The sequence below is a fragment of the Xiphophorus couchianus genome, chromosome 12 (genome assembly GCF_001444195.1).
Source record: "Xiphophorus couchianus chromosome 12, X_couchianus-1.0, whole genome shotgun sequence".
Lineage (NCBI taxonomy): Eukaryota > Metazoa > Chordata > Actinopteri > Cyprinodontiformes > Poeciliidae > Xiphophorus > Xiphophorus couchianus.
Window position 1 is genome coordinate 1,036,926 of NC_040239.1, and position 127,563 is coordinate 1,164,488.

General features: G+C 43.3%; 7 protein-coding genes and 3 long non-coding RNA genes across 19 annotated transcripts in view; 4 read left to right on the forward strand and 6 right to left on the reverse strand.

Moving 5' to 3' along the window:
- LOC114154861 (noelin-like) overlaps positions 1-13,227 on the reverse strand; it is a 16,883-nt gene extending 3,656 nt beyond the window's left edge. The window contains exons 1-4 of one of the 3 annotated variants that reach the window (XM_028034305.1): positions 13,159-13,227; positions 10,390-10,539; positions 2,705-2,860; positions 1,152-1,371 (exon numbers count right to left, since the gene is read on the reverse strand). In XM_028034305.1, the coding sequence (XP_027890106.1) occupies positions 1,152-1,371; positions 2,705-2,860; positions 10,390-10,539; positions 13,159-13,227 (595 nt within the window). Of the gene's footprint in view, positions 1-1,151; positions 1,372-2,704; positions 2,861-3,953; positions 5,159-5,202; positions 5,370-10,389; positions 10,540-13,158 lie in introns of those variants that run through there. The other 2 variants (XM_028034307.1, XM_028034306.1) reach the window with 2 other exon arrangements.
- Positions 13,228-19,163: 5,936 nt separating this feature from the next.
- Positions 19,164-20,120, reverse strand: pierce1 (piercer of microtubule wall 1). The gene is made up of 3 exons (XM_028032831.1): positions 19,809-20,120; positions 19,491-19,569; positions 19,164-19,370 (listed from the first exon to the last, which is right to left on the reverse strand). The coding sequence occupies exons 1-3, from the start codon at positions 19,949-19,951 to the stop codon at positions 19,179-19,181; spliced, it is 414 nt and encodes a 137-aa protein (XP_027888632.1). The 5' UTR covers positions 19,952-20,120; the 3' UTR covers positions 19,164-19,178.
- A 13,730-nt stretch (positions 20,121-33,850) lies between these two features.
- LOC114153987 (uncharacterized) lies at positions 33,851-38,971 on the reverse strand. Its single transcript, XR_003597449.1, has 5 exons — positions 38,933-38,971; positions 35,049-35,193; positions 34,696-34,797; positions 34,177-34,330; positions 33,851-34,098 (listed from the first exon to the last, which is right to left on the reverse strand). It is a non-coding gene; the product is annotated as an uncharacterized LOC114153987 (long non-coding RNA).
- Positions 38,972-41,865: 2,894 nt separating this feature from the next.
- On the reverse strand, positions 41,866-67,470 carry fnbp1a (formin binding protein 1a). Of its 2 annotated transcripts, XM_028034182.1 has the most exons (19): positions 67,365-67,402; positions 67,177-67,324; positions 61,097-61,212; positions 60,962-61,012; positions 60,661-60,808; positions 60,463-60,525; positions 59,012-59,107; positions 58,903-58,917; positions 58,682-58,810; positions 48,611-48,757; positions 48,342-48,518; positions 47,924-48,115; positions 45,376-45,390; positions 45,185-45,294; positions 44,333-44,465; positions 44,084-44,229; positions 43,868-44,004; positions 42,832-42,990; positions 41,866-42,472 (listed from the first exon to the last, which is right to left on the reverse strand). In XM_028034182.1, the coding sequence occupies exons 2-19, from the start codon at positions 67,204-67,206 to the stop codon at positions 42,444-42,446; spliced, it is 1,893 nt and encodes a 630-aa protein (XP_027889983.1). In that variant the 5' UTR covers positions 67,207-67,324; positions 67,365-67,402; the 3' UTR covers positions 41,866-42,443. The 2 variants fall into 2 exon arrangements, with proteins under 2 accessions (XP_027889983.1, XP_027889982.1); XM_028034181.1 differs by lacking the exon at positions 45,376-45,390 and having other exon boundaries at positions 67,177-67,470.
- A 4,545-nt stretch (positions 67,471-72,015) lies between these two features.
- On the forward strand, positions 72,016-72,281 carry LOC114154819 (uncharacterized). Its single transcript, XR_003597624.1, has 2 exons — positions 72,016-72,078; positions 72,211-72,281. It is a non-coding gene; the product is annotated as an uncharacterized LOC114154819 (long non-coding RNA).
- A 2,318-nt stretch (positions 72,282-74,599) lies between these two features.
- On the reverse strand, positions 74,600-86,084 carry med27 (mediator complex subunit 27). 3 transcript variants are annotated; one of them, XM_028034215.1, is made up of 8 exons: positions 85,818-86,020; positions 75,994-76,138; positions 75,561-75,691; positions 75,383-75,476; positions 75,185-75,292; positions 75,065-75,106; positions 74,910-74,987; positions 74,600-74,784 (listed from the first exon to the last, which is right to left on the reverse strand). In XM_028034215.1, exons 1-8 carry the CDS (start codon positions 86,018-86,020, stop codon positions 74,650-74,652), a joined length of 936 nt encoding a protein of 311 aa, XP_027890016.1. In that variant the 3' UTR covers positions 74,600-74,649. The 3 variants fall into 3 exon arrangements, with proteins under 3 accessions (XP_027890016.1, XP_027890017.1, XP_027890015.1); XM_028034216.1 differs by adding an exon at positions 76,251-76,340 and having other exon boundaries at positions 75,185-75,476; positions 85,818-85,923; XM_028034214.1 differs by having other exon boundaries at positions 75,185-75,476; positions 85,818-86,084.
- Positions 86,085-86,183: 99 nt separating this feature from the next.
- ntng2a (netrin g2a) lies at positions 86,184-100,169 on the forward strand. Of its 3 annotated transcripts, XM_028034131.1 has the most exons (15): positions 86,184-87,033; positions 89,333-89,668; positions 91,116-91,374; positions 91,536-91,681; positions 91,770-92,008; positions 92,428-92,600; positions 92,680-92,703; positions 95,295-96,965; positions 97,398-97,442; positions 97,552-97,626; positions 98,435-98,602; positions 98,822-98,965; positions 99,055-99,144; positions 99,229-99,403; positions 99,620-100,169. In XM_028034131.1, exons 2-14 carry the CDS (start codon positions 89,456-89,458, stop codon positions 99,357-99,359), a joined length of 3,378 nt encoding a protein of 1,125 aa, XP_027889932.1. In that variant the 5' UTR covers positions 86,184-87,033; positions 89,333-89,455; the 3' UTR covers positions 99,360-99,403; positions 99,620-100,169. The 3 variants fall into 3 exon arrangements, with proteins under 3 accessions (XP_027889932.1, XP_027889933.1, XP_027889934.1); XM_028034132.1 differs by lacking the exon at positions 99,620-100,169 and having other exon boundaries at positions 99,229-99,434; XM_028034133.1 differs by lacking the exon at positions 86,184-87,033 and having other exon boundaries at positions 88,804-89,668.
- Positions 100,170-101,191: 1,022 nt separating this feature from the next.
- LOC114154816 (uncharacterized) lies at positions 101,192-103,774 on the forward strand. Its single transcript, XR_003597621.1, has 3 exons — positions 101,192-101,462; positions 102,399-102,728; positions 103,731-103,774. It is a non-coding gene; the product is annotated as an uncharacterized LOC114154816 (long non-coding RNA).
- A 2,956-nt stretch (positions 103,775-106,730) lies between these two features.
- endog (endonuclease G) lies at positions 106,731-111,596 on the forward strand. The gene is made up of 6 exons (XM_028034219.1): positions 106,731-107,646; positions 110,231-110,424; positions 110,499-110,640; positions 110,957-111,066; positions 111,139-111,220; positions 111,294-111,596. The coding sequence occupies exons 1-6, from the start codon at positions 107,467-107,469 to the stop codon at positions 111,489-111,491; spliced, it is 906 nt and encodes a 301-aa protein (XP_027890020.1). The 5' UTR covers positions 106,731-107,466; the 3' UTR covers positions 111,492-111,596.
- A 287-nt stretch (positions 111,597-111,883) lies between these two features.
- LOC114154780 (transcription termination factor 1) lies at positions 111,884-116,337 on the reverse strand. 3 transcript variants are annotated; one of them, XM_028034187.1, is made up of 11 exons: positions 116,259-116,337; positions 114,884-115,538; positions 114,548-114,672; positions 114,275-114,460; positions 114,123-114,201; positions 113,929-114,053; positions 113,662-113,851; positions 113,484-113,576; positions 113,290-113,355; positions 113,115-113,200; positions 111,884-112,215 (listed from the first exon to the last, which is right to left on the reverse strand). In XM_028034187.1, the coding sequence occupies exons 2-11, from the start codon at positions 115,531-115,533 to the stop codon at positions 112,049-112,051; spliced, it is 1,767 nt and encodes a 588-aa protein (XP_027889988.1). In that variant the 5' UTR covers positions 115,534-115,538; positions 116,259-116,337; the 3' UTR covers positions 111,884-112,048. The 3 variants fall into 3 exon arrangements, 2 of the variants coding, with proteins under 2 accessions (XP_027889988.1, XP_027889987.1); XM_028034186.1 differs by having other exon boundaries at positions 116,255-116,337; XR_003597618.1 differs by lacking the exon at positions 111,884-112,215 and having other exon boundaries at positions 113,142-113,200; positions 113,468-113,576; positions 116,255-116,337.
- Positions 116,338-127,563: the final 11,226 nt, after the last annotated feature.

Sequence of the window (127,563 nt, forward strand, 5' to 3'; positions counted from 1 at the left end):
AAAATAGATTCATGACAAAACTAAAGTGAAAAGGCATGATCTAAACTGAATAAACAAGGAAATAATGAAAATAACCCAGAATCATAACTGTGAGATCTAAATATTCTTTTCAGCTACATAAATTATTTAGTTTTGGTCATAGAAATATACATATATAAAATATTAATATGGTCACTGCCACAAGTGATTCTTATGCAAGTCTCAGCCACATCCTGGAGTTGTGTGAACTTATGGTCATGTGACGCTGAACGCCACCAGCTCTGCTGGTCGTTACAAAGTTTGAAAGGATCTGAAATGTGATCTGTAATGTTGAACTAAAAACCGTCTAAGCAGAGACCAAGACTTTGTGAGAGGTGCAATCAAGTCCAAGACCAAAACCAAGATGAATCGGGAAAGAATTTTCAGATCCTCGTATTACGAGACATCCCACCTGCGCTAGCTCATTAGCCGGCTAACCGATAACGGGGCTCCAGACTGGAGCTATATTCACACAGCAGATCTTAATGAACAATTCAGATTTCTCTTTGCATACATGTTGCTAATGAAACCTGACCACAAAGAGTCTTCTGCGTGAACATTTACGTTGCTGTGTTTATGAAAAGAATTATGACTGGAGAGTTTTCCACTGTTTTCAGCAGGATAAGTTACTGGGAGCCATCAAAAGATCACAGCACAAATAAAAACTGAAATATGACTGTAAAAACTAATTGTAACATGATGTGCTTTACTGACAAGAAATCTTTTATAAATATATCATTATAATTTTCAGTGAGTGTTAACATCTTGATTTACCACATCTGGCTTTTTCTGGCACAGAACTATGATGCATGTCTCACATCAATAACATAAAAGTAAAAATAAATAAATAAAATACTTTATTTGAATTATTTGATGTTCAGATTGCAGATGCTTTGAAAACTATTAGATACACATTTTGGTTGGATTATTTTGGGGCCGCTCAGAATGCGGTGAAAATGTTATATGAGCAAAAAAAGGCCGATTTGAGTCACGTTTCCCTGCTGTGTGGATGGAACCCAGTTAGTTGAACTACTGCCCCAACATTTGGGGAAACTCACACCTACAGACCCACAAGGTCTTGGGACCAAGTTTCACAACTCTAGTGAACTGAGAGTTCCTGTTTGTCTACACACCAAGCCTCTGCATGCAGGCGCGCAGACGGTTCTCCAGGTCCATGACCCGGCTGTGGACCTCCTGGTAGTCCAGTCCTCCCAGTTGTTCCTGCAGTGATCCCAGCAGCTCCGTCACATTGGCTGCTTCCTCTTTAAACTGTCGGACCAGCAGAGCATCTGCCTTGTAGGCTTCCAGAACCGGGATGAGAGGACGCAGCTCCTCCATCTTGGCTTTAATGGACTGAGATAGAAAAATAAAAGGAACTTTTAAACGTAGTTTCATAATTAATGAATTTGATCAAAGTTGCATAAGAACGCTGTGGCATTGGACCTACATGGCCCTCAGTACTTATGATATAGATCAATCAATAGAAGGATTATCAGTCGAAGTCACGTTGCATTGCAGTCAAGTCGCCTTCAGAGCGCAGGCATGAATATATTTTTCTATTTTAATCATTTGCAATCAGGCTAATAAAATCATTTACAACTGGCAGCCAGCAGATCGACTCCTGCGTGAAGCTTTGTGGCGCCTGCTGTTGTCAGAGGTTTTATTTTTAGCACACCGTCTCACTGCATCAACTTGCTGCATTTTTCATTTTTGAAGCCTTAGTTTCTCATCGGCCTTGATGGGTGCAGCTACATCTTTATTTTTCCTCTAACTGTGACTGTGAAGAAATAATTTTACTGTATTTGTCCTTTACATGTTAAATTTGAATTCCTTTTTTGTATAAAAAAACCCTACATTTTAGGAAAACCTTATTCTGGTTCCCTTAATGCTCCCCAATAATTAGTCTTAGAGAGACTCGCCATATCTCTCTGAGAGCTGAGCATATTACTGGGAATAAATTGCTTTAATAATGGTAGTTAGACATTTTTTAACCATTTTCTCTCATCATTTATCGACTCGCCTGTATTTAATCCTTATGGGTCTCATTCACTAACATTCATTTGGTAAAGTGACTCATTTTGTCACTGTGATAAAGTTGTAGTACACTGACTGACAACATGCTAGCTAATGCTCAAACAGTGAGATTAATGCAGGTAACCATGGCAACCAGTGGCCTCCACGCCTCTTTCCGCAATCAAGTTGAGCACATCTGCTGTGTTTACAAACCAATAATAGATTGATAATACTTTATTTATCCCAAAGAGGAAAATTTACATTTCAATAGCAGCAATAGTCATGCAGTGAATAGTAAAAACACTAAAATTAACAGACGCACACATAAAAAGCATAAAGTACCATGCATACGGTGAATAATTCCTCTGGGTTAGCGTTAGCGTTAGCGCTAGCGTGTGCTGCTCCTGGCTGAATTCTCATGTCTGATTCAGATGATTGATTTAAAACGTTCAGTGAAGTCCCGGTAAAAACCTTTGCATTTACATCTAATGTTTAAAAGTAGGAACAGGCAAAATCATGCAGTGAGCCAGAAGTTCAGATCAGCTTGATGTGTGATTGAATTGATCAAAATGTTAACACTTCATTTCATGATACAAGCCTTTGATTAATTGTTATGATTTCAAACTTAAAGCCTCTTCACTGGTTAGTCATTGACAAGCTGGCATGTTGGTACCTTGTACTGCCTGGCAATGTTGCTCTCATGGCCCTCCTCCACTTGTTTGAATTTGTTTTCAAGACTTTTCAGCTGCACCTCCATCTTCTCAACAAACTGCATGTCCCTCTGCGTCCGTTGATCCAGAACCTCAATGGACTGACTCATGTTTTGAACCTGCATAGCATCAAATCAATACATGGTATTAACCTGCATCATTCTCTGTATTTTACTGCAAACAGAATCCATCAGTGTAATGGCATGCAAAACTGCATTTTAATTCTAGTTTTATGATTAATGTCAATGTCAAAGTCTATGGTCTTATAATTTGACCATTAATGCTTCTTTTCTTGACTTTCTTATTTGAGTTTTGTTTCCTTTAGCCGTCAATAGCAATAACTCAGAATATCTGAGTAACGATATGTCTATCAAATACATTTTCTCTCAGCTTCTCATTATGGAAATAAGTGAAGAAAACAACTGCAGAACATGATCTGTGTTTTGATGCACCACTCTCTGTCTCTCTACTAATCAAAGCAATTCAAGGTGCATTTTCTGACATCTGTGTGCTGTTTTTATCTTTTAGGTCAGTGGAGCCCAAAGTGGATCTTGGAGGCCCGGCATCCTGCATGTTTTAGTTCTCCCTGGTTTAACGCACCTGGATCCAAAGATGGACCATTAGAAGAACCTGCTGAGGAGGAAGTTACTACCACCAGGGACAAACTAAAGCATGCAGGATGCCGGTCCTTCAGGACCCACTTGGACACCCGCTGTTTTAGGTGATTGTGTGTTATGACAACCCAAAGTGCATAATTCCCAGGGACAGGAGAAGATGCAAGGATGCATCAGGGAAACAACGATGCAAAAATACACACAGAGGCAATCAAGAAAATAACAAACAGCTGGAACCGGTGAGAGGGGAAGGATGACATACGAAGGCTAAATAGTCCAATACAAACAAGAAAACTTAAGCTCCAAAATTAGTTGTCAGTTAAAAAATAATAAGAAAAGTTACTGGATGGCCTAGAGAAAGATATACGCCATCATAATTCTGGATTAAGACTATGAAGGTCATGGTTTTGTTCAGATGTCTGACCCACAAATGCTCTCAGGAAAATAATTAGATGTAAAAGGTTTATTGAAAAGACAATGATTCTTGTCGGGTTCTTGATCCCGGACGCTGGAGACATGGGACTGGAAGTTCACTGGGAAGGAGGGAGAGGTGAGTGGGAATGAGAGAACGTCGAGTCTTGAGGAGCGTAGATCTTACTGATGTACTGTAGATGCCAGATGGACAGATTGCTGAGTGGAGGCTGGAGGCAGAGGACACGATGTCTCCTGGGACCAGGATGGTGGAAACGTTGCAGGGTTGAATAAAAGCTGCTTCGCGGGTCTTAGGTAGTTTGGTTGTACATCAGCTGAGATAGTAGCATCTGAGGAGAGGGTAAAAAATCCAACAATCTCTGCACTTCCAAGACACTCAAACAAATCTCCTAATTTCAAATCAGTCAGAAAGATGAAAGAAAAACAAGCTGACAAACAGCAGATCCTCTTCACAAAACCAGGATAGCAAGTTGACCCAGGATTTTCCCAATATCCTAGCTTAAAGCAGTAACATTAGCTACCAGGGTGATTTATTCAGTGAAGCTAGCCTGCTCCAAAGTTAACCACTAGGCTAACAGCTATGCTAACCACTAGGCTAACAGCTATACCACAGGTCTCAAACTCCAGTCCTGGAGTCCCGTTGTCCTCCAACCTTTAAATGAGCATCTGCAGCACTTGAATAGAATAATGAGGTCATTAAGGTTCTGGAGAACCGATCCACACCAGGAGGAGGTGATGAAGCCGTTTCATTCCAGGGTTTCGTACCTGTGGCTCATCTAAAACCTGCAGGACAGGACAGGTTTAGTTAAGCAATCAGTGAGTTTTGTCCCTGATTCTCTTTACTTTTCTTTATCTCCCTGCATTAAAATGCCACTGATTCATTTCGGTATGAATAGCATAATTATTTTAACATTATGATGTTAGAAAATGCCAACATAAATTTGAAAATGACCCATGCAGAGAATCTGTTTCTGAAGATTGCTGCTCTAGTTTGACAGAAAGGCCTTTAGTTGACCATTGCAGTGATGAGATGATTAGACAAATGGCTGGTAAAGAAACAAATGTACTGTACTTAATTCAACCATATTAGTGAGAAGGTACTTTACATACTTTACTGATTCATTTTAACTTAACTTGAAATGACCTTTACAATGTAAATTAACTTTAGTTTTGGGTATAATTAAATAAATGCATAATTTAGATCACACTCCATTTAAAACAAATATGTATTTACATCAAAAACATTCCTTTTGTCTGTTTTACATTTTATAAACTCTGTTATAATTTATCTTTTGATTTATGTTAAGCTGCCTTTGCACAGATAAACAAGAAAATGAGCCTTCAAAACAAAAGCATCACAACTCAAACAGGAAGTTAACCATAGATAAAACAAATTAAACACATTATGGACTCACCACCTGTGGGAGGGGCCAAAGGGCTGCAGTGTGGAATGGGTGGTGGCCGAGGGCGGGGGCCCTGGCGGTCCAATTCTCGCAGAGGCTGGGTCTTGGGACGTGGAATGTCGCCTCTCAGGTGGGGAAGGAGCCAGTGTGTGAGGTTGAGAGGTTCTGGCTAGAAACAGTCGGTCTCACCTCAACGCATGACTCCGGAAGCAGCTGATGGGTACCAGCAGTCCAAGCGGCATGCGGCTCGGGTGGTTGCTGAGGCAAAACTCGGGCGTGGGAGGAGTTTGGAGAGGCCATGGAGAAAGACTTCCTCACGGCTTTGAGGTGATTCTGGTCCACCATCTGGTGTCTCATGGGGGGGGGAAGCAGTACAGCACCAACACTGTTTATAGTGGGGATGGTGTGCTGCTGACCTCTACTCGGGACGTTGTGGGCCGGTGGGCAGAGTACTTCGAAGACCTCCTCAATCCCACCAACATGCCTTCTATTGAAGAAGCTGAGCCTGGGGACTCTGGGTTGGGCTCTCCAATCTCTGGGGGCGAGGTCGCCGGGGTGGTTAAAAAGCTCCTCGGTGGCAGGGCTCCGGGGGTGGATGATATCCGCCCGGAGTTCCTTAAGGCTCTGGATGTTGTAGGGTTGTGTTGGCTGATGAGACTCTGCAATATTGCATGGACATCGGGGGCAGTTCCCCTGGATTGGCAGACCGGGGTGGTGGTCCCCCTGTTCAAAAAGGGGAACCGGAGGGTGTGCTCCAATTATAGAGGGGTCACACTCTTAAGCCTCCCTGGCAAGGTCTATTCAGGGGTCCTGGAGAGGAGGATCCATTGGATAGTCGAACCTCAGATTCAGAAAGAGCAGTGTGGTTCTGGTTCTGGTCGTGGAACACTGGACCAGCTCTACACCCTCAGCAGAGTCCTGGAGGATTCTGGGAGTTCGCCCAACCAGCCTACATGTGTTTTGTGGACTTGGAGAAGGCGTTTGACCGTGTCCCTCGGGGAGCCATGTGGGGGTTCTCCGGGAGTATGGGGTACCGGGCCCTTTGATACGGGCTGTCAGGTCCCTGTATGACCGGTGTCAGAGTCTGGTCCACATTGCTGGCAGTAAGTCGGGCTCGTTTCCGGTGAGAGTTGGACTCCACCAGGGCTGCCCTTTGTCACCGATTCTGTTCATCACTTTCATGGACAGAATCTCTAGAACAGCCAAGGTGTTGAGGGGATCCGATTTGGTGGCCTTAGGATCACGTCTCTGCAGATGATGTGGTCCTACTGGTCTCTCAAATTGTGATCTACAGCTTTCGCTGGAGTGGTTCACAGCTGAGTGTGAAGGATCGGTGCCTCCAAATCTGAGGGTCTTGAGCCAGAAAAGGGTAGAGTGCCTTCTCCTTGTCCTGCCCCAAGAGGAGGAGTTCAAGTATCTCGGGATCTTGTTAACAAAAGAGGGAAGAAGGGAGCTGGAGATTGACGGGTGGATTGACGCAGCGTCTGCATTGAAGTGTGATGAACAGTGGTCAATGGTCCTGTTTTGTACATTTTTGTTCCCAAGAAAAAAAAAAGGGTTTTATTGTTCAAACAAACTGAATTTGGTGGTACTCCTCAGCAAGGGAACTGGATATTGTTTGTCCTAATGGTGTAAAAATACTATCGGAGCAACTTGGTAATTATTTTACCAAGTTTTACCAATGGACCGAACTGTACCGGTCCATCGTGGTGAAGAGAGAGCTGAGCCAAAAAGCGAAGCTCTCGATTTACCGGACGCTCTAAGTTCCCACCCTCATCTATGGTCATGAGCTTTGGGTCATGACCGAAAGAACCAGATCACAGATACAAGTGGCTGAAATAGGTTTTCTCCGTAGGGTGGCTGGGCTCTCCCTTAGAGAGAAGCTCAGTCATCCAGGAGGGACTCAGAGTAGAGCCGCTGCTCCTTCACATCGAGAGGAGCCAGTTGAGGCTCGGGCATCTGGTCAGGATGCCTCCTGGACGCCTCCCTGGTGAGGAGTTCATGTCCCAGTGGGAGGAGGCCCAGGGGAAGACCCAGGACACGCTGGAGGGACTATGTTTCTCGGCTGGCCTGGGAACGCCTTGGGATTCCCCTGAAGGAGCTGGAAGAAGTGGCTGGGGAGGGAAGGCTGTTGACCCCGCGACCCGACCCTGGATAAGTGAAAGAAGATGGATGGGTGGATTATTAGTCATTTGCATATTATAGTTAACATTTTATCCACTTTTATTTTCCAGATACTGTATTTAATCTTGACCTGTCATGTTTATTTTGTATACATTTCTATAAAATTGAACAAAAAAGAGCAACATAAATTAATCTGCTGTCAGATTAACATTATAATATTGACTTAATTTATTAGATTAAAGTTGTTTATTTGAGCAAATGACAGGTATGATAACATGTTTTAGTTCAGAATGGTTTGGAAATGTATATTTTGGGCTAATTATGCTTTAATCCATCTGCTCTTGCAGCAGCAGTTTTCTTTCTTTATTATGATCATCTTTAATTCCTCACAATCCTCAATAAAAGATGTTTGCTTGGCGTGAAAAACAGCATATACAGGTTATCCAGGATAGCATCAGTGAATCTGTGATTGATGTCTTTGGTCTCCTGCAGAAATCTGCTGAAGCTCTTGATACTCTGAAGTGTGGATGGACTCAGCTGCAACTGCTGAGTCGGTTTGATGTGAACAGATGAAATCAGGATGAGCTGAAGGAGCTGAGCCTGGGTTTACCTCTGATCCTGATTCCTGAATCCTGGTTTGGTGAAACAGCCTTCAGGATTACTTTGAGTAAAGATAATGACAAAGTTAAGTTGGGTTCAAAATACCTCACATGGGTCTGATAAAAATGTTACTGTGACATCTTGCATACACTACCATGTTCTAGTATTTTTTGAAGTATGACTTATTTGAGTGACAAGGTCGTCACAGTTTCAATGTAACAACAGATATCACTAGTGAACAAAGAATGACGCAACAGGTATTGAACCTTGGCTTGGAAAGCTTTATCTAGCCATCGCTGGCTAAACGTCCACAGAGATTTCAGATGAGGTGCTCAAGTCCAGTCTTCCAGAGCTAGCGTCCTGCACCTGTTAGATGCATCCTTCCTCCAACAGTCTGGGATCAAATGGCTGAATTCCCTCATCAGCAGCCATTCAGCTCTGAACAGACCTGGCATTTCCACTTTGATTTGACTCAGGTGTGTTGGAGCAGGGCAGCATCTGAAGGTTGCAGGCCTTATGGTGCCCTCTGGTGGAGATCCAGATCAAATGAATATCTGATTCTGGGTGACTGAAGATCTTATGGAGGCAGTCGGAAGGTTAATGCGGTTCCACTAGGTCAGGGGTCACCAACATTTTTGAGCCTTGGAGCTACTTCACGGGTCCAGAGCAACACGAAGGGCTACTTATTTGATGCAGACATAAATTTTCTTGCCTCAGCCTTTATAATAATAATACATATACATATATATAATTACATGAAGTCTAATCATATTATTGTTAGGGACTGCTCACATAGTTATCAGTAAGGGCAGTTAGGGTTAACTGCTATTATGTGACCAGAAGTTCTTAGATCAGAGTTTGATGCCTTTTGGGTCTTTTCTGTGTGATTCTAAATTGCCCACAAGTGACTGAGAGTCTGGATTATTGCAGTAACACCTGCAGCTGTATGCAGTTGAAGCACTTTGAAATGCCTTGCTGCTGAAATGTGCTATATAAATAAAATTTGATTGATTGATATGAGTACCTTGAGATATTCCTTTGCATAGAAAAATTACTAAAAAAAAGTTATTGTATGTTTTATTATCTAATCCTCTTTACTATTAACAAAATTGTGGAGAAAAACAAAATATTCTGCGTCAAAGCATCTTGTACGTAGCGCATCAGTGTGAGTCTGTGGGCGCAAAAGGCTCAATCTTATTGGTCACTCAGTTTACGTTTTGTTCATTTGGCGCTTTTTCTGTGAGCTAAAAATGAACAAGCTCCTCCCGTTGGACTAAAGTTCTGCCTGAGCTTCTTACTGTGCGCGGTTCTGATGGGTTGTTGGTTTATTAGCCTTTTTGTGGTTTTGAGAACTGAAAAGCTGACGGGTCGCCTGTTGGCTGACACCAGCAGATGCCGAAAAAAAAAGTTAGACAGATCGGAGAGTAGCATAAAACTACGAGCACACCTGACCAGCACAAACCTAAACCATGATAAAGATCATTGAGCCTTTTAAAAAGTAAAAATCAAATATTAAAAACAGTTCTAAAAGGAACAGCAGCATGTGAATGGAATACAAAATCAGGTTGATGTGTTTGTGCTGTCTTGTCTCAAAGAGAAAAATCCCATTGCAGGGTCATCTTAGACTGGTAGCCGATGGCGCTTTGAACATTTATGGACCGGCGGCGGCGCAGAGCTAAAGTGCGACACATGCCTCAACGCGGCCGTCACAGGGTCGAGTCCCGGCCTGTTGACCTTTGCCACACGTCTTCCCCGTCTCACAGCCCACTTTCCTGTCTGATCACTAGTAAATACAGGCCACTACAGAAAACCTAATAAGAAGAAAAGTCATGGAAAGGAGCCTTGAGCGTGTCAGCGAAACTGATTCACAGTTTCTATATTATGATGCAGTTTAATACACGTTCATGTTGTTCTATACAGAAAAGAAAAACAGCATAAAAACTGAGGTGAATTGCATCAAACAAATTAACGTTCCATCAGCAGCAGCACCAACTTGTATCTTTCCACTTGTTCTTCTAATTAGACCCGGCTGCTTGGAGAGCCTTCAGTAAATCCACTAAGTCCAGTGACTGAATTTATTCAAATATCCATATTGAAGAGGATTCTGTGATTTGGGTTTTAATGCTTTTAGTCTCAAATATGCAATATTACGTTATGGAAGACGGCAATTTATTCATCACATGGGAAATTCAAGTATCCTGTAGCATCCATAAAGATTATGTATACAAATGATCAAGCGATCAAAATCTAAGTGTATGATTATCAGAGTGCAAAAAGTGACCTTTTCAGTGCAGACATACAAGGTAAGTGACTCCTGGGAACAAACACAGTGAATCCCGTCGTATGGAATAGAAGGCCATTATTAGCAGCGAGCTAATAACCCAACATCTGTTACAGACAGCAATGCTATGTGCAGCTGATTTTAGTAATAACCGTAATGTAAGGAAGCTTAATTTCCATTGGGAGTGGTTTTACCTTCTCCAGCAGTTGTCTGAGTTGTTTGGTTCGAGCGTCTCTGGAGCACACAGTCTGCTGTGGAGCCACCACCGTGCAAACACATCTTCCTTCAGAGTCCTGAGCCGAGCTGTAGACCTGCCATCCTTCCTCCGGGGGCGACGGACCCGCCTGAACAAAACAACCAACATCAGGGAAATCGGCCTCAATCTGCTCCAAGCCACATGTCATTTCCCTTTTCATGAACAAAATTCAGACTTAAACTGAGCTAAAATGAATTAGTACTACAGAAATGTATTGGCATTTTCAACAACGCATAAAATCATGAATAAACTAAGGCAGGGTAAGTTGGAAACTGGTACATGAGACTTAACTGTTGAGTTGAATAAACTGAAAACAGTTTTTGTAAAGCAGGAGGAGGGTGTGAAATGTCTGCAGTGGGATTTCTTCCAACAACCTGCTGGCAGATGATCTCAGACAGAAACCAGGAAAGTTTAGAACAGGAAGAGAAGAAGAACCGACAGATGGAACATTGACAGGGGTTCTGTGGTGGCGCAGGGGTTGGGGAGGCCTTGGTCCTCTGCGCAGCAGTCACAGGTTTGAGTCCCGGCCTGGTGGACTTTGCCGTGAGTCTTCCTTCTCTCTCTTTTCCTACTTTTCTGTTCTAGCACTTTCAAATAAAGGCCATTAGAGCCAAAAAACCTTTAGAAAAAAGATTGTAGCATTGACATCGTCCAGAGCAGCGAAACCAGCAGAAATCCAACAGACTGGAAGAACTGCAGGAAACAGGCCGTCACACGATCAGTGCAAAGGTTCAGAGGTAGATGTGCAGCTACAGAACTTCCTGAGCTACCAAGGTATTTTACTAAGAACAGATCTAGTCTTTCACTATTGTAATTTTTCATATTATATTACGAGTAACACATTTGCTCTAGTTTGTTATTTTACAGTCTAAAGAAGAACACAACTTAAACTATATTAAAGCATAAGACAACACCACACAGATTTTGGATTTAGAACTGTGGTCTGGAGCCGTTGTTCACGTACCTTAGGCAACGTTCACTCAGCAAGACCCAAATCAGCTTTACTGCCAAAATTTAACCCAGATCCAGTTTGAACGGCTGATTCCAATCTTTTCACCCCAATAAAATCCGATCAGTTCCTCGTCCATATGAGGAACTAAACTGTGTCTGAACGTTCCCCAACGTCTGCAGGATGAACGTCGCATTTTATCCGACATGCGTCAAAATTCTGCAGCAGAAGAATCCACACAGAATCTAAACGTCTGAAAATGATAATAATGAAGTGATGAAAGCAGACTGAGTCAGTGAACGCATCACATCCCAACCACACCAGTTCTGGTTGGACTCCACATCCAAACAGAACCAGGTCAGAACCGGATCAGAACAGGATCAGAAGCTGCAGCCAAAGTAGGGTGTAACTATTAGCTGTTAGCTTTCTATTAGCTTCCTTCGTCTGCTGACCATGCTGTCGCTCTCACCACTTTTAAATCCATCCAGAGACAGCGGCCATCTTTACTGCTACAAATAGAGCAATGCTGGGTGGCGGCCATCTTTACTGACGTAAACAGAGCGCAGGAGCTGGCGCTGAGGCCGCCGGCGTTCTGGAGGATGGTGGAGCTGATAATGTTGCCAATCTAACTGAAATTTCATTGTACATGAAAACATGCCAAGAGTGAGTCCTAATAGGTGAGTCTCAGAATATCGTCAACATCCGTAGATTTAGATTTTCAGTTGAAATTATTTATTGAACCAGGAAAATGTCCAGAAGTTTCTGGCCTCTCTGGGTCTAAAGTGGGAGCCACGGTTTAGGTTTGACCCTGTGGGACAAAATGATCAAAATATCTTCCAAATCCCTCTTCTAGAAATGTGCTGCCCTCTGCTGGCTGGGTTGTTTAATTGAGTGAAATGGATCAGAAAACATATTTGATCAGAAGAATCAATAATCAAACCAAATTATGTCTAACAGAGAAACATCTTAAAGAACCAATGAAATAAAGACATTTTCCAGATTTCTAACCTAAGTGCCAGTCAGCTTCTGGGGGTTTTTTTCTTTATTTTTCCTGGCCATCATCATTGGTTTCTCTTATTCTGGATCTTTTTATCTTGTGATAGATAAAGCAGTTCACAGTTGGCTGGATGTGTTAGAGAAGTGTTAAAACTCACTGTGAGGAGAATTTGTTCCGTCTCACTTGGATAAAATTAGAAACTGAAGATTTACTGTTTTGCATTTTGATCCAATAAAATGTCGTTTTTGGTGCAGCAGATTAATTTTCAGTTTGTTTTCTCGGATCAGTTGGAGTTTAAAATGTTTCCCCTTTTCTTTACAACCTGCTGAATGTTTTTATTTCTTCAGTAATGGAGGAATGCCAGCGTTCCTCAATAATTACATTTTCTGTTTTTATCTGTTTAATTATAAATAATTGCACCGAAACTTCGTTTTATTAACATATTTCTCACTCAGACTGTTTTGGGTTCCTGATTTTTGAGGTTAAATTAAATGAGACAATAGCTAGAAAATAAAGCTATTGTCCCATATAGTCCCATATATATGGGACAATAGCTTGACAAAATCAAACTATTGTCAAAATCAAAACTGTTGATTTTGTCAATTTTCAGATACTGAAAAATTCAAATATTTTGTGTATTTTCTCTGAGAACCAGAAACAAGAACAATGTCATGCTGAGAAAATGTGGGAGCTAAAAGACCAGAGAGCAAATCAAACAGCAGAACATGAAGAAAAACATTTCAGTTCTGAATTTCTGTTACCAGACTGAAGCGAGAGCCGATCAGCAGCAGCTGCAGAAAAACATTCAGCAGATTCTCCTCAGACTCCATCGCTGCTTCCCAAAAACATCCAGCACCGACGATCCGCCCAGAGAGCCGGCTCTACGCTCACCAGTTCACCCAGTATCCTTCGATGATGCAACGGCTAAAAGCAGCCGAGAGAAACCAGAGCCCAAAGCTCAGAGAGGGGGAGGGGCTAACAGGCAGATCTGAGGAAGAGGAGGAAGAGGAAGATGAGCTGTCTGTCTGGTTCTTACAGGGATTTTTCTCTTAAATGTGATTTTTTTAACTTTTACAATGATATTCAGAATTTAGTGATGAACTGGCTTTGATTGATTATCTCCAGATTATTGATCATTTAGGCAAAACTATCAGGAAGTTAAAATCCTTCATCTGATCCCAACCAGAGATCAGATTCTGCTGCTAAGCTTCCCTGATAATCCAGATTATAATCTCACACAGAAAACCTCAATAATCAGATCCTTCAGAGGCCTGATCAGTTCTGATCGGTCCAGAGGTTCCTACTGAAACAGTCTGGTACCACAGTGCTGGTTCTGCTGGTAGAACGGGAGGATCCTTCAGTCCCAGTCTGTTCTATTCAGTGCATTTCTATAGCATCGAGTCATAACTAATCTTTGCTAACAAAACCATAAATATCCTGAACTTGTCCAGAGGACGCCAAGCTCTTGACCGGCTCATGGTGGTGAGCTACTGGCCGGTAGCCGCAAGGTGAGGTCCTAAAAAAATTATTTTCAATCCAATCATGCAGATATTAAAATTGATCCCAGTTATCAATCAAAACATAAAGGATAATTAATTATTCAAAATAGATTTTAAAAGTTTTTATCTAAGGAAACAGCAGCTTCACTCCTGACCAGCAGGGGGCGACAGTGGACAGGAAAAACTCCACTTTTACAGGAAGAAACCAGAACCAGAACCGATGGGCGGTTTGAGAAAACTGAATAGATGAACTGATTATTTTTAATGTTCATAAAAGTAAAAAGCTAAAATCAGGAGAGGGAGAGCGATGAGGTGGTGGCAGCATCATGCCTGTTCAGCTGGAAGGAAAGTTTTAACCCTGGATGTTTTCAGTAATCTGGGACTTTCTAGATTAGGGTGAACCCTAGATGGCCCCACTGACCTCCTGTTGGCCCCCTACTGGCCCCCCTATTGGGCCCCTTGACACCCACCAGCAGGCCAGGCGGCTGTAGTGCCTTGCCCAAGGACACAATGAAACCAGCAGCACAGCAACTGCAGGTGAACTCCTCCCACTGCCGTTGACTTCCTGTCCGCTCCAATCGTTCTCACTTCCAGTTCAAGCTTTCTCCCATTCACTCAGATTGTCTCTGGTAGATTTTCTACCAGCCAATCAGGGAACACAAAGAGACGATGCTAATGATGGCGCGGTTAGTCTGCGGTGCTTTACAATCAGGAAGTGAAGGAAGCCATTCAGTCTGTGTCGGATTGATTCTTCTCTCTTTACAGTGGAAGATGGTGACTTACAGCGCAGACACCTTCCAGTTAGCTCCTTAGCATTGAGCTACCGCACTACAAGCATCACAAACTAAAACATCAACAGAGGCCATGCCTAAAGGAAGTAATTTGTTCTACGCTTTGCTTCATACAAGCAGTCTGGGCTTCCTGTTGAGAAACAAAGTCTGGTTTCTCTAACAAAGACGGACAATCACGGCAGCCATCTTGTTAGTCGTTGCTTCCACCCTCAGAGCTGCTTGGTCTGTTTCAGGATACAGCTTTAAATACGTCCAAAGTGAATAAACGCAGCAGCCAGTTCATGACAGGATGAGGATCTCTGATTGGAAATAATATTTTCAATTTTTCTGCTGCAGAGAAACACTTGAACTGTTTGAAACAAACGTTTTCACTGCAGCTTCTGCTGACTTCAGGACAAACTGAGCTAAAAATCCGGCAGCAGAAGAAGAGGAGCAGAGATCGCCTTTAAATAAATCATGTTCCTCTACGGGTTGTCATGGAAACAACATCTCCATCTGCAGCAGGCGCAGCATGGGAGTGTGCGTCAGATGGTTGTCAGCAAGATTCACACACACACTGAGTGTGTTGGACAGAGACCAACATTTCAGCCAGAGAAGAAGAAACAAGCTGTTCCCCATAAAATGAAAAAATGAAACTAAAATTAGTTCATATCAGATTTTTTATGACCAACTGGTGAAGAACATCTGAACATTTTATCCTGGAACATTTTATCCTGGAACGGTGAACAGCATCAAAAAGCCTAAGTGAGGGCGTGCCATGGTGGCGTAGCGGTTAGCGCGACCCGTATTTGGAGGCCTTGAGTCCTCGACGCGGCCGTCGCGGGTTCGACTCCCGGACCTGACGACATTTGCCCCATGTCTTCCCCTGTTTCCTGTCAGCCTGCTGTCATATGAGGGACACTAGAGCCACAAAATACCCCCTGGAGGGGTAAAAAGAAAAGCCTAAGTGAATCTGAAATCCATGTTTTCATCTTTGTCATTCGTTCTGTTTTCTAGAGAATCTGAACTAATTCCTGCTTTAAAGCTCCAGATGAAAACTAGATGTTTATGTTTCAGAACGCTAAGTTCCAGATCTCTGAAGTAACATTTGAATGTCATTGCATACAACATTTTTCTTGTTTTTAATTTCCGGTATTTCATGTTCACATGCTTCGATGTAAAACATTTTTTGATAACTTTCAACGACCCCAGACTGTGCTGAGTGATTCTGAAGTCTGCAGATGAAATGCAGAGAGTTAGGGTTAGAGTTCACTCAGATACAACATGGCGTTGATCCAAAATGGCTGACTTCATGTTGGGTAGGGACCGAGGCTGCAAGAGACTTTTGTAGATTTTGCTGAGATACAGACGTGTAACAAATTTCATGATCGTCTTTCAAAGAATGGCTTGGGGTTGAACTTTTAAAGGGGGCGCTGTGGAGGAATTAGGCCACGCCCACCAAATATTGGGCTGCATTGCGGTTGGACAACGATCCATCCTAATGAGTTTGGTGAAGCTTGGCTGAAACATGGTAGTTAGAGCCAAACGTATGATGATGGCGTTGATAAAAACAGGAGTTTCAGCGAACATTGTTTTTGCAGAATGTAACAGTAAAACTGCAGTACTCAGAAGACGCAGCAGATGGCAGCAGAACAGCCTCTCCATTAACAACCATTGAACAAATTACCGTATTTTCCGCACTATAAGGCGCACCACATTATAAGGCGCACCTTCAATGAATGGCCTATTTTAAAACTTTTTTCATAGGGTTAGGGTAGGGTTAGGGTTATTCTATGCATTATAAGGTATAAGGCATAGAATAGAGGCTTAGACTTAGACTGACTTTATTGTCATTTTGCATGCACGGGGTGTATACAGAACGAAATTTTGTTGCATACGGCTCAGAACAATGTTTGAGGTTCCAATGTTATGAGGTTACAGTAGAGGCTGGGGTTACGTTATGCATCCACTAGATGGAGCTGCGCTAAAGGGAATGTCAACAAAACAGTCAGATAGGTCAGTCAAACTTTATTAATAACAATTATTAAAACAAACCAGCGTTCTGAAAACTCTGTTCATTCCCAAAATGAATAAACTGTTGTTTTATTATTTTCCTGAGGTAAAGTAAGTGACGTGGTATTTTCGTGACACAGTTTATCTTTTAACAACAGCAAGGTATAACATGTAGTGGAGGGGAACTTTTCCTTGATTCAATAAACACGTAAAAAACAGTCTGATACTGTTACTGTAAATCAAATCACAATATAGATCCACTTCCACTATAACCATTGATTGGTTCATGTTAAATCCTCTGCTGCTGCTCTGTTCCCGTGTTTTACTGCGTCACTGATCGTCTTGAGCTTAAACTCTGCATCGTAAGTTCGTCTCTTAATAGGAGCCATTTTGGGCTCTTTACACAAAACCCAGCCTGCACCGCGCGCTTCTTCTTCTACGGGGAAAAATGAAGTCGGCAGCTGCTTACTGTAGTTGCGAGACCAGTTGTGGCTCAATATTGGTCCATATATAAGGGACACTGGATTATTGTAAGAGCGGAAATACTCTTTATGGAGTTGTTTTTTACTGAGGAAATCTGGTGCCGTAAAAGGTCAGTTTGACCTGAATAACTTGGAACTCCCTTCCCTTTTCTTGCTTGCAAAGCATAAAATTGGACCGAATTGTGATGGGAGGAAAGCTGTTTAGACCTATAAGAATAACATATGAGTGATGGAGTGGCTTGTTTTGCACTTTTGAAATGGAGCAGATGTTGGAGGTCAATAGGTCTGAATATTCCCAAAGAAACTCCAATACACACTCATTTGAAAGCTGATAGAATTCTTACGTAAGGACACACGTCAAAGTAATGCTATTGGTCAAAACTTACCAACTTACACCAATGAAAATGAGATTCTATAAAACAGACTGACTCTAAGAATGAGATGAGATTTTGGGAAGATTTTTGAGATTTGACTCTGTACTGTAAGATGATCTGTGGAACAGTGTAATAAATCTCCACCCGCCGTGGCCTGCAGCTAAAGGACTCGTCTCTGAGTATTATTTCTTATCTACAATTATTGTTACAAAGGCTCGGGTGTTGATTACTTTGGACTGGGAGAGGGAGGTGCGCCACACCGTGGCGAGTTCGTTATCGCACATTCAGCAGCTGCAGAGGCATTATAGCTCTGGGAGTGGAGACACGCAGCTGCTGCTTACGGTTTCGGTTGAGGTCGATGTGCGTTCTTGATTTACTACCACATCACCTCACCTCCACATCCATACATCTCCAACTCCAAGCCTACCTTCTGCTGCACATCTGTACTACTGCTGTAACAACCAAATAAAGAGAGATTCTCAAGCAGGAAATCCCCTCCTCAGTTTGTCCTGATTGACACACAGTGGCGAGTGTAAACATTCCACCAGCCTCAAGTTTAAAACGTAGAACCTTCGCTACAACTACAATTAAGAGTTTAAGACCTTTTTCGATCCTACATTATAAGGCGCACTGTCGGCTTAAGAGATAATTGAAGGTTTTTAGATGCGCCTTATAGTGCGGAAAATACAGTACGGTTTCATATTTCAACAAGCACCATCTGTGACTTGGGCGCCATGGCTACACCCACCACTGAAAACTCTTAGCGCTTTAAAGTAAGTGAGACCAGCTTGTTTTCCATCATCTGACACAAAATCGTCTAGATTAGGTCAAGGGGGTCAGAGATGCAGCTATCCAAGAAAAAAAGAGTCACTTCCTACTAGTCAGACTATGATGACACTGGATCGTCAGGCATCCCACCAGGATCACTCATGCCAAGTTTGGTGCCAATTGACCTTTTTATGTAAAAGTTCTAACGTTTTGTTTGTTTTGGCGAGTACGCCAAGTTGGCCGCTCCGCCACGCCCCCTGAACATACACGAAAGGTCAATTTTTTGATAACTTTTGAAGCCCTATGCTTGCATCCTGACCAAAAATGAAGCAGATAGGTCAAAATCCCTAGGAGTTTTTTGAAATTCAAGGTGTGTAAACGTGAAAAAATGGCAAAATTTTCCCTTTGACCCAAAATGGCGCCTCCCTGTGCATTTTAGGGGGTACCTCACAGGGACTTTTTTTCTTGATTTGAGGGGATCTCCCGAGCTTCAGATCTCTACGACCAAAGGTTTATCCTATCTCACGCTGTGGAGCAGTTTGGCCACGCCCACTTGTGACTGAACTGAAATCTGAACATTTCTGGCTCGGGACAATTTTGGTTAAAGTTTGTTGAGTTTTTTTAAAATGTTAAGGCGTCCAGAAATAATAAGAGATCTTGTGATGAAGGCTTTTGCAGCGCTTTCGTTACACAACATAGAAAAGCATAAATTATTCAGGCTTGAAGGATAAAACAGATTTTAAAAATGGATACATGAAGTAAGCATCAGGATGACACGGTTTCACCTGACTTAGTCAGTAGAGCTTTAAACAATGCCGCCATCTGCTGGTTGAGCTGGAGTAATACACACAACAAAACTGTCAGAGAGCAGGAAATTATTTATTGCTGGACGCTCTGCATTGGTGTCCGTAGAGATACACGTGCTGCAGCTGGTATCTCTTGTTCTGGGTTTCCATGGGATGCATGACCCGGCTCCGGTCCACTGCCGTGTTGAAGCCCTGATCGCGTTGCATCCCGAACCGCAGGTAGTGTTCCGAGAAGCGGTGAGACATCACTTTGAAACCAGTCTGAAACAGGAAGGAGTGGGTTAAAGCCAACCCTGCATCTGTCCTTCTTCTCCCCTAAATCTATCAATTAAATGTTTCCAAAGCTTCAGATCATCTAATCAAATGCTAAACTCGTCTCACCTGCATCTCATGAACTGTTGGTTTCTTGCTGCCGTATGTTTGGTTCCAGGTCCAATATAAAGGATGAGTCTTCCTCACCCTGAGAACCAAACATCAATGGAGAATTGACTGACTGACCCCAGCCCTAATCGGCACCGAACCCAAAGTACAAGCTGAGACAACAGCAGAGCAGTCTGTCCTTAACGTGGGCTCACAGTAATACTACTAGTAATACTGCTATGGTAGTACTACCTGTGTGAAAGGCTGGTCTCAGGACAGCAGCAGGTTTGGATCGTTTAGGAATGGCTGACTGTTATTAATATGTTATTAATTATTTACCTGAAAGTGCTGAAAAATTCAGGGTTGTTGAATCTCTCTGGCAGATCCGGATCGGTGCGGTAAAAGTCACAAGTTTGATTCTTCTGATCCTCCATGTCTGATTGCAGAGACAGTTCAGTTAGCAACAACAAAGGTGTTACCATGGAGACAGCAGGGACAGGCCCCGCCCCCTTCTGCTGGGATTTCCTTATAAGGTGGGAAGAATTTCTTTTTGTAGATTGTCTTCATTCAGAAATTACACAGCAACAGCAGATGCTAAAAAAATAGGGTCAGAACCACCAGAACCAAGACGCATAACGGCCAACCACCCCGTTTGAGGCTCAAGAGACAAAGACATGGAGAGACAGAGAGAGAGAGAGAGACAGAGGGCGAGAGAGAGAGAGAGACAGAGGGCGAGAGAGAGAGAGAGACAGAGAGAGAGACAGAGAGAAGCACAGGCAGTGAGGAAATGGACCTCAGGCCTCTCTCTCTCTGTCTCTCTCTCGCCCTCTGTCTCTCTCTCTCCCTCTCTCTCTCTCTCTCTGTCTCTCTCTCTCTCTCTCTGGGAGTGGTGGTGGTGAGTCTGCGGGTGGTGAGTTTGGGAGAGTAAAAGTGTCTCAATCGTTTTCTTTTTTGACCTTTTCTTTCATGTATTTGTTGCTTTCTAATATTCTTTACTTGCTTTGGTTCTAAGTCTTGGGTTCTGGTTCTGGTTTTTGGTTTTTGTTTGTTTGTGGGGATGGCGTCTCCAGAGCCGCCGCCCCTCTCTTTGAGAAATGGGATTCGGATCCAACCTGATCCGACAATCCCAGTTGAAACGGTTCTGTTGACAGTTGGTGATCTAGTTGGTCACAGCAATTTAATTTATGCTTCCAGAATGAATAAGGGAGTAGTGATATTTTTAAGAGAAGAGCGCTTTGTGAACCAGTTGATTGTCAGCGGGGTGACAGTAGGCGGGGAGTACCTGCAGGTGTCGCCGCTTGCGGTGCCCTCCACCCGGGTCATTGTGTCGGGCGTGCCGCCGTTCATTCCTAATGTTTTGTTGGAGAAGGAGCTCCAGCGCTTTGGGAAACTGGCGAGTGGTTTTAAAACTGTTGGTTTGGGATGTAAACATGATAAGCTGAAACACGTTCAGTCTTTCAGGAGGCAGGTTTTTATGTTCTTAAACTCTGCTACACAGACGCTAGAAGCTTCTTTCAGAGTGAAATATGAAGAAGGATCTTATATGGTTTATGCGAGTTCTGGGAGTATGAAATGCTTTGAGTGTGGGGATGTTGGACATAAGCGTTCTTCTTGCCCGCATAAACATCAGGAAGCTCAGGTTGCAGTGAGCGGAAGTGCAGAGGAGTCGCGGGTGGTCGGGGCGTTTCCTCCGTCAGCTGAGGGCGGGGCGTTTCCTCCGCCCGCTGAGGGCGGGGCGTTTCCTCCGCCCGCTGAGGGCGGGGCGTTTCCTCCGCCCGCTAGCTTTGATGCAGGAGAGGGAAGCAGGGGTTTGAATAAACATATTGTACAGGAAGATAGTGAAAAAGCTGGAACCGGTGTTCCCAAGGACTCCTCAGAGGGGAGTAATCTGGAGGTAGAAACAGATCAAATGGTTGGCTGTGTTGTTGCAGAGGCTGTAGTGTTGCCTGAAGGTGGCGCTGCAGAGGCTGTAGTGTTGCCTGAAGGTGGCGCTGCAGAGGCTGTAGCGTTGCCTGAAGGTGGCGCTGCAGAGGCTGTAGTGTTGCCTGAGGGTGGCGCTGCAGAGGCTGTAGTGTTGCCTGAGGGTGGCGCTGCAGAGGCTGTAGTGTTGCCTGAAGGTGGCGCTGCAGGGGTCCAGTCTGCTGCGCCACCTGCACAGGTAGAAGACATGGAGTACGACAGCGACTCAGACAGTGTCTCAATCGCAGATTCACAAACATCTAGTGGCGATTTGTACACTCTGGAGGAAATTAATGAATTTTTGGATGAAACATTTGATAAACAAGTTAAGGTCCTTGACTATTTTCCTCATGCAGAAAAATTTATCAAGAGTGTATTAGTGGTTCGGAAAGTGGTTGGGTTTGAAATGTTAGATGAAAAGAAACGTTTCCGGTTAAAAAAACACCTGACAAGTGTCAGGAGACAGGTGTCAGCAAAAAAAGCGAAAGGTTCAAAGCGACTGAAGATTCAGAGATAAGATAATGAGTAAAGTTTACTGGGTGATTTTCTTTCTTTCTACTGTCTCTGTCTGATCTGCCTCTCTTTTCTATTTGTATGAATAATATCAGGGTGGGAACTTTAAATATCAATGGTGGGAGGGATCCACTTAAAAAGATGGTTTTGGAGACGATTAGGCAAAAGAAACTTGATGTTGTTTTTTTTACAAGAGACACATACAGACCATGAAGATGAGGTGGAGTGGGGGCTGAGTTGGAAAGGGGAATATTTTTTGTCTCATGGCACAAGATTATCTGCTGGTGTAGCAGTTTTATTCTCACCAGCTTTGGACATTAATGTTGTTTCTCATTCTGAGTTAGTTCCAGGAAGGATCCTGGTGATTAGAGTGGAAATAAAAAAAACCCTTTTCTGTTTTATGAATGTTTATGCACCAAATCAAGGGGATCAAAGGCTTAACATTTTTAAAGATATTCATAGTTTTCTGCAGCAGTCTAATCAAAATGAGTGTGTGGTGTTGGGGGGAGACTGGAACTGTACAACGAGTTTTTTAAATGATAGAACAGGGGAAGAACCTCATCCTCCATCGTCTTCTAGATTAATTGAGATGATGGTAGAGGTGGGTTTAGTGGATGCTTGGAGGACCAAACACCCCCAGGATGTACAGCACACCTGGGTGAAAATGACGGACGGGATAGTGTGTGGGGCTCGTTTGGATCGTTTTTATATTTTACATACGGATAGAAATAGATGGTTAAATTGTTTTATTTCTCCGGTTGGTTTTTCTGATCATCATCTAGTTTATTGTTGGGTAAATTGTATTGTTTTTAGTAATTATCAAATATTCGTTGTATCATGTAGCCTAAGGCCTCCCTGGGAAATAGAGGTGACAGCTACTCTCAGCAGCTGTTGCCCTGCAGGACGTCCTACGAGACAGAGGTGTTAGTTGCTCCCAGCAGAGTTTTACAGTCCTGCAATAAACTCTGCTCTGTTCTTCGTTGCTTTGAAGATATACAACGTGTCCTATTCGACGCCGTGCCTGGAGCAGAAGAATCTAGAGTGTAGATAACATGTGTCTAGATAGTGAATGTCATTAGCGCTGCAACTATGTGATGAATTGTTTTCCCCCTCCCTTTGAGAAGTTGCAGCGCCCGATGTAAGAGGGTTTCTAAAAGCAATAAAAAGCGAGGAGGGGACAAATGTGTTTCAGAGCGGTTGGAGATTTGTAACTGAAAGCACATCTCTGTCTGCTCTCCTCGCGAGAACAAAGAATCTAACTCTCTTGTCTTTCCTGTGTTTGTTTAATGTGTCTTTAATAGGTATTTAGACCTGACATTTATCTAGATTTTCTTTGCTCGAGTAACATTGGATGTAAATCGCATTGGCATTTTAATACGAAATTACTTAAAGATAATCTCTTTTGTCAAAAGTTTAGTGACTTCTGGTATATTTGGAAAATGAGAAAGTTAGATTTTATGTCATTAACCGAGTGGTGGGAGGTTGGGAAGGCTCAGATAAGAGCTTTTTGTCAACAATACACAAGTTATTCTACATCAAAAATTAAAAAAGTGATTCAGAAATTAGAACATGAGATAAAAGTGTTGGAAACTAATGTGTCTAATAATGCTGAGAGTCAGCTGAGGGTTAAGAGGGATCAGTTAAGTTGTTATTTACATGAAAGGGCTAAAGGGGCTTTGATTCGATCAGGGTTTATTTCAGTGACAGAGATGGATGCCCCTACATCTTTCTTCTTTAATTTGGAGAGGAGTACCAACAGGGCAAAACAGATGAGTTGCCTCCAACTTGCTGATGGAACGCTGACTGCTGATCCTTGTGCTATGAAAGAACACGCCGTGGCTTTTTACGGCAACCTGTACAAGAAACAGACATGTGACGGAGGATCCATGGAAACTTTGCTGGATGGTCTCCCGCAACTTGCCGCTACGGATCGGGAAATTCTGGATGTTGGAGTCTCGATGGAGGAACTGACGGCTGCTGTCGGACAAATGTGTTCTGGAAAGAGTCCAGGAATAGATGGTTTACCTGCGGATTTTTATAAACATTTCTGGAGGTTGCTGGGGGAAGACTTGTGGGAGGTGCTACAAGAGTGCGTGTCAACGGGTTTTTTGCCGTCATCCTGTCGGAAAGCTGTTCTTTCCTTGATTCCAAAAAAAGGAGATTTGACTTTATTGAAGAACTGGAGGCCGGTCTCTCTCCTGTGTGTGGACTACAAATTATTTTCTAAAGTGCTTTCCAACAGACTGAAAAATGTTCTTGAATTTATTATACATAAAGATCAATCATATTGTGTACCTGACAGATCAATTAAGGATAATCTTTTTCTTTTGAGAGACTTGTTTGATATTTATAGAATATATGGAATTGATGTAGGAATTATTTCATTGGATCAGGAAAAAGCTTTTGATAGGGTAGATCATGTTTTTCTTTTTTCTACTTTAAGAGCGTTTGGTTTCGGTGAGGGTTTTTTGTCCTTGCTGGGGTTATTATACAATGAAGCAGCTTGTGTTGTTAAAGTGGGGGGTGGTTTAAGTCGTCCTGTGAAACTTCAACGGGGGATTAGACAAGGTTGTCCAATATCTGGTCAACTGTACTCTATTATAGTTGAACCTTTTTTGCATAGGCTTCGTTTTACTCTTAATGGTTTTGTTCTTCCAGGTTTGTCACATAGTTCAGGTTTAGTTCTCTGCTTATGCCGACGATATAAATATTTTAATTCGGGATCAGAATGATATTTTGAGTCTTCAGTGTTGTTTGGAGTTATATGAAAAAGCCTCTTCGGCTAAAGTTAACTGGGAGAAGAGTTCTGCAGTTAAAGTTGGTTTATGGGAAAATAAAACTCTCCCTATGTTGCCTGGGGATATGCACTGGGTGGATCAGGGTTTTAAGTTTTGGGGGGTTTTTTTGGGAACAGAGACTGCTTTGAATAAAAATTGGGAGGGTGTCATGGAGAGAGTGTGTGCCAGATTATCTAAATGGAAATGGCTGCTACCTCAGTTATCCTATAGGGGAAGAGTGTTGGTGGTCAATAACTTGGTTGCTTCGGCCCTTTGGCATAAATTGACTGTGTTGACACCGCCAGCCTCTCTTATACAAAGACTCCAAAGGACTATAGCGGATTTTTTCTGGTCCGGATGCCATTGGGTGAGGGCTGCGGCTTTGTATCTACCCGTGGAAGAAGGAGGACAAGGACTCATAGACATCACGTCACGGATTGCGGCCTTCAGGCTGCAAAGTTTGCAGAAGATGTTGTATGGAGTTGGAACGCCATGGCTGGATACGGCACGTCTTTTGCTACGGAAAGCAGGAAGGATGGGGTACGATAAACATCTTTTCTTACTGAAGCAAGGATCTGTGGACTTGACTGGACTTACTCCGTTTTATCAATCAGTGATAAACGCGTGGAAGACTCTCATGTTTGAGAGAGAGACTCAAATATCACCTGGGATGTGGCTTTTTGAAGAGCCTTTGTTTGAAAACATTTTTCTCTCGTCACAACTCCTCTCATCCGTTACGCTACGATCTAGGATGATAGAAGTGGGTTGTGTGAAGTTGGGACATTTATTGAAGCTGTCTGTGGACGTTTTAATGGAGAGGTTGAACATGAGGTCTACCAGACTTGTTTCAAAGTTGAAAGACGAGGCGTGTGCGTCCTTGCCAGAGTTTCTTAGAGCGTTTGCTGTTAACGGTACTCTGTCTGACCAATGGGATGATGAATGTGAGTACAGTTTTCCTTCCCTGATCGTCTCTCCTGCGGCAGATCAGTGGCAGAACGATACAAGTTTATTGTTGTCTATCCGAGACACCCCGTTGGGGCGTTTTGAAAATCTGGAAAAGAAGGCGTTGTATTGTACTTGTGTGAAGGTTCTGAATTTACGCTCTCTGGCGGGAGTGAAGGTGTCGAAGTGGACTGAGTGTTTTGACTCCGGCTCTACCACGGGAGGCTGTTGGCGGTCCCTGTACAAACCCCCTGTTGAAAAAGGGTGGGTGACCTCCAGTGGAGGATTGTGCATGGGGCCATAGATACGAACAGGTATCTGGCGCACCTTGATCCTGGCATTAGTGTTTCTTGTTGTTTTTGCTCTCAAGACGAAACATTGTTTCATTTATTTGTCGAGTGCGTGAGGTTGAAGTCTCTGTTTGATCTTTTCTGTTGAGTTGATAATTTTTTTTTGGTTTGTTTGTGTTTTTTTTGTGTGTGGTTTTGACAATAGGAATGTAAAATAAAGGAATTTTAAACCTCTCTCTCTCTGTCTCTGTCTCTCTCTCTGTTTCTCTCTGTCTTTCTCTCTCTGTCTCTCTCTGTCTGTCTCTCTCTCTGTCTCTGTCTCTCTCTCTCTGTTTCTCTCTCTTCCTGTCAAAGTGAAATCAGGGTTGAAGCAGCAAAATGTTGGGGCAGTTCACTTTGCCTCTGAGCCGCCATTTTCAACATCCAAAATGGCTGACTGTTTGCTGTTTAGGCCTTGACTGCTAAAAACTACAACAACAAATTGTTTTTAAATGTGCAGTCTAGGTGCCTTTGCTTTCCACAGTCTTTGCTGGAGAAATTTGGCCCCTTTAATGTGTTTAATTATGACTTGTTGAATTCAGAGCAAAATTAATGTAACATGTTCAGTGAAACAGAAATTATTTCAATGCTTTACACTTAAAACTGACTTTTTTGTGACAGACAGCTTGCTCTTTAAACTTTGCCATATTTCCAAGATAGCAAAAAATACACATTAAAATGTACTAATATTTATTTAACTGTATTAAAGGTAATTCCCTCTGCGATTTGACAAATTAGAGATATGATTACATATTTATCTGTTACCCATAAAACCATCTCTTCCATGTGGCTAAAAGTTAGTTTGGTATAAAGTGGAGCTAATAAAGATCAAAGACAAACATACGTCATATTTAAAAATAAAATCAATGCCTGATGCTACATTTGAAAAATAAAAAGACTAATGGAACTAAATAGCGCTGGCTCCGTGGTCTGTGGAGACGGTGGTGGAACAGAGGACACCGTCTAAACTCAGTCCTGGACAACACCAGCCGTCCTCTCTGCACTGTTTTCCTTCAGGGACTGGTTCCTCTCACTGGGTTGTTCCACTGAGAGGATTAAAAACTCCTTTGCCCCACGGCCCATTAGGCTTTATAATGCTGCTATCTGTAGGAGGGAGACGGGCTAACTAGTATTTTAACATATTTAAGCACTTTTACTAGACCTCTTTTTGGTGGTAATGTATTTATTTATTATATTCGTGTATCTTTTATGGATGTCTCCAGCTGTACGATTTTAATGCTGTGTGGATGTGAATTAATGTGTGAGCAACAGATAACCTCAATTTCCCTGTGGGATTAATAAAGTTTAACCTAACCTAACCTAAATTGTCTTTTTTAAAAGAAACTATGAATGTTGTGGCCCTGCGACAGACTGGCGACCTGTCCAGGGTGTACCCCGCCTCTCGCCCGGAACGTAGCTGGAGATGGGCACCAGCAACCCTCCAGACCCCATTGGGGACAAGGGTGAACAGGAAATGGATGGATGGATGGATGGATGTTGTGACTTTATGAACCAAAAATGTTACAAGAAATTCATCCGTTTTTTGCTCTAGTCTGAGAAGAAAACATTTGTTTAAAAATCAGGATGATAAGAAAACCAAACAGCTTTCTATTCCACTCCCACAAAAAACTTAAGATATTCATTTCATAATTATGCGTTTAGTTAAACGTTGCAACATCACAAAATCACAATCTTTATACCAGTATGTTAATATTTTAATTGAAGATTTGAAGTTTCTCTTGCGTATTTGTAGCATTTTGTAGCAGTTATGTTGTGACTATTCTTTTGCATTTATTCTTTTTTCTGCTCAGTTTATCATATCAAACATTTTTATACTAATGTGCTGTCATACTACTTTCTTAGAATTTTCTGTAAAGATGAGGAAAAAAACATTCCCATAATTCTGTCTTTTAACTCAAAACGTTACATGTGAAACTAACAAGGATTAATAACATCATTATATTCAAGTTCATATGACCTGCTTTTCCATTGCATATATTTAAGAAGGTATTCAATCTAATAATAATAATAATAATAATAATAATTTGTCATGACTATAAGCAAAAACAATAACAAATAGACCCTGATGACAGTCCGTCTGTATGCAGGATGATTAATGGTTCATCAATCGATAATCCGAATGAATTTGGTCCAATAATCCAAAGCTAAATTAAATGTCCTACTGCAAGGCTGCGCTGATGGTTCAGAAAACCTGACATAAACAAGGTCATAAGTAACAAATTAATTAACATTCACATTTCAGGGTTATACTCTTATCCAACATAATTAAACATTCAAAAATAAAATAATTGTTATATTTCATAAAGCATTTCTCAGTAATCATTCAAATTAATTTAAAGTTAAAGATTACGGGTTTTACATTTTTTTTAATCGCTACTGTAGGGATTTAAAATGGGCCACCACATTTCTGCTAAAAAAAAACAAAGTACACAAAATAAACGACTCACCATGGACTGGTTGCCAGAAAGAATAAAATATATTTGTTTGGTTGTTTTCTTTCGGCCCGATTCAGAAATATTCTTTAGCTATCTCAGAAATACGCCAAACACAAGCAGGTAGCCACAGAGCGGACCCGAGTTCACCTGCAACCCGGAACTGAATAGTGTGCTGTCAGGCTGACCGCCTACGGAGTCCTCTAGGGGACATGGGAAAAAAATATTTTGCGTTACCTCGCAAAACTTTGGCTTCCCCTCGCAAATAGGCTTGCTGCAATATTTGCTGGTGTATTTTGTGTGCAGTCACGAATGTTAATTTAACATTTCAAACATGTATATTGTTCAGGAAAACTGATTATTTTTAGTGCTTAATACAGTTAATCTTACAACATGTGTAAAAGGTATATTCAACACTCTTATTTGGAACAGTTTTGTGTTGAGCATTCGGGACTGGGCCAAAATGCAGATCACTCAATGGGGCCTCCCCGCTGTGAGGCCAGACCACGGAGCCATAAAATTAGCATTCCCGGCAGGGCAGGAGCACTGGATAGATTTCACAGGTATCTGTGAGATTTTATCTCAGGATTGTTCTGTGCCTGGGATGACCGTGGGAGCCACAGGGGGTCAGGGCCAGCGGTCCGCTCTGTTGTTTTGCCAGAGACCAGATGGCCCTTTGATCTTTGCCGTAAATTAGGGGGAGTTTCCACGTTTCTCTGAGTGCTTAAGGGAGTTTCCAGGTGGTCAACAAGAGGAACGCCTTGAGTGCATAAATTAAATAGAAAAACACCTCCTTACTATAACATTTCGTGTCAGCACAAAAAATTCAGAGAGCGGCCAACATTTTGCCTTTTTTACATCGGCTCTCTCCAAAGACGCGTCTTTGCTTTTTTGTTCGTCTTTGTTTTGTGTTTGTCTGTCTTTCCCTTGTCTGTCTTTGTCTGTATAAGGTAAATAATGTATATCTCTGTTACTCTGCAGCTTTGTTGATTGATTCTTGCGTTGCTTTGTATGGAATTAAACTCTGTGATCTGTGACGTCAACGCGCTTTGTTGTTGTTTCACTTTAGCAGCGCGCCGCCGCCCACTGAGAGGATCCGGGAAGTTTAAGGAAGAAAGAGCCAAACGTTTTGTCCAAAGTTAACATTAAATTATCTCTTCCTTAATAATATTTAAAGTGTCTAAATGTGAAGCAAACTAATGGTGGTAGAGCTGCACGGGGTTCACTCAGGGAATCTCATCCGTCAATCATCTCCAGGCCACTTCTTTGTTCTGTCACGATTATCGATTTAATCCATTTTGATTATCTTGCTTCAAACTTTACAAGGACTGCGACAGACTGACCAGGACAATCAATGCACAACTGCCAACGATCTATGACACGGTCAACAGAAACTATGACCACTCCGCCACCCGTTTCCTCATGCACACGACGCCACTCACCTTGCCGTTCATACCTAGTGACGTCACGCCCGCATCGACACGCCCACCACCCAGGTGTGAAAGCCGCGTGCTCTTGTCATATCAATAATTACTTATTTCATTCATATGGCTCTTATGAGCCACGTTAAAAAACAGTTTATTATTATTAATTCTTTGGTGCAAAAAACTGATTGAAACTCGATTTATTCACTGCATGTTTATGTCTGTTAATTAGGTTGAGATGAAACTGAACATGAAAACGGCCTTTAAACCATTCAGATACAACAGAGACACAATCAAAACTGTCAGGTGAGTTATTACCCCGCAATAACTCAGAAATAGTTCAAATAGTTTGGATATATTTTTATTTCTTTCCTACTTACAGAAAGTTTCTGTTTATATCCTAGGTTTGTGGTGCATTTCTATACTAAAGAAAAAGATATAAAACTTCAAATATTTCACAAGGAGATACTAACATACATGGAAAAACCTCACATAACCTTATATTAAAGCAGAAAGTAGGCGGCCGTAAGACAGGATTCAGTTATGCCACACGAACTGATCAATAGATTATTGCGAGGAAACGCAAAAGAAAAGAAAATTCCCCACGTCCCCTAGATAAAGCAGCGGTCCCCAACCTTTTCAGTGGCGCGGACCGGGGGGCGTAAGTAAAGTATCGGTGGGGGGGCTAAGAAACCGATAGGCGAAATCCGCGAAGTAGGAAGCTTTATTTTTTTTACAATTATTATGCAATAAAATATTACATAATACATTGAAACCAAAGAACAAAACCTTTTTACAGGCCCAAACATTTGTTTAACAAATAAAAAGTACTCTATAAACTTTTTTTTTTTTTTTTTACAAATAACTACTGTACTGTAAAATAATAATTTTAATGTGAACTGAAAGCGGATTCCCTGCCCGAATTGCGGAGATCAGCGCCGCCACACCGCGACCTGAGTTATTGGATTAGAACGGGAGAAAATAAAATATGATTATGAAAAAAACAAAAAAAAACAAAGTACAGTAGGACAAATAGTGACTCCCGTGTATTTCACTGCTCTTCGCTGCATCCTGACTCCGCTCTGTAGGGTTTTTTTTTTTGATAAAGCCCGCGGTGCAGGTGTGTTTCTTCAAGAGAAGAACATAGTTATCGGTTGTTGCTGTCGCTCTTTTTTCTTCTGGGCAAAAAGATTCTTATAAACCGACATGCCACCATCGATTATGTTAAATTTGGCAAGCAGTTTTACGTAGGTGTACATATTAAACCGCAACGTTGTTGACACACAGGTAGAGAAGAAGCGGAGAGACTGTTTAGCCAATCAGAATGCAGAACACAATGCACGATGCAAATCCGCGAAGCAGAGAGACCGTGAAAGGTGAACCGGGAAATAGCGAGGGTTCACTGTACTCTGATGTTGTTTTATTACTCTTTTTTTTATTGCAAACAAAGAACATATGTGAACAACATAGAACAATAATAGTTACAAACAGATACAACATAAATGAGCTTTACAGAACATAGAACAATTATTTTACAATGTCAAAATCAAATCGGTGCTGGAGGGTTGCAGTTCTTTAAGGGCAGTTATGATTTGAATGGCTTTAGCATTTGAGCTGATTTTTAAGGATTCTAAATAGATATTAATAGAAGATAATAACATCTGGAAATTAGGTTTTTGTTGTAAATGTTTGGAGGTGTGAATATGATATTTACCATAAATAATAAAAAAGTTGACAACATATAAAAATTCTGTCTTGACAAGTTCACATTTCTCCATCCCAAACAAAATATCCTTATCTGTTAAAGTAATATTGAGATTTTTTTGATGAAATAAAATTGACATATCTCTCCAGAATATTTTGGTATAATTACAGTCCCAAAAAAGATGAACAAGCTTTTCCTCATTATTTTTACAAAAAGTACACATAGGGTCCAAATCCCATTTATATCGTTTTTGTTTTGTTACTCATTCTGCTGCAAGTTGGCTCAATTTTGACGCGCAAGACGTAACCGGTAAAATCCGGTTTAGGATTTTCAAAATAAAAGATCCGGAAGTAGTTCATTATTTCTTGCGCGGCCCGGTACCAATTGGTCCAAGTCCACCTCGCTGCAGCAAACAGAGAGGGGCGGGGCCGGACCGCTGTCAGTCTCATACCTTATATGGAAATGGGACTATTTCTTTCCGGAAATGAAGGGGGCGCTAGTGACACTATTTCCTGTACCGACCGTGTTATAATAATTATACTAATAATAACGTATTTTATTTGACAACGCCTTTTAAAACCCAAGAACACTTTCAACATTAAAAATACAAATTAAATAGTAAAGAAATGGCTACAAAACGTGATATGTCACGTGGTATGTCTGTCACGTGGTATGTCACTTTTTTATTTTTAAATCTTTATTAAACCTTTATTTAAAATTATACTAGTAACAAACAATCTAGAATAAGCAACAATAAGGAAACATTATGGAGATGTATTTATCTATCCTTACACCCAATCTATCTCAAACAAAAGTAATAAAACATGAATCAAATCAATATTTTGGAGACAAATGTACATTAAGAGCACATTTATCCATCCATTAATTATCATGATTGATCCCTATAGTGGGGTCATGAGGGCTGCTGACCCTGGACAGATCGCCTGTCCGTCGCAGATTAAGAAAACAGATATAAACAAATGAAGTTCAAATAATATATTTTGATGTTGTGAATGGTATTCTTAAAATAAATAAGTTAAAATCTAAAATATAATGGCCTCTGGCTTATTAAATAAGAACTAGATGGAAAAGAGGTTTGGTCAGTAAAACATTGAGTCAACAATTTTGGCCAACTTAGTACGTCCATTCACAGAGCACTTTTGTTGTTTATTTGCCAAATATTTTTCTTATTATTCACATTGTGAATATAATTTACAAACAAACCAAAGGACATCTGAACTTCTAACAAGTGCCATTCAGAAAACTATAATATTTTTGGTTGCAGGGGACCTGGCTCAGCTATTATCATTGTTTACCATAATGTCTCATTGGAAACTTTTGCTATAAGGACTCCAGTTCAACCAGTAAACTGACTGGTGTCCCACTATTCCATTTAGAAATTCCATATCAATTCTACCAATTGCAATCGATTCATAAAATAAAGACCTTAAATATCCAATTGTTGCAAAACCCAAAGAGATTAATTAAAACTTTAAATGTAGCTTCATCCTGGAAAGACTCACACAGAGAGAAAGTTTTAGAAAGTTTATTTGACAAGAAATAATCTTTGGGGCTCGATCTTTTTTCTATATGAAAACCTTTTTGAATAAAGTCACTGGTTACATAAATTAAACCAATGTGTAATTTCTAACTATAACTGTCTTCATCTCACCTGCTCAGCCAATCACCTGATCATGTGTCTCCATCCCAGCCTAACGGCGCCGGGCTCATCTCTCTTCATAAAGTCAGGATACCTTTAATCTTATGTTTGTATTATGACTTTGTATCTGAACAATATGTTTCTGTATGTGCTACTTTATTACAAAAAACCCAACAGTTGATTCTGTTAAAACATAAACTTAGTTGTATGTCAGGTTTGTAAAGAAACTTTGATTCCAGTCATTGTTCAAAAAGTATAGGAAACATTGTATTTACACATATAAAATATTGCAAGTTATTAGCTTTGCTTGCATTTAAACTTTTTAAAACAAGGTTATCCTATTGTTAAACAATACTGTTACAATATATTTACAACTACATTATTGGTTCTACTCTCTCCAACAAATTACAGCCACAATGTAACTTTGTGTGGAAACGGCACCATTTCTATGAAAACTAAATAATGTAAATCAACTGAACTACAACAAAAGGAACATTCAAAAATGTAAATAATATTGAACGAACACATTATTAAAAAGGATGACTGCACAAGTCAAAAGGCAAATATTCTTTAGCAGAAATGATTTAAAATGGCATGTCACAAAAATAAACTAACAATGTGTGACAACTGAAATGTGTGAAAGACTGAGGAAAGCAACTAATATTCTCCTTGCATTCAGTATTGACAGTCAGTGCAGTGTCCAGGTCGGCCATCACAGTAGTTACCAGGGTACTCTCCTCGTCTTCCATTGCCGGTGAAGCCCACAGTCTTTATATCACCGGTTGCAGGAAAAACACGTTACAACCGCAAAAGGAATCCGGTTTTCTGCCTTGAATGTTTTTGAAAATTTGCCCCAGTTGATCTCACCTGTTAATGAAAAATCGATTTCATGTAGTTGAAATCTAATTTCACATGTTTTAGGTGAAAAAAATCAAAGGTCCTTACCATCCAGCCAAGCAAAGTGAGTCTTCTTCCTGAAAACTGGGTCAGACTCAACGGCTTCAAAGCACCTGCAGGTCAAAGCCAAGGTGAGGTAAGCTGAGTCTCCCTGTGCTAGCGCCACCTCCTGGAGAACAGCTTCAAGAACATTCAGAGGCATCTGAAAAAAACAAAAAACCAAACAAAATAAAAAATCACATTGCACATTATGATCAGTAAAACAGTAGTTAATAATTGCCATTTCACCAAATACTTTGTTACTCTTACTAGTGTAGTTTATTGCAGTTACTTACTAAAACTATATTGAAGTAGTGCTACTCGTCTTTAGAGTATCACATCTGGGTACTACACCCAAATATAATGGCAGCTATTAGTTTATAAAATATATTAGACTTTCCAGAAATTTAACATTGGTGTACAAAACATATTTAAAAAAGATTAACCTTTAAAAATAAAAGAAAAACACTAGAAAACTGGTAAGTATGTAAAAAATATTTTATATTTTTCAAGTGTAGTTTTACATACCGTTATGTTGAACCATAGCAGTTTGTGCTAAATGGTTCTGTAGCTTGTATTAGCAAAGGGAACAGCAATATTTATGTTCATGTTGCAAATAGATACGTGAATCTGTATAATGAAAAGAAAAAATAAAGTTTGAGCATAAAATACATTTCTCAATTATACATGTTATCTACTTTTCTATTTTTATCTAATGGTGCCCTGCGGGATAATAATTAGCTATGCTACATGCTAAAACTAGCCTTCCCCTGTATGAATTACGAAGTTCACTAGTTTACAGCTGTTAATTGTATTTTCAACCTAATCTAGAAAAGCGTATTGATTTACTATGTGAAAACATTTTAAGAAGGTAAAAATACCTTTTGTTGACTTTGTGAGTTTTGCATCGTTGATCGTGAGCCGAACACCAGTGGAAGAACCTGAAACTTCTTTCTTTCTTCTTCCGTTCCTCTTAACTCCGCGTCTTTAAGGTATTTATACTAGTGATTATGAAAATAGCGCCCCCTTCATTTCCCTATGACTCTCACCTTCTCAACCATCAATGTTAGAAGTGTGAAGTCGCGAGTTAGAGCCCAGAGTGTTTTATCCTTTTTAACCTCCGTACAGTCAGATGTGTTTTTACTACAAGAATGTTCACTCCCGTTTTTAAAGAATTACACCCGGTGGCAGGACTTGTGGCCACGGCCGTCTATATGGAGCGGCTCCAATGAAAATAAAAATGACGGCGTGGCCATTTTAATAAACAACCCGCACATCTTGGTGAAGGGGAGCACCGTGGTGAGAGAGGGACGAGCACTTTTAGCAAATCTGACTTTTAACGGGCAGGATTTTAACCTCTTAAATATTTATGGCTTTAATGACAAACAAGACAGGTATGACTTTTTAGAGGAACTGCAGCCCCACATGCTGGGAACAAAACCTTTAATAATTGGGGGGGATTTTAATTGCATTTTATCTAGAAAAGATAGGAAAAGAAATAGACAGGATTTTAAGGTAGACAAAACATCACTTTTATTACAGAGAATCGTTAGGGATTTTAAACTAGTGGACTGCTTTAGAACTATGCATCCTGGAGAGGAGGGCCACACCTGGTTCAGTGGTGATGGCTCTATGGCCTCTCGCATTGATTATTTCTTCATCAGGGATTGCGCCCTAACTGATGCTAGATTGTCACCAGCTTTCTTTTCTGATCACCTCCTTCTGTCCTGCACGCTTTCACTTCCTTCAGGTGCGACGACCGGGAGAGGTCTGTGGAAACTCAACCGCTCCCTGCTGGAAGACCAGGTTCTGGTCGGCCAGTACCGGGAGCGGTACCACGAGTGGCAGACCCTCCAAGACCTGTACGAAACACGAGCACAGTGGTGGGAGATGGTGAAAGGTAGGACCCAGACTTTCTTTCGACAAGCAGGGAAAAATAAAAAGGAGAAAGAACAGAGATGCATGATGGGGCTGCAGAAAAGATTACAAAGATATTATTTTCTAAATCAAAAGGGAATGGATTTTAATAAAGAAATAAGAGAAGTAAAAAAAGAAATGAGCATTTTAGCAGAAATAAAGAGTAAGGGAGTAATATTAAGAAGCAGAGAGAGAGAAATAGAAGGAGAAAAATGTAACATACTTTTTTAAGAAAATTCTAAACAATCCAAGTTTTATCTCTGATTTAAAGTCAGAAAATGGAAACATTGCTTCTAACATAGAAGAAAAGAAAAAAGTAATTGAAAAATACTATAGTGATTTGTACTCAGAAAAAATGGTAAAAGGAAAAAATATAAAAGAAATTTTGAATTTCCTTGAGAAAAGTATAGAAGAAAGTAGTTTTTTAGAGCAGGATTTTACCCTTTTAGAGCTTTTTCAGTCAGTGAGAAGTTTTAAAAGAGGAAAGTCTCCAGGCTCAGACGGACTCCCTATAGAATTTTATTTAACCTTTTACGATATTTTAGCACCGGATTTACTTACTGTTTTTACTGATTTTAGCAAACTAGACACACTCCCCGATAGTTTTAGAACAGGAATTGTTACACTTTTATATAAAGACAAAGACAAGACAGATCTTAAAAACTGGAGACCCATCACCCTTTTAAACGTTGATTGTAAGATTTTTAGTAGACTTTTAGCAGCCAGGATGCGTCGAGTGTTGGGGGATCTAATCCACCCGGATCAAGCCTGCGCCGTCCCGGGAAGGAGGATCACGGACAGCCTGGTACTGATCCGAGACACCATCTGTTTTGCGAGAGACAGACACATTCGGCTGATAGTCCTAAATCTAGATTTTGAGAAAGCGTTTGATCGGGTCTCGCACCAGTACCTCTTCCAGGTACTGCAAAAAATGGGTTTTCCTGGGAGGTTCGTAGCGTGGGTGGGACTGCTGTACCGAAACATCTCCAGCAGATTCATGGTTAACGGGTTTCTGACAAAAGCAGTGAAAGTGAACTGCGGTGTCCGTCAGGGTTGTCCGTTATCCGCCCTTCTCTATGTGGCCTGCGTCGAGCCGCTGGCGCAGATCTTGAGAAGGGACCCACAGATTTTAGGTGTAACGATACCGGGGAGTGGAGGGCAGGTAGCGAAATGTCTTTTATACATGGATGATTTTAACATTTTATGTACAGATCTTTTATCAATAGATAGGATTTTTCAATTAACCGATTGGTTTGGGAAAGCATCAGGGTCAAAATTAAACAAAGAAAAAACAAAAGCAAAATTTTATGGACCATGGAAAGAGAATGAAAAATTAGGATGTCAGTTTCAAGTAACGGAAGAAGAACAAAAAATACTGGGAGTAAAATTTGACAAACATGGAGAAGGAAAGACAAACTGGATTGAAATAACAAGAAGAGTAAAACAGCGACTGGGATTCTGGGGGATGAGGAACCTTACGATAGAAGGAAAGATTTTAATAGTTAAAGCTGTGATTTTACCAGTGTTTTTACTCACCAGTGCTGTTTTTATCCCTCCTAAGAGAGTGTTTTTAGAACTACAACGAGCCATTTTTTATTTCATATGGAACTCTAAATGGGAAAGGATAAAAAGAGAAATCATGTACAAACCCAAAGAAAAAGGAGGAAAAGGAGTCCCAGACCTTCACTTGTTTTTAGGCAGCCATTATACGAGCACGCACCTGAAACAAGCCATGAACCTTTCCAGCAATAACAAAACAAACACGATGACCAGATTCTGGTGCGGGTCCTATCTTAGAAAACTAAAAATGATAAAAAGTGATTTTAGAACTCCAGTAGCTTTTAACCTTCCTCCAGCATATGCTTTTATACGGAAATTTTTAGAACATTTTAGATTGGAAGGAGAGGAGAGCAAGATTTTAACAAATCATCGTCTTATTATTTCTGTTGTGCAGGGCCGGGAACCAGTGACTCCAGTGCGCGGCCTCCTGTATGGAGACGCCTCCACCGTTTGGCGCAACGTGAGCCATCCCGTCCTTTCAAACAGACTCCAGGATGTCATGGATGGTGGCTCATGGGATCCTGCCAGTCAGAGCCGTTATGCACTCCCGCGGCATGTCTGCAACGTCCATCTGCCCCCGACCCGGTTGTGGCGCGCCGGAGTCGGTGAGGCACCTGCTGTGGGAGTGCAGCGCTGCTGTGGACCTGTGGGCAAAAGCCGGCTCCTTGCAATTCCCACACTTGCCAGCAAGGGAGGTCCTCCATGGGCAGCTAGTGCTGTACGGGGTGAGCCAGCAGAAAATAACGAAAAAGGACTTTGCTGAGATCTGGCTCACCCTAGCCACCATCAAAGACGCCACTTGGACCTCCAGAAACTTGCTGGTGAGCAGGCGCAGGCAGATGCCCCCCGTGGCTGTGATCCGGATGGCAGCAGCAAAAAGAGGAACATCAAGGGCTGCAGGTGGCGCGCCAAGGACACAGCCACCAAGAAGAATCGCCTGCGCCTCCGTGGACGAAGGAGCCGGCGCTCCACGAACAGAGGTCCAAGCAGCGGCGGCCTGGCCCTCCGGGTGAGGCAGGAGGGAAGGAGCTTCAGGGCAGGTTTCCCCTCTGAGCACCAGCGCTGTTTGGAAGGTCGGGACGGCTCCGGACTTGGGAAGGGGTCACCCCGGTCCTGCTCAACTTTTAATACACAGAGATTTTGTATTTTATAATTCTTGTTCTTAGCTTCTTTTAGCCTAAATTGATGAATTTGTAAGTTTTTAGAAATTTCTGAATAATTGCAACAATGTAATGTTTTTAAATGTTTACAGTAACAATAAAATTTTTCGAAAGAAAAAAAAAAAAACCTTCATTTCCGGAATGCAATAGTCCCATTTCCAAATAAGGTATGGGACTGACGGAAAGGTCCGTCCCCGCCCCTTTCTGTTTGCTGCAGCGAGGTCCTTCTCAATTGGTCCGCGGACCGGTTGGGGACCACTGCCCTAGAGGGCTCCGTAGACCGCGACAATAAAATATACTGGGGGGTTTTCTTCGAACCTCTTCAAGTTTTACTGCCATAATTTTAGTTGGCATGTTTTATTTTGTATTATTTATATTTTTTGTTATTACGACTCTTATTTTGAAAGGTTAAAGTAGGATGTGGAATCCAGCATGTTGCTAGGGAACCAGAGAAAGAAGATGCATGCGATATGAAAGCTTAGCTTTAGCAAGTGACTGTAAAAGGGTAATTTAAGTTTAAAGAATTAATTTAATAACCTCATTTCTACCTTGAAAGGAAGGCTCAGCCAGCGAGGCTGCATTAAACAATAAAAGACAACATAAAAAATAAACTTTACATTATATTGGCAAACTAAAAATAAAAACATATAAACATATGTTTATATGTATTTATATCGGTTTTTATGTCGTTATTGACACCGTCTCACTTAAGTTTATGTTGTATTTTAGTTCGACGGTGGTGTTGGTGTCAGTGGGTCAAAGTGAAATTGTAACAAGAGCAACTTTAAAGATTGACATTAAAGCTGACTTCACACCAGCAGTTCAACAACTCTTTATTGCCAAGAAGAAGAAGAGGTGGAAGTGATATCAAGAGTGGGAAGATGGCGCAGCGTGTAATCGCCACAATAAAATATGGGTTAATCATTTTTCCGCTGGTTACACATGCAGCAATTAATTGTGGGTAATACACTTCGCCGAAGCCCGCTTCGTCAAGTCCACCTTTCTGCAGCAAACAGGAAGGGAGGGACGGACCGCTGTCAGTCTCAGACCTTATTTGGAAATAAGAACAAATAATAATGAAACTAGAATCAATGAATCAAAACCCAAAACAACCAAAGATCCTAACAGAAAAGGAGAGAAGAAGAGTCTGTCTGCAAACCAAAGAAAAAACACTCCGGAAGTGAAGGGGGCGCTATTTCCTATATTATCCGTGGTTTCCGGCTTTTATTTTCTTCTGAAATCTGTCATATATGTTCACCTTTAGGAAGGAGTTTCACTGATTCAAAAACTTGTTATTGCATTTATTATCTCTAATGTCCACAAGCTCAATTTGAATCTTATGGAGTCTTGGAATAAAGAAATTAGGTAAATAGTTTTTAACTGACTGAATGAGGACATTAGTGAAACTATATAAAACTTTTTAATAAATTGTTAGTGAACAATCAGCTCCAAACTTCCTGTTAAATTCCTCCAAACGTAGAATTTCACCATTTCCATCCAGTAAATGAATAATTGACCAGATTTGTTTATTCCACCAATTTTCTAGAAACATAGATCTTCTACACATAGAATGGCTCTGTTGTTCCACAGTGGAACATTATGAGGCTGAAGTTGTTTAAACATTAATTTCCACTGTAACAAAACCTGTTGATGGAAATTAAAGAGTTATAGGGAGTTTTGATAATTCAAAATCACATTTCAATAACAGCTCAATAGCTCCAACTTTTTGAAATACAAACGACGGTTTAACAAACCAAATAAAATCACCGTTTTTTAAAAAGGACTGAAGCCATCTAATTTTTAAAGTACCATTCATAATTTCTAAATCGATTGCCTTGATACCACCTTCCTCAAATGTTTTAGCAAATCACTTTTTCTGATGTAATGGTGCTTGTTTTTCCAAATAAAGTTAAATTTAATTCTGTTAATCTGTTTTATGATATTTGGAGGGACGGCTAAGGAACATGCAGGAAACGTCAGCCTGGATAAGGATTCAGTTTTTGTTCATAAAGTTCTACCAAACAACATCAAGTCTCTTTGAAGCCAAATATTTAAGGTCTTGCCACATTTATCAATGTTGTCTTGTAAATCTTTTCTAACACTGGTAGCTCTACACTTAGTAATCTACATGCCTAAGGATTTAACTTCATTTTTAACTGGAATATTGGAAATTGAAGAATCAGAACAGTTATGGATACTCATAATTTCACAGTTATTTACATTTAGCTGCAGCCCTGAGGATTGAGAGAACAACTTTATTTCCTTTAGAGCTGGAGGAAGGAAGTGGGGAATGTGGGACACCAACCTCAAACCCTTCAACACGAACGCCCATCTGAAGGACAGGAAGGAGAACCGGAGAACTGGGACCGGGCCGATAACTGGACATAAACATGGACATAATAAAACTAGAGTACTAACTGGACACAAGAAATAAACATAAACTAGAATCAGTAAGAAGCTCTGAATTAAAGTAAAATAATAATTTTAAAAAGGCTGATATTATCAAATAAAGACAATGACGAACAAATAATAATGAAACTAGAATCAATGAATCAAAACCCAAAACAACCAAAGATCCTAACAGAAAAGGAGAGAAGAAGAGTCTGTCTGCAAACCAAAGAAAAAACACGACAAACTTATGAAAATAGAATAATAACCACTCTTTAATTTTAATCTCTGCAGGAACCTGGCACAGTTTTTCCTACTTAAGACAGAAAACAAGAGTTCAGCTCAGAGTGGATAAACTAGCCAGTTTAATACGGGACTAGTTAGGCGTTGTGGTTAGTTAGGAGGCACTGAGCGGCTAACGTTGCTAACGTTGTTCCTGTTGATCGCGTGTAAAGTCAATCCCAAAGACCTTCTTGTTGTCCAAATTTGTTCCAGATGAACCATTTATGAATAAATCCATTTATTCCAGGCCAGTGTTAACAATGACTCCGCCACAGCGTCAAAAACTTGAATGTCCTTCCAGGTTCAACACCTGTCAACTACTTGTCACCTGTTGGTTCATATACTAAAGCCGACAGCCCCATCTAGTGACCAAAAACCAAAAATACACATATTTGGCTCCGATAGTGGACTTTATTTTGAAAGTTTCACATACAGGAAGTTACAAATGGCGTGCTCATAAGACTAATAAAAAAACTGTCAATCAGTTAATAAATAACTTGTCAGTGGGCTAATTATTAAATCGAAACATTCACATTTCACACACTTAATATATTCAATAATCATTGACTAAGGGGCGGAGCCTATGTGCCCCGCCCCTCTCTTGGGCGTGGTTAATATTTGTGTTGCTGGGGTTCATATTTACAGAAGAAACTGAATGTTTTGAATTCACAACTGCTGTGATGTCAGCACAGCAATGACATCACAGTCTGAAAGTTTGCTTCATTTCCTGTTTTTTCTGGTTTCTGCTCCAGATTCTTCACCTGCAGCATCAACTTGATAAACATTTCACAACGTCAGTTAGAGGTCAACGAAAATCGGTCCTGAAGGCTGACTGGCCAGTCAGAGGCTTCTGTTCATCGCAAGTTAATCATCTGCACACTGATTGGGTGAAGTATCCAAAGAGTAATTCTGTCCAATCAGAAGCTGCCACTTCCTGTTGCAAGATGTCCCGATAGGCTGACAGATGAGCTAAACAAGACGGCTGGTCTGTGCAAATCCTGCCAGACAAAGAGACAGAAATGAGACAGGAAGTGACGAGTTTTCTGACCTTCAGGAAACTCGTCACTTCCTGGTGGGATCCAAACTGTTCAACCTTCGTTGTTGTTTCATGAAACCATTTAAGCTTCAGGCTCCATTTAAAAGGAACTTTGCATTTTAAACCAAGTTTACCTCGACAACAGGAACCGGGCCGTTCCTAGAACCAAGAAACTGAATGTCTTTGTCCGGTTTGGTCCAACCAGGACAAAGATCTTCCTGGGAAGTTAATCATGTAATATTTGGTTGCTAGCTCCTCTGACTAAGTTGACCTTTAACCTTTGACCTCCAGCACGAAGAACCGTCCCAGGTCACTCGGTACCTTTGGCGCTGCCGTCCAGAAACACCTTGATGTAGGACGTGGGGACGTATCCCTCCTCCTCCAGGTTCCTGCGGACTCTGGTCCAGCCGTCTCCTTTGTCCTCCTCCACCACAGACAGCAGCTCCCCCTCCACCATCGATAGCGTTCCTTCGTTCTGACCTGCAGGACGAGTCAGAGCGAACCAGAACCAGCGTCACAAACGCCTGACAGGGAGCAAAGCCCATCAAAAGCTTCCCGTATCGCTGTTTTAGCGGGAAAGTCTGTATTTGGATTTTTAGCTGTTTCACCCAGAAAACATCTTTTAGTTTTCCTGCCTGGTGAACTTTGACTCAACAGAGGCCAACAATCAACAAACGTTACAGTTTGTCAACACCGTCATCAAAATCTGCAATACAGATCAATATATTGATGAAGTCATTAATAATCAAGATCAACTCCAACCAGCTGGGTTTAAAGGGACTCAGGGTTTCAGCTGTTTTGCAGTTTTTTTGGCAGTTTGTTCCAGATCTGTGGAGCATTGAAGCTGAATGCTGCTTCTCCTTGTTTCTGTTCTGGTTCTGCTCTGCATCCAGAACCAGAACCAGAACCAGCAGGTTGATCCAGCAGCAGCAGCTCTTTAATCTGTTTCTAAACGACCAACAGTAGATTAAAGTCTCTGAGTGAATGAATATAGAACCGGGTGGTGTAGAACTAGATAGTGTAGAACCAGGTGGTGTCTCTATCCTCCTGGTTCTAGTCAGAACTCCAGAAGCAGCGTTCTGGACCGTTGGGTTGTCAATCAGACCTGTGAAGACGCTGCTGCAGGAATCAAAGCCTGGATGAGTTTCTCTGATCCGAGTCTTTAGTCTCTGGTTCTGGAAATCCCAACTTCTTTGTTAAAAAGTTGGTAAATTTGTTTCAGATGTTTCAGTCTGGAAGGATTGTGATTCTGTCAACTGTTAAAAATAAAATTGCAGAAATGATGGTGATGATGATGATGATGATGATGGTGATGATGACGACGATAGTGACTGGCTGGTCCAAACTGAGACGGTACCTTGGAACGGGTACAGAGACTTGCAGGTTCCGATGCTCGGTAGCGGTTCTTCATCATCGAAGTCATCGTCAAACTCGGAGCTGCGCGACTTGAAGGTGATTTCGGCCGCCTGGTCCTCGGTGTAGCTGCCGTCGGGGCTGAAAGGAGAGCACAGTTCAGCCTGGGCCGGTCCAGAACCGAGGCAGAGCGGGTCCGTGGATAATGGGTTCCTATCACCTCTCTCTGCTGGCAGGGCTGCGGTTGTTCAGCTGCTTCAGGCTGCTGCTTCCTGGCGTTGTTGCCTGGGAGTTTAACCCGCAACCTCCGCTCTGCCTCCCGCCACCATGATCAGACAGACCACCGTCTGTCTCCGAGAGCCACACCTGGACCCAGAAACACAGCAGAATCCGGTCGGTACCAGAGTAAACTCAGAGAACCGACAGAATGTATTCAGAGTAATCTGGCGGTCCTCTCTGCTCCGCCCACCTGGCTCCGCCTCAACTCCTCCTCCAGTCGCTGCAGGTTCAGCTTCACTTCCTCCAGTCGAGGCTCCAAACTTCTGGCGTCGCCCATCTGAGGACTTCGTTCATAAACCTCCCTCATCTTCAGCAGAGCATCTCTGAAACACAGAACAGTCCCAACGGTCTAGCAGAACCAGAACCTTCCCCAATACAGGTCTGGTAACTAGTCTTACTTAGTCACCTGTAACTAAGTATGACTAGTTATACTAGTTGAGATGCACCATCTAGTCGACTTGCTGCTGTGACGTTTCATGTCGAGTCGACAGGTCGCGGTTACTGACAGAGTGATGAGGAACTAGGTGAGTTTGTCTGCTAGTGTGAAACATAAAAATAGAAAATAATTTAGCAGTAAAAGTTCTGCAGACTCCAGCCCAGGTTTCCAGAATGAGGCGTGTCGCGGCGCCGTGGGCAGAGCGGCTCTAGACCTGGGCGGTCCCTATGGGTCCCAATGGGACCCAATGCGTTCAATCCCCCCAAAGTTTATCAACTCATAAAACCGTTTCTATGACGTCACAGCGACTAGTCGACTCGACTTGTATCAGGTTAACCTCGACTGTTGTTGAACCGACACTTTTACCCAGAGTTGAAACTCTGACAATGTTTCAGTGAAACAGGAGCTTCAGTTTTATTGGATATTGTGTTTATATAATTACTTGCCTTTTACCAAATACTTGACTCTGATTTGAGTAATTTCTTGGATGGCTACTTTTTATTTTTACTTGAAAAAAATATGTTGAAATAGTACTACTCTGACTGAAGTACTATGAGTTAGTAGTACTGTGTGTACCCTACGTTGCCCCCTGCCGTCATGTGTTACCTTTGCTCTCGCTCTCTCTGGATCTCCTGGTTGATGCTGTTAATTCGGGCCAGAAGCTTCTTGCGTCTCTGCTCAGGAGGAAGCTGGCTGCCGTCAGTTACACTGGAACCCTGAACGGAGCGGGAGCAACCGTTAGGAAACGCAGCAGAGCTTTGAAACTCCAGGATTTAAATGACCAGTGACACACTGACCAGCTTTAGGGACAGCTGTCCAATCAGGAGAGCATGAAAGAAGCAAAACAAATGAGTTAAACGCTCTGATTTAGCAGAAACATTCGCTCTCTGAGCTTATATACTGTATTTAGATATACAGTACAGACCAAAGGTTTGGACACACCTTTTAATTCAATAAGTTTCCTTTATTTTCATGACTATTGTCATTGTAGATTCACACTGAAGGCATCAAAACTATGAATAACACATGTGGAAATATGCACTAAACAAAAAAGTGTAAAACAACTGAAAATAGCCCTTATATTCTAGTTTCTTCAAAGTAGCAACCTTTTGCTGTGATTACTGCTTTGCACACACTCTGCATTTTCTTGATGAGCTTCAAGAGGTAGTCACCTGAAATGGTTTTCACTTCATAGGTCAACCTGCCCTGTCAGGTTAATAAGTGGGATTTATTGCCTTATAAATAGTCATGAAAATAAAGAAAACCCATTGAATTAGAAGGTGTGTCCAAACTTTTGGTCTGTACTGTATGTATAGATATATAAAAGTGACATGCAATGAGGTTCATAGCTCTGACTTAATCATAATCATATTTACAAATATAGACCCCCTGCATGTTATTGTTTATATGAGGAAATTTCGTGCATGTCAATCAATCAATCAATCAATCAAATGTTATTTGTATAGCCCATTTCAGCAGCATTTCAAAGAGCTTTACATCATAACAAACACAGAAACACAAAGCAGTATAGAATCAATCATTAAGTCAAGTTACATCAATAAATTCATAATTGATTACATTTCAAATACAATCCTAAACAGGTGGGTTTTCAGTTGAGATTTAAAAGAAGTCAGTGTTTCAGCTGTTTTACAGTTTTCTGGAAGTTTGTTCCAGATTTGTGGTGCATAGATGCTGAAAGCTGCTTCTCCTCGTTTGGTTCTGGTTCTGGGGATGCAGAGCAGAACCAGAACCAGAACCTGAGAGGTCTGGAAGGTTGATACAACAACAGCAGATCTTTAATGTATTGTGGTGCTAAGTTGTTCAGTGATTTATAAACTAACAACAGTATTTTAAAGTCTATTCTCTGAGCTACAGGGAGCCAGTGGAGGAACTTTAAAACTGGTGTTATGTGCTCCATCTTCCTGGTTCTAGTCAGAACGCCAGCAGCAGCATCTGGATCAGCTGCAGCTGTTTGATTGATTTGTTGGACAGACCTGTGAAGATGCTGTTGCAATAATCAATACGACTGAAGATGAAGGCATGGATGAGTTTCTCTAGATCTGGCTGAGACATTAGTCCTTTAATCCTGGAAATGTTCTTCAGGTGATAGAAGGCCGACTTTGTAACTGTCTTTATGTGGCTCTGGAGGTTCAGGTCAGAGTCCATCACTACTCCCAGGTTTCGGGCTGATCGCTGGTTTTCAGTTGTAATAACTGAAGCTGTGCATTGACTCTAGATCTATAACTCTAGATCTATCGCTCTAGATCTGTGACTCTAGATCTATAACTCTAGATCTATAACTAGATCTATGACTCTAGATCTAGAGCTATAGATCTATAATTCTAGATCTATAGCTCTAGATCTATAACTCTAGATCTGTGACTCTAGATCTATAACTCTAGATCTATAACTAGATCTATGACTCTAGATCTATAACTAGATCTATGACTCTAGATCTATAACTCTAGATCTATAACTCTAGATCTAGAGCTATAGATCTATAATTCTAGATCTATAGCTCTAGATCTATAACTCTAGATCTATACCTCTAGATCTATCGCTCTAGATCTATAGCTCTAGATCTATAACTCTAGATCTATAACTCTAGATTGTTCCTCTTTAGGTCCAAAAATAATAACTTCAGTTTTGTTTCTGTTCAGCTGGAGAAAGTTTTGGCACATCCACACATTTATCTGTTCTAAGCATCTGTTCAGTGATTGGATGGGGTCAAAGGTCACCTGGTGACATCGTAATGTAGAGCTGTGTGTCATCTGCATAGTTATGGTAGCTATGTGGACAAAGCTGGAGGGCAAAAAGATGATTCTGCTACATCCAGAGCCGCCGTAGAAAAACCATTAAGTTAAGCGCAGCTACGTTGCCATAGCAACTGACAACGTCACAAAAAAACACTGATATTCAGTCTGTTGCAGTGGTTTGGTTTTAGGCTTAATGTTTATTGTGAGATTATTAATAAGTGATTGATGTGGTACGAGGAGAAAATTATAAATATATTGCTGCACTTTACTGTATGGCTAGCTCCGTGGCTAGCTCCGCGGCTAGCTCTGCGGCTAGCTCTGCGGCTAGCTCTGCGGCTAGCTCTGCGGCTAGCTCGCTGTTACTGTCTCTTACTCTGCAGCTGTGGAGTCTCAACGTCTGGGATCATTAAACCCTGATGCCCTCCAGGCTGAAGGTTCGGTTGGGTAAAGATGTTTCTCTGGGAGAGAGACCTGATGCAAACCCAGGAGGGGCAAAACTCTGAGGAACAGGTGAGGATGATCCATCTGTCTGTGTGTGTGTGTGTGTGTGTGTGTGTGTGTGTGTGTGTGTGTGTGTGTGTGTGTGTACCCCTCTCTTCAGGCTTCGGAGACACTGCTTCCTGGTTCTGGACCCAGAGCTCATGAGGTCACTAAGCCGTTGTGTGATTGGCTCTCTGGAGCCTGTGGGTGGAGACTGGGAGGAGTTGATCACCTCTCCAGGTGAAGGTGAGGTCGGGGGCGGGGGTGGTGGTTGCCTTGGCGACGACAGGAGATGCAGCAGCTGCAGAGAGACACAAAAGCTTCAGTTCTGGCAACCAGGTGACCCTCCCACCAGGTGACCCCCCACCAGGTGACCCCCCCACCAGGTGACCCCCCCACCAGGTGACCCCCCACCAGGTGACCCCCCCACCGGGTTTAATCCTTTCATTCTAATGTTTTCTTAGAAACCTTCAGGATCTCCCAGAGGAACCGACCGGGTCCAAAGGTGTGTGTGTGGGGGGGGTCACCTTGTTTTTCCGTAGGAAGGGCCACAACTTCCTGCTGTGTTTTTGCCCCTCAGCCCGGTTGTCAAGGTAACTGGATTCAGAGATGCTCCGCCTCATGTTGGCGCTGTAATCTTCAAACTCAACGTCGCCTGGAGGGTCGAAGCCGGATTTATAAACCTCCACCACATGACCGGTGTCCTGCACACACACACACACACACACACACACACACACAGATGATGATCCATGGATCAGCTGCAGCTCTAAAACCCTCCAGGCGTGGGCCTCACCTTCCTGGGCTGGATGCTTTCAGCGGCGTCCATCATGGCGTCCAGACTGCGGCTCGCCGCAGGAAGGACCTTCCGCTCCGACTCCGCCGCCGAACGCATCGCCTCGGCGATCCGCTCGATACGACGCTCCTCCATGTCCTGAATGCGCTGCAACGACCAGACAGAGTCAATCTATGAGCAGAAGGTCTATCAAGCACTGAATCTATTACACACAGATCTATAGACTGGAATGTAGAATCTATTTATGATATATCTACTGCTACATTCAGTCAGAAACAAAGACACACATCTAGTCACTTTCTGTGTTTGAGACTTTTATGGCAACAACGCTCTGCAGGTCAGAGGTCATCTGTAGGTCAGAGGTCGTCTGTAGGTCAGAGTGGTGAAAAGCCAGACGGATTTAAACCACTAGAGAATCTAATTGCTGTGGCACCGTTTGGCCTGCAGAGGGCAGCACTGAGACAGTTTTGGGTAAAATCATTTATAATTAAACACGTTTAGATAAAAATGTGAAAACTGAATCAGAAACATGAAGTTTTGTGAGAACAAACTGTTCTGCAGTCAGTCACATGACCTGAGTAAACTGTAAATGGTCAAATTGAAGTTAAACTGATTTAAAAGGGTTTCATAGAGTCACTTTGTTTTGTAATTCAAATTTCATTGATTTTCTGAATATTGTCACACATAAAGTAGAAACACAAACAGAAAAGGCTGCAGCTGTTACATCATATCAATGTTACAGTCAGTGTTGGGTAGTAATGGATTACATTTTTAAAGTAACTAACCCAACACTGGTTACAGTGTTGATTCAAAAACAAACAGTAGCTGGAAAAAGTTAGTTGTCCAGAAAAACCAGGAAACTTCGTCCTGATCAGTCAGCCAGAGGCCGGAGTTCTAATGAGTGAGTCCCGGTCCGAGTCCCGGTCCATGTCCCAGACCAAGTCCCTGTCCACGTCACAGGTCCATGTCCCGGTCCATGTCCAGGTCCGAGTCCCGGTCCGTGTCCCAACTCAGAACCTCCAACATTTGAAACCAAAATGGTGAAACCAGAGAACAGACCCTAACCGGCCCACCTCTTTCCTGTGTATTCTGGTAGGTATAATATCTATGTAGTACTTTTGTATTCTGGTAGGTATAATATCTATGTAGTACTTTATACTGAATACATTTACTTCTGTCACATATTTACCACTGACAGCACATTCAACCATTTTTCTTTTCTCAAATCTCTCTGCCATAAAAGTTTAGTATTTGACAAATTACTACTCAAATTATAACTTGACAGTTTATTAAACTGAGAGGTAAAGGCGACAAGATGGCGGCGCGTGTAGACGCTGCGGCTCGGAGCTCCCGTGTTTTCGTTTTTTTTAGCCTGTTTTTATTGATGTCTTCGCTCAACAAACTACTGGAAGCCTTGACAACTTACAGCAGATTAGAACTGTGGGACATAGGAACACAGTTTGGACTTCACACACCCACCAAGCTGGACTTTATTCCTCCAGAGCTGCTATGAACACCTGGGACTATGATCATTCCCCCCATGCTGCCAAGGCGACGGAGGAGGCAGCGCAAACAAAAGAGGGGTAAGAGAGCCGGCGTGCGGGCTAGGCTACAAGCTAGTCCTCATAAACCGGCCCTCCCCAGCCTCTTCCTCGCCAATGCCAGGTCCCTCGTCAACAAAATCGACGAGATGCGACTCCGGATTATCTCTCGCCGGATGGACAGCTGTGTGACTGTTGTCACAGAGACCTGGCTGGAGGATAACATCCCGGACGCAGCGGTGGAGATAACGGGGCGCGCTCTGTTCCGGGCGGATCGGACTGCAGCTTCGGGTAAGGGCAGAGGCGGAGGTTTGGCATTGTATGTACACAATGCCTGGTGTACAGCCACACACTCTGTCGGAACATTCTGCTCTCCTGACTTGGAATATCTGGCGGTGAAATGCAGACCCTTCAAGTTGGTGAGAGAACTCTCGTCCATTGTGATCGTGGCCGTCTACATACCACCGAGGGCTAATGCTAAGCTAGCATTAGAGGAGCTGTACTGCCTGATCAGCGTGCAGATGAACTCCAACCCGGAGGCGGCCGTGATTGTGGCGGGGGACTTTAATCACGTGGAACTGAAGGCTGTGTTTCCCAAATTCCACAAATCCATAAACTTTCCCACCAGAGACAATAACATTTTGGACCAGGTCTACTGCAATATCCCCGGAGCCTACAAGGCTGTAGCAGCTCCACATCTGGGCATGTCTGACCACATCTCAGTGGAGCTGATTCCTGTCTACAAGCCTCTGGCCTGCAGAACTAAGCCGACCACCAGAATAGTTCAGGTCTGGACTGAGGAGGCCTCCTCTGCACTTCAGGACTGCTTTGAGCATACAGACTGGAGTGTGTTCAGGGACGGCGCAGACTTGGAGGAATACTCATCGTCCGTTCTGTCCTATGTTCAGTTCTGCACCGACGCTGTCCTCCCTGTTAAGACCATAAAAGTGTTTCCAAACCAGAAACCATGGCTGGACAGCACAGTACGGGCCCTGCTGAAAGCCCGGGATGCTGCCTACAGGTCTGGAGACAGGTTGGCTTATAGCAGGGCCCGGTCGGAACTGAAAAAAGGTATTAAGCAGGCCAAGCTCCAGTACAAACAGCAGATTGAGGAACATTTCATCAACAACAACCCCCGAAGCATGTGGAGAGGCATTAGAACCATGACGGACTACAAACACAGCACTCAGCTGACCAGCCGCGACCCCACCCTGCCTGACACCTTAAACAGTTTCTTTGCCCGCTTTGACACGGCGGGCAGCAGAGAAGCCGTACATCTACCCCAACTGGAAGAGCAGCACCAGCCCCTCGTCCTACAGAAGCATCAGGTGACGTCCACCCTGAGGAGGATCAACACCACAAAGCTCCAGGACCGGACAAGGTGTCAGGCCAGACGCTGAAAACCTGCGCCGACCAGCTGGCAGGAGTGTTTCTGGACATTTTCAATCTGTCCCTGCAGCTCGCCACGGTTCCCGAGTGCCTCAAGTCTTCCACCATCATCCCTGTACCGAAGAAGAGGTCCATCACCAGCCTGAACGATTACCGGCCCGTCGCTCTGACCCCGGTGATCATGAAGTGCTTTGAGAGGATTCTTCTGAGGTACATCAGAGACTTCATCCCCGCAAACCTGGACAGCCTTCAGTTCGCCTACAGAGCGAACCGGTCAACAGAGGATGCTGTCTCCATCACTCTGCACACAGCCATGACCCATCTGCAGCATCCCAACACCTACGTCAGGATGCTATTTGTAGACTTCAGCTCAGCATTTAATACCGTCATCCCAGACAAGCTGGTGCTGAAGCTACTCGAGGTGGGGCTGCCCGCTTCACTGTGCCACTGGATCAGAGACTTCCTCACCAACAGGCCTCAGGTGGTGAGAATAAGTGGCTCAACATCGTCCCCACTGGTCCTCAACACAGGCACGCCGCAGGGCTGTGTGCTCAGCCCAGCTCTCTTCACCCTGTTTACACACGACTGCGTGGCCATCCACCCCACCAACACAGTCGTGAAGTACGCGGACGACACAACAGTAGTGGGTCTCATTTCAGACAACAACGAGACCCACTACAGAGAGGAGATTCTGCAGCTCACTCAGTGGTGTTCAGCCAACAACTTGGTGCTGAACACAGGGAAGACCAAGGAGGTCATTGTGGATTACAGAAGGTCCAGGAGGACGGCTCACATTCCCTTCTCATAGATGGAGAAGTGGTGGAACGTGTGGACAACATCAAGTTCCTGGGCCTCCACATCACTTCTGACCTCTCCTGGAACACAAACACCTCCCACCTGGTGAAGAAAGCACAACAAAGGCTCTTCTTCAGGAAACTGAGACGGGCTGGACTTTCCTCACGGCTGCTCGTGAACTTTTACAGGGCGACGATCGAGAGCATCCTCTGCCTCAACATGACTGTGTGGTATGGTAGCTGCACAGCACTGGAGAGGAAACAACTGACACGGGTGGTGAGAACAGCACAAGGCATTGTGGGATGCCCCCTCCCAGACCTGGACTCCATTTACACAGACCGGGTCAAGAAGAGAGCTGGATCCATAGCCATGGATTCCAGCCACCCGGGCCACAGACTGTTTGTGCCGCTGCCATCAGGCAAGCGGTACAGGAATATACGGACTACAACAAATAGACTGAGAAACAGTTTCTTCCCCACAGCCGTCAGAGCCATTACTCCCTGCCGCCCCCCCCTCCCACACATATCATAACCTCGCAGTCACACATACATATCCCCCACCCCCACACAGCCATATTGTTCTGCACTTTGCACTGTCACATTATCTGTACTTTGCCATAATTGGACCTGCTGCTACTTCTTTGGTGTGGTTGAGGGCCTTTAGTTAATTTAGTTGTATATATTGTTATTATTATTATTGTGTGTTTGCTTATTTATACTGTATATATTTGACCTTTTGCACGGGAGCTGCAATGGAAATTTCGTTGAATTCTGTTCAATGACAATAAATGCTATCTATCTATCTATCTAATATGTTGATCAGGTGGTATTCTAATATAGTTCTATATATCATTTTCTACAATCGTTTTACATTTTGAGGTAACATAATGTCTCATCTGCAGACATTTCCAAAAATCTGCTCTACCTTCCAACTTAAATGTGAGTAAGTTTGTTGAAGGACATGAATTGCCCGTCTTTATACAAATCACCAAATCATGCATATACCATGAGAACACACACACACACACACACACACCTGTGTGAGATTTAGGCATCTCAAATGACAGACAACAGAGTTTAGGATCCAGAAGTCTCTTTTCCTTAGGAACAGACAATTTCTCTAGTTTTATTCTCACCCTTTTACTCCCCAACAAGAAATGTTTCATCAAATGTTCATAGCTTTAAAATATCAAGTGGAATTGTAATAGGAAGCATCATAAGCACATAGCTACACTGAGGGGCAGTAATCATTTTTATGATGTTAATATTACCCCACAGTGTTAGTTTTATCTTCTCCAACTTTTCACAGTTGAATTTGTGAAAGAAAATGTAGTGAAGGTAAATCTTCCAAATCCCTCCTGAGTCACTTTGTGCCTTCAGGAATCCACCTGAACTGAAAATCTTTGACCAGGTGTGAATGACATGAAGAGGTTGTCATGGCAACAGACCCACTGTCTGTCACTCCTCAGACACTGGAAGTAAAGGACGCGTGCAAACCGTGAATTTAACAAAAAAAAAAAGCAAATACAAAAATGACGATAAATCAGTTTTACAATTTGTTTCCTGTTTAAAATACACAGCTTATTGGCCGTGTCTCGGTAATCCGTCAATCGTTTTTCTAATATACAGCCCGACAGGAAGTAAGCCTTTCAAAATAAAACTACATTTCACAATAAAAATGGCCTGAACAAATATCAATCTTCTTAACTAAATAAGATAAAATAAAAACCAACCCATCATAAAAATAACTAAAATATGTCCTATTTATGGCTCCAACAGAGGATAATGGCTGGATTCAGATTTAGCTCAACCTGCGACCTTCGAGTCGACATGGCGTCCATGTTTCTCCTTATTTATCCTAACGCTCGCTACCAAAGTTTCAGTAAACATAATGAATAACAATGAGAGAACAACCCTGATGGGTCCCATGTGATCAATTCAAAAAGGATGAGATAGTGAAATTAGCCTTTAGTTCCTTATACTCTATTTTAACCCATTTAGTAAAAAATGGTCCAAATCCAAAATTTGAGTGAGCTGAGAAGAGACTTTATCAAACGCTTAGGACAGGGGAGCCCAAAGTGGGCCCTGGAGGGCCGACGTCCTGCATGTTTTACTTCCCTCCCTGGTACCAACAACCTTTCAGCAGGTCAACGTTCTTCTTAGGCCTCCAACGAGCCACCGTTGGATCCAGGTGCGTTAAACCAGGGAGAGATTGAAAGATGCAGGATCCTGGCCCTTGAGGACCCACTCTGGGGCCCCTGGCTTAGGAGATGGCAGACACTGGCTCCTCCTTTGACTGGAGGTGTCATTCACACCTGGTCACACCTGGTCAAAGGTGGAACATTTTCTAATGTTCTCCGAGTAGGAGCGGTTTTCACAAAGCTTGTCTGATTCTGATGAATAACTCCAGGAAGGACTCACAGCCAGAACCTGGGTTCATATTTTACTGTCCATGTTTAATAAACTAATTGGCCTCTAATTTATCCCAATCTTTTTTTGGAATCAAGGATATTGGAGCTTCATTCAGCTGTTCTCTCAAAAATCTCTTGATCCACCTTTTGTAACACTGGAGCCAGAGTGACTGTGGGTTAGGGGCCCTAATCTTCTCTTCTGTAATTGGTGTTTCCAACCCTCTACCTGCTCCTGAGAGCCTTGGCAGATTGAGTTTAGACAGAAAAACATCACAGTCTCCTTGGTTTGTCCCGTTAAAACACTGAGGATGTATATAATGTTTCATAATAGTGTTTATGTCATGAAGTGCGGATGTAGGGTGGTGAGGCAGACGCAGGTGGAACCAGGTAGATGAATGATGATGATTTAATGAACATAAAATCCAAAACAGTCCACAAACACCGGGCAGCACGGCCGAGCGGAAGCCAGGGCTCGACGCCGGTAGCAACCGGTTACACGAAGGGACTAGACGCCACAATGAGACGACAGCTAGACAGTATGACGCGAACAAACAACAAGGACCCGACAGAGACGCAGACACACAGGTGGCATTAAATACACGGAAGGGTAATCACAGAAACGAGACACACCTGGGAACAATCAAGGGGAGGACAGGACAACGAAGAGACTCAAGGACACAGAAAACAATAAATAAATACACAGAAAAACACGGAACATGACAGTTTATGTCTTTAGCTGAGTTACTAGTTTCTCCTTGTTTAATGGCAGGGATGGTGTTAAAACCATCCTCTGTTTGGGCGTGTCGTGGTGGCGCAGGGGACAGCGCGACCCACGTTTGGAGGCCGTGAGTCCTCGACACGGCCGGCGCGGGTTTGATTCCCGGACCCGGCGATATTTGCCGCATGTCTTCCCCTTCCTGTCAGCCTACGTTCATATAAGAGACACTAGAGCCACAAAAGACCCTGGAGGGGTAAAAAAAAAATCCTCTTTTTTAACTTGACTTACTAATAATTTGCTCGTTTTCTCTCCTCCCTCATAGAATGAAGTTTTTAACCATGAACAGGGAATATTCCACATTTTTGTTATAAATTTAATTTAACTGAAACTTAAGCCCACAAATATCTCAATAAAGTAAATAATCATAACACCTGCCAAATTGTTTTCTTTAAGTTTCATTACCAATTGTCAAATTTGACATAAACTCTCTTTTTTCTTCCATGAAGCATATGCAGTAAGTTTACCCTCAGGAAGGCCTTAGACAAACCATTCTTCCCTCTGTGTCTTTAACTTGTTTTATCAATGAAAACTGAATATTTCTCTTAATAAGAATAATTACGTCATTGTGAACACTACAGCTGAAATGATTCCTCGATTATTAAAATTCCTCCAGGGAAATTTATCTGCCTCGAAGCTTCATTAAATTATATTTTATTATTCAATGCGCCGAGTTCCGGCCGGGTCGTTATTTGCGTTGCCCGGCGCTCTCACTCCCGCCTGAGTTGTTGATGAAAGCTAAGTGTTAGCAGCATAAGGTCCAGTTTTCAAGTTCGGCCTGGGAGGATTTTATTGATTCATGATAATGTCCGGGTTTGTGTCGTTGTTGGGGGACCAATAAGCATCTTTAAAATGACTGGCGCCATGCCTGGAGTACGGCAGCTTTTCTCCTCCCGGAGCTGCTGGTTCAGAGCGAACGGCGGGACCAACTTGCAGGTGTATTTATACAGGTGAGCGGATAGACTGAACACGGCGGGCGGCTGAGCAGGTGATGGTTACAGTGTAAGTGTAGCTTTACGGACGAACCGGAAAATGTATTTCATATCGTCCCGGTCGCCACTAACGGATGGCGAAGCTCATCGTGGCGTTACAGAAATGATGCGTTTCTGTGTGTGATGAACGAAGGAGCCAAATCCCGTCGCTAACATGAACATGCAGCTATAAATGTCTGGGCAAGGTCAGAGTTCAGGTATTAAACTCACTGAAGATGAATACAGAAACCAACAGCTGGAGCATAGACATTTTTATAAGTGTATTTGTGAGCCTGCCTCTTTATTATTAAATTAAATATAATTTCAGATTTCTGTATCACTTTTCTTCAGGTTAACTTGGAAAGTGAGCTGTTATTGTTCCAGGTTAGTTTTCTAAACTGCAGAAAAGTTTTTGTTAGAGAAGCTCAAATATGAAAAATTGGACTGATGTTGATATGTGACAGTAAAACTGCTGCTAGGTTAGATTTACCAGTATTTTATTTAATCTGATTACTTGATTAATCTTAAGAATAATCGATAGATTACTCGATTACTAAAATATTCGTTTACAACAGACCTAGTGAACACCTGAGTGAGAGATATGAAAAATATGAAATGAAAAATAACCCAACCTGTTTTAAACTTGGACTGTTCCCCCTCATCTTGGAGAAATATTGTGTCTTCAAATAAGCCAATATTTTGTGCCTTATGGCTGGATTTCCACATCCAAGATGAGAATTTTCTATATTTTCCAGTCATTATAGATTATAGATTGATGTACGTTTTAAACCTGTAACGATATATCTCTGTCCCCTGATCCCCAACCTACTCTGAGTGCATCCATCCAAAAAGAAAACTATTTACATGAGCCATGAACGTTCCCATCATGTAAATGAAAAAAAACTATATGAAAAATAAAAAACAACTTAGAACCTACTCTACTGCTGCTGTCTACGGCAGCTGAAGAGAAAACAGGGATAACTAAGAGAAACTATGAGGTCGGTGGACTTTCGCTCTGAGAGTCACAGATCTAGAGTCACAATGTTTATGATGACAGAGAGCTCCGCCTACCGACCGTCGGACCCAGCGTCTCCTATGGGGCCCCTAGGAATGACATCAGTCGGTTGAATTTGGGGTGTCCTCCCCCTGTTCGTTCTCCAACAGGTGTTCTGTTTATCTGTGCTACCCGTAAATCCGTCCTACCTTGTGGTGATGCGCACATGGATGCTTCGTCACATAGGGTCACCCGACCCTAACCCACTGTGGAACCTGTGGAGGTTTGGTTTCATGTGTTTTATTTCAGCGCAGATTACGGTAAGTTTTATTTCATTTATTTTATTCCTGGTTTTCATTAAGCTGCTGAATTACTTCATGGTTTTACTTTACATGACAGCAGCTTGTAAATATATTTAGAAATGGTTTTAGTTTGCTGCCTGCAACGTCGTAGACAAGTTATTGTTCATCAGGACAAAGTACGTTGTTTTTTGGGCTATTTTGTCCTTATGCTTTAAAATATTTTAGTTTAATTACACTCTTTTTTATTATTAAACTTTGCTAAACAGAAGTTAGCGATAATAAGTGGGATTGAAACTGTAATAGCTGTGTAATATTAGTGTATATGAATCATATCCTATCATTTCAGTGACCTGCTCAGTTCAGTGACACATTGTGGCTGATATTTAATAAAGTCTGTCATACAGCAGATTAATGTGCATAAAAGAGTCACACTGATCTGTATTAGTCTTTCATTTAATTCCAATAAAAACCTGTTTACGGTTTTATTCTTACTAACCTCTGCATTTAAAATATTTGAACAGGTAGGATATTCTAGTAAAGGATTAGTGCAAACATCTACAGCTTTTCACTTTAAACAGGTAGATATTCAGATGAAGGAAGTGATCTTCTTGTGGTTTCGTCATGGATAGAAATTGTTCCGATGCTAAGCTAACCATAACTGCTTTTTTCAGAAAACGTGCACCAGCCTACACTGCTACCACACGTTCAGAGAACGATACCACATAAAAGCGCCTTACCACAGTACAGTCATCTGGTGACATGTTGGGAACAGAGCGCCGTTAGCCAGCTGCCATCTTGTCACTTTGAATAAAACCTTCTCTTAAGAAATGGTGCAGGAGTTGCATGGAGCTGGCTTCCTCTGACTCTACTAATGTTCACGCCCCAGTCCCTCACCTGGTATATAACTGGAACTAGTGTTCGGTAGTGCTGGTGCTGGTCCTGGTTGAACTGGTTCAGACTGGTCACGTACTCCTTCCTGGACTCCTCAGCAGCTTGTTGCTTCTGCTGAGCCGCTTGTCGAGCCTGAAGCCAGAAAACATCAACTTCAGCTTTTAACACATTCGTTTCATTTCAGAAATCCGACTAATGTGGGTCAGAGAGGAAGACGGCTCTACCTTCAGAGAGCAGCGCTGAGGCAAAACACAGAGAGAGACATCAGGTCAGGAAAGGAGAAACTAAACCGCTGACTGCTCTGAACTGGAGCAGGTAAAGTGTGAGTAAAACCTTTTCTCCATCCGCCTTGTTGTCCAGCTCGATCCTGTCCGAGACGTGCTGAGTGCGCTCCGCCTCCTTGCAGTCTCGCTCAAACCGACGCTTACTCTGAAAAACACCCAGAACGTGAAAACAGTCTCAACCTTTCAGACGTGGGAACCGTTTCCCTGATGTGCGGCTGTAACAAAAACACCCAGCAACATGGCCGCCATACAGCCGGCACGTTACTGTGGTTCTCCAATGGAGCCCAATCACATGCTAACACTCTGCAGCACATGAGCCACTAGGGGGCGTGCTCTCCCCATGAGGAGCAAAGACCTCATGTGCAACTGATCCCTGGTGAGACATGAACCTGCAGCAGCTTTTCTGGGCCAGAGGCGCCGCTGACCATCAACAGGTAACCCTGTGACGCCTAACCCTACATTATGACATCACCAGGAGACTCGGAACCATCCAATCACTGAACAGATGCTTAGACCAATCAGTGTGCGGATGAGCCAAAACTTTCTTCAGTTGAACGGAAATAGCACTGAAGTTTTAATCTTTGGACCTAAAGAGGAACAATCTAGAATTACAGATCTAGAGTCACAGATCTAGAGTCACAATGTTTATTCAACATTTCGTGCAAAGAATATAGAAATGACAAGAGGAGGAGTTGGAGCGAAATTGCTACCGCAGTTGATAAACCCGGTAACTTTTCAGCTGTTCTTCGTTAACGTGACGTAAATAGTTTATAATGATTTTCATTCAGTCAGGACTTTACTCTGACACTAGCCACATGCATTGCAGGTAGATTGTAGTAAAGCATTAATTAATGTCTGGTTTTAAAATTAGTTCACTGAACTTGCAGCCATTATTTTGTGCCCATTGTTGGACACAACACGGCAGGAACGAACCGGATGGAACCGTTAAACCTAGGATTTCTGTCGGCTAATGTTTGGTCTGTCAGGTTTTGAAAATGGGCGACAATCGGCCGACAGCTCTAAGATCGTGTCGTTTGCGCTGGGCTTTACACTAAGGAAATGAGGAAGGGGGGGTCAGTGGAGAGCACCGGAGTTGAGCCTTTTTTCATTCAGTCTCATTAACAGAAAGAGAAAAAGGCCGGAAGAGACGATAATGCCGATAATTGAAATGACGTTGATAGTTTTAATTTATCGTACGATTAATTGATTTATCGTTTATCTCGACAGGCCTAGCATCAGCATTGTGGGAGGAGCTACATGAATGTGGGAGGAGCTACAGCGGGGTGGTGGGTTTTATTCTGCTTCACATCTGCAGCAGACACAGGTAGAGCTGCAGCTCATCCAGCACTACCTCTCTGTTGCTATGGTTATGCAAAATAAAAAAGACGTGAGTCAATCTAGGTTATATATCTATAAATATCAAAAAGCATGATGGAGTCAAACTGTGACAAAGTGAATGAACTGAGATTGCTCGGGAGGGAGGGGTCAAAGGTCACTTACAGACTCCAGCTGCTTCCAGGAGCTTTCTATGTGCTGCTGAGCACGGCGGCCATCTTGGAAATGCTGAAATGAGAGAAATTTGTTGGAATGAGAAACGTCTGCAGGGTTCCTCTGACCCTGAATGGGCCCCTGCTCCATGATCAGAGAGCAGGGTCCAGCAGACACCATCCTGGTGTGGCCCCCGGAGCCCCAGCTCACCGTCTTCCTCTCGGCCTTCAGCTCCTGCGTGTAGCGCGTCAGGTCGCAGGCGATCTGCGTGTGCAGGCAGTCGGCCAGGTCTTCTCTCTGAGCTGCCATGTCGTTCAGCTGCTGCAGCGTCGCCGCAAACGCCACACACCAGGTGAACCTGAACGAGCCAATCAGAGCACAGAGCCCGCTTCTGAATGGCCTTTGACCTCCACGGGCCAGCAGGTTACCAATGTCTAACATGACGGCGCTGACATAAACATGAGAACATCATCCAATAACATCCATGTTTCTTTCGGGTGGAGCCACTGACCTGCTGTCGTCTTCTCTGCTCCTCTTCAGGTGGAACTTCTTGGACAGGCTCCTGCAGATGGTCAGGGTCAGGGTCAGCATTAGGGTCGGTGGAGACGCTCAGGGCCCGCTGGATGCGGAGTGCAGGTGAACCTACCTGATCTGCTTGGCGTAGCTCAGCTCGATGTCGGCCCGCTCCTTGACGAACTTGGTGTATCGCTCCAGGAAGTCGATCCCCCAGCTGGTGTGTTTCTCCAGGTTATCAAACTGGTCCTGGAACAGCAGAAGAAGAACCACGTTTACTGGTTCACCTGCCATCTCACAGCTCAACGCCGCTGCAGTCACCTGACGCCATCCAGGTGAGCAGCCAGTCCTCCTTACCTGGAGCGCCTGCTGCCCCAATGGCCTGGATGGATGGCTGTGTGGATGGATGGCTAACCCTAACCCTAACCCACCAGTCCTCAGAGGGACCCACCGGTCCTCACGGGGGCCCACCGGTCCTCAGAGGGGCCCACCGGTCCTCAGAGGGACCGAAGGCTAGTCCCCACCAGGGGAAGGAGCGCCAATAGGAGGTCAGAGGTTAGGGTACGAATCCCCACAAAGATAGCCTGACAAACGTGTGTGTGTGTGTGTGTGTGTGTGTGTGCGCCTGCTGGTGTAGCAGTGTGATGTTATTACACTAGATTGTAAAGTGAGAAGCTATTCCGGTAGGAAATTATATGAGCACCGACAGCTTTTATTTTGAAAAGACGACCAATCCATTTCAAAACAGTGGGTAACTTCCTGTCCCAAAATTATTATCTTTATCCAAATTTAATATGTTGTGAATAAAACTGTGAATTATTACCTTTAATGTTTTACATATTGAGTTCATAGATTGTTGTTTAAAGTATCAGTTCGAAAATTAAAAAAGAAAAGTTATCGGGTCATACCATTATAATCTGTGAAAGGTTTTCCCACGCTCTCCGTCGCGCTCTTTCTGTTTGGATTCCGTGGGAGAAGGTATGAAGTTTTGCTTTTTGTGTTTAATAAGTGTATTTTAAGTGTAATAAGTGTTAGTTTTATTACTGGTTTTGTAAAACAATGGGTGTTGAAGCACTTAACCTGCAGTTAGCAGTTATCTAGCTGCTCTTCTGGTACATGAAACATTGCTTCATCCATGTGCTGAAAATAGTTTCATGATTAAACAGGCGCTGTGGAACACTGTGAAAAGAAAAGCCTGTTCTTGAGTACTATTTTCTGCCATTTGAATGCAGGATCATTAAAAGTGCTTTCCAATCAGCTGTGGTCACTCTTCTACAAGACACAACGCAGAATCAGCTACGCTACACTGGTGTAGCTATATAAATAATCTGCCTTCCTTCAGTCTCATGAGGACCTTTAACCCCGACCCTTCAGTATCTAGCTGCATTCCTGGACGGTCCGTCTCCATGATCAGCGTCTAGGTGTCTCTCTGTTTCACCTGTAGATTCGCTATCAGCAGATCTACAGGTGTATAGACCTATAGACCTGTAGATCTTTTAATTCCAGTCTGTAGGACCGGATCTATATGCTCTATTCTATGCTCTAGATACAAAAGACAAACAGGCTTGATGCTGAAGTGACTTTAAATTGTTTTGACAAAAAAACATTAAAATACAGGAAATTGATTGACATCCATCCTCTGATGTCATCAAAAGTCAGTCCAGAGTGCGGCCATTTTGTTTTAAAGGGAAGTAGATTTGACAATCATCCACATATAAATGAAGCCCTGAGGCCAAGCTGCCCCCCCCAGCCCCATAATTATTATAAATGAGTTATTATAAAGGCTGTGAAGGAAGTTTTCTCAGCTCTGTGATAGCGATGCTAAGGCTCTGTCAGTGAGTCGGAGGATTCCCAGAGTTTGTTCTCATTGGATGTGAATCTTTGAGGTCAGCAGAACCAGAACCGCCGGTTCATTTAGGCAGCAGATCAACTTTGGATGTTTTAGTGTTAGGGAACTGCACACAGTAAAATTTCCAGATTAAAATGTATTCAATTTGAAAAAAATTTTACTCTAAAAAAGACAACATTTGGTCCCAGTCTAAATAGAGTAAAATTTACTCTCATGGAAGAGTTGAAATTACAGATTAAAATCAACACCATTTAGTGCAAAAATTTTAATCAATGCCAAGAGAATTTACTCCAAGTTGTTTAAAAGAAAAAGTACTCTACCGTATTTTAACTCCAAGTGGAATATAATTTACTCTAAAGAGAATTGCATTCTATTCTAAGTAGAGAAAAATTTTAGTCTAACTAAAAATAAATTTTACAGAAAATAGAATAACATTTTATTCCATAGTGTAAAATTGTGCTCTTAATAGTATAAAATCTTACTCCTAATTTAATTTTATTCTATATTGTGCAGTTAAACATTTAATTAAATTCTAAAACAGTGCCAAATTTAACTTTATTTCACTCACTAAGCAATTGTTTTATAGCTATAATACACAGCTGAGTTTGTAAGAGTACAATGCAAAGACCAGAAATCAGTATTTGAACAGCCATTTTTATTGTTCACAGGAAACAGTATGGGACAATATAAACATTTGCATCTTCATGACTGTATGACACCTGTAAATCAAAAGCTCTGTAACAGTAAAGCTCTTCTACATAAATAACATGAGGTCCATCTCTTGTATACAAAACTTGAAAAGCACTGAAATGCTCATTCAGACACTGTTTGCAGAGCAAATGTAACAAACAGTAACCTCTCATCTTTCACAACAACATTGTAGATCTTATGGAAAACTGGCATTTCACAAAAAACTTCTTTACAAACAACTAAATCTGCACGATACATATTTCCATGATGTTTGGCCCATTTTACATTTAATACCTTGGTGTTGATTGGTAACTGAATCATAGCAAAACAACTATTTAACGCAGCATCCGAGCCCTCAACTCTGCAACCCTAGGATTCACTTTGGTTGTCTCAACATCTATCTCATAAATGGCGGCAGTAGCGGCTGGTGCTAAAAAAACTGAGGGGGGCGCACACAAACAAACAAATGAAAAACAAACAAAACAAATCTTAAAAAATAGCACTATTTGAACATGAATTTTGCCCTCCTTTCCTTCTGCCCTGCAAATTTCTCAATTACATTCTTGTTAAAGTCAGTGATCTCTGTGACTAGTCTTTTCTCCATTGACAACATGGCCAATGCATTCAGCCTGTCCTGAGTCATTGAGTTTCTCAGAAAAGTCTTGATTCTTTTCAGAGTTGAAAAGCACCTTTCAGCTATGCTAAGTTTCCCCCAAAAACTTAGCTTCATTGCATTGTCTAGGTGGCTGCGGCTGTTTTCGTGCCGTTTGCATTTTTCTGAAAGATGTTTTAAGTTTCTTACCCCAGTTGTTGTCCACATTTCCTCCGTGCCAGAACTTTGAAATAGCAAACACGGAAAGCAGTAAAATGCATTGCTTAATGCAAACGTAACCGTGAATCGACCTAACGAACTGCAGCTGCACTAATGAGTCGAATCGGGGATTGTCCAATCACACAATGTTTTAAAAAAAATGAGCCAGTACTGACGCTCTACCAGTAATGACACAACAAAATGGGTGTGTCCGGGACGCAGAGCGCTGCGCCCTGTGGAAAACCTTAAACAACCAATTAAAAGTCAGCCTCAGATCACCTGCTTGCCAAAGGTTGATGCGCCTACATACACACTCATTAGGACGGCGCCCTGCACATAGGAAGTGTGCACAATGTGAGCAATTAGAATTATGTATTTACTATTTTAATAAATTCTAACATGTCTATTGGACACACAGTATGAATAAATACATTTCTAAGTATTTTGCAGTTCAGAATAGAAATCATTTATTATCTAAACAATTTAAAGGGGGCGGCGCCCAAGCGCCCCCTACTGGCCAGCCGCCACTGAATGGCGGTCTGCAGAAAGTTGTACACATTGACCAGATTATGATCATATGAAGTGCCGAACACAAAGTGAGCTTTAAAAAGCTCATCAAAACAGGCAAGAGAACCTTGTGATTTACAAGGTATGGCATGTTTGTCAATCACAATGAAGTACTTGTGAATCACGCTCCTCTGAGTCCCTACTGCAAGCAGGTATGGTTGACGGCTTTCTGCGATGCCATCAAGGTGCTCCTGGATGCTGGTTCCTGTCTGTGGCAAAAACAGAATAAAACATGATTAGTCTTGGGTTTCAAAGAAGAGAGGGTTCTAATAGATAAGGCAAATTACTTTTCAGCATCTTTTAAATGTCACTTGAAATTAAATTTGAGACCAACTTCACAAGAAATACAAATAAATAAATCTATATATAAAAAAAGGGAAAAATAGAGAATTTTGATCAACATAAATGTTCCCTTTACTGTAACCTTACCTTGACAAACTTCACAAGATGTTCACTGGCTTGTCTGGCTGAGAGTTTTCCTGGTCTCTTGCGCCCAAGAGGTGACGGTGGCAGGAGGTGCACTAGGATCAAAATGGATGACATGTCACTGTCCCATCCTAGAAGAAAAAGTAAAATAAACATAAGTTACCAAAACTTCTTATTTGCAACGATGTTAATACTTCCAGAGTAAGCTTACCAAACACTGAGGGCAGGAGAAGGTGCACTTATATTGAACCAATTCATATAAAATTCTGTTAAACACTTTCTTTATAAGTCATTGCAACTTACCATTTTCCTCTTCTGTTGTGCCTTCAGCATTGTCAAGAAGGTTCTTAAGGTCATCAGACTGTGTGAGACCACGACTTTGTTTGAGGACTTTCTACTTGTAGACAGTGGGCCACTTCTCCAGGAACTTTGCAGAGATGGTTTCCCCAAACATCAATGTAAAATCTTGCTCAACCTAGATGAAGTGAAGGTTTTAAAAATCATTTTGTTAAACTTTCTCACATCCATCTTAGGATTTAATAAATAAAGCTTGGGAACTTATTGTGCAGTTTGGTTGCAGGATTTACTTGAATTTAGCCAATTACCACAACTAAAACGGAAAAAAAAACATATCAGCTCCATACAACTCGATATAAACGGGGTTTATGGACAAAATAGTAAATCAAAAATGTTTTACTGAGAACTTACACAGTTTGCATACAAAGCACAACTTTAATTCTTGTTTTTTTTTAATCGTTGCTCTACGTTCAAGAAAAGTTACTAGCATAGTCCTCCCGCGCCATTTTGTGGGCGGAATACTGACTCCACATGCTAGCAGAGCTAGCTCCGATAGTACAGCTCGCTCCTCTTTTAAACTCCGTTTCTCAGCTTAAAAATAGCGGCAGCCTTGACTTGTGAAAATAAAATAATGGACGTAGAATTGTACAACACTGATGTTTTTTTTCTGCTTACATTGTTGTAAACGGCTAAATTAAGTTAGCTGAAGCACACATGCTAACTAGTTAGCCAATCATGTTAATTCCTCGCTGCACCCCTCCTTCCCCCACTACCAAACAGCAGCACGTCATCATAATTAGTCTTAATAATTAAAAAAATCATAAAACCCCACGTAAAATATATCTACAACCCATTTGGGGACTTACCTGGCACACAGCTAATCGTTGCCTCCGTTTCCACTGCAGGATAACAAGATGGTGGAAGAAACGAAACTTAAGGAACTTCAGTGGGCGTGTTCTTGTTTTACTCCGATATAATTTCCTCTATTTTTTTACTCCGATTCTATTGACCAATGGAAATGATTTCACTCTTTAATGTATAAACAGGACTCTTTTAGATGAAAATGATGTTAACTCCGAAAAAATTACTCTCCTATTTTTCCTGTGCAGAAGCTTTGCTTGTTAACCAGGTTAGCCTGGTTAACCTGGTTAACCTGGCTGGCGCGTCAGATGGAGACATGAAGGTTTAAATCACGTTCCTCTGATTTGATCAACGACCTTAAAGCAGCAGCAGGGGAACAGCGCCTCCACCTGACGGGGAGGAGGAGCAACAGGAACAGGTGTGTTCGGCCTCTGACCCCAGAGAAGCAAACAGCCGCTGCTGCCCGGGGTTTTGTCTTGCAGGCTCCGTGCTGGCTTGGAAACCAGTTCGGGTTGAAACTGCAGTCAGGTGCAGGACGGAGCTTCCAGATTATTGATTATTGATCAGGAGATATTTCATCCCCTAAGCCCGCAGCGCCCCGCATCCTCCATGATGCTGCAGAGCCAGACGCTGTCGTCACCGCCGTGTTGCTATGGCAGACAGAGGCGCGAGGGCCGCTGCCACGCGCTCATGTGAGAACATGCACACCTACCCACAGCTCGGTGCCCCAGTTGCAGCTCATGGTTCCGATCTGCAGCGGCTCCGCCTCCCGGTACCGAACCTCGTTCAGCGCGACCTGCTGCTGCTGCTGCTGGCTGCGGCGCGCATCGGACCGTCTCCCCGCGCGGCTGTCCGTGGACCCGTCTCGCTGTCCGTGGACCCGTCTCGCTGTCCGTGGACCCGTGTCGGTCTCGCGCCGCGCGTCCTCTCAGTGGACTCTGTCGTCACAGAGGGATGCTGAGGCTCGGTGTGGACAAATTCACTTGTTTCAGTGTGGCGCATGCGCAGTGACGTCAGTGGTGGGGCGAACAACATGGGACTCCCATGCATATCTACTCTGCTGAGTTCTGTGCAGTTCACGTCAAAGGTCTCCAGGGGTCAGAGGTCAACACCAGTCATTCATTTTTTAATTTTTTTTATTAAACATTTTGAACAAGTGTACAATATCACGTGGCATTCACCTTTACACCACTGATTTCCAGTACAACTCTGAGTCATGTCACCTACAGACGTTTTCTGATGACTCAGCGGTTGTCGGGTGTATAGGGGATGGAGGGGAGGGGGAGTACAGGACACTGGTGGACGGCTTTGTGGAGTGGTCTGACCAGAATCACCTGAGGCTCAACATTAGTAAGACCAGAGAGATGGTGACTGACTTCAGAAGGAAGAAGATACCTTCACGGCCACTAAAGGTCAAAGGGGAAGTGGTGGAGGAGGTGGAGGATTACAAATACCTGGGAGTTGTAATCGGCAACAGACTGGACTGGGCATCTAACACTGACGCTGTGTGCAGGAAGGGGATGAGCAGACTCTATTTTTTAAGGAAGCTGAGATCCTTCAATGTGTGCAGCAAGATGTTGGAGACCTTTTATCACAGTGTTGTTGCCGGCGCCATCTTCTTTGCTGCTGTGTGTTGGGGAAGCAGCATCAGAGCCAGCGACTCTAATAGACTAAATCATCAGGAAAGCTGGCTCTGTACTGGGACTAAGGCTGGAGTCCCTGGAAACTGTGGTGGAGAGGAGGACACTGAAGAAGGTTCTGTCTATTATGGACAATAAACAGCAGCCTCTCCACCACATAGTGGACAGACAGCGGAGCTCCTTCTCACATAGGCTGCTCCAGCTCCGCTGTCGTAGGGACAGATACAGGAAATCCTTCCTGCCACATGTCATCTCACTGTACAATAAAAGCTAAATCATTGTTCTGCACTAATCAGTCCAATTTTGCACAACTGCACTGTGGCACACTGCTGTACATATATTTACATATACATACTGTATCTGCATTTTGAATCTTTGCAAGGACTGCTCTAAGCTGCTTTTTATATTGACAGCATTTTATATTTTATTTTATATTTTATTTTATCTACAACTACTACTCAGTGGTGGTTGTTATTGTGTCTTGTCTCTATGCTGTAACTGCGAAGTAATTTCCCTGCTGGGATGAATAAAGTACTTCTATTCTATTCTATTTTATTCTATTCTATTCTATAACTCCATATTAAAAGGAAAAACGGTATAGATTTTGATTTTTATTATTAACCTTGTAATAGGATGATGTAAACATCAGATTAATCTGTAGTCTCAGAAAGGAGATGAAGCTTTGATCACCTTGCCGTCGATCACTGCCATGTGACCTCTGTAAAAGGTCACCTGACCCTGGGATCTGGCTTTGGTAATCTTGGGCCACAGTTCTTCTCTTGCCAGCCGGTCTTCCTTAATAAAATCTGGACCAAAACGCAGACCTTGTTCTTTGCACACCTCTGAATCCTTCGTCACTTTCCAGACTGTGTCTCGATGGCGCCTCCTAGTGGCGCCTCCTGGTGAACTGCAGGATGACCTGACGGGTCCGTCCCTCTTCTTTTCTTCCTAATCGGTGGATTGTATGGATCACATCTCCTATCTGGTCCGCCCACTGTCCTAAGATTCTTGAGAGAAGTTGTTCTGCCTTTTCTCTGAGGTTTTCTCCTTCTTGCTCTCCAACAGCTTCAGGTTCTTGTATCTTTCAGCCTCCCAGAGTTTTTCTTTCAAATTTGCATTTTCTTTATTCATTGCAGCGAACCTCAGTTCAAGGTTTTCCATCGTAGATTTACATTCAGCAACGCCGACGGTGTTCTGCTCCACTTGGAGAGTAATGCGGGCAAACAAGTCAGAATTTTCTTTTAGCTGTTTTCCAAAGTCATCAGCCTGATATCCAGACTTTTAATGGCTGCTAAGACGGCAGCTCAGGAGACCTCAGTCTCAGTGGCTTGTTTTTTAGCAGGTGGGAGTTTGGTTGGAGTTGCATTCAGTTGCCGTCTAATACCGGAGGCATTTCTTGATGTCTCCATCGGTGTTTCAGCGCTAGCAGCAGCAGCAGCAGGTAGTTATGCATGTTTAGCTTAGCAGCGTTAGCATTCTTCAGACTAGGAAAATCTTTCTCATTAACGGCTGACATCTTTTATAAAACTCTTATTTTCCTTCCTTACTCTAGAGCGTGGATGTTCCGGTCCGCCTTGGGGATGAAATGATGAGTAAGGGGCCAGTTTAAGTAACTGGTTTTGGGCTGAACGGATGGAGCTCAGAATAACACGTGGGCCCATCGCCATCTTGCCGGAAGTCCAACACCAGTCATTCAGTCCAAGTCATCGGAAACATCAGGAAACCAGCAGAGTCATTTCCTCATCCTGACCAGCAGGGGGCGACAAGGAGAGGAAAAACAATCAACCCTTTAACAGGGAGAACCAGAACCAGGACCGGAACCAGAACCAGGTTCAGTACCAGCAGCTGTCTGTCTGCCAGACCAACTGGAGAAAAACACACAGAAAACTGATCCAGGAACTCCGAGTCTGGAATCTACACGTCTAGATCTACACGTCTATATCTACACGTCTAGATCTACACGTCTATATCTACACGTCTATATCTACACATATAGATCTACACGTCTAGAGCTCAACCCAGTTGCATGTTTTTCTGTTTTAACTGGATTCAGATGCTTACAATTCAGCAAACATGGACTCGGTGGACTAGGGGACCAAAGGACTCGGTGGACTAGAGGACTCGGAGGTTTCTCTCCTCGCTGAAGGAAGCTGCGGCTCCCGGATTTTTCTTCTTCCTTGTTGACTTGTTTGGTGCCCAGGTCCTCTGAGCTGCCAGGTGTTTCACTTCTCCGACTCACCTGGACAAAACAGTGACTCGTTAGTGTGATGGATTGAAATGTGGATATTTCAGAGGCTGGCTAGTCTGATTTGGCTGAAGCAGTGGTCAAATTCAACCAGCAGGGGGAGTCTAGCGCTTGCGCTAGCTATAGTAAAGAGCACCGGAACTTCCTCCTTAGTTAATAATAACCGTTGGAGCAGAAGCACCGTGTCCAGCTCTTTTATTAAAACACTCCCCTTCTTCAGGTATGAGTATATATATATTGTTAAGGAAAAATGATTAATTTTAGTGCTTAATACAGTTAATCTTACGACATGTGTAAAGGTATAGCCAACACTCTTATTTGGAACAGTTTTGTGTTGAGCATGTGGGAGCTGAATAGCAGACATTCAAACAAAGCAGGGGCCTCCCCCACAGACAGAGCAATAAAATTTACATTCCGATGGGGGAAGAGACTTTTTGGCGCCAGGGATCTCCCGTATCAGACAGCGATGAGCACGAAGTGGTCCGCCCTTTTACTGAGACAAAAACCAGACACCTTTGCCATAAATGAGGGGAGTTTCCAAGTTTCTCTGAGTCCCTACGGAGTTTCTAATTGGTCAAAGAACGGAACGCCTTGACTGCATATATTAAATAGGGAAACACCTCTTTAGTTTAAGATTCCGTGTTAGGAAAAAATCCAGAGAGAGAGACAGCGGCCGCTAATTTTAGCCTTTTTTGTCTTTGTTTTATGTTTGTTTGTCTTCCCCTTGTGTGTCTTTATTTTTATGAGAAAAATGCATATCTCTGTTCCTCTGTAGCTTTGTTGTTCATTGCTTTGTATGAGATTAAACTCTGTGATCTGTAACGTCAACACGCTTTGTTGTTGTTTCGTTTTAGCAGCACGCCGTCGCTTGTCAGGATCCCGGGCAAAATTAAAGAGGAAAGAGCCAAACGTTTTGTCCAAAGCTAGCGTTAAATTACCTCTTTTTTAACAATATATATACACACCTGTATATTGTAAATGAGTTTATTGACTTTCAGAAAGCTGTGAGTTCTTTTGGCACTCCGAATGTTAAATTCTGTTGTTAGCGCTGTTGCTAACATGCTCCCGTTAAATCGAGTTAATAATAACCGTTGGAGCAGAAGCACCGTGTCCAGCTCTTTTAGTAAAACACTCCCCTTCTTCAGGGCATTTACATTAGCAGTGACTCGTTAGCAGTGACTCGTTAGCAGTGACTCGTTTCCAGCCGTCGGCCTCTGCAGAGTCGCTGCTGCTGTCCAGATATAAACTTTATAGATTTTCCTCCTGACACTGATGAAATTCAGGAACTCAGAATCTCGTCTGTATCTTATAAATAATAAACTATTAGTTTATTAACATTAATATTAATATTAATATTGTTCTGCACTTTGCACTGTCACAACATCTGCACTTTGCCATAATTGGACCTGCTGCTATTTCTTTGGTGTGGTTGAGGGCCTTTAGTTAATTTTAGTTGTATATATTGTTATTATTATTATTGTGTGTTTGTTTATTTTACTTATTGTATATATTTGACTTTTTGCACGTGTCAAGTTAAAACAGCAAATGGTGTAGTTGTGTGAGTGCAATACCATCTCCACCCAGCTGGCACGTGGCTCACAGAAAATCAAGCACACCCGTCTCTCCCACTCAGGCCTTCAGGGCCTATAAAGCAACTCAGCACAGCTGTGTTTGGGATCATCTCTACAAACAAAGACCTCATCTTTAAGCTCCTGCAGAAACACCACTGGTAGGAACTGAACTTTAAATCTGTATTCGGAGGACCTAGCTGGCTTTACAAAAATGGATTTATGAAAGTAGTTTATTTTGTTTATTTTCTTTTGATGACTTAAAAAGTAATTTGTACTTTGTGTGTTTGTAGGTTTTCAACCTGCTCAGGTGTCATGTATTGGAAAGAACAGTGATTTAAAGAAAAGAGAAATAAAATAAAAAGATGACACTGAGAAGAGTTGGTCCTGGATTTCTTTGATGGGAGCAAGCCTTGTCAAGTTTGGGCAGAAGCTAAGGTGTTTTGTAGAGACTAAAAACTTGACAGCACAGGAGTTGCAACAGAAATTTCGTTGAATCCTGTTCAATGACAATAAATGCTATCTATCTATCTATCTATCTAATAATAGCAGCTATTAAACTTTCATTAACTCACATTCAGGGTTTTTACATTTTATTGCTGATTAATATTTCATGTTTTCATGTAATAATCTGATTTATTGATTGATCTGGATCTTAGTTGCTATTTGCTGATGCACTGACTGGTGCTGACATGTTTACCCATAATCCTTCCCTGTCTGACCTTTGAGATGACCTGCATTGAGTCGGGTTGATCTACGGTAAATTCTCCTGCCACAGACGCGTCACTCTGTGAACTTTGCTATATTTGCAAAATGGCAGAAAATACACATTAAAATCTACTAAAATGTTTCTGTTTTGTGGCGACCTGTCCAGGCGACCTCACCTCTCGCCCTTTGACCTCTGGATGAATGGATCTTTGTCAGATGATTCTGCAGCAACTATCAAAGGCCCGGTCCAGTGCTCAGCACCCTACGAAGTGTCAAAGTCACATCAGGGGTCAGGGGTCAGGGTTGGGGCAGAACGGCCCTGGGTCGTAAGGTCACATCCAAAATGGCGGACTGGTCACTGTTTAGCATCCTGCTGCTAGAAAGTCCAACTACAACAAAACAGATTGTTTTTAATGTACAGTAAAGGTATTTTTGTTGGAGATATTTGTTCTGTTGTGACTTGTTGAATATAGAATATTCAATATAATCTCTCATGTTCAGCAAAACAAAAATTATTTCAATACTTTACTTTTTTGCAATTGACAGATCACTCTGTGAACGTTGCCATATTTCCAAGATGGGAGAAAATACACATTAAAACATTCTAATAATTAATTTATCAATCATTTTGACTAATAGAGACGTGATTTTACCCATAAAACCATCTGTTTTATGCAGCTAACAGTTAGTTTGGTATAAAGTGGAGCTAATAAAGATCAAGTTCAGGACAAACATACAGCATATATTGAAAATAATAAAAATGTCTGATGCTACATTTGAGAAATAAAAAGACTAATGGAACTAAAATGTCCTTTTTAAAATGAACTATGAATGTTGTGACTTTATGAACCAAAGATGTTCCAATAAATTCATAATTTTCTCCTCTAGTCTGAGAAAAACGTTTGTTTAAAAATCATGATAAAACCAAGCAGCTTTCTATTTCACTCCCACAAAAGATATTAATTTCATAATTAAGTATAAAGTTTATCTACAATGACTTTCTGCAAAAGAAATTCAAAATAAATATCAATTCCTGCGTTTTGTGATGAGATTTTGAGATAAACATTTTTAAAATTGTGACTTCATTGATGTTTTTAGAAAGTTTTCAAAAGTGGATATTGTACAATAAATCTTAGACTTAGACTGACTTTATTGTCATTTTCATGCACAGGGTGAATACAGAACGAAATTTCGTTGCATACGGCTCAGGACAATGTTTTGAGCTTCCAATGTTGTGAGGTTACTCCAGAATAAAAATAAAATACAGTATAAAATATGAATATAAATCTAAATATAAAATATAAAGTGCAGGACTGACAGTAAAATAGAAGTTATTTAGCTCTGTACATGTGCAAGGTATAAAGTGGAGACCAGATTTTAAGTGCAGTCCAGTTAAGAGTTCAGCAGTCTGATGGCAAGTGGAAAAAAGCTGTTTCAGAACCTGGTGGACCTGCACCGGATGCTGCAGAACCTCTTTCCAGAGGGCAGCAGGGAAAGAGGTTCTGCAGCATCCGGTGCAGGTCCACCAGGTTCCGAAACAGCTTTTTCCCACTTGTCTATTCTATATTGAAGTTTTAATAGAATAAAATTTGGTCTAACAATGATGAAGAGTTAAATTATGATATATTGAATCCTAAATTTAATTCACAAATACTAGATCTGACCTGAATTCTGGATTCACTGACGTAGAAACGTTTCATTCACACGTCTGATTTTCCTGATCATCTGCTGGAATCTAAAGGCTTCAGCTTTAAATCTCGGAGATTTCTGTTTTCATGTGCAGGATGGTTTCTGAGTTAAGCCTTCAGCAGTTCTTCCTTCCCACTGTGGCCACTTGCATGCTGAGGAGGAACCAGCATGGGGTTCTGCCGGTCCGGTCCAGTCCGGTCCGGTCCGAAACCGAAGACAACAAATGACTGGAAGAACCTCGTCCGTCTGTCCAGAAGCCAACGCAGCAAAATAACCACACACAACTGAAAAAAACTCCAAACTTTATTTACAAACAGGAAGTAAACATCGACTGTTTACAGACGGCAGGTGTCATGGAACGCCTCCAGGGTCCTAAAGTCCCTCCACGTTGGAGGCAGACCGTCCTGCAGGAACCGGCCACAGCGCTGACACGAAGACTGGAACAGCTTGATGTAGCTGCGGAGCCACGTCTGTGGACAGACAGGTGAGACAGAGACAAGTGGGACAGACAGGTGAGACAGAGACAAGTGGGACAGACAGGTGAGACAGAGACAAGTGGGACAGACAGGTGAGACAGAGACGAAAAGCGACTCACCATGAAGGAGCGAACGACCACGTCGGGCATCTGGGGCAGCTGGTAGTGCAGCAGGGCTGTTGTAGCATGGTCAGTTACCTAGCAACCACACAACCAATCAGAAAGCTGAACACTCAGAGTTCCTGAACAGAAACATAGAGGAAGGTCAGTCTTACTTTCTGGAAAACCAGGTACTGAGACTTTGTCCAAATGTCCAGCTGGAACAAAGACACAAGCAATAGCATGGAGGGAACCTTGCTGGGTTACCATGGAAACACTGTCCAGGTGAGCCTCACCTTTCCGTCCTCGCTGTAGACATTCTCATTAAAACCTCTGACGACGGTTCTGTCGATGAACAGAGAACGCATCACAACGATCGCCTTCAGCACCTTCCCAAGGGTCACCTGAGAACGAGAGAGCTGAGATGGAGACGCCAGGCAACGGCCTGGAGACGCCTCCACCCGTTGCCTGGGCTGTAAGCAGTTCTGACGTACCAGCAGCACAGCTGACGTCCCGTTGGGTCTGAAAAGCTCGATGGTCATATCCGGAAACATCCTACCGACCCGGGAAATGACATCATCCACATACCTGCACAGGTAGAAGGAAAGGCCTGTAGCAGGTGCAGCTACAGGTGCAACGTTCGGGGGACCAGGACCCGTCAGTAGGACTCACTGGGGCGGCAGCACCAGCGTACTGGGCTGGACTTTGGGCCGTCTCTTGGCTGAGGCTCCCATCTGATTGGCCGATCGCTTCAGCGACTGCTGGTTCAGCAGACTGGAGGCCAACCCGGCGTGGTACTGCAGCTGAAACCAGAACCGGAACAGACATTTGTGTTGCTGCTTGTTGTCATGGCTACAGGATGTTAACAGGATCAGGTAGGAGCCGGGACATTAAGTACGTAGACAAGATGCTGTTGCCATGGCAGCAGCCTGAGTAAAGGCCAGGATGTCCATGGGCAGCTCTATTGGACCGGTGTCCAGTAATGGAATCTTTAACGGGCCCCAGCAGAACCCGACCTCTGGGTCGGCTGCGTTGGACAAGCTGGACGCCAGAGGGAAAGGCGTGTCACCATGGCAACAGCATCAGGCCGGCGGGCGGGCCTCACCTTGTTGGACCACTTGTAGGCCTGCAGCAGCTGAGAGTAGAGAGGAGTTTTGTCCTGAACCGGGTCCAAACTCAGCAGCCCGCTGTTATGGAGCGGATGGGACTCTGAGGGACGGCCCACCAGGCCGCTGAGACGCTCCAGCTCACTGCGGACACGAGGCACACTGGTTACCTAGCAACCAGGGAACCGGGCCCACTGGTCCCAGTAACTGGTAACCAGGGACCAACACATGACTTCCTGTCACTGCTTTAGCTAACCCATTAGCCATCTGTTAGCGACGTGGTTTCAGGCTACCGCCGGGTCCAGCAGGATCAGAGTCCGGATCAGGTTCTGGATCGGGTCTTCCCCTAAATTGAATTTTCTGGATAAATCCTAAAGTGCTAATTTTCAGTTGAATAAAGTTTTAGTAATTCTTCAAGTTGGACTTTTATATCCATGCTTTTATTTTGAAGGAGCACAGCAGTTGTATTTCCTCACATCCTATTTTTTTCCAAATGGATTTAATTCAAACAACAAACATAAAATAGAGTGGAGAAAAAAATACAAACATAAATACAATATGTAACGAGGTTATGGAACAAAATGTGAAACTTAAGAACTTTATAGAGATATCAATTCAAGATAAAATCTTCTAACTTCGGTTTTTGTTTCAGGTGTTTGGAGATGAAACCAGATGTGGTTCGTTTCGAAGTGAGAACGGTGTTATAGATCAACTGGTGGGAGAGACAGATGTTTGTGTGGGCGTGGCTTTTTAGGACCCCTTTACCGAACCAGGAAGTAAACAATGCGATAAGCTTAAAGAACTACAAATCTTTGCAAAAATACTATCCTATTCCGTAAGATCTCGGGAATAACAAATTATAAAGACTTGGTCTAACATGGTATGTTGTCTTTTTTTTTTACATTAATCTGCAAAATCACAAAAACAGGTAAATTACACAGAACTTGTCCTGATTTCTGTGTTGCTTCACAGGATGAAACTCGTCAAAGGAAGATCAAAATAGATCTCGATATGCCATAAACAGATCTGAAAGCAAAGATTAATCCCTGAAAGCCACATAAATGCTGAAGAGCCATGGGATTAAAATAAAATGTTTAAAAAGATCGACTGTTGTTTTTCCACATCTCCCTCATATTGTATGATATTTCAATTAGATATCCACAGAAACTATAGTGAAATCTTTTTAAACACTGTTTTTGTAGCATGTTATAGTTTATTTCCTAGTTCATTTACAGAAGACATGGCAGATCTATGTGGCAGTGTCATTTCTTCTATATTGTTTGTGCTGCCTTTTGTAAGTTAAGCTGGACCAGCAAGGTTGAAACCGCACTAGAACGCCCCCTGGTGGATATTTTGTTATGTTTTGATGACGCTAAAAAAGAATATAAATCCAAGATGGTGGAATGCGTCACCGAACAGCTCACGTTAAGCTGATTATCATCCTAATACGTTGTATTTCAGACAAGATTTGTTCGTAAGTGTTGGTTAATTGTAAAAGCAATAATTGTCTCTTTGTTTTATGTAACTGGTGTAAATAATTGTACGCTGGAGTCAGTTAGGAAAAGTTTTTATTTTTAGCTAGCAGCTAGAATAGCTAATTTGCGATGTTCGTTGGCTAATACTCAGTTTTGTATGTTTCAGTTTAGATGGCCAAAGTGAAGGCAGCGGTCAGAGGTCACTCTTCAATAAACAAGGAGAAAATAAACAAGTTTGGTTATTGGAGCGTCGTTGTCTGGCTGTCTAGCTGCTGAAAACGGGAAACCTCAGGGCGAGGACAGCACAGTAAAGAACATCAGCGCAGCGGGCCACAACCACGAGGAGATATTCAGCACATTAACCATGAGCCTGCGGTCAGGTAAAGCAGATGACATGGAGAACAAGGATAACGCAAGCAATACAGACACAAGTTCTAAGTCTACACGCTCATGTACGTCCAAACGTTCGTCCACAAGTTCTGCAGCATTAAAAGCACGAGCAAAAGCAGAGGCTGCACGTGCTCAGTTGGCGTTTTCAGAAAAAGAAGCAGCCATAATGAAACAGAAAACTGAACTTGAAGCTAATTTGCATATTTTGAGTTCTCAGAAGGCTGTTCCAGCTGCAGAAGCAGAAGTTGCAGTTTATGAAGAGGAGGAGGTTCTCTCAAAAATTGAACAGGACTATCCATTAGCAGGACCACCTGCCAGCCCAAAGCAGCGTACGGCAGAGTATGTTCAAAAACATTCAGACATTAGTTTTGAAGGCTTCTCGTTGCCAGCAGATCCACTCACCTGTCATAAGGCTGCACGTGAACAGTGTGAAAACCCCATGAAAGAAGAAATGGACAATAACAGCTCACACAGTGCAGAAACAGCCAAGCCTAAAGTGGCGCACATAGCACAACACAGAGAGCGACTGAACCCCCCCATACTATATCCGTTCCACACTCCTCCAACATCAACAGAGGCACAAGGTGTACAGGAGATTACGAAGTACCTTACACAGAGAGAAATGTTAAGTTCAGGACTTTTGCAGTTTGATGACCAGCCAGAGAATTACTGGGCGTGGAAAACGTCATTTCAAAATGCTATTAAAGATTTGAACGTTACAGCCCAAGAAGAGCTAGATTTAATGGTCAAATGGCTGGGAGCTGAGTCTGGACAACAGGCAAAAAGAATCCGCTCAGCCAACATCTTTAGTCCAGCTGCAGCACTGGACCTTGTGTGGCAAAGACTGGAGGAATCTTACGGTTCTCCTGAAGTAGTGGAAAATGCACTCTTAAAAAAGATTGAACAGTTTCCCAAACTCAAAAACAGAGACAACATAAAGTTAAGAGAGCTGGGTGACATTCTTCAGGAAATTGAATGTGCAAAAGATGGAGGATACTTACTAGGACTCTCATATTTGGACACGGCTCGCGGAGTCAATCCCATTGTGGAGAAGTTACCCTATGGACTACAGGAAAAATGGATTGCCACAGGTGCAAAGTACAAAGAGGAACATAAAGTTGCCTTTCCCCCTTTCAGTGTTTTTTCAAAGTTTGTAAGACAACAAGCCAAAATAAGAAATGACCCAAGCTTCGATATCACACCTGCCAACGCAAGCTTCAAAAAAGAGAAAAGCTTCAAATACAATAACAGGCAAGTGATTACTGTACACAAAACAGACATCCCTATAGATGCTAGTACATTTCAAACTAGTTACAGTAAGCTTATAGAAAGCCCTGACAAGGTTTGTCCTATACATAAGAAGCCTCATCCACTTAAAAAGTGTAAAAGTTTCAGAGCAAAACCCATAGATGAGCGCAAGTCATTTTTAAAAGAAAACAGAATCTGTTTTAAATGCTGTGGCTCTACCCAGCATCTAGCAAGGGACTGCAAGGTGCAAATAAAGTGTATGGACTGTGGCAGCGACAGACATTTAGCAGTGCTACATCCAGGTCCACCGCCTCCTCCAGCTGAGAGCTTTGAAGCTGGTAAAGATGATGGCGGGGAGACGCAGGAAGATAGAAACAACTGAGACATTTGCACTAAGTGCACAGAAGTCTGTGGTGATGTAGATATCCCACATTCATGTTCAAAAATAAGTCCTGTGTTAGTCTACCCAGAGGGGAAAAGAGAACAGGCAAGAAAGATGTACGCAGTGCTTGACGAACAAAGTAACAAGTCTCTAGCTAAGTCTCAGTTTTTTGAGCTCTTTAATGTTAAGACACGCTCAGACACTTACAAACTCAGGACATGCTCAGGACTGTCAGATAATGTTGGCAGAACAGCATTAAACTTCACGATTGAGTCAATAGATGGTAGAGTAAAGCTCCCACTTCCAAATCTCATTGAATGTGACATGATTCCGGACGACAGAAGAGAGATTCCGTCTCCACATGTTGCTATGAAGTTCCCACACTTACAGAAAATAGCTGAAAAAGTACCTGCTGTAGAAGAACAGGTACCTATTCTTTTACTCTTGGGAAGAGACATTATTAAGGTTCATAAGGTCAGAGAGAGAATCAATGGGCCACATAGTATGCCCTATGCACAGCGTTTAGATTTAGGCTGGGTTATCGTTGGGGAAGCCTGCATGGGGAAAACACATAGGTCCCCTAATGTGAATGTGCTCAAAACACATGTTCTTCAGAATGGACGTGCTTCTTACCTCTGCCCATGCCCTAACATATTTCAAGTCAAGGAGTCAAGTGGTTGCAATTACCAACTCAGCACCACACCTGCCTTCCAAATGGATATCGAAAACACAGCTACCAGTCAACTGGGAGAAACAGTGTTTGACAGAACAAAAGATGATGACAAACCAGCACTGTCAATAGAGGATAAAGAGTTTATTGACATTATGGTAAAGGAAGTGTACCAGAATGAAGGTAATAGCTGGGTGGCGCCTTTGCCATTCCGCTCTCCTAGACCAGAGCTTCCAAGTAACAGAGAGCAAGCACTCAAACGCCTCCAGTCGCTCAGAAAAACACTGGACCGGAAGCCTGAAATGAAAAGACAATACACAGAGTTCATTCAAAACATGCTGGACAATGACCACGCAGAGGTTGCTTCACCTTTGGACTCAGGCAAAGAACACTGGTACTTACCATCTTTTGGTGTGTACCACCCACAAAAACCGGAGCAGCTGAGAGTAGTTTTTGACTCAAGTGCGGAGTTTGAAGGACTGTCCCTTAACAAAGTCTTATTAAGGGGACCCGATCTAAACAACACGCTAATAGGTGTTCTTATGCGTTTTAGAAAAGAGCCAGTAGCATTTTCAGCTGATGTGCAACAAATGTTTTACTGTTTTGAAGTGAGAGAGGACCATAGGGATTATTTGAGATTCCTTTGGCATGTGGATAATGATACCAACAAAGGCATTTGTGACTACCGAATGAAGGTTCATGTCTTCGGTAATAGTCCATCACCAGCTGTGGCTATTTACTGTATGAGGCGCACTGCAGTTGAAGGAGAAAAAGAGTTTGGCCATGACGCAAAACAGTTCATATTGAGACATTTTTATGTTGATGACGGCCTTTCATCCACAGCAACAAGAGAAGAAGCTATTGAGATACTCACAAAAGCACAAAACATGCTGGCTCAGTCAAATTTAAAGCTACATAAAATAGCCTCTAATGATCACAAAGTAGTGGAAGCATTTCCTGCTGCAGAAAGAGCCAAAGATCTAAAAGACTTGGACTTGGACGACATACCCCTGCAAAGGAGCTTAGGGGTGCTGTGGAATCTCAGAAGTGACTGTTTCACTTTTCATGCCACAACTGAGAAAAAGCCATTCACCAGAAGAGGTGTCTTGGCCACCGTTAACAGTTTATACGACCCATTAGGATTTGTTTCACCCATCACAATGCAGGGAAAAGCTCTTCTCCGTGACCTATCCACAGAACGGAAAGACTGGGATGAACCACTTCCTGTAGAAAGAGAAGAGGAATGGGACAAATGGAGAAACTCGTTGAAAGATCTGGAGCAGCTACAAATACCAAGGTGCTACTTCTCATTCTCCCAGTCCATCGCTGCAAGGAAAGAACTGTGCATATTTTCAGACGCCTCCACCATGGCCATAGGAGCAGTGGCATACCTGAGAGCTCTCGACAGTGAAGGTCAGTGGCATACAGGTTTCATCATTGGCAAGTCCAAAGTTGCCCCCCGACCCGCTCACACTGTTCCTAGATTGGAATTATGTGCAGCAGTTTTAGCTGTAGAAATGTATGAACTCATTAGAGATGAGATGGACATTGAAGTGGACACTGTCAGATTTTTCACAGATAGCAAAATCGTCCTTGGTTACATACACAACAACACAAAGAGATTCTACACCTATGTAGCCAATCGAGTGATCCGAATCAGGAAGACCACACATCCAACACAGTGGTTTTACATATCCACTTGTGACAATCCAGCAGACACAGCCACTAGACCGATCCCAGCTTCCACATTAGCTTCCACAAACTGGTTTAGTGGTCCTTCCTTTTTGACACGACATGATATTGAGACATCACACTGTGATAGTTTTACACTCATTGACCCTGACACAGATACAGAGATCAGGCCTGATGTGAAAACCTTTGTTACCAAAACCTCAGTAATGCAGCTGGAACCATCTCGTTTTGAAAGATTCTCTCATTGGATGAGATTGTGTTGCACTATTGCATCACTAAAGCGTGTGGCAGCATCATTCAAGAAAACAGACACAGAAAGTAAAGGCTGGAAGTGTTTCAGTAACAGTAACACTGCAGGAGAAATATCCAACGCAGCCAAGTTTATCATTCACACAGTACAAAGTGAAACATTCAAAGAGGAGCTCAGGTGCATAAAAACAAATCAACCACTTCCAAAACAGAGTTGTCTACAGAAGTTAAACCCTGTCATTGATGAAGAAGGACTTCTCAGAATAGGAGGACGCTTGGCACCTGCTAACCTAACAAAAGAGGAGAAACATCCTGTCATTATTCCAAGGTCTCATCACATATCTATCCTTCTTATCAGATACCATCATGAGAAAGTAGCGCATCAGGGGCGTCATATAACAGAAGGAGCACTCAGAGGAGCTGGATTTTGGATTACTGGCAGTAAAAGGCTTGTTTCTTCCATCATTCACAAATGTGTTCTTTGTCGAAAACTTAGAGGACAAATGCAAACTCAAAAGATGGCAGATTTACCCATTGACAGACTATCAACCATGCCACCATTCACTAGTGTGGGACTGGATGTCTTTGGGCCCTGGACAGTCTCCACACGTCGCACCAGAGGAGGAAGTGCAGACAGCAAGCGCTGGGCTGTACTTTTCACCTGCATGTCCACAAGAGCCGTGCACATTGAGCTCATTGAATCAATGTCAACATCGAGCTTCATTAATGCACTAAGAAGATTCTTCTGCATCCGTGGACCTGCTCAAATACTCCGTTCTGACAGAGGGACAAATTTTATTGGTGCATGCAATGAACTGCAAATCGATCAGACAGACACAGAGCTGAATTCTTACCTGCTAGAGAAAGGATGCACATGGCTGTTCAACTCTCCCCACTCCTCACATATGGGTGGATCGTGGGAGCAACTCATCGGAGTTGCAAGGCGCATCCTGGACGGTATTCTTTTGAAAGCCGGACACATCCAACTCACACATGAAGTGTTAAGTACATTCATGGCAGAAGTAATGGCAATAATGAATGCAAGACCACTTGTACCAATTTCAACAGATCCGGACAAACCAAACCTCCTCACTCCTGCAATGCTCCTCACCCAAAAGACAAATGCGCTATCTGCACCAGCAGGAAGCTTTGCACCACCAGACCTCTACTCGAGGCAATGGAAGCAAGTACAGTGTCTGGCGGACTCTTTTTGGAAACAGTGGAAAAGTGAATACTTGTCAACTTTGCAGAAACGGAGAAAATGGACTGATGATAAACCGAACATTAAAGTTGGTGACATTGTGTTATTGAAAGATGCTCTTGCTCACAGAAACAACTGGTCCATGGGAAAAGTTGTGAGAACATTTGAGAGTAAGGACACTAGGGTTCGAAAAGCAGAAGTAAAAACTGTAAAAGACGGAAACAAAAAAGTATTTTTGAGACCCATTACCGATATGGTTTTGCTTTTATCGGATGATAATTAAATTGTTATGAGTGTTAACAGTTCGAAATGTTTATTGGAAAAGGTTATTTGTAGTGGCACAATTGTATTGTACCAGGCGGGGAGTGTGCTGCCTTTTGTAAGTTAAGCTGGACCAGCAAGGTTGAAAACCGCACTAGAACGCCCCCTGGTGGATATTTTGTTATGTTTTGATGACGCTAAAAAAGAATATAAATCCAAGATGGTGGAATGCGTCACCGAACAGCTCACGTTAAGCTGATTATCATCCTAATACGTTGTGTTTCAGACAAGATTTGTTCGTAAGTGTTGGTTAATTGTAAAAGCAATAATTGTCTCTTTGTTTTATGTAACTGGTGTAAATAATTGTACGCTGGAGTCAGTTAGGAAAAGTTTTTATTTTTAGCTAGCAGCTAGAATAGCTAATTTGCGATGTTCGTTGGCTAATACTCAGTTTTGTATGTTTCAGTTTATGATGGCCAAAGTGATGGCAGGGGTCAGAGGTCACTCTTCAATAAACAAGTAGAAAAGAAACAAGTTTGGTTATTGGAGCGTCGTTGTCTGGCTGTCTAGCTGCTGAAAACGGGAAACCTCAGGGCGAGGACAGCACATTGTTGATATTTTTTCTCATAATTTAACTAAATATCTTTATTCTTTTCATCAACCATAAGAGACAACGCTGAAAAAAAATTGTCTTTTATACTTTTACATGAGAAACGGTTAAAATCTTCATTCAAACTGAGATTCTGAAAGTGTCACCAGTTAATCCAGGTTTGCCTCTTAAAGCGCAGAGTGTCTGATAGATCAGGATCAATAACAGGTGATTATTGGACTTCTGTCGGCCGATATAGTTTAGTGGATAAAACGTCGCCGCGGGTACGAGTTCAGTTAACGCTTTCGTCTAATTCACATTTGGACCAGTTTATTTTATTGTCTAAAAAAATTATATTCACTTGTGTGGTATATATTTTGGTGATATTTCAATATATTCTAGAATATTCCTTCACATGCAAATAATTATTATTGGTTTGAAGAGATCATAGAGAAAGAGACATTTTCTAATCCATTTATTTACGTTTGTTGCGTTTTGATCAGGAAACGACACAGCCACCTAATATTTACAAACATCTGCGTTGAGGACCCCGTTTGACTGTCACTAGTTAATTTCAATGAGGCTCGTTTTGTTTCCCCTGGTCACCAGCCTGCAAACTGGTTCCCAGTACAGAACACAGACTAATACTGTAGATAAGGATCATAATCTGTTGGTGTCTGACAGTAGAATGTAGGAACGTTTATTATTATAATTTTAGTTTGTCCATTTGGATATCACCACCAACTACAACATTGGCTGTTAACTTTATATCATTTAGATGAGATTTTATTGCAGTATAAAGTATCAACATTACTTGATATTTCTGTCTCTTTGGACACATAAACACCACAAGCAACACCATCAGGTATGTGATTTAAACTTTATTAAATATGATGACACCAACCTCATTGTTTAGCGACACTTCCTGTGTGTAGAGTCGCTAAAACAAAGCAAAGGGTTTAGAACCAGTGCGCTTGTTTCACAGGATCTGAGCCAGAAACACTCACCAGTTAATAAAATTTAGTTTTCTGATCAGTGCTGGTTACAAAAAGCAGAAACCTTCCACTTAGGTTTATATTGACGCTGTTCATGAGATGAAATTAATTTATTCCGGTGAACCTGAATGTGAATGGGATTGTCCTGTTACTCATTGAACTGGTTTTGCTCCAATGTGATGTTTTCGAGGCGAACTGAACGCTGCTCTGTAGAAACTCGTTTTGAAACATAATTTTCACATTTAACATTAAACATATTTGCTTGAAATGGGATTTATAGTAAAGTTTAGCAAACGGTTTTGTAACACACGTAGCATTTTTCAGCAGGCATCAACACAGCCACCTACAATTTAGAAACAGATAATTTAGCCACCAGTTAATCTATAACAACGGGCCGTTGAATCGCTTTGGACCTGAAACCAGAACCAGAACCAATGACCCAACAGACGCTCCAGGTTCTTCTGCCTGCTTTAAATGTCTTTAGAAGTTTAGTTAGCAGGAGAAAATTTCTGGTTTTAAATTTGTTTTGTTTTCGGTGGAACCGGGAATGAGACAAATCTGATCTATCTTATGTCTTCTTTTGAAAAGTGCATGAGAATATTTTCCCTCCTAACTGGATTATTGGAATATTAATGGACGTAAACGCGGTTTGGGTCCGGAGCGGCTCTTACTTCAGGTCCCGGTTGACGGCCTGCAGGGTGTCCTGGAACTCGGAGATGAACCGCTTCTCGCGGCCCTCCAGAGTCTCGCGGTTCTTCATTCCGTCCTTCAGCGACTCGAAGACGCGGCTGACGCTGGAGCGGAGCGCCTGGATGCCGCTAATGGCGTGAGAGAAGGCGTCCAGGTTCACCCCCACGGAGATCGGCTCCGACATGTTGCTGCTGCCGCCGGAGAGGCTCGGCTTCTGCTGCTGCTGCTTCTGGGACTCCGTGGCGCGGCGTCATATCGCACCACTGCCACCATGTGGTAGGGAGGAGGAACTCCACTCAACAGAGACGGATTTTTTCCTTAAACGCGGTTTGTAGACAATTCAGGACCTGAAACGTGTGAAAAATGATTGTGTAAGAATTTAAGATCTTTTATTATTTTAAATCTAGTCGCTGTTGATTAGTTGTTTCCATGTTGTTCTCCTCACAGACTGAAATGTTCTCTAGTTTCCTCAGCAGATTTATGAATATTTCTCTGTAGTTAATCAAATTCTGCTGTGAACCAATGAGAGCTCAGATGATGTGCTTTCTTCTCATAATTTTCTCCGAATTTTATTGTTTTCTGTGTTGTGGTCTCGTTTCAACCAGGATGCTTCCAGGATGTTCGTGTTGTTGATTGTGCTTCAACTTATTAATATCAATAATCTGTTGAGAAAACAGGAATGTTAGTTAATTTTCAAATAATGCAAGTTAAAAAGAAATGAAAGTAAAGTTTCAGTTTGAATAAAGATTTAAGACTTTTCTGTTTTGATTTCCTTTGTTTCTGAAAACATTTGAAGCGTCAGATATTTGGTGAGTTTCATTTTAATGGGACAGTTTTGATCTCAAACAGTCAAAATGTTTCAGTTCAAATTAAAACGCAGCAGGAAGTGAAGCTGAGTTCATGGAAACAAAACAGATTCAGGAAACAAGCTGCCCAACAGCACTGTAAAAACTGAAAATTCAACATAATAAAGAGAGAGACAGAAGGAGGGAGTGAGAGAGAGAGAGAGAGAGGTTTAGTCTTTGGGGTTGGTAGATTAGAGTCAGAGGCGTCGGGGCGATCGGGGCGATCGGAGCAGCAGGAGGATTAGAGCCACGAAGTGAGGATGAGGAGGATTAAAGAGGAGGAAGAGGACAGGAGGAGATAAAGGGACAGCAGGAGGTGCAGGAGGAGTTGGTACCTGAGAGGAACCGACAGGTGAGTCGATCTGGGAAAAAATGAACCTTTGAGAATTGGACCTTTACTTTAACTAGACTGATGGTCGGAGGTCAGGGAGTCCAGATGCTCTGGATTCAGGAGCCCGTCGGACCGTTGGTTCTGTTTGACGGCGGGTCGGAAAGACGGGTTCTGTCGCTCAGTCCGTCCAGTTTATTTGTTCAGCAACGAGGCAGGTCAAAGGTCATGACATCCAAAAGACACAAAGTCATAGAAACACAGTCAGCAACTGGAGCTGATTATTGATCAGATTATTGATTATGTTTCCATAGCAACTCCAACCAGCTTTGTTTAGCCTGAAAGAAGCTCAGGGTTTCAGCAGTTTTCCAGTTTTCTGGAAGTTTGTTCCAGATCTGTGGAGCATAGAAGCTCAATGCTGCTTCTTCCTGTTTGGTTCTGGTTCTGATGTAGAACCAGAACCTGAACCAGCAGGTTGATCCAGCAGCAGTGATTTATAAACTACCAATGAAGGACTGTAGAACCGGGTGGTGTAGAACTAGATGATGTAGAACTGGGTGGTGTAGAACTAGATGGTGTAGAACTGGGTGGTGTAGAACTAGATGATGTAGAACTGGGTGGTGTAGAACTAGATGATGTAGAACTGGGTGGTGTAGAACTAGATGGTGTAGAACTGGGTGGTGTAGAACTAGATGATGTAGAACTGGGTGATGTAGAACTGGGTGGTGTAGAACTAGATGATGTAGAACTGGGTGGTGTAGAACTAGATGGTGTAGAACTGGGTGGTGTAGAACTAGATGATGTAGAACTGGGTGATGTAGAACTGGGTGGTGTAGAACTAGATGATGTAGAACTGGGTGGTGTAGAACTAGATGATGTAGAACTGGGTGATGTAGAACTGGGTGGTGTAGAACTAGATGATGTAGAACTGGGTGATGTAGAACTGGGTGATGTGGAACTAGATGATGTAGAACTGGGTGGTGTAGAACTAGATGATGTAGAACTGGGTGATGTAGAACTGGGTGGTGTAGAACTAGATGATGTAGAACTGGGTGATGTAGAACTAGATGATGTAGAACTGGGTGATGTAGAACTAGATGATGTAGAACTGGGTTATGTAGAACTGGGTGGTGTAGAACTAGATGATGTGGAACTAGATGATGTGGAACTGGGTGATGTAGAACTAGATGGTGCAGAACCAGATGGTGTAGAACTAGATGATGTAGAACTGGGTTATGTAGAACTGGGTGGTGTAGAACTGGGTGGTGTAGAACTGGGTGATGTAGAACTGGGTTATGTAGAACTGGGTGGTGTAGAACTGGGTGGTGTAGAACTAGATGATGTAGAACTGGGTGGTGTAGAACTAGATGGTGTAGAACTGGGTGGTGTAGAACTAGATGATGTAGAACTGGGTGATGTAGAACTGGGTGGTGTAGAACTAGATGATGTAGAACTGGGTGGTGTAGAACTAGATGGTGTAGAACTGGGTGGTGTAGAACTAGATGATGTAGAACTGGGTGATGTAGAACTGGGTGGTGTAGAACTAGATGATGTAGAACTGGGTGGTGTAGAACTAGATGATGTAGAACTGGGTGATGTAGAACTGGGTGGTGTAGAACTAGATGATGTAGAACTGGGTGATGTAGAACTGGGTGATGTGGAACTAGATGATGTAGAACTGGGTGGTGTAGAACTAGATGATGTAGAACTGGGTGATGTAGAACTGGGTGGTGTAGAACTAGATGATGTAGAACTGGGTGATGTAGAACTGGGTGATGTAGAACTAGATGATGTAGAACTGGGTGATGTAGAACTAGATGATGTAGAACTGGGTTATGTAGAACTGGGTGGTGTAGAACTAGATGATGTGGAACTAGATGATGTGGAACTGGGTGATGTAGAACTAGATGGTGCAGAACCAGATGGTGTAGAACTAGATGATGTAGAACTGGGTTATGTAGAACTGGGTGGTGTAGAACTGGGTGGTGTAGAACTGGGTGATGTAGAACTGGGTTATGTAGAACTGGGTGGTGTAGAACTGGGTGGTGTAGAACTAGATGATGTAGAACGGGGTGATGTAGAACTAGATGGTGCAGAACCAGGTGGTGTCTCTATCCTCCTGGTTCTAGTCAGAACTCCAGCAGCAGTGTTCTGGACCGTTGGGTTGTCAATCAGACCTGTGGAGACGCTGCTGCAGGAATCAAAGCCTGGATGAGTTTCTCTGATCCGAGACTTTAGTCTCTGGTTCTGGAAATGTCCTGGAGCTGGGAGAAGACCCACTTTGGGACCGTGGTTCTGACTGGTTCCGGTTGTTCGGTTTCAGGTCCAATGTTTTCCTGGCGACCTCTGACCCCAGCCCATCATGATGACCCGGTCCAGGTAGAGGAGGCGGAGTCTGAGAATGAGGCAGCTGATGAACTTCCTGCCTGACTGACTCAGATGCACCATGCCCCCCCCCCTGCTCTTCATCATCATCATCATCTCTCCGTCCTCCTCTCAGCCCAGCGGCCCATTGGACGCCTGCAGCCTGGGGGCGGGGCCAGGACGGCAGGCCCTCCCCTGTCAGCCCCCCCCCACCAACATGAAGGAGTTCATGCAGATCAGAGTCGACCCCCCCGGCATCACCTGTGGAAACCCCCCAGAGAGGTTCTGCACTCTGGTTGGTACTGCCCTCATCCCCCTTCCTCTGGGTGGTCGGGTTCTAGTGGGGGTCGGGTTCTCCACCAGAGGCCTTCATGGTTCTGGTCAGCAGATGTTTCTCCAGGGTGGGGGTCCCGCGGCCCCCGAGGGTCCGATGGCCGCGGCCGAAGGAGGAAGGCGGAGTCCCCAGAGAGAACCTGCAGAATGACCTTGTTGCTAGGCGACAGAGGGGGCGTGGGAAACATTTTCTGTTTGGATCTGAAATGAAGTCATGGAATATTCCTTCCTCTGATTAATTTAATCTTTATTTATTATTGATACTGGAAGTAGTCAGCCGGGGAGCTCCTGCGGGGCCCGGCGCCAAAGCTTGGACACCACAGAGGCGCCGTGAGTCCCGCTCTCTGGCTAATTGTCCCCGTGGGACTTTCATGCTTGAATTATTAATAAATGCTATATACACTCAAAAAACCTAAATGTTAATTTATGGGAAAAGGTGGAAAAAGTAAAATAAAATGTTTTGTTGGCTCAGAAGCAACAGCATCGCCTAGCAACAAGGTCCTCGGTTCAAATCCCTGCAGGCAGTCTCCGGGTGGCTGTCTCTTGTCCCCAGGTCAGTGTCTCTGCATTGTCCTGTGATGGACAGTTGATCCTCCACATCCTGAGACACGAGCAGACGATGGACGGAGCGGCACAGTTTTATTTTTTAAGGTTTTGTTGGCTCTAGTGGTTTTTATTCAAAAGTAGTCCAACAGGAAAGAGGGTAGTGAGGGTGGAGGAAGACATGCGGCAAATGTCGGCAGGCTGGGAATCGAACCTGCGACTGAGGTCTCCATACGTTGGTTGTGCTTTGCCCCGAGCCACACATGAGCTGGCCTTGGTTCTGGTTCTGACCCAGTCCGTGGAGTGACAGTTGGCACCAGCAGCTTCAGGGATTAGTTCATCAGATTAGAGTCGGTGTTAATCTGCCGGACCAGAGATGACCAGAACCCGTCCATCTGAGCAGAACCCACATGTTGGGTGGTTCTGCTGACCCACTGGTCCTCCATCTTTCCTCTTTGTATCACTTTGTACCGGTTCTACAACCTACCTCAGTCTGTCTGCAGGGGTGTGAGACTGGACCCAACCTGAACCAACTGGACCCAAACTCACCTGACCCAGTGACCTTACCAGAACTGACTGGAACCCACCCAACTGATCCAGTTGGTCCTCTGTCTTTAAAAACCAGGCTGGTAGTTTGGTAGCAGGAGCTTCCAGGTCTTTTCACAGACTGTGACAGTTGACCCTTGACCCAGAAGTCGTGTCATCTGACTGACTCTGACTCTGACAGAGTCAGTCCGACCGGGTCGGACCTAAAGAAGTCCGAGTCCCTGAACCCGTCTTTGCTCTTTCTATAAACAGAAATAATATAACAGAAAGTTGAAGCTCCTGCACCGGCCCGCCTGATGCCTTGTTGGATGTGTTGGCAGGAGAACCCGTACCTGTGCAGCGACGAGTGCGACGCATCCAGTCCTGACCTGTCTCACCCTCCTCAGCTGATGGGAGACAGGGAGAGGGGGGGGCTCATCACCTATTGGCAAACCATCACCTGGTCCAGGTATCCTGAGCCCCTACTGGCTAACATCACTCTGTCATGGAACAAGAGTCTGGAGGTGGCTGATGACATCATCATTACCTTTGAATACGGGAGACCGACCAGCATGGTGCTGGAGAAATCCATGGACAAAGGTAACCTGTCGGCAGTCACTCAGAACAACCAGCCAAGGTTCAGCACCGGGTTCTAGTGAGGATGTCAGAGATAGACAGAAGAACTTTGGGTCGACACCAGGAAGCAGCTGGTAAATGTTTCCTCTGATACTGAGTTGCTGTTGATGCCGTTTGTCCTGCAGGTGCAACATGGCAGCCATATCAGTACTATGCTGACGACTGCCTCGAGGCCTTCGGCATGTCACCTAAACAAGTTTCTGACTTGGCGCCGACCAACCTAACCCGGGTCATCTGCACTGAGAAGTACTCCGGCTGGGTTGGTGCCAAGGTGAGTAACTGGACCTGACTAATGTCTCACTGGGACAATAAAAACTCTGGAAAGTCTTTGAAACTCTGTTGACTCCAAACTGCTCCAGGAGGAGAAGAACGTGGTGTTTGAGGTGCGAGCCCGATTTGGTGTGTTCGCTGGGCCAAAGCTTATCAACATGGATGCCCTTTACATCCGGATGGAGACGATGAAGGGTCTCAGAGACTTCTTCACCTTTTCCAACCTCCGTCTGCGGCTCCTCCGCCCTGCTCTAGGAGGAACCTACGTCCAGAGAGACAACCTACTAAAGTACTTCTACGCCATTTCCAACATTGATGTACCTGCCAGGTAAGCAAACTCCTGAACTTGCTTACATTTTAGAAACATTTCACGGACGTAAGCTCACGGGGAGCAACCCTCAACCAGACGACACATTCTGCACTTCTGAAAGTCCTCAGCTATGTTACAAACACATGACCACATGCTGTTAGTGACCAACAACCACACCAGACCTCAACGATCAGGTCTGGAGATGTGGTGGGGTTAGGTAGAGTTATGTCCGACCCCGGGGCTGGGGTCAAGTGTGGTCAGGTCCGTGGAGTCCTTGGACGTGGTGGATCTTCTGAAACTTCAGCAGGTTTTAACAGATGTTGAGTTTTTCACCACCAGGAGGACAGGCAGGTTCCCAGAGAGAAGGGATGTGGTTAGGGTCCTGGGTCGGGGTCAGGCCGTCTCTGATTGGTGCTCCACGCTCGTCTGTTCCTCAGGTGCAAATGCAACCTGCATGCATCTCGCTGCGTGCTGCGGCATGCCACTCTACAGTGTGAATGCGAGCACAACACCAGCGGACAGGACTGCCAGCGCTGCAGGGGGGGCTTCAGGTCCCGCAGCTGGAGACCGGGATCCTACCTGCCCCTGCCCAGAGGCGCCGCCAACACCTGTACGACCCCCCCACACACACTCATACATAGATCCACACCAGGTGACACACAACTCCATCCCTACCTTTTGTTTCCCAGGTGAAGCAGCAGGAAGCGCGGTTGGTAAGCAGAACTCATCGCCCGTTTCCTCACCTGTCTGCTCCACTGTCAGTGTTGCATCATTTTTTCCTCATGTTGTTTAAAGGATTCGTCTATTTTATTATTTTTTAATCGATGCAGCTAAACTCACTTTACTTGCCTGTGACTTTCTTTTGTGTGAGATTCCTGATTCTTCAGCCAATCGGCTGAATGGTTACAGAATCCTGACTTCCCCATGAGAGAAACACCTGAACCTTCATGACGGCTTCTCCTGGGAGTTAGTGCACCAGCAGATGGTGGAGTTTAATCTGTCTTAATGGGTCATCACCTCACACACACACACACACACACACACACGCACACACACACACCGATCTTTACTCAACCACCACACCAAGCTTTAGCAGCAGCTTTGCAGGTAGTGCCTGACACACCGTCAGTAACGACTCAGTCTCATTAAAGTTGCATTCTATAACTTTAAAAAAGTTTGTTTTACATGTTTGTTAAAAATGTCGCCATGACAATTTAATAGGAGACATAATCTGAAAAACGGAGTTCTTCCCATTGCTCCCAGTTCCAACTGCAGAAATACACCACTCAGTCAGAAACAACCAATCAGAGCCAGAAGGAGGGTGTTAGTGTTGCCAGTCATCCTCGTGTACGTGCTGCTCAGACCCTCTGTCTTCCGCTCTGCTTCTCTACAGCTTGTTCACCACAACAGAGCCTGAATGCTGATTCTAGTTAGCATAGCCGCCTATTACAGTGGTTTTCCTGAAACGGTAGGTTGTTTCTGTCTCATGAGCACATTTGCTCACGTACGGTCTGTGTGTCTGGTACGGCAGCAGCACATCTGCGGACAAGAAGGCGCTCCAGAGGGTTGTTAGGGCAGCAGAGAGAACCATAGGCTGCCCCCTCCCCACTATGGAACAGATTTACACTTCCAGGCTCCACAAGAAAGTTTTGGACATTTTAAATGACTCTTCACACCCTGGCCATGGTCTCTTCCAGCTGCTGCCATCAGGCAAGAGATACAGAGCAATAAAAACCAGGACAAATCGCCTAAAAAACCGTTTTTACCCGATGGCAATCATGGCACTAAATTCAAAGGCATAAGAACTTCTGCTCTTGACACCACTGTGTTAAAAATGTCAATTCTGTTGCGACACCTCCAGGCGCTGCAACCATCTTCTGATGTCTATTTATTCTCATTTTGTACTATTTATTTCTTTATCTTTGTATATTATGTATATACACATAACCTGCATCTTAAGTCGAGTCGAGCAAATCTCAATCTGTAATCTGTTGATGACAATGATAATAAATCTTATCTTATCTTATCTTATCTTATTTAGCAGCGTATACATGAGGATGGTTCACAATGCCGAGACCCGCCTCCCGGCTCAGACTGACTGTTTCTTGTCGGTTAATTTCTTCAGACGCCACTAGTAGCTCAGGGAGGATTATCTGTGTAGCGACAGTCTGAACAAATACGTAAAAAAAACTAACATTTTTTAAAATAAAAGTTACAAACTGCAGCTTTAAGCATAAAACATTTAGTTTAGTCACCCATGAAGACAGTTTTCAGTCATTTTGAACTGAAACCTCTAAGATGCAACAGTGGCAGAGATCAGACGTTAGATGGTTTAGAGTTAGCGGTCAGTGGTCGCTGTAGAGCCGCTACCTCAAACCTCTGGACTCTGCTCTCCGTCCAGAAACGTTTGGGTTAGAAAAACATTAGAGGTCAGAAAAGATCTCTGCAGAACACAGACGGGAGCATTATTACATCTTCTGACAGAACAATCCAGCTGCTGCAGAACCTCAAGCAAGTCCAAGGTCAGGCAAAGAAAGGTGAGAGAAAACATCCATATTTCAGCCGACACCTGGGACTTGGAGGAGATTAAGAGTAGCTCAGTGACACCACCCTTTGACTCCACTTCAGACTTCACCTTTTGTGCAGAAATTGGTTTTGTTTCCATGGCGGAGGAACTTGGTTCCTCTGGAAACACCTGCACCAATGTGCCGCTGTGCCAGAGGTTAAAATACACAGGCTAACAGGGTTGGTGGTAGAAATTAGACTGTAAATGATTCATATTTCATGAATACAATGGTCACTTTTTACAGATCTTTAAGGGTTTGATGATTCGCAGATTGTTTGTCAGAGAATCTCCTCCAGACTGAGGATTAGCTGCTGCTCTCTGGGGAAGCTGGAGGCCAACGTCTTCTCCTCAGAGAACCTGATCCGTGTCAAAGGATCAGAGATAAGAGCTCCAAATATAACTGAAAGAAGTCCATGTGTGAAAGTACATGGTGTTACATGTTGGGGTAATGGCACTATCTCTCTGCTGTTACCTGTACTTGCTGTCATCATCACCTTCTCAGGTGTGAAAATGACTCCAAGATCAAATTTGGTACAGAAAGAGAAGATAGGGAGAAACTCTGGACCTAAACAGGGACAGAGCGGCTCAGTTCGGCCTACGAACCAACACAGTTCCGCTAAATTAAGACAGCAGGATGGAAATGAGACTGGAAAGCTCCCAGTTTAATGTTCTGCAGGGTTCAGCCAGAATTTGTAGAGAACAAAGTCACTAAGAGTCGTCACTCTTCTTCTCTGACAGCAGCTTCTGATGGACCAGATGGAGAAGCTGACATCACGACCTCTGCCCCTGACAGCAGCACCAAGCCTGACCTGAACGCTGCTGTTTGGACATCGCCCGCTCTGACTGACGATACTTTCGCTGGCAGCCAAACTCTTCCGGACAGAACCGTGTCCAGCCCCTCTACCACCACTGACAGCATTTTGTCCATATTTTACTATTCACTGGGTACTTACACAACCACAGGAAGTGCTCTTACTCTACCAGGCGCAGCCAGAAATTCGATTGCCACTGACCCACAGAGTGTCACTGCTGCAGAGACAAGTACTGCCACTGATAGTCCAATTATGACTGATACCCCTGTATTTGGTAGGACTAGCACTATATCCATGACTGACATGAGCAGTACTCCGTACTACACCAGTACTACAAATTCTGTGATGGCCGTAGATGTTATCACAGCATCTGAGAGTAGTACTGTAGTTTTTACTGCTGTGAGTAGTACTCGTAGTGCTAGTAATGCTGCTACAACAGGACCTCCAGCAGACATCCGTTCATCCGTCGGTACCGCCCAGGGGAAAGTTACCAACAGTCCCAGTAGCACCATTAGCAGCTACAGTGTAGCCAGTAATAGCTTCACAATCTCAGCCAACACCAGGAACTTGGAGGAGTCTAAGAGTAGCTCAGTGACACCACCCTTTGACTCCACCTTTTCTGGGACTGGTAATACCGACTTGGTGACCAGAGTCACTCCACCTTCTGTTTTTGTAGCGTCATCAACCAGGGCCCAGAATCCAGCAACCATTCCAGAAATCACTCCACCCAGTGAACAGCTGTCTTCAGGGGATGCTCTGTCAACTGGAACTACTCCAACCTCTCAGGAAGGAGACGCTCCACCTTCAGCCAGAGTTGACACTACGTCTGTTTCTCCAGATATTCTAGTCAATCCACTGCCCCCTCCAGATGTCCCATTAGATGTAGCAAGTCTTCCTGAAGAAGCAAAACCCATTTTAAAAGCCCAGAGTATGCTTCATCCCATGGAACCTCCTGAAGATGTTCGCTTTTATGTACCTTCAGTTTTACCACCTTCAGACGTTCCACCAGGCAGCCTGTCATCTAAAGCTCAAGAAACTGCAACTGATTTGCTGTCTTCTGAGTTACTTCTGCCAAAGGAATCTCCTCCTCTAGGATCTACTTTAAAAATACCTCCAGAAACATTCTCCTCTAGAGATTCTGACAGTTCGATGGCTGTATCTTCTCCTGATTCAGTTTCAGATATACCTTTTCCTGACTTCCCTTCTCGTAATAAACCTCCAGAAACACCTCCTCCAGATGTAGAGTGCTCTAGGACTCCTGGCGCTTTGACAGATGCATCCCTTCCCTCACTAACTCCACCCATAATTCCCCTTTCAGCTCCTGGGGCTGATGTAGAGCCATCGGCTCCCTCTAGGGGAGAATTGGAATTGAATCCAGGTTTTGAAACCTTGGATCAATCTAAACCCAATGCTAATCTAGGTGTGGATGAATCACTACAAAATCCAATGTCTAGCTCAGAACAAGCCTCCGTTGTTGATCCTGCAACCCAACAAGAAGAAAAGTCTTCTGTGGTGGAAGCAGCTCAGCCATCCGAAGAATCGGCATCTGGAAAAAAGGAGTCTAAAGAAGAAAGGACAGATGGAAGAGAGATCAAAGGTATAACTGATTGCATTAAAATAACTCTTTATTCAGATAAACTGATCAGAATGACAAGATCTGGAACCTTAAGATTGTTCCAATCAAAGAAAATGTCATTAAACGATCTACTATCAGCGTATTAGTGCATTCATGTAGCTTGAAACACGTTGGAATCTCTGCCTGGATCTCTTATTTTGAAGTCCAAAAGGAAGTTCTTCATGGTCTGCCAATTTGCTTTGACACAGTTTACTTCTGCGTAAATCCTCTGGATTCTACTCATTTTGGAAACAGACAGAAGAAGCAGTGTATTAATGATGCTAGCGTCTGAAGAGTGGATCTACTGCCTGGTTCCGCTTATTAAACATGGAGGCTGTTAGGAACTAAATATGAAGTTCAGTGAGATGATTAACGAATAATTTAAAACCAACATTTTTTGTCTGTTCACACAAGGAGTCGCCATTTCCAAAGAGGAGGAGAAAGGCTTTGAGAAGAAAGGTACTAACCAACATGGCTGCTGCTTTTATAAGATGTTGTCATGATTGGTCAGACATCTGACCCTTGACCTGTTGTTGCCATGGTCACTCTGATTACTTCATGTTTTAAGCAATCCAGAAGATTCTGATTCCAGGGGGACCAAAGTCCACTCAGCTGTCCAAAATCATTTACGTCAACTTCCAGGGTAAGACCAGTTGCCTCCCAGTTGCCTCCCAGTTGCCCCCCAACAGGATTACAGAAACACTGTCCGGTTCTGAATCCAGTCGCAGATCAGAACCTCCTCTGCCAAACATCTAAAATGGAACAGAATCAGCCGGTTCTGGTGTTAATGGATCCAGCAGTCAGACTGGACTTTCCAGAACCGTCCTGATTCTGGAGCATAGATCTTGGTTAGGGTTAGCCCCTAGCCAATTAATGACACTTCAGAACTCGGCCACCAGACCCAAAGAAGAGCCACCGGTCCTTTTCAGAACCAGTTTTAAGGTTCTGTTGGTGGTTCTAGAGATCCCAGCTCTGTGAGGTTCTGATCAGACGTTATTCAGCCTCTGCTGACCTGCAGGTCTTCTAGAGCGGTTCTTTTGGAGCTCCTATAGAACGGAGCGGTTCTTTAAGAACAGTTCCTGTCAGCTCAGTGAAATCCAGAACCGGTCCAGAACCGGTCCAGAACCCTTCCTGAAGGCCAGCAGAGAGATATTACTCATTTCTATGAATAATTCTTTGATTTCTAGTTATTTATGTTTCCTTATAAATATTCATAAATCTTCTGTTTCCATATTTCCTTTCATTTCTTCTCCTTTTATTATCAATAATTATTTGATGATTTCCTGGTTTGTCCATTAAATGTTTGAAGAGATTTTGTTCCACTTGACTGTATAAATAAAGTTTTATTGACAGGGGGCGGGGCTTCGGGTGAGTCCAGGCTCTAATGTGTGTGTGTGTGTGTGTGTGTGCGTGTGTGTGTGTGTGTGTGTGTGTGTGTGTGTGTCCTCCAGACTGCGAGTGTAACGGTCACTCCAACCGCTGCAGCTACATCGACTTCATCAATGTGGTGACGTGTGTGAGCTGCAAGCACAACACGCGAGGACAGAGCTGCCAGTACTGCCGCCTCGGTTACTATAGAAACGCCTCGCTGCCACTGGATGACGACAACATCTGTGTGGGTCGGTACCACCAAACGCATCGGCCCGGTCCGGGTCTCTGACACCCTCAGCCGGCCGGCAAAACCACGCAGAGAAAATGAGAGTAGATCCTGAGGGGTGGCGCCACCTGCTGATTGATTTGTGTATAACACCCCATGACGATGATGCTAGTGCTAATGCTGATGAAGCTAATGTTAATTATGCTAATGCTAATGATGCTAATGCTAAGTGTGTCCTCAGAGTGCGACTGCGACCCGGACGGCAGCGCGTCTCCTCACTGCTCTGACTTGGGTTTGTGTCGCTGTAAAGCTGGAGCCACCGGGCGGCGCTGTGACTCCTGCGTGTCTGGGTTCACCTGGCGAGGAGGCGGAGCCGGCTGCACAGGTTCGCTTGCCGTTAGCTGCCTGGGTGTTAGCTGATTAGAGTTCGTCAGCTAAGCTATGCTAGCTGACGAACTCTAATCTGTCCCTCAGAGAACCTCTGCGACTCGGAGCGGCTGCTCTGCCAGAACGGCGGCACCTGCTTCGACTTTCTGCGCTGCACCTGTCCAGGCAACTCCACAGGTAGCTGTACAGCTGTATGACGTCACAGCTAGGTGTTGTGGGCGGGGTCTGACCAGACCAAGTGTGTTACGTTTGGGTGTGCAGGTCAGTTCTGCGAGCGGAGCGTCTGCACGAAGAAGAGCGGCTGCACTACGAACTCAAAGGGCTCCTCCCCCTTGGTGACATCACAACTTCATCTGGTGACCTTCATCCTAATCAGCTACACCATCAGCTGACCATGCCCCGTTACAGACCACACCCACTATGACATCACAGGCAGGTGGGATAAAGATAATTGGTCCTGATTAAAAGCTAATAATCATTATTTTTTCTGCAGTATGACAGGAAGTGACATCACCCTTTATTCTCAACTGTTGCACCTGTCAGGTGACTCTTTAGTGTTGAATAGCAAAGAAACCATCAAAAACCCAAGACTGAATACATCTCACTTCCAACATGAACACTACATTACCCAGAATGCTCCTGTGTCCCACAGCGGTGAGGAAAATGGGGCGGCACTGCGATGATGAAGGCGGAGCTTCAGCTGCTCTGAAACACTTCCTGCTGCTGGCGACTCGCCGATAATCCCAGGAATCCATTCCTCTGACGACGGATGAAAAATGTCAGAATAAGTCCAAAAATTACGGAAAAACAGGAAGGAGACAGGAAGCAGACAGGACAACCCCATTTTTAAACCAAAAGTTATTCATTTCCATCTTTTTATTAATAAACATATTCCAGGAACGAATAATCTCCAACAGATTCTTTCATTATTGATTATTTTAATCTACAACTTTGGTCTGATTTAACTACAGACAGTATGTAAACTTCTGATTTTGAACTCACTATTTTGTGCTAAAAAATATCATTTCTGCTGAACTTTAAACAATTATAACATGCAAGGACTCCTTATGTCAGTGACGTGTGTTCAGCAGAGGCAGGCAGAGCCTCACCTGCCATCATGGAAAAATAATATATAATGAACTGCATGTTCCATGTTCCTCCTGTCTGAACGTCGCCAATAAAATAGTATAACCAACCTATAATATATGAACTGATTTTCCATAATTTAGCTTATTAATATAATGTTCAGTGTTTTTGTCACCAGCTGTGTGTGTGACGTGTTTCTGTGCTGAGCAGCGATCAGAAACCACAGAACAGATTGGAGGTGCGGCAGGCAGTTCTCTGGCCTCATGGCAGGGGGCGCTCATGATCCCAGACATTGAGACTCCACAACTGCAGAGTAAGAGACAGAAATAGCGAGCCAGCCATGCTAGCCAGGGAGCGCTAGCCAGGGAGCGCTAGCCAGGGAGCCGGGCATGGAGCCAGCCATGGAGCGCTAGCCATGGAGCTAGCCATGGAGCTAGCCGCGGAGCGCTAGCCAGGGAGCGCTAGCCATGGAGCTAGCCACGGAGCGCTAGCCAGGGAGCCGGCCATGGAGCCGGCCATGGAGCTAGCCATACAGTAAAGTGCAGCGATATTGTTATGTTTATTGTGTATAATATTGCTAGTGTTATTATTAGTTGAAATACGCCACCTTGTGGTCACTTTAAGTTATTGTTTAAGTTAATAGTAGAAGAAGAATATGGACAGGAAGTGCTTTGCCCAGATTCAAACGGCCGCTCCACACTCCTCCTAGTTCTTTCTTGGTGTTTGTTAAAGCATTGTCTGTGAGTATTACTTGGTAAAAACATTAAGACACCTGTAATGTTACATAATATGATGGTATTGTATAAAGTTGTATGTTTAAAGCCCGTTATTATTATGCTAATGAGTCCGTTTTCATATGCTAATTTTTGTTGCTAATCGCTAGCTAACATCCTCATTTCATTGAAAGTCAATGCCGTGTTGGTCCTTTATTTTATTTGTATCGCTCTGTAAAGCCTAGATTGTAATACATTGCATTTCTGTACAGTTTCACAAAAAAGGAAGGAGAAGAAAATTATTGAACTATCACTGAAGTAAACTTTATTAACCAGTCATCGCCGTCAGGATTTTCTTCATCTTTCAAGATTGTTTAGCTGTTTGGATAGCTAGTGCGAGTATCTAGTGAGGCCAATAACAGATATATTTATAGTTTTCTCCTCTCTTCCGACGTCAACATGGATGACTACATTTCTACACTTAAACAGTTTTCTAAAGTGGATTTTCCATTGAAGCAGGAAATAGTAACTAAAGGAAAACCAACAGCGGAGCTGAAAGTTTGTCTTCAAGATAGTTTGATGATTCTCAAACGAAGTGGTAAACAAGAAAAGACTTGTCTAGGCTAGATCTGCTTTTGGATGAACGGATATTTTTGAGCAGAATTAGCGGCGAATGGACTTCATCTATAAGTAAAGGTAAAACGGCAATAACATTTTTTTGCTTAGTTTTCTGATGAAATGTGCGTTTTGTGGGGTACAGTTTGTATGTAATGCAGAAGAGAAACACAAACTGCTGTTGGATTAGCTAATAGCAGCGGTAGAAGATAATAGAAGATAAAAACACAATCTGCCTCAGCGATCATTACCTAAACCATACTACTGCAACAGACTGGATGTTTTGTTCTTTGTGTCTGAAATATTTGAGTATATTTGGTGTTTTATCCTGAAACATAAAGTGGGGTTGTTGTCAGTTGCTATGGTAACGAGTCTGCGTGTAGCTTGGCCGATACAGACAGCGAGACGAAGTGGTTGCGAGTTGTACTTGGGTTTTTTCTTTGCTGTAGATCAGTGGAGCCCAAAGCGGGTCCTGGAGGCCCGGCATCCTGCATGGTTTAGTCTCTCCTTCTCAGCAGGTCCATGTTCTTCTTCGGCCTCTAATGATCCATCATTAGATCCAGGTGTGTTAAACCAGGAGAAAACTAGAACATGCAGGATGCCGGGCCTCCAGAACCCGCTTTGGGCCCCCTGCTGTAGAGCGTAGCACTAAATTAATGATGCCTACATTTCCAAGTTTCACTGAGTTAATGCAGCTGTGGATGACATGTAACAGAAAAGCCTTTCTGCCCTGCAGCATGTACGCATACGAAACAATAACATGCGTTGTGTCCATATTAATAAATCGGAGTATGTCAGTGAATCACCAGCTCACTGCACGTCACGACTCTGTTTACATTTATGTGGGAAGAAAAACTGCAGATTGGAGCCAAAATGGCTGATTTGTTCTTTATTAACTGATTCCCATCTGTGGGTCTTAGTGGGGGTGGAGTCTGAAGAAGAAGAAGAAGAATTACTTTATTCATCCCAGCAGGGAAATTATTTCGCAGTTACAGCAAGAGTTTTTTTTATACACAGATTAACACACGACGGAGCTGCGTCTGCAGGCAACCAGCTGAGCCGACGCCATTTTTGAAGGAGGACATGCGGCAAAGGTCGTCAGACCGGGAGTCGAACCCGCAACGTCCGCGGGTCTAAGGCCTCCAAATGTGGGGCATGCTAACCCCCTGCGCCACCACAGCACGCCCGAAGGTGGGGCCTGAGGCAGGTCGGAGGTCAACACCCTCTTCCTCAGGCTCCACTTTTTTTTTTTATTAAATGAACTTTATTTGTTATAGTAAACAACACATAACTGTGTATGTTTGTGTTTTTGGTCACTAGGGGGAGCTGTGGCCTCCAGTATGACAGGTGTTGAACCCGGAAGGGCAGACACGTTTTTGACCGCTGAGTCATTGTGTATCCTGGAATAATTGGGTTTGTTCACAAATGGTTCATCTTACTGGAACAAACTGGGAATTTGAACAACATGGAAGATCTCTGGGATTGACTTTACACGCAGTCAACAGGAACAACGTTAGCAACGTTAGCCGCTCAGCGCATCCTAGCAGCAACAGATCAACGCTTAACTAGTGCAGCATTAAACTGGCTAGTACAGTGAACATATCACCAAAAATATGCCAAGGGGAGCATAAACTAAAACAGAAAGGCAGAAAATGACAGTCAAAATAGTCTTGCATAAAGAAAATAATAGTATGAATTGTCACATATGTGCCATAGAGCAGCGGTCCCCAACCTTTTTAGTCGCGGACCGGTCAGCCCTTCACAATTTCACTGCGGACCGGGTGGGTGGGGTTAGGGCTAACCTCCCTGTTTTTCGCGGTGGTTACGTTCCAAAAACAACCGTGATAGGCGAAATCCGCGAAGTAGGAACCTTTATTGTTTTTACAATTATTATACAATAAAATACTCCATTATTAGGCCTGTCGTGATAAACGGTAAATCAATTAATCGTATGATAAATTAAAACTATCAACCTCATTTCAATTATCGGCATTATCGTCTCTTCCGGCCTTTTTCTCTTTCAGCTAATGAGACTGAATGAAAAAAGGCTCAACTCCGGTGCTCTCCACTGACCTCTGACCTCATTTCCTTAGTGTAAAGCCCAGTGCACACTACACGATCTTAGAGCTGTCGGCTGATTGTCGCCCATTTTCAAAACCTGACAGGCCACACATTAGCCGACAGAAATCCTAGGTATAACGGTTCGATCGGTTCGGTCCTGCCGTGTTGTGTCCAACAATGGGCACAAAATAATGGCTGCAAGTTCAGTGAACTAATTTTAAAACCAGGCATTAATCAATGCTTTACTACAATCTACCTGCAATGCTTGTGGCTAGTGTCAGCGTAAAGTCCTGACTGAATGAAAATCATTAGAACCTGTTTATGTCACGTTAACGAAGAACAGCTGAAAAGTTACCGGGTTTATCAACTGCGGTAGCAATTTAGCTCCAACTCCTCCTCTTGTCATTTCTATATTCTTTGCATGTTGAATAAACATTAATGTTTGTCAAGAAAATCCGAGCTCATCCCACTTCCCCATGCTGGAGATTTTAGTTTAACAGTAATAATAAATAAAGTTATCTTTAAAATGAATCACTCAAGTGATATCAAGGCCCAACAGTAGACTTAGGTGTCAATAAAATAAATCTGGTTGTGTGTGTTGTTTTTGTCTCATGCAAACTTTGCTTTAATTCTACTTTTTTCTATCTAATCATAAAAAATCATAGTCAGTCAGAGAGATTCATGAAACAAGAAAAGCAGATTTCCTGGAAAAAAAGGAAGTTTCCAGCCTGCAGATTTATAAAAATAGCTGAGACTATTTCTTAGTTTAAAGCATGAAAGTTTTAAAGAATGAAATCTAAACATTTTGAGTAATTGGATAAGATTCAAAGTAAAATACTTATATTAATATTGGTTTACTTGTAATAATATTTACACTTACATTTGTGGGAACACTTACAAGAAAAACAAGTAACTGTAACTTTGGTATCAAATAATTAGAATCATGTATTATTCTTGGTTTCTTTTCAGAAAAACATCTGTAATAACTCACATTAAGATCATAATAAGAGTAACTAATAAGTTATGGTTATAAAATTATAAATGAATGCTAAATCAGAGAAGCTAAAGAAAATAAATGTGATATAAATGTGATTTTGACATTGAACTTGAAATGGTGTAAAAGGTTATAAAACTGCAATTAAACATCACTGATATGTTGGAGGTAGATGGTAGGTGAAAGGTGACAGGAAGGGAAAAAGGGGAACTAACAGGAGAGCAGAGATGATCAGCACCTTATATGGAAACAGGAGGTTGAGCAGCCCTGAGACATTGGCACAGACATCATGACATGATGTCTCTTAAGACAGTGACGGATATGAGATCATCTGTCTAAGCAGACAGATGAACCCTATATAAGGTGGGTGCAAAAGAGGAACCGTTCGTTGGATCCTCCGGGCAGCTTCGAGCCAAGATCGAGATGGACAAAGAACTCTGCAGCTGAAGAAGAGCCGGGGCCACGGAGCCGAAGACTGTCCTGCACATGGAGACCAACCCGTCTGGCCCACAATCTGTGGCTTCGAATCGCACTTCTCTCATCGGCTGGGTTCTGACCCCAAAGACAAAGATGAAGACAAAGACAAAGAAGAAGAACTGGTGCCGTTTTTCCTGCCAGCACCAAGTCCTGTGTGACCTCAGCATCCATGCGGAGAAGAAGCTCATCGGACCTGCGGAGATCCTGGCCTTCGTCGATCAACTTCCTCCTCCTGCTGCCACACCTTCTTCGTCGTCGTGCCAGGTCTGGGGTTCGAGGCGCCAAACTCCGTCCGTCTCTCTCAAAGGTTCCCTTTTTAGTTCTCAGTATCAGCAGTAGGGAAAGATAGACTAGATGATTGATTTTACTTATTTGATTATTTCTGCTACTGAATTAAGCTGTACTGACCCTGCAAAAATGCCTTACTAATAAAATATTTAGCATAAAGAAAATCTAAAAGATGTTGTGGACATTCAGTTAATGAGTCACCTTAAAGTTCTTTGATGGTTGTAAAATAGCTGTGATGTTTGATTCTGGAGAGGAAGAGGTGGAAAATGTTTTTAGGTTGCTGGTAGCCCAAATGTAAAACCTCATCCTTGGGACTCGACCGAGTCACTAAAACCTACCTGGTTCAATAACAAATGCAAGTTGCAAAATAGAGAACGAGCGACCGTTAACAGGTGTGCTCTGTGAAACTAGTTGGCTGTAGGCTGCTCAGTCTGGCTAATTCACAGGGGGAAGAAGGGTGGGACACCTGGATGTAGGCCGTCAGATAACCAGGCGAATCGTTTCTCGAAACCAGCTTAAACAGAGTTTACTTCAGTTCTGGACAGGGTAAATCCCAGCAGATTTAGGAAACTCAACGGACCCGTTAGACGGAGAGCTGGTAGCACATCTCCCCTCTCAGAAGAGGAAGTACGAGAGTGAGAGAGTAGAGACAGAAAGGAGGGGGGGGGTGTTGCGCAACAACATGTTGTTTCCACGTATCATCTCCAATGTCCGCTGGACTTCCGGTTGTTTGGGATTCCCCTCCGTAATTTCCCCTCAGAAAACATGGAGGGGAATCCGGCTTTCTGATTGGCTACCTGTCACATTCAACAGGTGGAATTAAAACTCCCAGTCGGTGAAAACCTCTGATTTAGATCAGAGCGGCAACGAGGATCTACCGTAACACACCACACAATCTTAGGTTTTAAGATTGTTGTACGGGGAAAAATAGGAGCAAAAAATCATGACTTCATAATCTGCACTCTTTTGGTTGAATGCAGTATTTATTTCCACTTTGGCTTTATGTTGTTTAATTGTTTTTTTTCAAGTGAGTTTTTTGTTAATGGAGACTGAGAATCCATTTTATTTTTGTTTTTGGTTGTTTTGTTTATTTTGTTTATCAGCTCCAGTGTTAAATATTCTTTTGAAAATAAAGTGTATCTATCTTTGGCAGGAAATCACATGCATTATTACGTCATTTCCATTAAATCAGTGTAAAAAAAGTCTTCAAACAATATTATCGTTTATCTCAATAATTTTTGAGACAATTAATCGTTCAGCAAAATTTGTTATTGTGACAGGCCTATCCATAATACATTGAAACCAAAGAAGAAAACCTTTTTGCAGGCCCAAACATTTGTTTAACAAATAAAAAGTACTGTATAAACGGTTTTTTTGGGTTTTTTTTTACAAATAACTACTGTACTGTAAAATAATAATTTTAATATGAACTGAAAGCGGATTTCCGTGCAGAATTGCGGAGATCAGCGCCGCCCCACCGCGACCTGAGTTATTGGATTAGAAAGGGAGAAAATAAAAAATAATTATGAAAAACAACAAAACAAAGTACAGTAGTGTAAGTAGCCGAAAGAGCAGCGGTAACAGAGTAGCGTCCTCCCTCATCCCGTCCTTCTCGCTCTCAGCGACTCCAGGAAGTCTGAGGTTCCAGGGTCGGCCATGGCGCTGGAACCTAACCCCGACCCTGGGTTCGGCCTTAGGTTCCAGCAGGACGTTGTATCTTTTTCATTGAGCTCCACACGTTTTTCAACCGAGTTAATTTTCTTTTTGATATCTTTAATTTTTTCTAGCCAGTGGCGGAAAAAGTGACTATGCAGTGTATGCAACGCATCGGGGCGCTGCACTAGAGGGGGCCGCAAAAACATGTGGGGATTTTTTTTCTAGTCAGCATTTTATGTACTTAACAGCTGTTTGTGTATGAAATGATCAACTACAACCCTCACTATTCTTTCTAAATCCATCGTTGCCAGGTTCTGATTTAAGTCGCATTTATCATCCAAAGTTCAGTTCCAAACTTTTGTGGCTTCTTCACCTGAGAACGAACTGCATATAAACCGGCTCCACCTGCTCACTGCGCTGGTGATGCGAATGATGCGAACCCAACCAGTGACGTCAGACCAGACACCGGAAGTGACCTTGTTTGCAAGCGCAACCTTCAAACCAGCCTTCCTGGACCCAAAGGTTGAGTTTCTGGTCCAAAACTAAACTCCGGATCAGTACAACAAGGACGCTGCTGCAGGGGTTCGGATCAGCTGATCCACCGGAACCATGAAGCTACTGGGCCGAACCGGAACCGCCTTGTTGGTCGGAGCGGGACTCGGAGCCGCAGTGAGCCACCGGCTGAGCTACAGAAGCCGAGTTGAGGAGGAGCAACAAGCCGGTCTATTGGGGTGGGTTCCGGTCCTCCCGGTACCGGAGAATTTGACCGTCCGGGCATCCGAACTCGCCGTGAGTGAACCGCTGTGTCTGAGCGAGCCTCAGGTTCGGTTCTGGACTTTCTCATAACCCGGTTCCGACCCATTTATCAAGAACCTTTGGGTTAAGTCTGAGATCTGAATCAGAACTACTTTAAATCCTCCCGAAACATTTATCAGCTCCTCGGAACCACCAGCAGTTTAATCGGGTTGAGCTTCGTAGTTTCTTAATAAACAAACTTATCTGATCAAATAAACATGACAGATTGATCAATACTTTATATCATAAAATAAACTTCAGTTTGAAAAACTAAAGAGAATTATATACCTCTGAATATGTGCAGTGATATTAAAATATTTAGATTAATTGCAAATGTTAAAATTATTCAAATAATTCGCCTGCTGAGTCATTCTTCATTGACAATATTTTTAAATTAATAAAATGCACTTGTTCCTTCAAAATAAAAGCACCAAATGTAATAACTTTAGCCGCCAGAAGGGGGCAGAACGGACTCCGTAGAAAAATCAATTATCCGAATATTTTGTCTCATTTTCAGACTCCATTCAATCCCCTGAACTGGACAGGAATCAGATATTTATTTATCCCTTTTAATTATTTGCTCTGATGTAAAACCAAGAAAAATGTCGTCTTGTGCAACTGGAAAAATTAAGTTTTTGGTTAATGTAATTTTGATGATGTCATTTCCATCCGTAAAAGTTAGATTTTCTTTCACCATTAATCTTCCAGCTTTGAGTCCAGATAGGATCTGATTTTTTGGCAGAAATCTTTATTGGTCAGCTGTTATTCATAAAGATGCTATAAAAATAAATTTCCTGATTGTTAGTAAAGCTGCATGGATTATCAAGAACGACCTGGTGATGAAACGTTTTAGCATTAAAATCATAACAGTAAACTTTCACTATATGATAAATTAAGAAACCAGAGTTTCTGCTGTTAAGTGAATTTAACTAGTTCAACTTTAAAAGCCATTAACAATAAAGTCAAGAACATTGTCTCCAACTTTTTTCCATTCTCTTTACTATAATTGTGATATTTATCTTTCCTTAATAAAATTATTTTTATTTCCTGTTTTAACTGTTGGACATAAAGAACTTTAGCATAAATTTAATATATTCTTCCATAAACAGCTAAGTGTCTTTGCAACAATCTGTTTAAAATCATTTGTTTTCAGTTCTTCATCTTGTTACTACGGTAACATGTGGTTCTGATCCAGAGCAGGTTAGATTCCTGGATTCATTCAGGAAAAAAGTCTCTAAACATCTAGAGTCCAACTGAACCTGGAAGGGTCAGGGTTAAGTATCGCTAAGCTAACTCTGGGTTAAGTATCGCTAAGCTAACTCTGGGTTAAATATCGCTAAGCTAACTCTGGGTTAAGTATCGCTAAGCTAACTCTGGGTTAAGTATCGCTAAGCTAACTCTGGGTTAAGTATCGCTAAGATAACTCTGGGTTAAGTATCGCTAAGCTAACTCTGGGTTAAATATCGCTAAGCTAACTCTGGGTTAAGTATCGCTAAGCTAACTCTGGGTTAAGTATCGCTAAGCTAACTCTGGGTTAAGTATCGCTAAGATAACTCTGGGTTAAGTATCGCTAAGCTAACTCTGGGTTAAGTATCGCTAAGCTAACTCTGGGTTAAGTATCGCTAAGCTAACTCTGGGTTAAATATCGCTAAGCTAACTCTGGGTTAAGTATCGCTAAGCTAACTCTGGGTTAAGTATCGCTAAGATAACTCTGGGTTAAGTATCGCTAAGCTAACTCTGGGTTAAGTATCGCTAAGATAACTCTGGGTTAAGTATCGCTAAGATAACTCTGGGTTAAATATCGCTAAGCTAACTCTGGGTTAAGTATCGCTAAGATAACTCTGGGTTAAATATCGCTAAGCTAACTCTGGGTTAAGTATCGTTAAGCTAACTCTGGGTTAAGTATCGCTAAGCTAACTCTGGGTTAAGTATCATTAAGCTAACTCTGGGTTAAGTATCGTTAAGCTAACTCTGGGTTAAGTATCGCTAAGATAACTCTGGGTTAAGTATCGCTAAGCTAACTCTGGGTTAAGTATCGCTAAGCTAACTCTGGGTTAAGTATCGTTAAGCTAACTCTGGGTTAAGTATCGCTAAGATAACTCTGGGTTAAGTATCGCTAAGCTAACTCTGGGTTAAGTATCGTTAAGCTAACTCTGGGTTAAGTATCGCTAAGCTAACTCTGGGTTAAGTATCGTTAAGCTAACTCTGGGTTAAGTATCGCTAAGCTAACTCTGGGTTAAGTATCGCTAAGATAACTCTGGGTTAAATATCGCTAAGCTAACTCTGGGTTAAGTTAACCTAAGCTAACTCTGGGTTAAGTATCGCTAAGCTAACTCTGGGTTAAGTATCGCTAAGCTAACTCTGGGTTAAGTATCGCTAAGATAACTCTGGGTTAAGTTAACCTAAGCAGTCCACTCTGACAGAACCAGAACCCGCTCCAGATGGCCTCAGCTGGTCCTGCTGCTCTTTAGCTGTAGTTGATCCGTGAGGATGGGTTGTCGGAGTCGGTTCGGAACCAGAATCGGTCGATGGTTCTGGCACCACCATCCCACTGACTGGTTTGTTTGGTTGAGTCCAGGTGAGTCCAGGTAACTCTGGAGCTGTGATGAAGTATGGCTTCCCCTCACTGGCCAACGTCCGGTCCAGAGAGTCCTATGTCACGTCATACGATCCTCGCACACGCACGGCATCCTGGGTAATTGAGAGGCTAAACCCCGCCTCCCTGACAGGTCCGTCAGACAGGAAGCGCTGTGAGTTCAAAGAGGACGACAGGTGAGTAGAAGTTGTGCAGACAGGTGAGTCGGGTGGCTGGATGGAGTTTAATCTGCAACGCGTTTTATCGGCAGCGTCCACGTCTTCCACAGAGCCACGAACGCAGACTACAGGGGGAGTGGCTTCGACAGGGGTCACCTGGCGGCTGCAGCCAATCACAAGTGGAGTCAAAAGGCCATGGAGGACACCTTCTACTTGAGCAATGTGGCTCCACAGGTAAAACACACCTGACTCAGGTTACTGGATGTGTACAGGTAGACCACCGAGAGGCAATCAGGACACAGGAAGGACGACGTCCTACGGGGTCAATATGATCAATAATCTAATCAATAACCAATGGGAAAGCAGGTTGGAGAACAGCACATGATTCACCTGCCCAGGTGTCTGTGGTTCCATTCTCGCACTGAGCAGGTTCTGACCCAGAATGAACCAATCACATCGTCTCATTTTGTCTCAGCCTTGCATTTAGGTCCCGCCCACCCGAGCCTCTGATTCGTCGGATCTAATTCATTTTCTCCACCTGCTTCTGCAGAACCCTCACCTGAACCAGAACACCTGGAACAACCTGGAGAAGCTCTGCCGCTCTCTGACCAAACACTACCTCAACATCTACGTGTGCACTGGCCCGCTCTACCTGCCCAGGTAAACTGGCCTCTACCTGTTCTTTTGTGGTTAGGGGGCGGAGCTTAGACTCCAGGCGTGATTCTTTTTCAGGCAGGAAGACGATGGGAAGCTCTACGTCAGGTACCAGGTGATTGGACGGAACCACGTTGCCGTGCCGACTCACTTCTTCAAGGTAGGAGTAGACCGTGTGATGATGTCATCAGCTACCTGCCTGTGTTCTGAGCCCACCTGGCCCCGATCTCCAGGTGCTGATTCTGGAGCAGGCGAACGGCCGGGGGGTGGAGCTTCGCTCCTACGTCTTTCCCAACCAGCCGGTGGACGACAAGCTTCCTCTGGAGCGTTTCCTGGTTTCCATAGAAACCATCGAGCGAGCGTCGGGACTGCTGTTCGTCCCGAACATCATGAAGCGGACGAGCAGCCTGCAGGCCATCAGCGACAAGTGAACTACCGCTCCCACAATGCCCTGCTGCAGGCTGTGGGGTCGCCATGGGGACACATCGTCATTTCCTGCAGTTTTCATGCTTTTCATTAAAGGCAGCTGATCTGAAGGCGTTTCTGATTCATTCATGATGATTTAGTGCAGGGGAGTCAAACTCCAGGCCTCCAGTCGCTGTGCTGCAGCTACAAAACACTGGAATGAAACGGCTTCATTACCTCAGTTCTCCAGAGCCTTAATGACCTAATTATTCTACTCAGGTGTGGTGCAGAGGAGGCTCATCTAAAAGTGTGAGGGCTGCAGGCCTCCAGGACTAGAGTTTGACTCCTGTGATTTAGTGGAAGTAAAGGGTTAGAGGCGCTGCCTGCTAGTTAGGAGGGATAATAACGCTCAGTCAGCTCAGCTGTGAAACTGATTTCATTTAAAACACAAAGTGACAAAACAGTCAAATCTGGTCAATATATGCAGGATTTCAAAATAAAAGCATCCAACAGTCCACTTCCTGTCCATGATTGCAGCCAATCCCACTCTCAGACAGGGCGGGGCTTGTCAAACAATCAGAGGTCAGATGTCGTCCATCTTGCCGTCGTCTTCCAGGTCTGAGTTAAAGATGTCCGACAGCTGGTACCTGTCCTGGCTGCAGCGCTCCTGTAGCTCCGCCCTCCTGTCCAAGGACCTCAGCCGCTTCTGCAGGACAGGAACCACTCGGTGGTACAGGAAGTCGATGATCTCTAAGGTCGGAGGCGAAGGGAATATGTCAGAACGTCCTTCCTGTTGGACGGAACCTCTGCAAAGCACACCTGTGTACATACCGACCCCCTTGACTCTGATGCCTCAAAGAAAGTCCTTCAGAGGAAAGGCGGGCTACACCTTTCCTCTACTTTTCTTACCACTAGCTCTTTTGAACGTTTAACTCTTAGTTTTCCTCATCCCGGTGGCAAAGCACTAAAACGTCCAGTTGGTTTGGCATCGTCCACCACAGCCTCAGCTCAGTTTTTAGATCAGATTCAAGATTTTTATCTGATTTAGTGTTAAATCAGATAAAAATCTTGATCTTGCCCTCTATAATGACAAAATCATTACAAAGGGTACTTTAAAATTCACAATACTGAGGGGCATAGCCTGAACGCAGCCTGCCGTGCTAGCTTAGCCTGAACGCAGCCTGCCGTGCTAGCTTAGCCTGAACGCAGCCTGCCGTGCTAGCTTAGCCTGAATGCAGCCTGCCGTGCTAGCTTAGCCTGAACGCAGCCTGCCGTGCTAGCTTAGCCTGAATGCAGCCTGCCGTGCTAGCTTAGGCTACGTTGGCTTCATGAATAGTCTGCAGTCCTTCCCTCTCTGCTTTGTGTCGACGTGTGAAGGAATAACAGAACTACCCATAACTGTCTGATGGTTTTTAATGAGTTTTTTTAACAGAGTTATTACAAACCTGAAAGAAAATCTCTTCTTAGCTCTTAATCAGACGGCACTGTAAAAACCTTCAGTAGTGTTTAATAACTAGGATCCAATTAGAAAGTCTGTATGATTGGACTTTTAAAGAGAAATGTTTACATTGTTCCACAGTGGGATGAATAGAAATCAATATTGATCAATAGAAACCAGTAAAAATCAATAAAAATCAGGCATCACTCACCTCCAAATGACAATGAGTGGAAATGTGGAACTTTATGTTGTTTAAGTCTGTTGAACATTCGCTGGACGCTCCATGGGGTCACATCACTGCAAGCAGAACTACAGTCACTACCACCAACTACTACAGTTGGCAGAAAGACTCTCAGCCTCTCCAGCTGTTTGACCTTTGACCTCACCCCACAGCTGCAGCGACCTCCTCCCAGTTGACATCAGCGATGTCGTCCACCGACGTGTCGTATAACCTGAGAGAGATGGGCGGAGTCAGAGTCCGACGGTTGGAGCATTTAAACTGCTGATGTCAGCAGCTTCATTCTTATGACGTCATCAGAGCCATTTTGGTTTGTGACCTCTGACCTTACGGTGACCTTACGTGCTGATGAGGCGGATTTTGGCTTCGTAACCCTCAGCTCCTCTGTTGAAGACGTTTCCGTAAAACGTCATGCGATGATCCAGGATGAAGAACCTGCAATAGAGAGAGTCCAATTACGAGGCCGACTGGACCTGTAGTACAGAACCAGAACCAGAACCGGGACCCAATGCGAACCGACCACTTGCCGCGGCACTGGATCCAGGACCGGGTCTCGACCTCCTGGCTGATCTCCCTCCATGGAAGACTTTGGCTCAGCTGGTTTCGGCTCAAACCGGATCCGTCGGGACCGGCCCGGTTCTCCAGCCGCTCCCTGACCGCCTGCTTCAGCCGCCGTTCCTCCTCGGCAGTCCAGACGCCGTGACCCACACCTGGAGACCGAAAGGAGGTCAGGTGATTGGCTAGGGAGGCCAGAGAGGGCGGCGTGGGGTCAGAGGTCACATCCTACCGAGTGCAGCGAAGCGTTTCTGTAGCGAGTAGACGCTGCGTTCCATCTTCTGTGAAATCAGCTTCCAGTTGTTGCCATAGAGATTATGAAACCGGATCAGCGCCGCCAGCTCCTCCTCAGAGAACCTGTTGCACAGATTGTCAGAACGGGTTCTACAGCGAGCCCACCGCGGGTCCCACGGAACCGCGGCTCACCTGCCCATGTGGTTCTTCTCATCAAACATCTTCAAGGCCCGAAGGTAGACCTGGTGACACGGCCGGGGGATCCCGTCCGCTGGAGGGGCAGAGGTTAAAGGTCAAACACCGGGCCGCTACCCTGCCGGTCAGACGGTGGAACGGACTCCTACCGATCCGCTCCATGAAGCCGTGCTGCTTCTTCAGCTTCCTGATGGCCGCCTGCTCCTCCACGAACCTCTGAGGGAACAGAAGCTTCTCCACAGAACCGATCCCGGTCAGAACCAGGAAGTCCGAAATGTTCTCCCTGATCTGCTGGTTCTCCTGCACAGAGAACCGACCCGAACGGGCCAGAACACCTGGAGGACAACAAAGAGAGAGACATGAAGGAGAACATGGAGACTTGGAGTCCAAAGAGCAGAACCCGTCTGGTCCAGAACCGGTACCTTGCTGTCTGAACTTCCTGAAGCGATGGAGGTCACTTCTCAAAATCTTCTTGATCTGGTTCATGCATTTCCTCCTGATGTGGGGCAGAAAGTCCTGGAGCTCCTGGACCAGGGCCCAGTCCACCCTAGAACCAGAACCAGAACCAGTTACCTCTGGAACCAAGGCCCAGTCCACTCTGGAACCAGAACCAGAACCAGTTGCCTGCACTGTTTGAACCAGAGCTGGAAAGCCGAGCAGAACCGATGTTGGTGAAGCCTGACCCAGAACTGGTTCTGCCTGGTTTAGTTGGACCAGAACCGGTCCTGAGTTAGTAGAGAAGAAGCGCTGATACTCACCCTTCTTCTGGGCTGCTGCTCAGATCTCCTCGCTCCGTTTTCTTCTTCTGTGGTTTTGCGTTCTTCTTCTTCGTGTCTTCCTGAGTTGAGCCCGTCCCGCTGCTGCTCTTCTTCTTCTTCTCCTTCTTGTTACCGAGGTTCGTTGGCTCAGCCTCTAGAGCTTCCTGTTGGCCTGGAGAGATTGTTGCTATGGCGATGCACATGTGGTCTTCATCTTCCTGCTGTGATGCCATCATCTTCTTTTTCTTCTTCTTGTGGTCATGTGTTGGTCCATCAGGAGGAAGGCAGATGATTTCTTCTTCTCTCCCTTCTGTCTTCTTCTTCTTCTTCTTCTTCTGAGTGTTGAGGTCAACAGCAGCAGGAGGTTCCTCCCTGAGTCTCTTCTTCTTCTTCTTCGTCTTCCTGTCTTCTTCCTGCATCAGTTCAGCAGTGGGAGGAAGAACAATCTCCTCTTCCTCACCTGTGACTCTCTTCTTCTTTGCCTTCGTCTGGAGCTGCTCCTCTTCCTCAGGAGGGTTGAGATGTTCCAGCTGACCTGCTGACCTTCTCCTCTTCCTCCTCTGACCTTCAGTCACTTCATCAACACGATGAAAGCTCAGCTCCTCCTCCTCCCTGCTTTTCCTCCTCCGGGATCGACCTGGCGCCGCCATGATGCCTGGGATCAGAGGTCACAAGATCAGCGCCTGAACCGGCGGTACCATCCAGAACCAAGCGGGCGAATCACGTGACTGGTTGAGGAACTGGTTCTGCTGCCGTTTCACCGGAACATATTCTTGGTTCAGGATCTTATTGCGTTTGCAGTTTATTTGTGACGAACCCAAATTTTCCTTGATTGACAACATTTTGATTTCTCCTAATAAATAGTTTCACACAGTAAAAATAAACCTCCGCCTGTAAAGTCAACAACCCACACAGTGGATCCGGTGTTGTAACTTCTACAGTTTTAAAAGGACCAGGGTCCAAATCAAGCTGAAGCCTGACCTGACCGGTACCGAGGCCTGAGCTCTGCAGAAACTTCTACAAACCTGCTGCTGCGTTTCTGGCCTCAGAGAAACTGAGGAAAGTTCCAGTTTGTAATAAATGTGATTTTTGATTCTCAGTTTTCTGATTCAACGCCAGGCTTCATGTTGTTTCCACGTTGCTTATTTTAGCCACAATATGTCGCAGTAGAAAAAACGAAGCATCGAACCGTTCGGTGCTTCATGAAGCTTCATCTCGACATCACAACTGACCGTAAATTACGGGTTAAAACTGGGTTCAAGTGGACCGGAACCAGAACAACAGAACCGGGTCCGTGTTACCAGCTGATCACCCATCGACGATATGAAATTTAAGTAGGTCAAAGACCATAGACTTAAAGTTTAAACTCACCGACTGAAAACACTCCGCGCTCCACGCTGCTGCGGCTTGTTTACTTCCCGAATGAGCTCCGCGCATGCGCGAAGAGCCTTTAAGCGTCATGACGTCCGGCGGCGTCATTTTTAGTCAGCGTCCATCAACGGTAGAAACGAAACCAATGACTGCCAGAAGTTTCATAAATCTGTGTTGGAGGTTTGGTCAAAACATGAATTGTGAATAATTTGTCACAGATTATCATGTAAATCAGTTAATATTTGGTTCATCTGTCCAGATTATGGTATTAAAATCTCCTCAGAGGATTTTAACATCAAGAAATGAGAGAAAATGTATTATTTTTTTCTGCTATGGTTAAAAATAACTGCTTATGTTTTTACAATTATAGTCACTGATAATTAAATCAACCATTCAGAGTTTAATCCAGCAGCTTGTCCTCTTAGTGTCCCTTTAATCCGTGGTGGAGAAAGTACTCATACAATGTACTTAAGTAAAGTACAGATACACGAAAATTGTACTTAAGTACAGTAACGAAGTACTTGTACTTCGTTACTTCCCACCACTGCCTTTAATTAATCTGCTCTCTAAAACTGCTACACCTGAATTGTTACCACAGATAACTTTAATCCAAAGCAGCAGCTGCTGAAGAACGGGTTTCCTGAATAAAATAATATTCGTTACTTTTGTTACAGCAGTATAAAAATACAGCTTTTCTTTTGGGTTGGTTCTTGGCATCAACGGAAAGAATAGAAATAGAGATGAGGACAAAACCTGCGACAGACTGGCGACCTGTCCAAAATCATTTCAGCAGCAAGGCATTTCAAAGTGCTTTACATCATTAGAAACACAGAAACACAAAGAAACAGAATCAACAATCAGACCATGACATTAATTCAGGTTCCATCAATAAATTTGTAATTTATTATATTTCAAATACAATTCTAAACAGGTGGGTTTTTTTTGGTTTTTTCAAAAATATCTTTATTAGAATTTTAGTGGTTTAAACAAACAACTTGATCAGTATGCAAATTGTGGCAACAACAATAGTAGTATTACTGTTCAAGCCAAAATAAAATACAAACAAAAAAGTAAAACAAAATGTCTCATAATCCTGGTTCCAATACAACCATCACATATTTTACATATTATCTTTAAATTGAGATTTAACAGTGTAATAAAATTGTCTTTGGGAACTGCAGTTAACTTGTTCTTCTGACATGTTCAGATCCTTGAACATCTCCCTAGTGAAGGGATCAGATGAACTCAAATAAATCCTGTTTTCCCTTTAATATATATCATTTTTTCCAGAGGCAGATAACATCTGCTGCAGCTGTTGGTTTATGGTCCATGAGTCTTTTTCCAAACATTGATATTCATCTTTTCGCATTAAGTAAACTTAAGTTTATAAATGTCCGTTCATTTTTAGTATAATTATGTTTTTCAGGGTACAGTCCAAACACAAACAGCTTTGGCTCAAGAATTATTTGTTTGGAAATGATTTTCTCAATTACATCTTTTACCTCTTTCCAAAACAGTGTAATTATCCTCCATGCAGCGAACCAGAGATCCTCTGTCCTCTGTGCATGTTGGACAAACATCAGGAATCTCCCTGTTGTACCTATTAAGGTCCAGTGTTATTATATAAACCCACATTAACCATTTGAACTGGATCATTTTAAGAGATGTGTTGATAGAGCTGCTGTTTGCCAGTTTACATGCTGTTTGCCAATCTTCCTCAGAAAACTCTAGCAGTAAATCTTCTCTCCAAGCCTTAAGTCTATCATGAGATCCTTCAGATAGATGTAACATTACTGACTGATAAAACTCGGATATGATTCCTTTCTTCAAACTGTCCTTTGTTAACATTTTTTCTAAAGGTGACTTGGCTCTAAAGTCAACTCATCATTTTGATTTGTTCTTATGAAGTTTCTGAGTTGGAGATATTTAAAGAAATGTTTCCTATCTAGGTGAAATTTATGTTGCAGATCCTGGAAGCTCATTAGTTTGTCTGAGTCTGGTTCATAAAGACTCTGAATCATTTGGAGTCCTTTGTCTTTCCATACTTTAAATATTGAATCAGCTCTACCAGGTACAAACATCGGTTACCCCACACTGGACTGAACAGCGACAAACAACTTGGTTCATTTAATTATTTCTTACATCTCTCCATACTCTTAAGAAATGAATTTTTAGTATGTTTCAGAAGCTTTGATATTGAATTTGAATATAAATATGAAGGCAGAGTCCATTTTAAATCCTGAGTCTCCATGTCAGTCCAATGTGGAGAATGATTAATGTAATAAAACATCATAGACCTAAACTGCACAGAATAGTAACACCAGAGGAACTTTGGGCACTTCAAGCCTCCTGGGTCATAAGGAGGTACAGTTGGACTTCCTGTTGTTTCATAAAAACGCAACATCTTCGTCTTTATTTGTGAAAATAATTCAGGAGGAGCAGGAAGAGCAACATTCTGAAATATATAGAGTAACTTTGGCAATATGTTCATTTTTATTATATTTATTCTTCCAATCATAGATATTGGTAGTGGCATCCATCTTTCAAATGAATTATCTACTTCATTCAATATGAGTTTATAATTGGTCACAGCAACCTGTTCAAGATCTGAAGAGATATTTACCCCTAAATATTTAAATTCATGAACTATTTTAAACTGTAAATCATCAGAGGATGGGCTAATTCTTTCATTAATAGAATAGAAGACTTGTTTTTGTTTATTTTGTATCCAGATATCTCACTAAATAATTGAATTCTTTCCATAATCATTTGTATTGATGGACTTCATTTTGACATGAATAAGGTCACATGGTCTGTGAACCAGGAAATCCTGTTCTGCAGGTCCAGCAGTGATTCCATGAGATGAAGGTCTGAGCGAATCTGTCTGCAGCCTCTATTGATCTTTATTGGCTTAGATATGTTTCTGTTTGTTATTATTTCAGCTGAGGGATTATTGGATAATATTTTAACCCATTTTACAAAATTGTTTCCACAATTGAGAAAGATATTCCCAGTGAACCCAATCGAACGCCTTCTCGGCATCTAATGATAACAGAACAGAGTCTGAGGTATTTTTATTAAAATGAATTATGTTTAATACTCGCCTCACCTTATGAAAACCTTGCCTCCCCAAAATAAACCCGTTTTGATCTCAGTTAATTGTATTTAGTAAAACCTTTTGTAAGCGTCGCCATAGCAACTTAGAGATTATTTTCAGATCAGAATTTAGCAAACTAATCGGCCTAAAGTTGTTATATTTATTTGGAGATCTGCCTGGCTTCGGCAAAAGGATAATCATGGCAGCGTTTACTGAGGGGGGGAAATAATTTGAATGAAAAATGTCTTTAAACGTGTCTAATAATGGGGTCAAAAGTTTGTCTTTAAAGGTCTTATATAAATCTGTTGGAAGGCCGTCTGGTCCTGCTCTTTTCCCTGATTTCAGATTATCGTCAGTGGCGAACTCTAACTCTTCTTTTGTCATTTCTAGATTCAAGTTGTCCTTGTCTTCCTCTGAGAATTTAGGTATATTTAAATTATTTAAAAATTGATTTATGTTTTCTAATTTTATGCTTATTTTTGCTTTATACAATTCTTCATAGTAGTTCTTAAAAGCTGCCTTAATTTCTTGGGGGTCTTGCAGGGTTAGTTCGTTTGATATAACAGATGTGATTGGTTGTTTAGTTTCTAACTGGTTTAGTTGCCATGCCAGTAACTTGCCCGCTTTGTTGCCTTGTCGTTTGCCTGAGTCGTAAAAGACTTGATGCAGCTTTTGAAGCTGAATATTGATCATATTCTGCTCTCAAAATCAATAATTCCTGTTCTAGCTGTGGGTCATTTCCCTTATTTACTTTAGCTTGAATTACTTTTCTTTTATCTTCCAACTGTATTCTAGTTTTTCAGTTTGTTTTAGACCCTGTATAACTAATAATATGTCCTCTAAGGAAGGCCTTAAATGCTTCCCATTTTATACTTGCTGTTGTTTCTGTAGTATTAATTTGGATCAATTTGTATTCCTAAATATTTCACAAAGTTTTCGTCTTGTAACCATTTATGTTGAAATTGCCATCTCGGCGGGTCTCTCTTTAATTTATCATCTTTATAAACCAAACAACACGGAGCGTGATCTGAAATTACAATATTGTCATAGTAACAATCTTGAATTTAAACTGCAACTCTGTAGAAATCAAAAAATAGTCTGTTCTGGAGTGGGTTTTAAAAGTACTTGAATAGCAGGAGTATGTTTTATTAGCTGGTTTTCTCTCCAAACATCCAGTAACTTCAGCTCCTTCATCATTCTATGAACTGCAGCTCTACAGTTGTTATGCGACTGATCTAGTCCTGTTGATCTATCCATGCTTGGATTTAATGCACAGTTAAAGTCCCCCCCCCCATTATGTGTGATCCTTTAATGTTGACAGGGTGAGGAATAAATCCTTGTAAAAATGACTGTCATCCACATTGGGTCCATATATATTAGTTAAAATACGAGTTTCTGACATTAGGGAGCCTTGGAGTATTAGGTACCTTCCTCTTTTATCTTTAATAATGTTTTTAATTTGCAGTGGCACCGATTCATGTATTAGAGTCATAACTCCTCTAGAATGGGAGGTAAACGGTGCCGTATATATAAATTGCCCCTCCACCTCCTCCTCACCTTTAAGTTGTTCTCATCAAGAAGATGCGTTTCCTGAAGAAATACAATTTTAGAGTCCATTTCTTTCAATCTATTCATCACTTGCTTTACTTTTAGAGGCGTTGAAGACCTCTGCAGTTCCATGAAATAAAATTACATTTTACGATTTGAGGCATAAAGTAACAAAAGTAGCGGGTTGCTTAACCTTATAAAAATGTGAGACACAACAAAACCGGATGTCAGAACACACATCCAACACATCCAACACATCCAACACACAAACCAAACCCTTCTACCATTTTCCTTCCCCAAACTGGGAGAGTCCCACCATATCCACTAGACTCCCCTTATGGCCAGGAACCAATCCACAACCAGTGAGGATCAGCAGAACTACTCTTGGCCTATTCTGGAGAAAATATCCCCGTTGCTGCTAAATAACATTTTTTATTTCGGAAATTTAAAAACCTTTTAAAGGACCATTTTACATTTAAATGCTTATTGTTACAAAATTAGGAAGGCAGATATGTAACAAACTCAGGAACATAAATATATAACAAGCACTGAAATGCAAAGAGAAATATGGATACTGTATGGATAGACTGCGTTGCGTTAGCCGCCAGACTGCGTTGCGTTAGCCGCCAGACTGCGTTGCGTTAGCCGCCAGATTGCGTTGCGTTGCTGCCAGACTGCGTTGCGTTAGCCGCCAGACTGCGTTGCGTTAGCCGCCAGATTGCGTTGCGTTGCTGCCAGACTGCGTTGCGTTAGCCGCCAGACTGTGTTGCGTTAGCCGCCAGATTGCGTTGCGTTAGCCGCCAGATTGCGTTGCGTTAGCCGCCAGACTGCGTTGCGTTAGCCGCCAGATTGCGTTGCGTTGCTGCCAGACTGCGTTGCGTTAGCCGCCAGACTGCGTTGCGTTAGCCGCCAGATTGCGTTGCGTTAGCCGCCAGACTGCGTTGCGTTAGCCGCCAGATTGCGTTGCGTTAGCCGCCAGACTGCGTTGCGTTAGCCGCCAGACTGCGTTGCGTTAGCCGCCAGACTGCGTTGCGTTAGCCGCCAGATTGCGTTGCGTTAGCCGCCAGACTGCGTTGCGTTAGCCGCCAGACTGCGTTGCGTTAGCCGCCAGACTGCGTTGCGTTAGCCGCCAGATTGCGTTGCGTCAGCCGCCAGATTGCGTTGCGTTGCTGCCAGACTGCGTTGCGTTAGCTGCCAGACTGCATTGCGTTAGCCGCCAGACTGCGTTACGTTAGCCGCCAGACTGCGTTGCGTTAGCCGCCAGACTGCGTTGCGTTAGCCGCCAGACTGCGTTGCGTTAGCCGCCAGATTGCGTTAGCCGCCAGATTGCGTTGCGTTAGCCGCCAGACTGCGTTGCGTTAGCCGCCAGACTGCGTTGCGTTAGCCGCCAGATTGCGTTGCGTTAGCCGCCAGACTGCGTTGCGTTAGCCGCCAGACTGCGTTGCGTTAGCCGCCAGACTGCGTTGCGTTAGCCGCCAGATTGCGTTGCGTTAGCCGCCAGACTGCGTTGCGTTAGCCGCCAGACTGCGTTGCGTTAGCTGCCAGATTGCGTTGCGTTAGCCGCCAGACTTCGTTGCGTTAGCCGCCAGACTGCGTTGCGTTAGCTGCCAGACTGCGTTGCGTTAGCCGCCAGATTGCGTTGCGTTAGCCGCCAGACTTCGTTGCGTTAGCCGCCAGACTTCGTTGCGTTAGCCGCCAGACTGCGTTGCGTCAGCCGCCAGACTGCGTTGCGTTAGCCGCCAGACTGCGTTGCGTTAGCCGCCAGACTGCGTTGCGTTAGCCGCCAGATTGCGTTGCGTCAGCCGCTCCACTCCCCAGAGTTTCAGGAAGCCTGATCATGAACTGAATTGGTTTGAAGTGGTTTTGAATGGAGCCTCCAGCAGTTCGTCCTCCATTGCTGTTAATTAACGTCTCCTGTGCGTCAGATTCACAGGCGTACCAGAAACACAACACAAAGGTTCCGGCTCCAGACTTTAGTTTGTAAAAACAGAAACTGTGTCCATATTTTTTCAAATCTATGAACCTGATTAATAATCAATTAGTTCCAGTCCTACTTTGGTGAAATAAGCTGAGCTGAATTTTCCAGGACAAGACGACCCGGTTCTGTCTGAATTCACTTCATTCAGTCGTCTGAACACTCAATAGGAAAAACACATGAACAATAAAATCAGACTGCAGTTTGTTATTTCATTACTTTGGTTGAATTTTGATAAACTGCCTTGTTAAGCCTTAAATCAAAACTGCTGCATTGCTTTGATAGACTTAAGCTTTTTTAAAGCAACTTAGCAAGTTAGAACTTAAATAATACACAACTTGTATTGAGAGCCACTGCAATAAATCAATATTTATTAGGAATTTTATCAAGTGGAGTGACTCATTAACACTTTTTATTTATAGCCTTACATTTTCAGAAAGGTGTAGCAGAGATGATATCAGTGCCACTGAACCAAACTCATATCTAAACATTTCAATCAAACTCAATAGTTTGTTTACTGTTTCTGATGAGAAGTCCGATCATTTAAACCCACAAACATGAAGCAACATGATTAAAACAATTATTGGTCCATAAAACGGTCAGAGCTGAGGAACCGTGGAAACACTGCAGGCATGAATATGTCAGAGGGAGAAACATTAATGAATATAAAAGTTTAGCATTGGACTAACTTATTTTTTTGTTTTGGGATCTTACAGTTTGTTTTCACTCATTTCTGTCAGATTTATTTATTTAGCACTTTAAAAACCAGGTTTGAAATGGCTTTGATAAAAATGATAACACAATAGAATAAGTTGATGAAAAGACAGAGAGAAAAGTAATAAGAGAAATAATTATAAGTAAATAAAATCAAAATAAAAGTTACGGTACCAACCAACAAATAAAAATAAGTTTTAAAATGATCCAGATTGATCCAGAGAAAAGGAGCAGCGGAGAAAACCCGACTTCCTCCGAGTCCAAAACAGTGTAACCACCAGAACCAGTTCCTGCTGTGAGACCAGAGAGGAACCAGGAGCTGCATGCAGGTGTGTGTGAGGTGTGTGTGAACACACACGGTTTTAGGCATCTGAACTTTTTTGTGTGCTGCACTTTTCTAAATTTGTCCTCAAGCCAGTTTTTAGAGCGAACACTGCAGCGTTTGCTACATGAGGCCTCTGATCATCAGCTTGCTGGTATCAGCTAACGCCGCTAACCAGTATCAATCTGGTTCCCAGTTTAACCCTCCTGCCGTTCTGGGAGGAGCGGTCTGGTGGGTCACCGCCATCGTTTCCCTCACCTGCCTCACTACCATCGAGCTGCGACTGCAGGAGGGTTCAAATCCTACTGGTTTGCAGTGAACCAGGAAGACTCACTGGTTTGCAGCATGCTTGGGCCCAGCCGGGTCGGGGACAGAAGTGCTGAATTATTGAGCAGCCGCAGAGTGAAGATGAGGAGGAAGAGTCACAGACGACCTTCATCCTTCAGACACGGATGATGAGGAAACCAGGAAGTGGTTCTGATTCTGCTGCCAGGAGGTCGGTCTCAGTGGCGCCCCCTCCTGTCCTCACTGGTTCCTCTATTCAAAGAGGAAGGGAGGTTACCATGGCGATGACAAACAGGCCAGGAACCATGTGACCCTCTGAATACCTCAGTGCCTCGTCCGCTTCTGTCTCTCTCATTCGCTCCCCTCGAAGCGAGTCACACGGACCGGACCTCAGAGCGGTTCTGATCCAATCTGAGGTTCTGGTTCCTGATCGGTGTTGGATTTAGATTTGATGGTTCTGGATCTTACTGCACATTTCTGCTTCTTCTTGATGCTTGGACAGAACACTCGGTTTCAGAACCGGTTCAGTTCAAGTTGGGCAAGCTGTCTGCTGAGTTCTGGTTCAGGTCTCAGAATCTGAAGTAGCCTCATTCGGACCTTCCACCAATCGATGATTCATTTTGGCTCCTTGGGTTCCAATTGTTCAAAAGGAACCGTTAGAACCTCGGGGGCTCGGTGAACACCTCAGGGTTCCTCTGGTTCTGTTTGCTTCTCTCTGAGCCTTTGTGGGACTTGTTGGTTTGGACCCGTTGGTTTGGACTCGTTGGCTTGGACCCGTTGGCTTGGACCCGTTGGTTTGGACCCGTTGGCTTGGACCTGTTGGTTTGGACTCGTTGGTTTGGACCCATTGTGTTGGACTCGTTGGCTTGGACCCGTTGGTTTTACCTGTTGGTTTGGACTTGTTGGCTTGGACCTGTTAGTTTGGACTCGTTGGTTTGGACCCGTTGGTTTGGACTCGTTGGTTTGGACCTGGATCAATGAGATGTTCTGGAAGAACGCGGCTTGGTCTTGGTTTGGTACTGGAAGTGATGATGATGATGATGATGATGGAGGATTCCTGCTGGCAGCTGACCTCAGACGGACTCTGGACTCGGCTCTGGACTCGGCTCTGGACGGCGACCTGAACCACCCCAGAAGCACGGCCAGCACCACCTGGTCCGTCAGAACCACGACCGGCTCAGGTGGACCCAGAGTGTCGACCTGCCACGGCGTGGCGTCCAGCAGGCTCAGCGGCCTGGACTCGGACTACGGCGACGTCGGCAGCTCCGAGTCTTCGGTTCTCTGCGGGTCTCATCGCCTGGCGGTGAGCAAACCACAAAACCAAAAACAAACAAGTTCAAGTCCAGATTTCTGGATTTGAGTTCAGACAGAAAATCCAGACTCAGGTTTGTTTTGGGTGAGAGGTGAGGATTGGACTAGGCCATTTCTGAAGAAACTGAATTTAATCTGAGTTTTGCTGAAGATTGTTTCTGTTTCTTCCGTTTTAATGGATTCAATTTTTATTTGACTGTTTATTTGCTGCAGACACAATCTGATGGTTTCAGAGGTCACAGCAGACGACCCTGAAACGACCTTCAACCTTTGATTTAATCAGATGATAACCTGATCGGACATAAAGCATTCAGAACAATCACAATATTTAACACAGTTCATTTCTGAAGTCCGTTTGCCCGGATCAGAACCTTTCTGTTCTTTTCCTGTTGGTTCTTGAGCTTGATGTTCAACCAGGTCGAAGTTCAGAACCGACTGGAAAGGTTCCGGTCGGCTTCCGGTTGTAATATCAGGCTGTGTGTGTCCTGGACTTGTTTTGGATCTGGTTCTGACCCACTTCTGACCCGGATCCAGGTCCAGAGCTGGTCAGCCAGAGAGGTCAGAAAGTTCGTCTCATCACCGCGATGCTTCCTCTGTTTCAGTGTTTCCCAGAGAGTGTGTGTGTGTGTGTGTATTTCCTGCTATTATTCTTGCTGCTGGTTCCCACACACACACTTCCAGTCCACCTCGATCCTCCATACTGGTCTCATTGGTTCCCAGCAGCCTCCACAGGACTGGAACTGAACCTGCTGTGTCATTGTGGTTCTGGTTCTGTGGTCCAGAACTGGTTCTGCCTTATATTGTCTGGACCTCTGGAGGTGAAGCAGGATCACCCGGACTCTGGACCTGTGGTTCTGGCCTGAAGAAGGGACTCAATTCTTTCTGGTTCCGGCGGACTGGAGGTTCTACTGATCCGGGTCATGCACACCATCCACCGTCTGTGTCGAGACTGCATTGGACAGAACCTGCCGCAGGTCTGCCTCTCTTGCTTAGCAGCTGGTTCTGGACCCACTCAGGTTCTGGACAGCAGAAAGCAATCCAGTCCTCTGATTGGTTGTTCAGAGTGATGTCACAGCTGTTTTTAGTGTTTCTTGGTATAGCTAGTGTGTAAAGAATCTTTGATGGACTCCTCAGTGTGTGTGTGTGTGACATTAAGGATTCTTTGGGTCCTGTACTTCAGAACCAGTCCTGTTTGGGTTTTTCCCCTGAGTTTGTCTTGAAGGCGGTTTGATCAGAACAATGTGAGCAACTGGACCGGACCTGCAAACAGCTGAACTAGTTACACCGATACACTAGAACCTCACGGTTCTACAGGGAACCAGAACCGCCCATTGTCCTGACTGTGGGTAGAAGGTTCTGATCCACTGAGCCAAAACAGAACCAGTAGCATCCGGATCTGATGGTAAAATGATGATTTATTCAAGAAATCCTTGTTTGTCATCACCACCGTTAGATGACAAATAAAAATCAATCATTTTGTATCGTTAGTGAAAAAAACAGTAACGTCGATAAAATTCCTTTCATGAATTATTAATTAAGCAGCTGCAGAATAAAAATATCTAAAATACCTTATTTTATCTAAAATGCTCCTTATTGACTGAAACTAAATTATGCGTTTTTCTTGCTCTTTTCCTTTTCTTTCATTTCGCTTCCTCCAGTAGGTCTGATGTCCTGTTACCATAGATACGTTATACAGAATGTTACCAAAATAAAAGCATGGAACATTCGGTTGGCCTTACAGAACCGGTTCAACCTATTGTGTTGTCGGGTCATGGTTCTGGTTGAAGAAATTGTGTCTCATTCTTCTGGGTTCCTCACACAGAACTGGAACCAGAACCTCCCCCAGGCTTCATAGGACGGTTCTGATCCATCCGAGGCTGGCTGTGAAATGGAACCAGAACCAGGATCAGGATCAGAATCCTCCCTGCTGCTGGCCCCTCAGGCCTGCAGGGTTTAATTTCAGCCTGTCAGTCTGAACTCGGGGACATTTACCTTCCTTTGTGCTGACGAAGCCTCAGGATGAGCTGACCTTTCCGTCGTTGCATCTGGTTGCAGAG

Excerpts from the sequence above, each read along its gene's own strand:
- pierce1 (XM_028032831.1), bottom strand. The coding sequence starts at position 19,951 with ATGGTAACACCTTTGTTGTTGCTAACTGAACTGTCTCTGCAATCAGAC. Across the intron at positions 19,570-19,808 it reads GAATTTTTCAGCACTTTCAG|GGTGAGGAAGACTCATCCTT; the intron begins GTAAATAATTAA and ends TTTGGTTCTCAG. Across the intron at positions 19,371-19,490 it reads CAACAGTTCATGAGATGCAG|ACTGGTTTCAAAGTGATGTC; the intron begins GTGAGACGAGTT and ends TTCCTGTTTCAG.
- fnbp1a (XM_028034182.1), bottom strand. The coding sequence starts at position 67,206 with ATGAGCTGCAACTGGGGCACCGAGCTGTGG. Across the intron at positions 44,005-44,083 it reads AGCCCTGCCAGCAGAGAGAG|CCCCGACGGCAGCTACACCG; the intron begins GTGATAGGAACC and ends CTCTCCTTTCAG. Across the intron at positions 42,473-42,831 it reads TCTGGACGGCAGCGCCAAAG|GATTTGCACAGACCAGCCGT; the intron begins GTACCGAGTGAC and ends TTTGTCTGGCAG.
- med27 (XM_028034214.1), bottom strand. The coding sequence starts at position 86,020 with ATGTCGGAGCCGATCTCCGTGGGGGTGAACCTGGACGCCTTCTCTCAC. Across the intron at positions 75,692-75,993 it reads CCTACAAGTGGTCCAACAAG|CTGCAGTACCACGCCGGGTT; the intron begins GTGAGGCCCGCC and ends TTCTGGTTTCAG. Across the intron at positions 74,785-74,909 it reads TGGTCGTTCGCTCCTTCATG|ACGTGGCTCCGCAGCTACAT; the intron begins GTGAGTCGCTTT and ends GTCTGTCCACAG.
- ntng2a (XM_028034131.1), top strand. The coding sequence starts at position 89,456 with ATGCCCCCCCCCCTGCTCTTCATCATCATCATCATCTCTCCGTCCTCC. Across the intron at positions 92,009-92,427 it reads AACATTGATGTACCTGCCAG|GTGCAAATGCAACCTGCATG; the intron begins GTAAGCAAACTC and ends TCTGTTCCTCAG. Across the intron at positions 96,966-97,397 it reads AGATGGAAGAGAGATCAAAG|GAGTCGCCATTTCCAAAGAG; the intron begins GTATAACTGATT and ends TGTTCACACAAG.
- endog (XM_028034219.1), top strand. The coding sequence starts at position 107,467 with ATGAAGCTACTGGGCCGAACCGGAACCGCCTTGTTGGTCGGAGCGGGA. Across the intron at positions 110,425-110,498 it reads GAGTTCAAAGAGGACGACAG|CGTCCACGTCTTCCACAGAG; the intron begins GTGAGTAGAAGT and ends TTTTATCGGCAG. Across the intron at positions 111,067-111,138 it reads GGCCCGCTCTACCTGCCCAG|GCAGGAAGACGATGGGAAGC; the intron begins GTAAACTGGCCT and ends ATTCTTTTTCAG.
- LOC114154780 (XM_028034187.1), bottom strand. The coding sequence starts at position 115,533 with ATGGCGGCGCCAGGTCGATCCCGGAGGAGGAAAAGCAGGGAGGAGGAG. Across the intron at positions 113,577-113,661 it reads ATCCAGTGCCGCGGCAAGTG|GTTCTTCATCCTGGATCATC; the intron begins GTCGGTTCGCAT and ends TCTCTATTGCAG. Across the intron at positions 112,216-113,114 it reads CCACTCATTGTCATTTGGAG|AGATCATCGACTTCCTGTAC; the intron begins GTGAGTGATGCC and ends CTCCGACCTTAG.